Raw genomic sequence first — 144,179 nt, 5'->3', positions numbered from 1 at the left:
GAAAAAATCATGAGGTTTATAAGATTTAATTAACACATGTAAAATGTCAACATGGTTTTGGTATTTAGTAGATACTCAATAACTATTAGTCATAACCATTTATTTTGGATTAAATATTTAAATGTTTACCATGTTACATAGTATAATTACATTTACATAAACAGTATTAATAAGTTTGTTTTACAACTTTCCTATATTTCTAAAATAAAATAGTTTTCAAGAAGTATATTAACATAATAACCAGTTTTTCTGGTTGAATGTTTATGAGAGATCATAGAACTTATATATGTAAAATAAATAACTTTAAAATCATGATTTGACCTTCAACGTTTCAAATAAGCTGTTTCATATATCCACAGTGGTTTCTTTTTTTGTTTGTTTTCTCATGACAGAAACTTTATAATAAAAATATACCACTCCTTGAGATTTTAAATGTTAATGTGTTTTCAGCCCTACAACTGTGGTTTTTGCTGAACAATAGCAAAAGCATATTAGGTGAGTGCAATAATGCAAAAAGGATTAGATTCTATTTTCAGTCACATATGGATCAGAGAGCTGATATTTCAAGATTTCAAGATACTAATAATTTCCAGAAAACAATCATGAGATAAAGACAAAGCAAAGAGAGGTCCAAGACCACCCATATAACTCTCCAAGGCTTTCCTTATCACCTCAGGATGCACCCTGACACAGATGAAAATATGTGGTCTCCAGAACATATATGCAGCTACATCAATTACATAGGAGGAGATATTTTTTATATAAAACTTCACAATTTTGTATTTAGATAATCGTGCCCCATAAATCCATGGATTCCATGTTATTTTGCTACTGGCAATTCTAGACAATCAGGCAGTTTTTGGTCCCCAATCTATATTATCTAATTGATGGCATCTCCTTCTCCAAAATGAGATTTTCCCAGCTGCTCTTGAGGAACAATGAGACAGAATGGGTCAAAGTTAAAGTAGGTTTTGCTGTATCTAATTGAAATTATAGTCATATAACCTTAGGTTAGCTACTTCAGACAACACACCTTCATTGAGACTCATCAGCTAAATGCCAGGTTCTAGGCTACTGCATTTACATTCGTTATGCAGGAACCCATTTTTTTTTCTTGTAAGGAAAGAATTGTATGATGATTTTCCTAGCTCATTATATACAATTTTCTAAGACATCTGCAGTATTGTGTGAATTTTGATACTATGGAGAGCCAGCACATGACACTAATTAAATAAATTCCTCAGAAATCCACAAACTGTCAACAGTATAAAGATTTCTTTTTGTAATGCAATGTTTCAGTTCATTGTACACAACATCAAAACCCCAAGATCAGAGAGAATACAAAATATATTTTAACTGATACTTAAAAAGAAAAAAAACATTCAACCCCTCCGAGTGTTTTTGAAGAAACGGAAATTATTCAAAATATTTTCTATCTTCACGCCCAAAGAGTAGATTCCTAGATTCCTGTGGTTAACTATCATTTATACTAATGGCCTAGCAATTATTTTGACTCCTTGTGGACATTTATTTTTCTTGTCACTTATTATAATATGATAAAAGCCTAAAAATATATAAAGTCATTTACCTACATATATATATATGGTATTATGAACCCAAGGGACTTACCTGGAAGAAAGTCATGAGCACTAAATACATTTGTACGCTTTTGACTATCTAGTGAAGCAGACCAATTATACAGTTCCCAAATGGCAGCTTAGTAATAGAAAATTACTTCAAATAGCTTTGTAGTATGTTTGAGTGGTTACGTATGACCCAGTAATAGCAGTTTGAATTTTAGGAGACTGAAAAGTAAAAGAAAGCAAACTCTGAGGTAAGTTACTCAAAAAGAGTAAATATATGGAGGGCTATATATACAATTAATAATTATTCCATAATGATGAAAATTAGTTTTTGAGCAACACACAAAATACACTGCTTTATATTTGCAGACATTGATTTTAATCTGAGGAACTGAAATAACCTTGTGTCAACCTGGAGGAAACACTTGAGTAAACCGCCTTATGATCATCTCAAAACTCAAAACAATTTGCACTCACAATTACTTAAGTTCAAAGACAGGTACCTGAACAGTACGATGAAAAGAGGAAATTCTTTTGGTTGTTTTTAAGTAATAGACTTAGAAGTAAACTCACTTGACTTCCAGGATAGTTTTAGCCATCTTGAGTTTTTATTATCTCTCTGTTCTGGAAGTAGATTCTTAAGGACCCAGATTCTACTCTTGGATCTCATTTGCAAAAGGAATTAACTTGACTCTGTTCTTTACCTCACAGGACCTAAATCCACCACCATTCTATGCTTTCCTTGATTCAACGTCTTCTGTTTTGCTTACCTTGAAGGAGTTAAGGAATAAATGTGTTTAAAAAAAAAAAAAAAAAAAAAAAGACAACAGGCCCCAAATGGAGTCACTTATGCTAAGCCCAACATCACCAAATTACGATATAACTTAATTACAGTTTTGGCTCTCCCAGAAATGAATCTTCAACTAGTAAATGAGGAATTGCTTGATTAGTACTAGTGAGGTAATCTGCCTGACAGGACCTTGTGAGACTCTAAAGGAAGGTAACCGTGCAATTAACAACCCACTTATTGACCTATTATAACTTCCTTGTTCCCATTCCTTTCTGCATATAAAATCTTTTATTTTGTACAACTCCCAAGAGTTCCTTTCCTTCTGCTCAATTGGATGCTGCCCAATTCAAATACATTTTTGTTCAAATAAACTTAAAATTTTTAATATGCCTCAGTTTATCTTTTAACCATTCTGGATTCAGAAGAGGGAACCAAAGGAGACCCCCTACACACACACTACAACCCAGGGCTCCCAGGACCAAAGAGCAACAAAGCATAAGTATCCATGTTGTCCCTTGAACTCTGTTTCCTCAGTGCCACTGGAGGTGATGGGTAAGTCCCTCTTGAATCCTGGCCTTGCAGCTTTTGCACTGTGAGCTTTCAGCCTTTATTTGAGCATTTCTTTTTCCACACTGAGTCCAAAAACCCACTGGAGTTGGACTAGGGCTGATTTAGAAACTGGAAACCGTACTGGTTCTGGAATCGGACTGGGTATGACTTAGAAACTAAACCGGTTCCAGAGTCAAAATGGTTCCAACTTCGAAAACAGACCAAGTCCAGGGTAAAAATGGTTCTACCTTTGAAATCGGACTGGGTACTGTGTGAGGCCTCCTCCTCAGACAAATAAAATTTTATATTAAAGATGAAAAAGCAGGTTAACCTTCTGAAAGATAAACTTGAGTTACAGCAGCCACAATAAAGAACTTTTAACCTAGATAAGCTTATCCGTTTACAAGGTGCCCTAGAGCAAAAGGGGTCTCAGACAAGCACTTGAGATAAACAGTAGACGGAAAATTTTCCCTCCTCTTCAGTTTCTGGTGACTAAGCATGAGAGCCATGGATACACCACACTTATTCCAGAGCCTGCAACCCGATCCAAGAAAAATTGGCAGAAGCTATCAAAGGGTGAGAATTCTTACCGAAATCAGCTCTCCTAGATTTCTATCTGCAAAGCCTGTTTTGAGACAAGAAAGTAAAATTTCACATCGTCTCTCCCTTGCCATATTCAGATGGGCAGGCAGAAAATATTTGTAAGAATTAGATCTTGAATTACGATTCATGAGTTTGCTTTCAGGGGTATCCGTCGATTAGGGATGCTTTCTGTCTCAGGGACAACTATTGCCTTCTTGTTTATCTCATTTTGTGTCCTGAGAACCTGGCTTGGCAACTGTCAGTTTGGGGAGCCCCCAATACATGGTCTATACGTTTGATCGCTATACCAGATTGCTTTGAATATTAGCCAGGATTGAAGAGAGATGGCATCATCTCATTATAATAGGCATAATGAAGGAAAATATTGTTTCTAAAAGGAATATTTTGATTTTGTTTGTACAGCAAAATGATGTAAGAGGACTTGTAGAGAGACTGTGTAAAGAGATTTTAAGTTCCTATTGATATTACCCATTGTGATTGTTAATTTTATGTGTCATCATGAGTAGGCCATGGGGTGCCCAGATTAAATATTATTTCTTGTTTGTCTGTGACAGTATTTCTACATGGAACTAACATTTAAATCAATGGACTCAGTAAATTGCCCTCTCCAATGTGGGTGGGCATCATCCAATCCATTAAAGGCCTAAATAGAACAAAAAGCAGAAGAAGAGAGTATTAATTTCCTTCTTGCCTGTCTGATAGATCTGGGACATCCTTCTCCTACTCTTGTCTGGGATTTAGAATATCTGTTTTCCTGATTCTCATGCCTTCAGACTCAGACTGAAATTGCACTACATTTTCCTTGATCTCCAGTTGGCATACAACAGATAGTGGGACTTTTCAGCCTTCATAATCATATGATATCTCTTAATATCCTATTTTATATATTCTATTGGTTCTGTTTCTCTAATACACCTCCTTATTGGGGATATGTATCTAAAATATTCTTGTTCTTATTCCTTTTCATCTTGGAGAGAGGTTTCTAGTAATATCTCAGAGTGCCATTTTCCTTTAGAATTTGCTTATTCATTATTTTTATCAACGTCGTGGATAAAGATATGGACTGCAAACATATGTTGGATTATTTTATTCATTCAAGATTCAAAAATAAGATGCCTAACTATATAAAACTACATTTAGTAGAAACAAGTATCAAGTTCTATATTTAGGTTTATGAAACATATTTTTTAAAGATACCCAAACTCTAAACTCATGCCCAGTGCTGTGTAAGTTTTAGTTCATTTGTCTTATTATCCCTCTACATATTAAGTGTAAGGTTTTCCAAATATTTTCTGTAGCATTCTTAGAATCTGTAATAGTACTTATTACCTAGAATTTGTTCAATAATAACTTTTAGATTCATTCATGAATAAATATAGAATTAAAAACTTAAATGTATTTTATTTTTGCAGATCTGAATGAATTATTTCACTACAAGCTAAATTTCTGATAATAATACTAAATACACTTAAGTAAAACTGTAGTAAAACTGATAAAAGTATTACAACATAAGAATGATTAAAAATTAATATGTTGTCAGATATATGTACAGACCAAAAGCCTAATATTATGATTGTTTTCTGAGCCTCTCATTTCAAGGGAGATACTAACAAAATGCAGAGAATCAAGAATATCCTTCAAAATATGATGAGTGCTTTGGAACCCAAGACACATGTAGATAAAATTAGAATATCCCATGTTTAATTCAAAGAAAAATAAAAGTCAGTCCTTGCATATTTAAAAGCTGCCCAAAGAGAGGTTATAAATTTTGTGCTCTCCCGGAGATCTACAAATTTTATGAAAGCCAACTAAGCTCAAAATATGAAAGCCACATTATAAAGTACATCGGTAGTAATTACATCAGCTACTTCACAATGTTATGTACTTTTTTAATAGCATTTGAGCAGACCACCTTTCACAAATGTCACAGAGGAATCTATTTTCTACTGAATGACCTCTAAGGTCCTCCCAATTCTGTATTCAAGGTTGTGTGATTTCATGATCTGAATAATTATATAAAATCCTAATGAATTCATTCTACAGCCTATGGTTAATTTTGGTGTTTCAATGTTGGGAGATCATTACCGAACTCAAGAGAACTCAAGTGGTTCATCGCTCAGGATGTTCTATTTAAGCAGGAGACATGATTGTCATTAGGTTGTTTTATTTACTTACAACAAGTAAAGGAGACTGAGATTCACATCTGAAGCTCTGTCTCCTGGGAGGGATACTAAGCCATTGCTTATATACACTATTTGGTTAATTACATGTTGATTTCCTCTTTGCAATTAACTAAACTTATCTAACTGTGGTTCCTGTCAAGCTCATCTAGTTGCATCTGCAAAACACTGTACTGCATTTTAGCATTTAGCAAGAATAGCATTTAGTAAGAAATGCCCAGACATGAAGACCCTTGTCCTAGCTAATAGGTTGAAGACACACAGGTTATTGGTATGGGTATATATAGAGAGCATACAAAATGTATTATGTATGTTGGATTGAGGTTTGTAAAACTAGTTGTTTACTAGTAGGGACAGGACTGTGGCCACACATGTGTGAGACTGATAAAAGTGAAAGTAAACATGTTTATGTTTAGAGCATATACATGAAAGTAAACATGTTTATGTTTTTGTGTGAAACTGAGCATAACAAAATTGAGTGATAAACACGTTCACCTAAAAGGTAAACAACTCCTGGCGAACAACTCCTGGTTATCACCTAAGAAGTAAACAAATCCAAGAGGATAAAAGCAGAACTCCAGAGCAATGCCATGAGTAGTCTGACTGGGCGCTCAGCTAAGACCCTCCACGAGACTGTGTGAGACACTAGCCGACAGAGTCATCTGCGAGTGGCAAGTCACGATACTTCGGGAATCTTCAAAGTTCTTCCTTGTAAGACTAGCTCGCCTCAGACCCATTGTGGGCCCAGTTGCCTCTCCTGGACCAGGGACCTTCACCACCTTAATTGACTCTGGAACTTGGTTCGTTATTAAATTCTGTTCTATTCTGTATAACCTTCTGTGCTTACCAGAGCATTGGCCTCTGGAGGGGCATTGGCTCTCAAATAAAGCTGTGTTACTCACTCCATCTGCACCTGTGTGCTGGGACTTTGTTCCCCACTCGTGTCACGAGTACCACACAGGGACTTAGGACCCTGCGGAAGGGTTAATGTCCCCTTGACTTTCAGGAAGAGACTGAAGTGTGGCAACTGCCTTACAGACACTAGCAACACTATAGTAGTAAGAGAATGTGACTCAAAAGCTGTAGAGGGGAGTTTTTCTAATATAAGAGAGCATCATGGGCATCCAAACAAAGATGTGAGGTCAGAGATATTGGACCTTACTCAGAGACATAGACAAGTTAATAAATTCGGGAATTCTATACAGGTACCCTGCACTTTTCGAAAGTTCGCATTATTCCACTTCACTTTTATAAAAGACCTACATTAGTAACGTTTTCACTAACCAAAAAAAAAAAAAAAACAAAAACAAAAACAAAGAGGATTTTTTACTTTTAAGAAAAAAGGTGGAAAGCAAAAACAACATTCAATGTTTGTTTTACAGTAAGCCATTATAGAGGCAGCGTGCAGACCAAGCAGCAACAGTGGCACTGCTTTTACTATACAATGTGTTATTTAGACTTTATGTATTATTTGGCATGATTTGGTAGGTTATTTTTTGGGGTCTGGGAATGCTCAAATATTTTTCATATAAATTACTGGTGATTGATTATTTGCTTTACGCTATTTAGACTTATGAAGGATTTCATAGGAATACTCTACTTCGAATAGCTGGGGAAACCTGTATTTTTAAAATGATTAAGTGGGAAATGGCAAAACAGTGTATGGGCAGGACTGAAGATAGAAAATTAAGCAGTAGCCACCATTTCTTGACTGAACATTTTTTTATTATTATTAGTTTCAGGTGCATAAGACAAAGTAATACTTAGACGTTTATCATTTATATCCCTCATAGTGTGTGAAACCCCTCCCCCAACCCAATAATCTTCTGACATCGCACAGAGCCATTACATTTCCACTGTCTCTATTCCTAATGCTGTACTCCGCTTCTTGTAAGTATATACATATACATACACATCTGTGTATATATATACATATATATGTGCATATATATGTACATATATATGTGTGTGTGTGTATATATATATACATATACATACAAACTTGTAGTTTGCATTCATTATTGTTCAGTTTCAGCTTCAGGTGTACAGTGCAGGGATCAGGAATCTACATCATCCCTGAGGTGGTCTCCCAAATGGGACACGTGTCCATCGGATACCCTACAAAATCTTTACAACATTATTGATTACGTTCCCCAAATTAATTTTCAAAACCCTGTGGCAATCTTGTGGTTACCGACTGTTTTCTAATCCCCTCACCTTCCCCCTTATCCCCACCCCCCGCCCATCTAGCAACCCTCAGTTTTTCCTCTGTGTCTCCAAAACGGTTTCTGATTAGTTCATTCACTTATTCTTTTCTTTAGATTCCACATATAAGTGAGATCATAGGGTATTTGTCTTTCTCTGTCTGACTTATTTCACTTAACATAATGTTCTCTAGGTCCACCCATGTTGTTGCAAATGGTAAGATTTCTTTCTTCTTTATGTCTGCTTAATACTCCATTGTATAAATGTACCACAGTTTCTTAATCCAGTCATCTACCGATGGGCATTTTGGTTGTTTCCATTGATTGAACATTTTAAACATTGCATTGGGCTAACATTGTGGACAGGCATAGTACCCCTGTGTATAAAGAGAATACATACCAGCTGAGGTATGACATGAGATTAAATATCAAATGATATTATAAAAATAATTCTAATGATTTCAACCATCAAGTCTGATTTTTTTTTACAGCTTCATGTTATAGTTGACGAATTTTTTGGTGTTTTTTGAGGGCACGGCTCACAGTGGCCCATGTGGGGATCAAACCGGCATTCTTGGTGTTATCAGCACCACTCTCTAACCAACTGAGCTAAACAGTCACCTCCTATAGTTGATTAATTTTAGTCAGTATCTTCTAAAAGCCAAATAAGGGCTGATGAATTTTATTGGGTTAAGATGGTCAGAAAATTATGAAGCTTTCTGAATCTGAAATGACATGCACAATGCTTACTATATCACATGGCACACAGAAAGTACTCAATAAAACATTAAATACCCTTACCATTATTATAGGGCTTTAGAAAAATGGGTGACCAAGCCTTAGATGTGACTAGTGATAATGGAAAAAGCAAAGAAAGAAGAGTAAAATAGACAATATTTGTAAAGAGAAGCAAGAAAAGTGATTGATTGAAAATTGAGGTTAAAGAGGTAAAAAAATGTTAAAAATAGAAAACAAGCACACAACATCCAAGTAAGCAAGCAGAAAAATCAAATTAGTGCTGCTAACAAGTAGTAACTAGACATAATTTCCTTGCTCAATATTCAGTGTCAGGACTCACATGATCAAGGTTACTAAGTAAATACAGAGAGAGCCTGGGAACAGGCAAGAGAGAAAGTCTAAACATGATGCTGAAAAAGTCAGTCACTCACTAGGTATTGAAAGTTCCCAGTAGGGAGTAACATTGAATTTGTCAGGAAGGTGAGACCAGAATTTTGGAAAGTGGTGACAGTGAATGCAAGTTAGTAGCATCTTCAGACGTAACAAAACAAGATGGACCAGAGTTCAGTTTAAAAAACAAACAAACAAACAAAAAAACAAATAAAAGCATGTGACCAGGTAATAGGAACAAGGAAAATGCAATACTGAGGAAGCAGACGTTAAGTATTTCTAAAAGAAAGGAGTGGTTTGGCATACCAAGGACATGACGTAAATCTTTCAGTTTCTACCTGCCTAATATTTTTTTCTTTCTAATCTACCAAAGAAGCAATGCTGACCTCCTCCCAAGGACATGCTGTAGAAGTTAAAGGCATTTAAATCCTTGTGAAGTGTAATGAAATACATTGCAATAGGTTTTGAAAAAAAAAATAGAGCTACAGACAATAGATACTTAAATGAATAGTAATTATTTACTTCAAATCAAAGTATTAATATTTAACTTTTCCCAATGAATAAAATAATTTATGATGAACATAGTGCAATAAAAATGAGCAAAGAAGTATTCATCTAACCAGTGAATATGATTAGAATTGTGAGCAGAGAACTAAACTCTTGAAATTTCTATAAGTTTTGTTCATTTAACTTATTTTTAAATTTACTTAGTGCCTATTTTGGGGTCACCATTGTTCTCAAGGAGCTTACATACCAGAGTAGAAGTCAATTAGTGTATGAATGAATGAGCCAACAATCTAAATAAGACAATTTAATATAATAAGATATTCCCCTGAGAAAAGAGAGCAGGGATAGAAATAAAATGGAAAGGGTTATTTTCAATAGGGTGATTGGGGGAAGTCTCTGAGATTTCATCTGAACAGAGATGTAAATGATGTGAATGAATGAACCATCAAAATATTTAGAAGCAGCACCTATCAGACACCCTGAACAAAGGCCTTGAGATGGAAGTGTACTTGGTCTGTCTATGATCAGTGTAGGAAGTGCTGGTAGGAAGCAGATTAAGTTAACTCGGAGGGATTCAATGAAAGCACTACTTGGTGCTAATAAGGCTTGGGGAGGACACCCAGATGACTAGAAACCGTGGGAAACATTTAACACCAGTAAGTCTAATAAAGCAAAAAGGAGAACTAGTGTTGCTGGAACCCAGTGAGAGTCGGTGATTTGGAAGAAGAGTTCCCTTCAGGAATGCTATGAAGAAAGCTATGAAGAAAGGCAGCCATACCGGGAAGAGGTTAGAGAAGAAAAGTCGGGGCATCAATTCCCCAGGCTCCCTCCTGTCCTGGCCTCCTATTTTCTGAATTCACGAAAGAGAGAAAAGGAGCCCAGGTGATCAGATCACAAAGTGCAGCCAACAGGGCAAGGAAGGGAGAAAAATGCAATGAATGGAGGAAAGGGGCCAATGGAGCACAGTGGGCACAGGGAGCATGAGGAAGAATCAGAGGCTGGTGTAGCTGCCACTCAGAGAGCAGGGCAATCCTCGTGGGGAGGAGCCAAAGGAGAGCCTCACCTTCATGATGGGAAAGTACTGGAATGTTTAGTTTTAGAAGATGGCTCTGCCAAGGAAAATATTGTCAAGAAAATATTGCTTTCAAGAATTTGAAAGCAGATGAAAAGGAAACAAGGGAGGTGGTTAGAGGTGGGTTGGACTTTTGAGTTATTTTTACATCAGCCGACCATAAATAAGGTCAGGTACAAAATTCGATCCTATATAATAATACCTTAAAGTCAATTTAAAAATCTTTTAAAGAGTGTCTACTCTGTCCCAGGTGATGGGATAGAGGACCTCAGAACAACATTAATACACAGTCCTTTCTTAAAAGAGCTGACAACCTAGCAGACAGGAGAAATATAACAATCACAATAAAGTGTACATTCTTCAGTATTAAAAAAGAGAAGTCAAGGGCATTCTATATGTCATTTGAAAGTGTGTTCATGATAATTACTTTCATCTGTTCTGAATGCATGTTAAGATTACTGAGGTGTACGGGGCCAGTGGCGCAATGGATAACGCGTCTGACTACGGATCAGAAGATTACTGAGGAAGGGGGACTAGACATGGAGAAAGGATGTGTTGGCCAAGAATCAAGTGTGCAGGTGGAGGAGAAGCATTCAGGCCCCTAAGTAAAGGAGGGCAGGTAAGAAAGGACCAAATCAGAAGTGCTCAGCTCTTTTTGCATATTTGGATACCTTAGGTGTCTTAGAAATACTTGTGCCCAGACCTTATCCAAAACCAATTAAATTAGAATTTCAGGGAGCCTTGCAGAGGGACCTGTGTCTTTAAAAAGTGTCTCAGGTGTTTTGGATGCAAAGGCCAAGACTGATAGCTGTTATCTCTATATCCTGAAGTGCCTGCATTGCAGAATAAGAGCCACGGTTTCTTCTGAAGATTTGAGACATAGCAGTGTAGCAAAGATAGGTTGTAGAGGAGTAAAAATGGAAAAGGGAAACAGATCAACTAAGAGAGTACAGGTGAGAGGCAATGGTGTACCACTAGCAAGAGAAATTAGGATGCATATGGGGGTAAAACATTTCAGAAGTAAAATCAAAAAAGTTTGGTGAGTTATTGGATGCAATTTAGAGCAGGGTATGAGATGATGGATGGGGGTGACAATGAAGCTGGAGTATATGGCTTTGATGACTGTGTGTTCTGTATCTCAATAACCAGCATATGGAAAGCAGAAAGAGGAGCGGACGACAGCAGAGGCTGTGGGAGGGGGACAAGAGATGGAGATGAGCAGTTCAGTAGAGGGCATGTTATGTTTGAGATCACTATGAGACTTCCCACTGGAAAGACCCAGAAGGGAGTCACACATGAGTATGAAGCTAAAAAGAGATGTGGAAAACATGGGTACAGATTCAAAAGTCATAAAATTATGGGTGTTTCTGAATCATGACTGTAAATAAAATCACTCAATGGGGGATGGATAGATAGATGCAGAGAGGGAGAGTGAAAGGGAGAGGGAGAGAAGGAGGGAGAGAGGAAGAGAGAGAGAGAGAGAGAGAGAGGGAGAAGAGAGAGAGAGAGAGAGAGAGGGAGAAGAGAGAGAGAATATAAATGGAGGGCCAGCTTGGGATGGTGGTGGGCAATCAGAGTTTAAGAGTAGATGAAGGAAGAGAAGACTGGAAAAGAATAATGTGTGACTTTAGAGGTATAAAGAAGCCAAGCCAAAGGACATCATAGAAGCTTTAAAATTATAGAATTGAAATAATGACTAGTAACATTCCTTTATTTACTTAAAAAGCAAAACAAAACAGAAAATTGAGTTTGTAAAGAAGTAGAGCCAGGAAATAAGTTAGGTAAACATGTCAAGGGGGACAATGTCCATGTCAGTTGGAACTGTTACCAAGAATTTATCTACAGGGCACACAGGATCAGTTTCAAGCAAACTGAGACCCGTGGTTGTGGATTACTCATTTTTCTATCCCTATTCCCCCAATATAGTCGTATATCACAATACCTATCATAAGGTAAGTGATAAATATCTGTCTATAACTGCTGTTTTTCAATGGTAACATGAAATACCACAAAGAATAGATCCAAAGTATCAGCCCCATAAGCAATTAATATCATGTTCATTATTTTGTCTTCAAAAACTACTATGGGAATTGCAGCTAGGAAACGTATGAAATAATATATCGGTCTTGGGTACCTGAAGTGATGGTAAATAAGAATAATTAATTACCTGGATTGCAGATGCCCGTGCATCTTTCATGTGGAAGAGGAAGTAAAGAGAATTTTCTAATTAAAATTTGAACTAATATGGCTTATATTTTTATATGCAATAAGCTGCTGTCAGGCTTCTTAGTAAGGATTTAACTCTGATTTTTTTTTTTTTAAATTTGAGTCTACTAATAAATGAAGAAGGTAATTCTCTCATACCCTTTACAAGAATGACATTTGTACAAGGAGCTCTTTTGAAATTCTACCATCTACCACATTTTCAGAAAAACTTAGCACTTATTGAAATGCCATGCCAGTCACATATTTGATAGCATCAGGAATTTACTTGTTATATATTTTAGATATTTAATCTTTTATTCCCCATTTCCATCCCTTTTGGTCTTCAAGATATTAATAATTTTAAGGCATGTTTATGGTTTCCTTTTGACCAATTAATCAGGTTTTTTGTTTGTTCGTTTGTTTTTAGTTTCCTTTACCTGTCTGTCTGTGTATGAGTAGTTACTATTTGTTTGTACTTTTAAACTGGAGTTTTTAAAAAAAAGGATTGTGAATTTTACATGGAAAATGACTCTTCATTAATTCATATAAACAGAAAAACATTGAATATCAAAGCTAAAAATGCTGTGTTTCCCCAAAAATAAAACCTACCTGGACCATCAGCTCTAATGTGTCTTTTGGAGCAAAAATTAATATAAGACCTGGTCTTATTTTAATATAACATAAGATTGGGTCTATAATATAATACAATATAATATAATGTAACGTAACGTAACATAACATAACATAACATAACATAACGTAATATAATATAATACCAGGTCTTATTTTAATATAAGACCGGGTGTAATATAATATAATATAATACCTAGTCTTATATTAATTTTTGCTCCAAAAGACCCGTTAGAGCTGATGGACTGGCTAGGTCTTATTTTCGGGAAAACAAGGTGTAACAAATAAACTGATCATTTATCTGCTGATTCTCCCTCCAAATAAAATAATAAAAAGATTCCTATACTGTCTGAAATACATGAGCTTGAAAATGCTTCATGTGCCTTGAATAAAATGGTGCCTCAAATTTAAGGTATTATCTATAACAAAATACTTTTTCCAGATTCAGTTTTATGGCAGGATGGATTCTCACTCATTTATGTATTCTGCATTTCCTGTTTCAAGATATTTAACAATTCTAAAGGAGAACCAAAATAGAAAATAATTACAAAATAAAACAAAAAGAAATTGAGGAAGATAATTGAGCAAGTTAATCTCAGCAACTAGATTTTTGAGAAACAAAAAAAAATGCACTGAAAATACTGTCTAGTTATTTAAATTAGACTAAGATCTGAGTGTGTGCCCTTTGTGTGTGTCACAGAGGAAAAAAAATTACTTTCAGGGGAGCAGAGTAGTTAAATTTCTAAGATTTATCGTTTAACCTCAGGAAGACTTTCAGTTACTTTGTACAAAATGTATACATTTAATGGAAAGCACGCTGTGCTTCTTATAAGAATTTGTTCCAAGTCTTTGTGTATAATTAATGGCTTGCCTACATATTTTTTTCAATAAAACTATTCATGCAGAATTTTAAGTAGGCATCTTCAATACCAGAATGAATATATCTTTGTGAAGATACCATTTATCTACCATAACATCCAAAGCATAATGAGGAGACTTTGATACACTGCAGATTTAGAACTGACTTGAAAAACAAAGCCCCAAGATACTGTCTTGTCAGCATAACATAAATAAATTCATCACAGTATGTTGAGATTTAAATTCACAAACTTAACAGCAATGAAATTAAAGTGTTTTTTAACAAGTTTCTCAACTCCAGATTATATGTTTAAAGAATTTACTTTCTGATCACGCAATTGATGTATATAAAACTGAAAATTGAGAGTTTTGCCTTTTAATTAGATATACTATAAGCAAAGAATTATCGAAGCAGCAATTGAGAATCATGTTACTTTTTGCTCTTCTTGAAAGGATAACATCTAGAATTTATTCTTATAAAAAAGATCAGAAAATTTCAGATATTCACTTAATTTAACTTATGATTTTGTACTTTGACAAAATTATTAAAATATGAAAAGAAAAATTTGCTTTTTCAGTATACCAGCAAGTAAAATGTTCTTTATTCACATGATCTGATAGAAATAGTATAGAAACAAAAGGAGTCCTGAAGTAGATAACCAGTAATTGGAAGAACAAAAATTATACATAATCTTTTAAACAAAATTAACATTTTACGTGGTGTGTTTCAGGAAGAAGAGAAGAATGCTACTTGGAGACCAAGGCATCTTTCCCCAGACAGTTACTAAGATTGTCTGAGGTAGTGCAGTCGTTAATACTGCAGTTAAATATCTGGCTCCCAAATTATGAAAGCCAAAGTGTTGAGATTAAATGATGAATTATTACCTGTGAATCATAATGTCAAAACCCTTAAAAGGCAAGTACACATACAAAGGAAATTCTTATACAGGGATCCATACAGGGTAGAACTGCAAAATTTTGTCAAAACTGGTATATAAGCATTTTTTCTTTGTTTACTTAAGGGTCATAGATTCCAATATATGTTCAAAGACATCTGTGACCTAGTAAAAATGAATAACTGTTATCAGTTTTCTGCTGAAGCTGACTTGTGTTGGCCTCTACCTGCTTATGTCAGCTGATAATTAAATTTTCAAAAATTTTGTGAGCGGGTTGTTAAACTGCTGGTAGCTTGAAGTTGACAATGGTAATAGTATTCACCCCATAGAAATGTCCACACTCTACAAATCAGGGCTTTTCTCCTTTCCCCAAAGACCTCCTCTAGTCAGTTTGCCAGCACATCACTGGTTACTCTTATTTACAGAAGAGAAAAAAGAAGTCTAATATGAATAAAGGTAAATTATACACTTTTTGTTTCATGCTTTTCCATGTCCACTTAAGCTTAATAGTGTTTTAAGAACATCCAATGAATTACATTAACATTTAGATGCTACTGACAACATATCTTTGTTAATTATTTCCCCAGAGTGGTGAAATAAAAATATTGCACCCGTGGCTGCATAGAATGATAAAAGACTGCCAGTCAACTCCCCAGAAATTTAAGATTTTTTTTCAGGAATTTATATACAAGATTTTAACCTATAAGCAAATATCTCATAAAAAGTAAATTTTTTTGAATTATAAATAAACTAGTCCACTCACCAAGCTGCGGAGACATTTTACTTTGTGGTATTTTAAAATGAAAATAAAACACAAAACTGTGTCGATGAAGCAAGTGAAAATCAAAAGGGTACAGACTTCTACAAGTATCATGAGCTAAAAATAAAAATAAAAAGTTTGAAGTCTTAAAAACAAATTTGGAACTAAAAGCCCAGACAGATATAACTGCAGTAAATTAAGAAAAGTTAGGAAAAAAGGAAGTGACAAACAATAAAGTGAAAAATCCCTGATAAAACCAAAAACAAATTGGAAGGCAGTCAAAAAAGAACTTGAGGGGAAAAAACAAACCTTATAACAAGGCAGAACTATAGAAACACGTTCTATGGAGAACTAGAATAGAGTTGTGAATTAGTGGAGGTGAATAGGCAATGCTTGGTGACAAAAGGCTGTGAACATAATTATAAGGATGGGAATTTGGTAGCTGAAGATATCAAGACTGAAATACATTATGATGTAGTAAAATGAATGTTATTTCTGCTATATGCACCTATTTTTCAAGAGCTGATAATACAAAGTAAAAACTTACAATATGAATCTCAAATTTTCCATTTGTCAACCAATGTATTTTCATTATTTTGTAGCAATTAAAGAGCCACCAGTAGAGAGCAGACATTCAGAGCTTCCACTTTGTAATAGCTGTACATAAATCTAGATATTTTTCAGGGTATAATCAAAGTCAGAGCCTGTAAAATATATTTTGAGAAACAACTAGGGAAGTTTTTTGTTTGTTTGTTTTGGGTTTTTTTTTTTTAAAGATTAGACTACATATGTATCGATGTCTTTGAAATACTTTTTTCTGAAATTCAGTTCAGAACATGGGGTTTAACTAGATTTGCCATTATAAAATTAAATAAAAGCAAAACCACCAGCCCATATTTACAGTGGCATTGTTGTCATGGAATGTGCCTATTTGTATAAAGTTATGTACATATAGCCTTGTCTGATAATATTTAAATTGACAATGTTAGCATTCTAAGAATGTTTTTAGAGAATTTGATGGATACATTTCTCAGTAATAAGCTTTTTGTTAATCTACTATTAAAAAGAATATATACAATTTATGAAATATTGCTAAATACATTGACAAATGTGAATGACAGTTATTTTCACACAATCATCAGTTTTTATTGCATAGTATCAACATTTTATCAAAAAAACAGGTTTATCTTCTATGACCTCACCCTTCCTTTCCTGAGCCCTTTTCTTCCATGGGATATAAAAGTTTCCCTAACATCAGGCATCTGGGAAAACTCTGCCTTCTCTCCATTTCTCCCACTGATAGAGATTGGAAACGATCAGATAGCAGATAATGACTAAAGTTGCATTTGACCAGTAAAATATGTTGTAAATTAAATGTCCTAAAGATAACATACCTGGTAAGCCTTTTATCTCTAATTTTTAAGTGAGGGTATTTGTTCATGACCTTTGATGACCTTTGAAATCTCAAACCCTAGTGAGCTCTCTGGAGTGACTGAATCTGATCCAGATGAGAATGCTCACGTCTATTATAAGGGGCTCCTACTACTGAAAGCGTGTTTCCTCTGTCAGCAGTTTCCTTCAAAATCTTTCCAGCCCTCACTTTTTGCTAGGCCCTCCCCTTCCAAATGCACTGATTTCGAAACCTAGCTCTGTAATCAGACCCTGTGGATTTGAATCTAAGCTATATTCCAAAGAGAAAATAACTTTAACTCCTTTCTTATTACCTTCATATGTAAAATAAGGATCCTCAGAGAATGTACAGACACGGGTGAAGTGGTTCACATGTAATAATAGAGAGAAGGCAGACTATGTGGGTACAGATACTGTGTTTCCCTGAAAATAAGACTGGGTCTTACATTAATTTTTGCTCCAAAGGACACATTAGAGCTTATGTTCAGGGGATATCAACCTGAAAAATCATGCTAGGGCTTATTTTCCGGTTAGTCTTATTTGGGGGGAAACATGGTATAATAAAATGGGAATGAATAGTTCTAGGAGGCTATGAAAGTTCTCTTTTGATTGAATCAACGTTCTCAGGGGAGTAAGAACCAAAAAGAAAATTATTTCTGGGAGGTGTTGGAGGTGTAAGAAGAGACAAAAGAAGATGCAAAAACGTTACCTAGATGACAAAGAGTAATGGATTGGGGCATATATAGTGCAGTCAGCCCTCCGTATCCATGGGTTCTGTATCTTCGGATTCAATGAGCCACAGATTGAAAACATTTGAAAAAAATTTTTAGTTGCTGACATGTACTAACTATATAGTTAGGCCTACAATGATTGCATCTGTACAGACTTTTCTGGTCATTAGTCCCTAAAAAATACAGTACCACAACTATTTACGTAGCATTTATGTTACCGAACCAAAAATGAGTTTGTCTACCTGTGTGCACCAACCGAAAGAAAGGCACCTGCAGGAGTTTGCAGTGGAGAAAGGAATCAGTTTGCAATGGAGGAAAGGTTGCAATGGAGAAAGGAGTGGCACCAATCTGAAAAATGGGCGGGCTCCTGCTCTAAAAGACCGATCTCTGATGGCGTACAGGCAATAGTTATATAGGGCAAAATCTCAAGTCATCTCTAGGGGCCTGGGGTCTTGTTGGGAGTTGATTGGTCAAAGGTGAGGGAAAGGTAGTAAATGGTTTCCTCAGGTCTTGAGGTCAGCTCTGATGCCCCTCTGTCTGGTTTCACAGAGAAGTAGTGGTGGAGTCGTTCTGCTTTGAAGCTCAGGAAGAAACACAACTTAGGACAAGATGGTGTTATCTTTAGCCAGCCAGAGGTTCCTACCTTGTGACTATTAGTCAGGGTTGGGCTGTTGTCTTCTGCTGCCTCAGGAGATTAATGATTAGTAGGGGAAAAGGCTAATGTGCAGAGGGAAAAATGATTTTTAAAACCAAAGTTACACCAACTATAATTTTATATATTTATATATATAATGTGATGGCTCGGTGTGAGGTCGGAGGAATAATGGATGGGAGGAGGGGGGTTCACAGTGTGAGGGATATAAATGATGAACGTCTAAGTATTACCTTGTCTTGTACACCTGAAACTAATAAAAAAAATTTAAAAAAAACAAAGTTACATATCTAATCAAAATTATGAGGACCCTCAGTTTTGTTTACATTGTATTAGGTATTGTAAGTAATCTAGAGATGATTTCAAGTGTACAAGAAAATGTGCATAGGTTATATGCAAGCGCTACACCATTTTATATAAGGGACTTGAGCATCCTCAGATTTGGGGATTTGAGGGGGTCCTAGAACCAGTCCCCCATAAATACTGAGGGACCACTGTATGATTAATTCATAGGCAGCTCTGAGATTTTCAGTTATAAATCTAAAGTGGGAGAAGACAGTATGTTTTGTGATTTGATCCATGCCTCCAGTTCTTTAGGAATACCTGAAGACAATGAAAATTTGGATCTAACTAGCATTGAATATTTTCCAAGCTGGTTCAAAAACGTGGGAAGAGAAACAAGGAAGTTCAAGGTATATGTGAGGGAATGACTGACCGGGGAATTTATGCTGGAAAACAAGCAAGAGAAGACATGGAAGGAATGAGGGTCAATGTTAATGTGATAAGAACCGGGAGATCCAGGGGGACCGAAAGATTTTGAAATCAGAGTGCTAAGTAAAAGATTAAAGAGAAGCTCAGAGAATGGGGTACACGAATTTGTGAGCACAGAAGGCTTGCTGTTCTACTCATAAGTCGTGACGAGGCCCTGCTCTTCCTTCTGAAAGCTTGGCCTCTGAATATGCAGCATCAGCACCTCTGAGACCTTGAATTGCATATTCTCAGGCTCCACCACAGATTTACTGACTCAGAAACTTCAAGGGCAGGACCCAGGCATTTCTACTTTAACACACTTTTACACAACTTAGGTTTATACAGTAATTAGAACTTGTCTAGAATTGGTCCTGTAGGAATGGGTGAACAAGGTAGGGTGATATTGCGATATAATAAGAAATATATATTTGGTCTTCATCCCCAGATCATGGCACAGAACTCCTAAAACCATGTAATTTCCTGAGTGATAAAGTAAAAGGAACATCATTTATTATTCACAAAAAGCCCCCTTTCTCTGTAATGAAAACTATAAAAACTCCTCAACAATGAGGTTTGAGGGTCTTGTGTGTTAGTGAACACATCAAGGTGTTGGCAGAGTGACACCCCCATAATGGGCCTTATCAAACCTGTGGGGGAGTTGTGGGAACCTCAGATTTACAGCCAGTGGGTCAGAAGTAAGGAAGTACCAGAATTTGTGGTCACTGAGCCCTGCACTTGCAGTTGGCATCTAAATGGAGGGCAGTCCAGTGGCACTGCCATTAGCTGGTAGTATCTGATATTAACCACAGGTAAATAGTTTCCACATTGAATTGTAGGAAACCCAGTTGATGTCTGGAGAGTGAAGAATTAGTCGTTGTGAGGAAAAACCCCACATATCTGGTGTCAAAAGTGTTGTGAGTGGAAACAATTCAGGTGGAAAACATTGTCATTGTAGCAGAGGAATTCAAGGAACTGAGAGGTCAGGATATGCAAAGGGTCATCTATGATAATACAGTATTGACATGGATCAGAATCAGAGTATGTGGCAGTTACATTGAGCCAGAGTGAAAAATTGTCAATATATGAGGGAGAGATGACTGAATTGATCAATTAGGATTCAGTGAAGTTTGGATTATTTTTAATTTCTTAAAAATTACTTTCATTTTGACTTCAAATTTTAAACTGAAAAAAAAAAATGGTATTTTATCTAACTCATCTTCATTCCAGATCTCTCCAGATGTGGAAATTGAAAAAGAATAGCAAAAAGCTTTGACAAAAACATCTGCCCTTTTTATTCCCAAGAGAAATTACGGCCAAGTACATTGATCACAAAATTAGAAGAATTTACAGAAGTTTTTCAGTTGCTACATTTTATAACATTGAACAAGCTGAATTGTTAACCAGCCTGCCGGGGAATAAAGACCTCTGTTCAATACAATACTTACTGTTTAGACAAGATTTTTGTAGCTGAAAATCTTAATATTCCTCTGATAATTCAGTTTTCAGAGCCTGATATTAATGATTCATGGAGCTCTAATTAAATGCAGCTGTTATATAATTTGGGAATCATGAGGGAGATTTTTGGTCAGGCACCCATAGCAACCTTATGTTACTATGTCACTAGACATATTTCTTAGCCATCTAGTCACTACTTTTAAATCTAGTCTTGAGTTCAGGTTTTGCTACCTATTTTACTTTCAAAGTTTAAAGATAATTCATTTTTCTGACAGAAAATTTTGGTTTCTTGGTTCAAAAGAATTCAATTTCTCTTTGTCTGATCATATGGAGATACTATGAAAGCATGTGACTTTTGGAGTCTTGACAACCCTGAGTTCTACTGTGGTTTCTTCCTGTTGTGAGCTATGAAATCTACAGCAAGTTAGTGAGCATTTCAAAGCACCAAAACAACACTAGAAAAATGAGTGTGATCATTAAAAGAAATTGTGTCAATACAATTTCTAGAACACAGCTCTATGTTAGCTTTCTTCTTCCACGATTCAACATCTAATGATACAGTATGTACCCAGCTCCGATGTGTGAGTTTCTTTCCCCTACACCAAGCAATGCTCTTATACCAGCTGGGTGCCCTACATTTCAACTCAATTCTGAATCCCAGAGTATCACGTCCCACAGGTTAAGGGCTCAGTCCCACTGCCCCCACTTCACATGCTAATCTCGAGTCCAGTTGTTACCTGCGTTTCTGACAAACTGGCTATAAATCAAAAGCTCCCAAGAGCCCCAACTTGGGTTTGATTAATTTGCTACAGCAGCTCTCAGAACTCAGGAAACCAATTTATGCACAAGATCACAGATTTATTATTGATACAAAGGATACAAATCAACAGCCAGATGAAGAGATACGGAAAGCAAGGCATGGAAAAATGGAGTGGAGCTCCGTGAACTCTGGGTGTTCTATTATCCTGAAATTGCTACATGTTCACCAACCCAGAAGCTCTCCAAACGCCCATCTGTAGGGGAGCGGGGGTTATTATGTTGGTACAAAAGAAATGGCAGTTTTTGCAATTATTTCTAACCTTTTAAACTGCAATTACTTTTGCACCAACCTAATACATAGGCTTCATTATGAATAGATAATTGATTAAATCATTGGCCACTGGTGATTTGTTCAACCTCCAGCCCCTATTCATTCTCCATAAGTCAGGGTGTGCGACTGAAAGTTCCAATCCTTTATTCATGGTTGGTTCCCTTGGAAACCAGCCTCCCACCATCTTTGGGGATTTCCCAAAGTCACCTCATTAACAAATTCAGGCATGGTTGAAAGACACTTGTAATGAACAACAAGACACTTACTTCACCCCTATATTTCTGAAGTGATTTTAGGAGCTGAGGACTAGAGACCAAATATATTATAACAAAAGATGTTCCCATTGCTCTTATTGCTCAGGAAATTCCAAGGTTTTGGGGAGATGTGAGCCAGGAACTGTGGACAGGACCAAAATATATATTTATTATAAGCCACAGTATCACAACTTATAAATAGAAGCCAGCTGGCAACTGCAAGATATTAGTATGATGATTAAATAAAATTTGTTGATGGACCTTCAATCACTGAAACTTTATAAGAAGCAAAATTAACCAACAATTTCTCTTCACACGCACACAAACTCCAAGGAGACAGGAAGAAAGTGTTCCCATCAGAACGGAGATGGTAGTCTGTGTACTCTTAAGGAAGAGACAAATATGAGAAGAATGGTTTTATTATCAGGATTATCAGGTACTCTTCTTTTACTGGCAATAACATTTGAAGAACTTAAGGGCATATGACACAGACTTGAAATGGACGTAAGTGCTGGGAAATTTTTAGAAGGGTGTTTTATTTCTTCTATGGTAAATCTGGAAACCAATAAAATTGCTTTGATAATCCATTCATTATGTTCTTTCCAAGTGCAACTATTTATATTCTAAGTTTTACAGTTATGCTGTGCTTTTGCATTTATAATTATAATGTATCTCATTTGTGGATACATGAAAACCAGCAATATAACAAGGGAACTGTCATTTAGAGACATCTTCAAGGAGGGCTGCATAATTTAACAATTTATTAAAATTCCTGTCCCTACCGTAAAAGCATACGTATCCTGAAGATGACTGAAGGTAAATGATCTCCTTTAGGAACTTGAGTGTGAAATGTGTTTTTATTTCCATACCAACTGTAGTGGTGTTGTACTATGATTAAAAAGAAATCACTTAAAAGTAAGAATAAAGATGTAGCTCATTAACACTTCATTTTGTGGACAGCACCTGCAAAATGAAACCTTTCTTATAGAGACAAATTGAAGTTGGTTGTGTGTACGGAGTGTAAATTGGTAGTGTCCATATTTTACTCTAATTATTTAAAGAGAAATGTATAATTTGCACTTCAAAATCCTATTTCAAATTAGCTGTGTGCTATGCATTTTTTCTGAAGTGTTACACTTATTATCATTAATCATCAAATAAGCTCTTGGCTCATTATAATGAGATATTCCTATGATCCAAAGTTGAAAGATAAAGAGATTTAGGAAGCTTCAATCCTTTAGAAAATCAGCAGTTCTAATAAGGGATATATTTGCAGAATACTATTTCTACTCAAGCATTTTTTCATGTTTAATGAACTTCATAAATGTGAAGGGGAGCAGAATATGTTACCCTCAAATGTGCTACTTTGGTATGTGGATTATTTTCAGCTGAAGGCAATCAAGACCCAGCAGACTCGAGTAAAACTTTTACATCTCCCTTAAGGGCCTAAAAGAATATAGATAGAAGGCATGGCGCAGAAAGAGAGCTATTACCAGACATAACTTTTTTTTTTTATCTGAAAGACTTACCTGTGTGGCAGGGTAAACATCTGATTACCAAGTATCTGTTCTTCTTATCTTCTGTGACTTGCCTTCCTCCTCTTTGAAACCCCTGACGCCTATCCCACCCCTTAGCTTAGGATGGCATATAAGCCTCGTGTCCAACTTGACCTAGGATTTCATATCTTTGAGCTCCCATATATACAAAATTAAATTTGTTTTCCTCCTGTTAATCTGTCTTATCTCCATTTAATTATTAGATCACCCAAAGAACCTAAAGGGATGAAGGGGAAAATTTTTACACTTTGAAAAACATTGTCATGCCAGGTAGCATGCGGGGTCTCTGGTCCCGCTCCCCACATAAGAACGCAGGACATGGTGAGGCCAAAAAGGAACACCCACGGAGCCATAGGTTGGGGAGTCATACTACTATATTCTCGCTAGCGGCATCCGCCTCTCTGCAATCCACAACCCACAATCCACCCTTGCTAGCCCCCATTTTCCTGCTACTGTAGCCATGGCAGTTATATTAGTGGCCAATGGCTTACAGGTTACAGCTGACAGCCAACTAGCCACAGCTGATGGCCATTCGATCACAGTTGATGGCCATTTACTACCTGAGCCAGCACCTTTCCATGTGAAGGCGAGAGCCTGGAAACTGCACTCCTGGCTCTGGCCCCACAGACATTATCCGTACAAATGTTTCTGACTAGCAGGATTAGCCATTATAGTTATGTACAATTATCCAGGTATAAATTAAACATGTGGATTGAAATAATTTAAGTGTCACAAGGATAAATGTTATAGAAGACATTTCTTGATCTACTTCTATATTTGGGTATCATTTTTCTGACAAAATATAAATGGCTTGGATATCTAGTTATCAAAGGAAAAATATTCAAAAGCATGACTATTTTATAAGTAAGCCATATGCATGACTCAAGAGCATAAAACCTCTACATTTAAAATTGTCTTAAAAAGAGAAAAAGGAAATCGATGTATAAAAGTGGGCAGTAGGTATGGGTACCATTATAAGACTATTCTGGTAACCCAGTAACAAGAGGACCTTTGGTGCTAAAATGCCTAATTAGCCACTTGCCTCATGAAGGCCATCATTGCTGCCACCAGTTTTTCCTCACAAAGACAGGTGGTAAAGATAGAGAATGATGTGGAATCCCATGTGTATGTAAAACAGAGATTTACCAATTATCACTTAAAGGCAACTTGGAAGACACCATCGAGAGATTGAATGATTTGGCCTTTTCTGGAGAAGTTTCCATGGAAATAGGCAGTTCTAAGGCCTTTCTAGAGACTTAATTTGCTATTTTGGGTTTTAAGGCCATTCACTATTAAATCATAGAAATGATATACATTCTTGATAGAGCAGAAATTATCCAACTTTCTTGTACTAATCTATACTTGATATTATACAGTTCAAATGCCAAGTAGGCTTATCATTATGGATGAGCACATACCAAATTAGCCCTCATTTCAGTATCAAAATTGGGGATGATTCCTGGCAGCCAGAGAAATGTTCCATGGTTGGGAATATGCATTCAAAGTTGATGATTGGCACTTTCTGGTAAACTGTAGATGATGGCAGGGACCCTTTCACTGCCTAAACTCACTTTATAAAACACTGTTAAATGAAAATCAGGGTTGAGTAACTATTTATAATGATGATAAACTATTACATAGAAAAAGAAAAGTATCCATTATGGTCATGGAAAGGCATATGAACCTCTCTCACTATATGATTCTGGAAACACAAATTTTAAATTATTGCTTCTTTTTATTTTCAAGAAACCATACGAGGTCTTTGAGAAAGCATCTAGATAATTTGAAAAACTTGATAAATAAGAAACTTAATTTAGGCATGCAGAATTAAGTTAACAATCCAACTAGTAGATGGTATCACAAGTTTTAGAGCCCAATAAACTAAAATGAAAGGAATACTTTTCTGAAAAATGTTAAACTGCTTGAAAATGACCTGGACTGCCCTAAAACTCATACAATCTGGTATGTTTTATAGCAGTAATTCAAAAAGATAGCTTTACATAGTAGTACATGGAATTTACACTTACACTGAATTTAGGTAAGGAATGTATTACTTGTTACTGGAGCAGGATAATAAACTCTCAGCAGAACTGATTTGCATGAATGTGAATTAAAATACCATTGATGTAGAAATAATAAAACATTTAGCAACAGATGAGTGGAGAACAGAAAATTTTCAAAGGAGTTCGGATACTAAATTCCTACCCTAAATTGTCTTTGAGTCAAGACAGACAGCTTCAGCCATTACCTATTCTCAGAGTCTCATGTTCCAAATCACATTTTATTGCAACTTTAAAGTAACAATACATTTTTAAAAAATCAAAGATCTAGGTAGGTGGTTATGGTGGGGAAGGTCCATCCACAGGTGTGTTAGCCATGAGAGGGGTAGGGAGTGAGCTAAATGATAGGCAGGTTATCAGAACAAGAACAATGGAACGGATCAACAACAGAGTCCTAGTTATAACTGCAGCCCAGCTATATGACACCAGACCCCCAATTTTCTCAGTTAGAAACTAGGATTTTAATGTCCTATGAGGCAGAGAGAGAGCTTCACTTTTTAAAATCTCCTTCATAGTTTAGGACTATGCCTTTAACTTAATATTTATTTCTTGAATAAATGAATAATTAATGATGCCTAAAATCTGTCCACAAGTCATGTGTAGTACTGAGGAGAGACTTCAGCTATTAAGGTATCTATTAGAAGTCTTACTCTCTACAAAGCCTCTAATTAATTATTGATATATACTGCTGACAATTTCACTTTCACAAGGTAGAGAAAGCAGTGAGGTCATGTGGCCTCTGGGCTTTTCTTCATCTGCCTGCCACAGACTTCTCCCCTGGCCATCAGAGGGGCACTTTTGTAGCTCTCAATTCCTTTTACACTTTTGCTAGAACCTCTTTCTTTCCTCTGGTGTAAGCAAGTTGCCCTCTGCCCAACATTTTCTTACATAGAACAAACAGCAAGAAAAAACTGCACTCCAGTTGACAAAGGGGAAAGGAACATCATGACTATCTCCTATGCTCATCTGGATATTCCTGCTGGATCTCAGCACTGTTTTTCAAGAGCCCATATCCCAAATCGGCCCTGAGTTATGTAGAGGAATAAAAAATAAGAAATCATTTATCCAAAATTTGTCTAGCCTGACTACCAAGCCAAACAAATTAAATGCTCAACTCACCATTCTTTGTTTCTCCATCTTTCGGTGCTTGATGATGTCGGAAGCTTGACTGCTAACAACCCATAGTTCAAAATCTTAGTAACTTTACCCATCCTTCTTTCCCTCCTTGCTGAGTTGCATCTCAGAGCAACCCCCCAGCATGTCAGCTTTAAGCCCAGCTACCTAACCATGCATCTCAGATGAGCCCTCTTCACAGCCAACTTCAATTATGACCAATCAAGATCATACCAGAGGCTGGAGTTCCTGATTACCTGACTAGCAGCCATTATGGTGGGGGGGGAAAAAAAAAAAAAAACAAGGACTTTGGCATCTAGAAAAGCTGATATATAGGCAATGCCCCATAGATATATATATATATTTTTTTAATTTTAAATTTATAATATCATCAGGACCACACATCTGGGATCAAACTAGGCTTACATTTAAAGAGGTTAAAAATATTTGAAGACAACAGTGGTAACTAATTTTACACAGGAACTTTTTTTAACATTGCTTTTTGTGAGTCTTTTAAATTTAATGATTTGTTGATGTGATGAGATCTTTTCTTACAAAGTACTCTTTTTATATAAAAGAGAATGAAAAATATACTATAATATTTATATAATCAAAGCTGTAGGTAGACTATCTTATGTCCCATAAGGCTCCATCATCCACCTGGTGGCCATTTCCTCAAGCTAAAATCCAAATACCAAAAAAGTTAAATAAAATTTATGTTGTCCTGGCCTTACAAGCTTCTAAGCCCAAATCTATAAAATGAGGAGAAACTTCCTAATTACTCATAATTTGCTCTGTGGAATCGAAACAGATGGATTAAGAAAAATGATTCCATGGTAAACAACTAAATGTGGTTACTACCTTCTGTGCTTTCTGGGTTCATATTTTTATTGTTTTCTTTCTCTTTAAAGTGCATAATAAATTTTTTTCTGTAGCAATGCAAAGTTTGCAGCAGCACTGGAAATGTCCTAGTTTTGTTGCTTTTTTTGTTGTTGCTTTTTTCTTTTTCTTTACTGTAGGTATATCTTTAAAAAGATAGAGAAAATAAACAGAGGAAAGTCTGGTGTTGACAAGTGTAAAGAAAAATAAAGCTTGAAAAGGAAAAAACAGGAAAGTTATTTCTTTTAAATTTTGAAGAGAGAGGAGAGCTAGTTAATTATATTAAGATTATTTTCTAGTTGTTCCGGCTTGTTCAGCTCATAAAAGACATTTGTTAACAGCAGAAAAGAAAGAAAGGTATAAAAAAAATACATACGTGTAGTGATTTGAAAATTTCATAATGGCATTACTGAAAATGTACCTTTTCCAACCTTAGTCGGAATGGTATTATGTATGTGTGCAATGAGAAGGACAGTTAACACAAATTGTCGGATGGGTGATCAAATCATGATTCCCAGAACAGAATCAGACACTGATTCATTTTCTTCTTGAGATTTCATAATCTTAATATCAAAAATTGAAAATTCAGATGAGGTTGATTATATATAATCTTTCCAAAATTAAAAATCAGCAGGAGCCTATTACTACAGATAAATGCATTTTGCTTCACAATCAATACTAAAGAACCATGATAGATTTAAAAGGTACTTACATACTTAATATAATCTAATATTGGATGTATAATATGACATTGCTTTTCAAATATGCAAATTGATTTTTAAAGCAATTTTCATGGGATAATTTTGCAGGTGAAATAAAAGAATTACCATTGTGGGTTAAGGTAAAACATGTTTCTATTCAAATTACATGATCCTGACTAAAACCATTATCTCAAAGAGATATCTGTACTCCCATGAACACAAAAAAATAAAGATGAAAGAAAAGAGAGCATTCTCAAATTAAGATAATTTAACAAAGGTTTATTTACAAAAAGACGACTTACAAAGGTGTGTGAGGATGGGGATAGAAGAACCACAATAAGTAGTGCTGTAACTCTGGGCTAGTAGCAGCAGAGAGGATCATGGGGAAGAAACCACATTGCGAGGAGAAAGGAACACTGACCTTCTTATGAGAGACACAGATTGACTGAAAAGGTCTAGCAGGGAGGAGGTTGTAGAATAATCCCTGACCCCTTTATCTCCTTCCCTCCAATCTCTTGAACACAAACAGAAGCCTAGAGCAGGGGAGCTACTGACATATTTAATACAAGTCCTTCCACTTGGATAAAAGCAGGATAACAAAGTAGAATACAACTGGTGATGAGGAGTACTTATCAGAAGATATACATCATCTGCGAGGGTCCAAATCAACTATGTCAAGAATGGGAATGGCATTTTTAATACTTGAGCTCTCCAATAAAACTCACATGCATTGCGATATTTGTAACTTTGCATTTATAATGATTCAAGATGTGGATGCAGGCATAAAAAATGTATTACCATCTATAGTATTTTAAATATGTAACTGCTTTGGCACAACTACATACTTCTTTATTATAAACAGATGTAAAAATTATTTTTCCTTTATATTAGTTGTAGCATTATAATAATGTTTAATGACTTGAATATATACATTATGCTTTCATTAACATTTTAAAGAAATGAAGAGGCCATTCAAGAATTTGTTGTAAGTTAGAGATATTGGATGAGATAGAGCTGAGAGCCATTGGCTTACATCAGGGGTGTCCAAACTTTTTTCAATGTTTTTTACCACGGGCCATATGAGGTAAAATACACAAACAACCGGGCCACTCACTCAAGGTGAAGTACGTATTGCCTCACCTGGTTTATTTAAGTAAACTAAATATATTTTTGGAATTTGCTGCGGGCCAATTAACAATGGATTGTGGGCCGCAGTTGGCCCTCGGGCTGAAGTTTGGAGACCCCTGGCTTAGATTAATCTCTATTTGTTCTAGGGCTCAGGAGGGCCCATTGAAGCACACAGCGTCCAATTACTGTAAGAAATGGGAGTCCTATTAACCAGAATATCTCTTGTGGAGTTAACAAGTGTGTTTTCTGTGGTTTATAACACTAATAATTTTCATATTAATAATCGAATAATTAAAATTTAAAGCCCCCAAAATGGGAAAGACATTTCATAAGTACTTTATGATAAAATATGTTCCCTCATTTGAAGTATTTCGCAGCCTAATTGTTGATGTAAGACAAATGTCTTTTGAAGAACATTAACAAGATAGAATATAAGAAACTCATCCCTGCAGTGTGGCCTTATCACGCAATCTAATAATAAACTCAGCATAAAGCAGTCTAAAGGGTAATTTAATATTTTATTTATGTATGTATGTATGAATGCATGTATGTATTTACCAACCAACATAAATTTCTATATCAAAAGTCAAGACAAGATAAAATAGTGCCATATGTGACAAAATGGATGGGTCCTGAGATTATTATGCTGAGAGAAATAAGTCACACAGAAAAAAGTCGTAAACAATATGATTTCACTGATATGCAAGATATAAAACTGAAAGCAACAAAGGAACAAGACAAACAAATAAAGAAACAGAAACTCATAGACACAGACAATAGTTTAGTGGTTACCAGAGGATAAATGGGGAGGGGAGTGGTAGATGAGGGTGAAAGGATCAAATATATGGTGATGGAAGAAATGACTCTGGATGGTGAACACACAATATGATATACAGATGATGTATTAGGAACTGTACATCTGAAACCTATGTAACTTTACTAACAATCGTCACCCCAATAAATTTTAATAAAGAAAAAAATGTCAACCATTCTTTGCTCAGCAATTGGCCCTAGGAGAAGCTGTAGGTACAGGCAAGGGCCAATTATAGGCCCACAGTAACTTTACCCTGGAAGTACCCAGACTGTCTGTGTCTAAAGCCTACTTTTTCCTATCAGTCAGGTAACGAGGTCATAAGTAAGGTCACAAGGTCAGAAGTAAGTTTGGCACAACTCACTCTTAGTGAATCTCTGCTACCAACTTTTTATCCTAAGTGCTCTCAAAACACCCATTTAATGGACCTTCCAAATTTTACTCAGGATGAATATGAAGCACATTGATATAGCATTTTTGGAATTCACTGTGTGCTGCTTTATTTAACCTGGGATAGTTACCTATCTTCAGAATGCTAGCACCTCAACCTCTTTTCACGATTCTCTGAAAATCACCAACAAACACCATTCCTACTTTTTGATCAAGGGCTTTTATGTGACACTTAAACCCTTTTGTAGCAATGAGAATCTAACACTATCTTCCCCCAACCTAAACTCACAATTACACATTTTGGATCATCTTTGAGGGTTTTATCCTCAATACTAGAGTCCTCTTTTTGTTTTATAAACCTGAGTCTTAGAAATGATCTCTGTTAGCTTCTGTATGAATGTAACTGAAATCCTTTACTTGTATTCTGCCATTACCAGAATTACATAATGAATTAAAGGCTAAAAAGTGTCCAAACCTGGAAATGGGATTTTTTTTTTCTTTTTTTAACTAGGCAAATATCCTGATTTCTCATGTGAAAGTATAGGCAGATTGAAACATGTAGTCTCTGACATCTGAGAGACTTGATACAGCGAGTGGATTTTTAGCTGAGTAGTCCCAGTTTCTAAATTATAATATATACATGTGGATATAACAGGGGAAAAAATCAACTGATTACTTGTTAAACATTGCCTTTGTGACATCCAAAAGAAACCATGTGTCCTTGTGTTTGACTCACAGAGCAAAGACATTCAGCTTGCTCCAATGTCACTAATAAAGATTTTTGTAATTATTCATAGAATGCTAATGCATTTAAGCCATCTTGAAAGTAGCACACATAGGGAATAGAAAATATGTAAAACTCTTTGTTATTTTTGATTTGGCCTTCCTCAGGATTAAATTTAGTACTTTCTTTTAAACTCTCTCCCTTTGCATATCATTGGTGACAAATACCTACCCAATTTTCTGGGTGTACACCAAGAGTTATGTCCATAGGAAGGGGTACAGAGCCCTATGCTCAACAGGGATTCTTAGCTTGGTACTGCTCAGCTGGAAGACGTCCTAAGTGTGTCCAAACAATGTCTTCTGGATTCAGAGTGCTCAAATACGCCCTGAAAATTGGATCAGTTTATGGCATTTGTAAAGCTAAATCAAGAGGTCACAAGTCTAGCATTCACAAATTCAGATTCTGATCAAAATAATAATAATAATAATAACAATTTTGTATTGAAATTAAAAGATTTTTTTCACAGTTTTAATGCTGTGTTGGTAACTGCCGTATAGGAGAAAAAACATACCAATCACAAATATATACCTCAAAGAAAGATGTTTATTACTCTGCTATGAATTCTATCTCCTATTATGTTACAAAGATACTACAAACTTGAGCCATTACTATGTAGATGACATTTCCAGCAGACCCCAAAATAACATTTTATGAGATTTCAAATGACATGATTATAAAACAGTAAAAGATTTAAGTAAATAAAGATAATCATGATATATATGTAGAAGGCATTAAAAGTCAAATTTGCAATTATCAAAGCATATAATAAGTAGTGACCTTTATTCTAAACACTAATTAAAACAGAACCACCACACAGGGAATCAAAGCGGCCATTAAATCATTGTACCAACAATAACAAAACTCTCTTTCTCCTCAGGACAGGATATAGCATTTACTAAAGAAAGCGTAACATAAAATGCCTGTTAGAGTCCTTCCACCAAAATTAAGAAATGCATACACTATTGCGGAACCTTAAATCTCTGGCCAATAAACAGACAAACAAACAAAAAAACACTGAAAAACAAAATAAATATTAGTCAACAATTAAATAACTACATTTATTAATGTTATATAAATAACATGTTGAACACTAGTAATGATATTCAATACTATCATTAATTAACATTTCGTTCATTCATTGAGCCAAAACTCACTCAACATCAATCATACACAACACTGATATACAATTGAGAAAATAAGAGCTTACCATCTTCCAGTTCCTTCTACAGTCTTTGCATGTATTACTTCACGTAACCCTTATACTAAATCTATACGGTATATACTGACTTTATCATTTTACAGAGAAGGAAACTGAGTCATGTAGAGTAAGTTGTAATAACACCCAATCAGTGGCATAATGAGACTTGAAATCACTGAAGTCTCTAGAGTGTAACTTAGGAAAGCAGTACAAATGATGGTGGAAAACATGGGCTCTAGGTCATCCCCTTAGTAGCTGTGTGATTCTGCGAAAGTTCCCTTACCTCTTTGTGACTTAGTTTACATATTTATCAGTTTGTGCCTGTCTTATGGATTGGTGAGTGTTACCCTGGTTTATGTTTATAGGACACTTAGAACAGTACCTGGCTCTTGATAAATATCAGCCAGCTTGTACCATTTTCTTCACCTTGAGTAGTTCAGGGCCTGATAGAAACCAATGTCAATACGGATAAATGTTTTTGAAGGAGATGGGAATAAATACAAAACCATATCAATACCCACATTTTACTGGTAAATGTATTGAAAGTGTGTTAAATTGGGAAGGGAAAGAGAAAGTCTCTAAAGATGAGATCACAGTGGAGAACAAGTGACCAGAAACTGATGAAGCTTGTCTGGAATATTCTCATGGAGACCTTGAGACTTACAACAAGTTTTGAGAGAGGGAAATGTTGGGTATAACCCATAGGTCTTGGATGACCCAGAAGCTGGTAGTAGCTTTCAAAAAAGATTGAGCAGTAACACCCTGAGGTAAGGGGGAAATTACTGTAGTGTTATATTTCTTTTGTAGTAGAAAGCTGAGCAAAACTTATCATTAAATACTTGATTTTTTAAACTTACCAATAGTAATCTTGCTCCCTGGATTAACACACTTTTCTGCCCGAAAAACTGCTACCCACTTTTGGCTGGCAAGTTTCTTACTATTATAAACTGGCATTTCTGCTAACACCAACTGAGTTATAGGTTTACCAAGGGTACCTAATTTTTCCCCCACCATATATACACTATTTTCTCTTATTATTATACACACATTAAGTTAAATATTATGAACACCAATGATATGAGTGCAAATTTAGTTGTAAAGGTAATGAAGATGAAATTGATGCCTTTTCAAAGGCTGCCACCTCTTTGATGTTAGGTTTGGAGTGTGTGTTTCTAATAAATGGGCAGTTTGCTTTAGTCATTCTGACTCATGACTGTAATATAGGGGTGAGGCTTTCATCTTGTCCTGAAACTTAGAAAATGAAGGATCATAGGAGGTGTGAGTGGTGATTCAGAGTCTGCACATCTTCAGTATAAAACACAATTCACCTGATTCAAACTTTGTTATTTGTGTGGGATTACCCTTTTCTGTCAATGTTCAAAATTTATAATTTCAAAAGAAGAACACTGTTTTCAGAAAATTCCCATTGTACATATGGCTGAATGAAGGAATCTACTTGAGAGTGGTAATTCTAATGATTTCCTTCATCAGTGGCTTTAAATGCAAGCCCACGGAAAGTCTATGTAAGGAAAATTTGTCTAACATACAAAAGAAATACATATCCCCAGCTCCCCAACACAGAGCTCTAAGAGAAAGGCCAAAATTCTGCCCGATCATATATTCACACACATACACACACACACACACACACACACACACAAGATCTGACAATTAGGTTTGCAAACTCATTCTAGAAAAAGTGCTACATACCTCATTGCTGAATATCACTATAGTCACCTTTGAGGAACTCCCTTGGGAAGCTATGCACCAACACCAGTGCCTAGTCCACCCTTCAAAGCAATTTTGGAACTCTTTTTCTGGAATGGCCATCAGAGCTGTCGTTGCATTATTCTTGATGTCCCGAATATCATCAAAATGTCTTCCTTTCAATATTTCCTTTATCTTCGGGTAAAGGAAGAAGTCCTTGGGGGCCAGATCAGGTGAGTAGGGTTACTGGCTAAAAACTCCCTCACAGACAGTGCCCTGTGAGCTGGTGTATTCTCGTGATGCAACAGCCATGAATTATTGGAAAAAAGTTCAGGTTGTCTAACTTTTTCAGGCAGCCTTTTCAGCACTTCCAAATGGTAAACTTGGTGAATTATTTGTTCAGTTGGTACAAATTCATAATGAATAATCCCTCTGATATAAAAAATGTTTAGCAACATCATTGCAACAAGTTCTTGAACTTAATTGTCATACCTTAGTGTGTGTGTATGTGTGTGTGTAATTTACATACCATGTTTCCCCGAAAATAAGACCTAGCCAGACAATCAGCTCTAATGTGTCTTTTGGAGCAAAAATTAATATAAGACCCGGTCTTATTTTACTATAATGTAAGACTGGGTCTTTAATATAATATAATATAATATAATATAATATAATATAATATAATATAATATAATATATAAATAATATAATATCGGGTCTTATAAATGAATTTTGCTCCAAAAGACGCATTAGAGCTGATTGTCTGGCTAGGTCTTATTTTGGGGGAAACTGGGTATATATTCTATAACATCTATATCTATATCTATGTGTTGTCAGCGTAGGTCTCTAAAAATGCCTCTTGATTGCACCAGATTTCACAATTAAAATGACTGGAAGATAGACTCTCGTAAATGACACTGTTCACATAACATATAAAAGAATACTTCCCAAGCTACATATTGTCTTTTATGATGACTAGGCAGAAAATCATGACCCAAATTTAGTCCCTAATAAGTGCAGAAACATTCAAGACAGACCAATGCCTGCTCTGTGTAGGGATTAACAAGAAAGCACAAGGTAAAATTTTGCCTCATTTGATACCATGTCATGTTCATTTTTCAGCAATAGAGAATTCCCAGATATATCAGAAATCCCATGTTCTCAGGAAGCTGCAGCATTTCAAGGGAACAGCCTGAGGGCAGGAAGGAAGTCAACTTCCATTTCAAATGATCAGAATTTAGCAAATACTTCTTTCCTTTGTTGATATTACAATGGACACTTCAATGCTATTATTAATTAATTCTTTCATTATTAGATAGTACCAAGGGAACTTCATGGGGAACGGACATTATAGCTTCATCACAAATAGAAACAACTAGGTCTTGTTTATGACAAGAACCACATGAAAGCAAAATTGCAATGTCACATCTTCTAGATAGTCCATTTAGATCACAAACTGAACAGCTTCCTCGAATCTTCATTTGTTCACATTTGATATCATCATTCTATCAGCTGTTACAGAAGCATCTTCCATTAGCTTTCCAACTCCTGCTGTGCATTATGTCACCATTACCATCTTGAACGACCCAAAATAGGGCTCACTCAGTGAGGTGATCTAGATGCTAGCTAGTGAAGTCTTGGTTATATATGGCCTCATTTTCTACCAATACCAAGGGCAGACATCCCTATATCCATCTAGAGAATATTGAAAAGGGAGAGCCCATTGATAAAAAAGGAATGATTGGGGGGGAACAGGAGGGTGCAGGATATAGCTTTTGTATAAACTTGCTTAATAAGCAACTGGTGGCCTTTGATACATTCACTGTGTAATACATACTATCAAACTTCAAAACAGGAGACCAAAATTTACATTTTTTCTAAAATTTGAGAAACATTAAAAATGTTTCCTAAACTTATACTCTCTTACATATGCTGTTATTAGATTTTTATAAATCCAGGATATGTTAATTAGAAAATTACTTTCAATTTTATTTATCCAGCCCCCTGCAGGTGGGCTAATCAGTTCTGCCTCACAGTTATACTGATGGCCGTGGGTCTCACAAGGAAGTCTGGAGAGGGTTGCTCCACCTACAAGGCCATGAATGAAGATGCTTATAAAAATCATTTATTATGAAGGAAGAACTATGGCGACCTAGGTTTTCACTTGTAGGATCCACTTAATTTTACCATTTAATATTTTATCCTGGGAGGCATTCACCTGATAAATTTGTAAGAATAGAACTTGAAACTTGCGGATGATCAAACTAATTTAAATGTTCTGTAGGCTTTAATAAATGTAGCTGTTGGAAGCTGAGCTTTTGCCAATGAGACACCCCAAAAAAAATCTGTGGGGGGTTATTTTCAGGAAGACATCACATCCCCTAAAAAATCAAGGTTATTTCTTTTAACATAAATATAAATAATTCATCCACTATCAACCACTTTCAAGACTTCAATAAATAGCCCTTATTGCTTGTTTGCACTGGTGTGATTCCCATAAACAGGTGATCCATCATCTTCTATGGTACATTTAGCAAATGCTACCTGGTTAAGTCAAGTTTGGAAATTGCCTCTCCTCTGATAATTCTTATAAACACATTTCCACTTAAAGACCTGTTTCTATAAGTTCCTTGTTTCACCTCCACCCCATCCTTTGTCCCCTGCCCAGACCTCATGATCAGTGCCCTGCAGGATTACATGTTTCTGGAAACTCGTCAACATACAAATTACATGTAGAAAAAATATCTCTATCAAACTTTCATTTACAGGTATCTTTGCCTACTCTATAGACAACTTTTTATAGGCAACTTTTTATACATTCCACAGACCAATAACTTAGATGCACTTTTAGAAGAATTTTCTTCAACAACAAAAGTTTTGTATAATTTAAATTATATGCTATTCTTACTATGTAGTGCTTCCACGTGTGTTTCACAATTTATAAATTGAAGCATTCAATGTCCAGTTGCATAAGACTTATCCTATAAGCCTAAAGGTTGCAACAGAAAGCTGCCTGCTTTATATATGCGTCTAATTACCGTTTATGTGATTTCATACACCAGTAACTCTGGAGGCCTGGAGTGGTAACTGTATTAAACGAAAGAAAGGTTGATGAAATTTCAGCCACCAGCTAAACTGAGAAGCTCACCCCTTTGACTACAACAGATACCAGAAAGCCTTTAAAAATTAAACATTTTCATTGTTTTTTTTAAAATATCATATAAACATCAGAGTATGAGAAAAAATATAATTCATTTCAACTTTTGCAATTTTATTGACCAGAGAGAGCTTATATTTTAACCTCCTTAGTGTCCTTTGAGGTTAAAAAGAAAACTTTTTAAAAATTCAGATAAATAATGTTGGCATTTATTTGAGGACTCTTCAACCTCTAAAAAATCATCTTGAGAACTCATCTGCCACATATTGCCATAATGTAGGCTAGTAAAAAATGGAAATAATGAGTTCATTGTAAAGTTTAAACCAATGATAGCATGATCAGGAATTTTTGTTAACAGAGAATGCATAATTAGCTCTAGAGGTGAAATGAAAGACAAAATTACCACATATTATTTAAAAAAATAAATAAAACATAATGTTACAAACTACTACTCTTCCTTTGCTATTAAGAATCAATGAAATCTATAATTAGCAAATGTTATGGAAAGGTTAAAGATGAGAATGCATGCAGTTTATCTGCAGGAAACCTAAACTGTTTAGGTTAATGAAATGTCTATGGGAGTCATATTAATTAGCAGGTTCACAGGAACCTAACTTTTATAAATGCCATGAGAGAAAGTATTAAGTCTCCATGCACACACTTATCCTATCTAGATTATTGCACAGTCCTTACCTCTTTCAATCATCTTATCCATTTCCCCCCATAACAATCTAGATGCTACTCAGTACTGCATATTTCTGGAAATCCTTCATAAAGTAGAAATTTTGTTTAATGATATGACTTTTAAGATAATGGGAAATAGTAAAAACTTTCTATTATTTTTAGAAAAAAGGGATTGTTGAATTTTTATTATTTCATTTATACAATACTATACGATGACATATTTCCTTATTTTCCTCTGTTATTGTTATTTCTGTCTAATATCAACCAAAATCATTCAAAAGGGAAAATTTTGCCCATCAAAGTCCAGTATAACCTGGGAAACAAAAAGTTAAAATCAAATTGTATATGAAAGATTATATATGTTATAGGTAATAGGACCAGAAACAAAGGTGAGTTAGGATTTTTTTTAAAAAGACAAAACCAAAATATTATAAGGATCAATCACCATCACTGCACCAATTCCAATTCTAAACAATGAAGTTAACCACTTATCCACAGGAAAAAACCACTGACAACAGAATTCTCTAGTGAAAGATTATCGTTGTTCGACCCAGCATCAACTAAAATGATATCTACAAACATTGCATTTTATCAATTTTGTTACTTTCAAATGTGTGGGTATGTCTGATTAGCTGGGCTTAAGATTCATGTGCACATCTGCCTACAAGGGAAATTGAGAATGTGAGCCTTGATTCTACCATGTTTCCCCGAAAATAAAACCTAGCTGGACAATCAGCTCCAATAAATCTTTTGGAGCAAAAATTAATATAAGAGCCGGTCTTAGTTTACTATAAGACCCAGTCTTTATAATATAAAATATAATATAATTAATATAATATAACGTAATATAATGTAATATAATGTAATATAATATAATAATATAATACTGGGTCTTATATTAATTTTTGCTCCAAAAGATGCATTAAAGCTGATGGTCCAGCAAGGTCTTATTTTCGGGGAAACATGGTATTTACAAAGGGATTCACAACTTGCAAAATTCTTTAAATATAGAGAGATTTTTCAAAAGATGACAGACAAAACATTAAAATTACAATGGTGTAGCTCATCTGACGTATATCTGTCTACTCCTAATATAGAAAAAACTTTTATAAACTCTAATAAAAACACTTAAAAAAACACACATGATGTCATAAGGAAAAAACTGAAAATAGGAAGAAATATCTAAGTATTTAACCATTGAAAGAAAATAACTGCACTGGTTAAATTTGCATAAATATAGTCCTACACCTGAAGACACTGCAGTCTGTGAAGAACTGGATGATTACATCTGAAACAGCAAAGTTTTCTAGCTTGTGCAATAAGAGAACAGAGTTCCAGACTAACAGAACAGAAGAACTGGGAAACTGAGTGGAGTGGCAGAGAACCCTATACAAGTGGCAGTCTCAGAGGAGAGTGTCACAGATAGTGAAGATCTGAAATATGCATGTCCACTCCATTCTGATAACAGGTGATCCCCAAATTGCACATGCACAGTGAAAACCATAGACCCCAGCAGAAAGCAATAGCCGGGGGACTAGAAGACAGCAGAGATTTCAGCCACTACACACTACAAAAGAACGCAAGTTTGGTGTTTGCGCACAGGTAGATGCATTATACTCTTAAAGAGTCACTCTTCAAAGGAAAGTAATGGATCCCAGAGTCTCTACAATGTATTAGCCCCAAAATCCAGTATACAATTAAAAGTTACTAAACATAAAGAGAAACAGGAAAAAAACTGGGGGTTGCTAGACGGGAGTGGGGTGGGGTTGGGCGAGAAGGTAAAGGGATTAGAAAGTACAAATTAATGTAGCCACAATATTGCCACAGGGATATGAAAGACAGTTGGGGGAATATAATCAATAATGTTGTAAAGATTTTGTAGGGTATATGATGGACATTTGTCTTACTAGGATGACCACTTCATGGACAGTGTAGATGCCTGACCACTTTCCTATACATGCTGAAGCTGAATAACACTGAATTTCAACTGCAATTTAATATACATATATATGTATATATAGATAGATAGATATATAATATATATGTATATATTATATGTATATATGTATATATTATATATATGTGTATATATATATATATATATGATCACAAGATGTGGAGTACAGCATAGGGAACATAGTCAATGGAATTGTAACAACTGTATACAATGTTAGAGGGGTAGTCATCCCTTTGTGAGGGGTACAAATGTACATTGTTTTGTACACCCGAAACTAATAATAATAAAAACAAGAATAACAACAACAACAACAAAAGAAACAGGAAAATATTATACATAGTCAGAAAATGTAGACAATAAAAAGAGACTTTGAGATGGCCTGCATGTTAGAATTAGAAGACAAGGACTTTAGCTATCATAAGTATGCCCAAAGATGACAGGAAGAAAAGGTCATTCATATGAATATATGGGAAATATCAGTGAGAAATGAAAAGTATATAGAAATAAGGAAATAGAAATTCTAGAGCTGAGGAACACATATCTGATTTGAAAATTTTACTAGCTGAGCTTACCAGAGATGGCAGAAGAAAATATCAGTAAACTTGAAGACATACCGATAGAAATTTGTCCTGACCCGTGAGCATTATCTTGGAACTTTGCGGATCAGATGTAGTTACTGAGAATGAATCTGGGGGCAAGAGAGAACGCCCTGGCTTTGACATGAAGTCCACACAAGGAGCAGGGCACATACTGTGGGACGGACCCCCATCCCAGATCTGGTAAAGAAGAGGTCCTTGCTACTGGAAAATAATACAGATTAAACTACTTCAATTACATTCAAGATAAACTGACTGGCATTGATGTCTAAGATAAAAAAGCATTATAACCCACAAACGGAAGTATAAATAGTCAACACTTTGAAATCCAGACAGAGATTGGGCTTCTAGGTAGAGTAAAACCAGCAAGAAGAAAACAAGAGATTAAATTCTAGGTTAAAAATAAGGCCCCAAGAAGGTTTATAATTCAAAAACTCAGAAGAGCCAAGCAGAAGGCTATATTCTGGGGTTTCCAGGCAGTGGACTACTAAAACCAATTGCCAAAAACAAGAACTCAGGAACATGGATTTGGGGGAAGGGGTCTGGGCAGAAGCTTACTTACCAAATTATTGTGGTAATTATGAGGTAGACGGTGGTAGAGAGGAAGGGCTTGGGACTGGAAATGAATTGGGTAGCTCCATGATCATAACTGGAATACCCCATAATGGTCATAACTGATGCAGAAAAAAAGTATTTCAAATGTGAGCTCTTTCAATCCCTCTGCAATAGGTCAGGGTTGGTCCTAGAGACAGGGAGATAAGTACTATAGATATCTGTGTTTGAGGACAGAGAGTGGAGGTTAAAGGACCAGACTGTGGATAGGAGAGAGGTTTTAAGGCTGAAAACTAACTGGATTCTTTATTTTTGCAAAGATTTTTATTAAAATATAGCTAGTATATAATATTATGTTAGTTTCAGGCATACATCATCATTCAACAGTACCCACCCAGCACTATACAGAGTTCGTACCACATTATTGATTATACTCCCTATGCTAAAGAAATGATTACCGTGGTAAGTCCAGCAATCATCTGACACTGTACCACACTATCACAATATTAGTGATCTTCCCTCCCTTTTTAAATTTTAGACTTTAAATGTAGTCTTTAAACCACATAAGGGGATTTAGGCTTTGCTGCTGTCTGCCAGTGGCTGCCCATAGTTCTCAGTCAGAATCTCCTGGAGGGATTGTGAAACCACAGTTGGCTCAGAAACTGCCCAAATCAACAAGTAGAGAAACCCAAATTGGAGCAAGGTGGGGCAAGGTGGGGCCAGGCATTTATAGCACGATGGACTGATGCTGGAAAGGACTCATGACTTTGGGACTTTGGGACTCATGACATTCTATTCAGCTGTCTTACAGACATACAACAACCCATCTTGCAATTTACTCTTAATATCCAATAGCATTTTGTCTTCAGATATGTAGAAGGATAAAAAATAGAAGCATACATTCTAATGACATTCATTTGCCCTTGGCTAAATATAAGTCTGGATGCTTCCAGCTTGCCCTTGCTTGGTTAGAATCTTGGGTAGATCAGAGGAGAATTCACATTTGCTCACGTAAAATTTTAATACACTTAACACAGCCATTGACCTGCTGTCTTGATGTTTAAAAGGCACAATGTATGTAAACACACCTTTCTATATGAGACAATTCAGCCCTTTGTTTCCTTAAGGATTTTAAATATTTTTAGGTATCAGTAATTTTAAAAAGCTTGCATGCATAATGCAAAGTATCTGCGTGAATGTTCCATGTTGTTTTATTAGTTGCGTGGATTAAAGTAACTGTCATAAATTTCAAGGAAAGAGTAGAGATTGAGGAACAATTCTTGTTAAAAGGCTGCCCTCTTGTGGCAATGTGTTGTATGTTTTACTGGAAAAACGGCCTCATATCCTTTAGAATCTAACTCATAATAGCATGAAAAGAAATAAAACCTAAATGTAGTTAGGGATTTAAAAAAAAATCTTGCGTATAGATAATGGATAATGAATAGTACTAATTAGATCGATGTTCCAGAGAGCTGAAAGTTTAAATGCATTTCATTATTTAACTAACTTAATGGACATATTTCTAATGTATACAACCACTTCTCTGCTTTTAATAAATTAGTTACATTTTTCTGTAGCTTGAGGTGTCAGTGGCACATATTATAAAACTTACATTTATAATAATTTAAATTTATTTAAATTCAAAGCTGTCTTATTAAGCCGTCTTCTTAAGTTACAGAAGCTCTCTATGCTTCTGTAACTGGGAATGTCATTCCCAGAATGAAAACTTAGTTAAACAATAAACTTTACTAATGGAAAGATGAATAATATGTCTCTGGCCTTGAAGAGCCGTTGGCCTAATGCAGGGGATAGCTGGTGTAAAGAATTACAAAGAAAAATCTCAAATGCTATAGTACAGGTGTACGTACTATACCCGGAAGCAGAGAAGAGAAAATACTGAGCTTTGCTTTAGGGAACCAGGGAAATACTAGATATGCTAACACTGGAGACATTGCAGAGATTTGAATAAGACACACACAATTGTATCATATGCTATTATATCCCCTAGAAACTCAGGACATATTAATGAAAATATTTAGTCACTACTTTTAAGGAACTAGGATGTAATGGAGAAACCATACTGTAAACAATTGAAATGCAATATAATAAGGGTTATAAGGTCCCGTGGATTTTCTCTCTTTAGTATCTCTTGAAATTGTACCCTTCTTTGCTTTCATCAATACCCTATAGTACAAACACAGTGACTATAATGTTTCTGTGATGTTCATTTTTAAGGTTCTTTTTTTTCTTCCAGTATTTTCCTAGGTGTTGTTCCCCCAGTTGTAGGCGCAAATCTATCCTGGGCTCACCGGCTTAGAGAAATAGACAGAAAGCCTTTCATGGATAGAAATAGTAACCTATAATTCTTTCTGACTTTTGTTTTCTAAAAGTTTAAGCCTTTGGGAGAATTTAGAAGGATTATGGAACTGGTGGAGCTTAGTGTTTTGCTGAGTGAGAAAGACTGTGTAATTGGAAAAGAAGAAAGATTTTCCCAGATTAGAAAAAGAAAAAAAAAAACCCACTCTCCATACCTCTACATCCCCTCCCCATGGTTGAGAGGGGGGGAAACAGAGGGGCCCTTTGATGAGCAGTGGAGATGTAGGAGCAGGTCTTTAGAAACATCCCAAGAGATGTAACGGTCTAGAAAGAAAATAGCTACCAGGAAGTCTAGGCAGAAGGGACCATGGGCAGACTCATGGCAGCATGTTTGTACTCCACATGTGATAAAGCAGCAGCAGTGAGCTTGAAGCCGAAACAGGCTCTGCAGGAATGGACACAGGAAAGGCCCCCAGCAGACTGTGTGGACAGATGGCAGAGCACAACATGCCTAACCATGGTCTGTGCCCCCAGCTCTGGCTCTGCTTACCAAGGTCGTGCTCTGCCACCCGGATGCATCATTCTCTCAGCTCCTGGGAGTGTCAGCAGCTAACTCCTTGCAATAACACTCACAGCTGAATAACATCATCTCATCCAAGTTCACCACCCCTTCCCAGGGACAACCTTTATCCAAGTACTGGTCAATGTGTGTGTATAATATCTTGGCTTCTTTACCCCAAGTCAGGACAGTTTTAGACCTATTAGGTCAAGCTACAAAAAAGAGGAGAAAAATAAATTTATCAAAGATAATGATTCCGAATGGTGGGACATCACAATTGCAATTAAGTGCAGCATTTAATGATTACTTAAAATTAAGAGTTTAAATCCAGTGGAATATACAAGAAATTGGTAATAGCTTTGTCTCCAGTGCAGGGAACTCTGGAAATAATGTCCTTTAAGTGTATTTTGATTCTGCAACATATTGAAAGAGAAACCCTTAAACAAGCGATAGGAAAACTCTTGTGAGAACGTTCCATGTGTAGATTTCAAAAGTTCTATAACACAGACAACTTAGATAGCCATGAAGATTATGGCCTAGAAAAACCTGTGAGATAACTCTAAAGGGAGCTTAATCAATAAAAAGACATTGATATAAAAAATGCATTTGAAGAATTTGATTAAATTATTTCATGAAACTGTGAGAAAATCTAAATCAATATACTTACATTATAGGTATAAAAAATATTATAAGTAGATGTAGATATTTGATTTTTATCCACAGCATAATTAACTTACACATCCAGTTTTGCTCACATGAAAACCTGGATTTTCCTCAATAAAAAAATTTGGGAGATATAGCTAAGAATTAATGATTTTTCTTTTTCCTAAGAAGAAAGGGAAAATAAAAATCACATGAGACCCCTTATCATCGTCCCTACTTTTAAAAAGCAAATAAACAAACAAACAATGCCCTTGTTCTGGAGAAGGAATAGCTACAATGCAGTTTGGGCTCAGAGAATATGGATCTAATTCATTTAGTAGATGTGTGTTTGGTAGCCACAAATTTGCAAACCACTTCTACTAGTAGCCCTTCAAATAGCAGATACCGTCTAGGTTGCATCCTTACTATGGAGATCAACTCAACCTGACATGTTCCTCATGATTCTGCTATTTCCCTAAAGAAAGTTGAATGAACTAATCAGAAATAGTTTTGGGGACAAAGAGGAAAAACTGAAGGTTGTTAGATGGGCGGGGGGGTGGGGATAAGAGGAAAGGTGAGGGGATTAGAAAACAGTGGGTAACCACAATGGCCTCAGGGTTTTTGAAAATTAATTTGGGGAACGTAATCAATAATGTTGTAAAGATTTTGTAGAGTATCTGATGGACACGTGTCCCATTTGGGAGACCACCTCAGGGAAGATGTAGGTGCTTGATCAATGTACTGTACACCTGAAGCTGAACAATAACGAGTGCCAACTATAATTTTATATAAAAAAAAGAAAGTTGGTTATACATTCTTTTAAAACAAAATGCATACAATTTTCAAGTGGGTGATGTACAGCAATCCTTAATTGTTTCTCTGATGTGCCCCCTCACTCCATTTAAGCAAACTTACAGGACTTCCACTAGGTCTTCCCTTCTACGGAGCTGGAAAGGGGGTTTTCAACACATTTTAGAGAAAGGATGAAGCAACTTACGCTACATTATTAGAAGGCCACATTTACACACCACGTGAACTGTTCTTCTGCTCTCGCCAGGCTGTTGCTGCAAAACTGGGCATCGCTATGCTGAATCTCTCCATCTCCTATCATCCTTGCTTACCTAACATCGTTCATTATCTGACCTCAGAATGTCCAGGGCCCCAGCAGAGAGGTTAGTAACAACCTATCCAGTGAGGCATATGAGACATAGACCTTTTGGAAAACAAGTATGCTCATGCCTGGTCTTTACCCAAGAATCTTAAATAGCCCCTGGCTAGAGTAATTGTTTTTCTATGATATATAGAAAATCTTCATATAATCTGACCCTGTATCACATCTGTCCTCCCTTTCTGCATCATAGTCTACAAAGTACCAAGCTACATTCTCTTCCGTATCTCTCTTTGCACAAACTATCGCTAAATATCCATCAAGAACCAACACAATCATCTCTATCAGCAGCCAAACCTTCCCTGAACTCCTCCTGCAGCTGACACTCAGCCTTTCTTCACGCCACACCTTGGCGCAGTCCTTATGTCTGCAAGCATCACACAGTCACGCAACATGTGTTTACATAAGTAGTTTCCTAATACGAGCTTGTTGAGTCTAGGAATTTGAACTTTTCCCATTTTGTACTCCAATACCTGTCATGCTTGAGGGAAGGCTTGTTGCCGAGATTGATTGAGAGGATTAAGCACACAGTTACCCCACTGCTTTCAAGGAGATACATGTGGAGCACTTGAGCGTAAAATATTGTAAAGCTGCAAAAGCAAATCTTCAGAGATACACTCTGAAAAACGTTTCAAGGAATAGCCCGCACAGCATAGGAGATGAACAAAAGTGGAGGACTGACACTACCCAACCTCAAGACTTACTGCAAGCTACAGCAATCCAGACAGTGTGGCGAAAGAACAGACACTGTCTTGTTCAATGGAACAGAATACAGAATGGAACGGAACAGATTCTGTGCAATGGAACAGAATCAATGGAACAGAATACAGAACCTAGAAATAGACCCACATATTCCCAACCAATCTTTGACAAAGGAGCAAAGGCAAGACAGTGGAGAAAAGATCGTTTTTTCCACAGCGGTGCTGAAACAACTAAACATCAACATGCAAAAAAAAAAAAAAAAAAAAAAAAAATTCTAGACAAAGACCTCATCCTTCACAAAAATTCACTCAAAATAGTTCATAGACCTAAATGTAAAACGTGAAGCTATTAAACTCCTAGAAGTTCACACAGGAAAAATCTTATAAGGCCTTTGGCATGGTCATGGATTTTTAGATACGACACCAAAGGCACAATCCATAAAAGTAATAATTGATAAATTAAACTTGTTAAAATTAAAAACTTCTGCTTTTTGAAAGGTAATACCAAGAGAATAAGAGAAGCCACAGAGTGGGAGAAAATATTTGTAAAAGACACATCTGATAAAATAATTCTCCAAAAACTAATTCTTAAAACTCAACAATGAAAAACAAAATTAAATAACCCATTTGAAAAAGGGACAAAAGACCTGAACAGACACCTCACTAAAGAAGACATAAGGATGGCAAATAAGCATGGGAAAAGGTGCTCAACATCATCTGTCATCAGGGAAATGCAAATTAAAACAACAGTGACATTCCACTGCATATCTGTTAGAATGGACAAATCCAGAACACTAAACCACCAAATGTTGGTGAGGATGTGGAGCACAAGGAACTCTCATTCATTGCTGATGACAATGCAAAATGGTATGGTCATTTTGTAAGACAGTTTGGCAGTTTCTAACAAAACTAAACATACTCTTATCATATGATCCAATGATTGTTCTCCTTGGCATTTACCCAAAGAAATTGAAAACATGTGTCTATACAAAAACCTAACCATCGATGTTTATTATAATAGCTTTATTCCTAATTTCCAAAACTTTCAACCAAGATGTTCTTCAGTAGATGAATATAGAAATGAACTTGATACATTCAGACAATGAAATAGTATTCAGTACAAAAAAAATGTGTATTTTTCTTGACTTGCTCACGGGGAAGGGGTGTAAGGGTGAATCTAGTACTGTTGGGTGCCACCATCCTTTCCTAGGGGTGTCTCCCAAATATTTTTTGTTTACCTTGTAGTAAAAACTGTGTCCGTATTCAAGTCTATAAATATTGATCAAGTGTTGTTTTTTTTGGTACAGGCTGTAGGGGGAAAAAAGTTTGAAATAAGATTGTTCCTATGTTCAGTAACTCACTCTTTAACAGAAACTGTATGTTGTCTTTTAGAATGAAAGTTTCTTGGTGACAGTGTCCTAGGTCATGTGGTTCTGAGAATACATTTAGTTTGATCATTAAAATAAAATATTCTCTTAATATATTCTAATTTTCTTTCTCTGTCTCTCTGTCACCCCATATCTCCCCCACTTAAGGAGAGTTCTGCTAAGAGTAAGCCTATTATCTAATTCTTCATTCTTCATTCACTTTGATAACCTTCATCTTGAAAGACATTTTCTCAATTAGAAATCTCTCCTACCAAGGGTTAAACAGTAACACAACAATAACAAATACTGGAGAGTAAAAAAAATCCTTTAAAAACTATGACAAGTTCAAGTGACAAAATCCAGTGATTTCAGAATCTACCTATGCCTGCAGTAGACGTTTTGTTAACCTTCAAATTGTCTTGTTTCCCAGAGAGTTATGAAAGAAGACCTGAAATTTATAATTCTTCTATGTGTTTAGCATGTTAATGAATGTTTCAATATTTTAATGATATACGGGGAAGAATTCTTTAAATTCAGTTCTAAATGAAAATTAATCTTGAATACTATATTTGTCTTGAGTAACCAGCTAATGTTAAAATCTGGTTTCACTGCATTCTTAGAAAAGAGTTTAAGACACAATCTTAAATTTGTTGTTCTGTGAGAGCTCTCTGATCTCTAACCAGAAATACTTGTAACATTTTGTTCTTCTAAATAGTGGTCTCTGCCCACTCTTCCCCAAGTAAGCTAAAAACTTACTGCTTCATTTATTTAATTTTGCGTTTATTATTCAACAAATATTTGTGGAGTCCCTGAAACAGGCCAGTCATTCACCTACATCCAAAAAATACAAAGATGTATAATTCAGACTTTACTAGTCTCAGGAAAATCACATTATAGTGATAGATAGATAAGTAAGCAGAGTCTTAATACCCCATTTTGCAACACAGACATGAAATGCCATCTCTGAGAAACAAAGAAGGAGACAAAGGCAAAGGAAGGAGTGACGCTGGAAAGGAGAAGTTAACCATGGGAAAGCTCAAGAAAGAGCTCAGTGAGAAGGCAGATGTAAGGGCAAATCTGAGTTAGGAACTGGAAGGGGCTGAAGGGATGAAACTGGAAAGCTGGAAGAGTGTTCAACAGAGTCCTAGTGAAGCTAAGTGAATGATCTGTTGCTATGAATCTTCAAACACTTTCTGCAATATTATGTTCCATTTAAAGCACTTTAATCATGACTGCTAGTCTACATGCAAACACATTCTTCCATGTCCCTGTGAGATATAATTCTGCCCCAGCCAAGAGCCTAGCATTCCAGAAACTTAAGCCATGATACAGAAATCCAAATTTAATTCATCAACACCATCTGCATAACCAGCTGTTCACCTCCCCTCCCATATTTCCTCTTTTATTCCGTGTACCGCATGTTCATAGGAAACAAGAAATTATGAATGAAAATGTTACTTGTGTTTTAAAAGTCCTACATTTCCTAACCCCCAAATCTTCGCTACTGTTTTCTGCCAATGTTGTTTATACCACCTGGAGCAGCAGGTTGACCTGTCAGAAGCAGAACTCAAGTATTTGGTAATTTTTAGCAGTGTCTTTACCCTAAGATCATAAAAGCACCCACCAGAAAACGAGCACATGTGTCTGGCCATTTGCCAGCATGGTCGCAGCCAGCCAGTACCAAGTTAGCAGACACTTAGAAGCCACATCATAATTTTTCAGGGCCAGGCTCCCCCTTTTACCCTATGCTTCTTTTCCAGAGGATTTGACTTCCTATTCACCCATCCATCCATGTATTCATTCATAAACATATAATGCCTATTATATATTCAATAGATAATCAAAACAGGATAAAGAATTTAAACACCTCATCTCCACTAGTAGCTGACCCAGAATATCATGTCTTCAGCCTGGCATAACATACTTGGTGCATAGTGGCTATTTTTCTCTGTTGTTGTCCCAGATAATTGCTAGAGAATACCTGTGCTTCATCACGGTTCTCCAAAAAAGTACATTTTTTCCTTCTCACTTCTGTTTTTGATCTATAAGTTCTACAAATTTGGGGGCAAAAACCACATATGATTAAAAATATTGCTTGAAGACTATGAACTTGAGGGTCAGAAGAACTTACTTCCCTCACCACCAAGAAAAGCTCCTAAGGCTTCCTTTTCTTGTTAATCTGCATCTTGAAAACAAAACAAAACAAACAAAAAGTGGAAGAAAATAAGATACTGGAGAAGATATTTCAATATGAGAGTCTATCAATATTTTATAAATTTATGTCTTCAAGTTATCCTTGAGTAATTCTATCACCTAGGGCAAGGTTTTTGTTTTTTTATTGTAATGGCTATGGTGTCATTTTATACGCTATGAGATAAGCTGGCTACTGCTTCTTTGTTGCCCGGGGTCCCTAAGCAATCAGAAATACTGCAGCAGGAATTCTACTCCTAGTAGCATACATAGACTGCATCTTAGTGAATTTTAAATGTCATTAATATCACTTATTGAGTATCAAAAGTTTCTGGGGATATCTGGAAAATTAATGTGGGAGGGGGAATTGGAAAAGTGAAATTGCATGAGGGCTTGTGGTTTTGTTTAAAAGAGGGTAAATGGGGTCTAATATATGGTAATGAAAAGAGAGCAGACTCTGGGTGGTGAACACACAATGTGAGATATAGATAATGTATTACAGAATTGTACACCTGAAATCTATATCACTTTACTAACAATTGTTGCCCCAATAAACTTTAATTAAAAAAAAAAAAGTGAGAAATTTGTGAGCAATTGCTTTAGTGACAGAGGGGAGAGAGGGTATCTCTGAGGACTGCAGTCAGAGGCCTGTGGAGGGAAGGGCTGCACCAAACACTGCAGGAGCTGTTTGCAAGGACTGCCCCAGACAGTAGAGGTGCAAGCAGACACCATGCACAGAGCAAAGACCATGTGCGAACACAACACAAAGGCGGCTAGCTGCAAGACAAGGAGAGAGGCCTTAGAAGAAACCAAAAGACACCTTGGTCTTGGACTTCTAGCTTCCAGAACGGTGAGAAAGTAAATTGATATTGTTTAGGCCACCTTGTCGGGTATTTTGTTAAGACAGCCCCAGCAAACTCATACAGCAGGAATTCAAGAGCATAAAGACTGACTGTAGTTGACAGATACATTTAGAAACATACATTAAAACAAACCTCGAAAGCATTCAGATGTAAGTGAGAGAGAGCTGAGGCCCAGGAACTCCTGGACTGGATCAGTAAATAGGACAATGCCAAGGACATTTAGATTATTATTTTGAATGTAATCATTTGTAGGTATAGCTAGTAACATGTATTGAACTGTGGAGAAGTACATATCACACAGCTTAAAAACCTGTACCCAACAGCCAGATTTCCTAGGTTGTAATTCTGGTTCTGTGTATGGTCCTGGGTAGTTAGTTCATATTTTTGTGTCTCAGTTTCTTCATCAGTGGAGATAACAAGGCCAACCTCATAAGGTTTCTGTAAATATTAAATTTATATATAATTATATATAATTAAACTGCAGGAATACAATAATGTACGTAACTCTTAGCTATCATTATTTTTATTATCATCAGTATAGGAACACACTAGTCAAAGTATTGAATCAACTTTCACAAAAATTCTTAGGTGACTGAAACATGATAAGTGGACCCAAGATTTGACCATAAGCATTACAGACCTATAGGTTATTATGATCTGTAGAAACAAAACCATTATTTACAAAGCACTACATAAAATCTAAACAGTTCACTAAAGAGAAGGTGAATTTATGATTACAAGATTCATATTAATCCAAGTGAATTCCCCAAGTGACAAATTTACAATTTATAAAACACATTCCCTGATTTTACTGCTATAGTCTGAGAAGTGAAGAATGGTACTATATAGACAATGTATTGAAGCAATAAGCTTCTCTGTCTTTCTAAAGGCATATTATCTATTAATAATAAGTAATTAATGGAAGCATTCGATAATAAACATTTGATTGAGGTAAACAGGAATAAACAACTGTTCGGGATATATTCATAATGCTTTACCATATGCATTTTTAAAGTTATAATGCTTTACCATATATGGTTGATTCTTAAAAACTTATGTAAGAAGTAGAAATATCTGAATCCCAGATTGAACAATGCATTCTAAAAAAAATTACGAATTACATTGGTCCCATACACAAGTTTTTCACTTTACAAACAAGTTATTGCATTTGATGGAAGAAGGCATGTTATATTTCCTCTGGTTTGCATGTACATGGAGTGAAAAATACTTCCTCATTTTCTTTAAGTATAAAATCATACTTGCAGATAGGTGGTCTGTGAAAGAGGAAAAGAGGAAGGAAAAAATAACTATTAGTAAAAAAGTAAAGTTGCTTATCTTCTAAATAGTCTAAACATTAGAATATTCTATATCTATAATTAACTAGTTCTCTAAATGCAGGGAGCTGGAACATACCTATAGGTTAATTTCCATTCTATCCCATCGGGCTATGTTGGGATAAAGTAGACACAATGTTTATGAAAAATAAAAACTCTCTGTGTTTCAACTTCTCTCTTTGCTGCTTCATTGGAATATTTACAATGCATGGGAGATATTGCTGGCTACTGAAATAAATTAAACCTGAACTCAACTCATTGGCTAGACCACTTAGTCTACCACTGATAATCACCATGGAAGAGTTGGTCTGAATTGCATAGACAAGTTTTCTCAAATTATTTAATCAATTCTCTTTGCTACCTATTAAAATAAAAATAATAGCATGTAAAGTATTCTATATCTTGGAGAGATTGTGTAGTTAGTATTGGAAGATTACTGAGGAGTCACTGTGGTGAATCAGGCATCTTGTCTAGTTATTTATCTTTTTAAAGTTATAGTGCTTTACCATATATTGTTAATGTCTTGAAAACCTTCAAAAAAGTAATTAACTATAATAAGAAGAGATTGGTAAATGTTAATATTCTCTTTAAAAGTTACTTAAAATAAGGTTTCCACACTAACACAGGTGCCTGTTCCCACCTGCCAGACAGGAAAAATCAGTAGCTCACAGGTCACTGATAAAATGCATAGAAGGGTCTTGCCTCAGTAGTGGGAGTAACTAACCCTAAACTGAGCACTTCTTCAGGCCTGCCGAATAAATCTTGAAAGCAGGATCTGAAAGAATCAACTTGTTTGTAAATAATTTAAACCTGAATAAACTTGAAGAATATTTATAGGAATACAAAAATATAAAGTACACCATGTAATAAAAATACACAATGTCTGGCATCTAATCAAGAATTACCAAGCATGCAAAGAAGCAGGAAAATTGGTCCAAATAAAGGTAAACTGATGAAAACCAACCTAGAAGTAGCACAGATGTAAGAATCAGCAGACATTGAAAGAGTTATATGACTGCATTGCATGCATTCAAATAGTTAAGTAGAGACATGAGAGACATTAAAAAAAAAATCATACTTCCAGAGGAGAAAATTACAATATCTGATATGAAAAATACCCTGGATGGGATTAGTATCAGATTAGACATTACAGAAGAAAAGAACAGTGATCTTGAAGACATAGAAACAGAAACTAATCAAAATAAAATGCAAAGGGTAAATGAAACTTAAACATTAACAGGGCATCAATGAGATGTGGGACAACTTCACACAGCCTAATAAACTTGAAATTAGAGTTCCCAAAGGGATAGGTTAGAGAAGGAACAGAAAAAAAGACATTTCAAAAAATAGTTAAGATTTTAGATGAAATTTGATGAAATCTATAAACACAAGAAGTATGAAGAAAATTACAAGTCACATCATAATCATAGTGTTTAAAATCAATGATGAGAAAATCCTAAAACTACCCAGAGGACAAAAGGGCATATTTTCTTCACAGAAATGAAGGGATGATAGTAACAGATTTCTCATTAGGATCAGAGTATGGTAGAAGACAGTACAGCAACATCTTTAAAATACTAAAAGTAAAAAACAAAACAAAAGAAACTGTCAAACTAAAATTCTATAACCAGATAAATTATCTTTCAAAATGAAGCATCATAAACTTTCTTAGACACAAAAGTCTGAAAGAATTCATAGCCAGCAGACCCACACTACAAAAGAAAAAAAAAAAATCTTAAAGGAACTCCTTTAGTCAGAAGGTAAATTATACCACATGAACTTTGCATCTACATAATGGTTAGAAGTGTACCAGAAATAGCAACTATGTGGATAAATATATGAATTTCCCTAATTATTTATATCTCTTTAATAGAGTGACTCTTTAAACAAAAATGACACATTGTATTATGGAGATTTTAGCATATGTAAGTAAAAAGTATACCAACAACAGTTCCAAAGCTAGAATGCAAGAAATGGAATTATATTACTGTACAGTTTTCATGTTATATGTAAAGCGGTAAAATTCACACGAAGGTAGAGTGGGATAAATTATATAAAATAAACCCAAAAACCTTCTAAAATAATTTGTTAAAAGAGTTATAGATAATAAACACACAAAAGAGATAAACTGAAAACATAAGACTACTAAATTTATCCAAAAGAAGGTAGACAATGAGAAAAATGGGAACAAACAATAGATGGGACAGATAGAAAACAAAATAGTGAGATGATATATTTAAACCCAACCTTATTTATTAATAATCACATTAAATTAAAAGATGTAAATATCCTCGATTAAATGGCAGAGTTCATCAACATCATTTGTCATTTGAGAAATGCAAATTAAAAACACAATGAGATACCTCTACACATCTGTTGGGATAGTGAAAATAAAAACCAAAACAACAAAACTGGTGAAGGTGTAGTTTTTGGTGCAGGAGTGCAATGGAATTCTGCCAGTGGGAATGCAAAATGTACAGTCACTTTAGAAAACAGTCTGGCAGTTCCTTATCAAATTAAACATACGCTTATAATATGACCCAGCAATCTTACTTACAGGTATGTATCCGAAAGAAATCAAAACTTATGTTCATATAAAAACTGTCATGCAAAAATTTATGTTGGCTTTCTTTTTAGACTGATATAAAAAACTGTGAACAAAACATATGCCTTCCAACTGGTGAATTTATGGATAAATGAACCGTGGTATATCCATACAATAGAATGTTATTCATCTGTAACATTCCATTGATATATGTAAAAACCTGGATGAATTTTAAATGTACGAGATCTGGCAATTAAGGTCACCAACTTGCCACCGTGTGCTTACATTGACAGCACTGTACCAACAGCTCAGTAAGGTTTCATAACCTTGTTATATCAGTGTTGTACAGCTGTGTTTGTGGCAACGTGTGGCGGTGTCTTGCTGAGTGGCGTTCATTATTGTTCTGTGTTTTGTTTGCCATCACAAGAATATCTGAGCTTGAATCAGAGCAATGAACAAACATTAAATTTTGTGTTAAACATGGCAAGAGTGGAAGTGAAATCAGAGTCATTTTAGTCCAAGTTTATGGGGATAATGCCATGAAGAAAATGGAAGTGTAAAATGGATTAAACATTTTTCAGGGGGGAGAGAACACGTCACTGATGAAGAGTGGTCAGGGTGGACACTAATGAGCAGAACTGACAAAAACATTGCAAAAATTTGTCAAATTGTGCATCAAAAGTGTCGGTTAATATGAGAAGCATAGCAGACAAAGTAAACATTGATAGAGAAACAGTTAAGAAAATCTTAACTGAAAATCTTGGCATGAGAAAGATGTGTGCAAAAATGATCCCCAAAGAGTTCACCAATGAACAAAAGCAAAGGAGAGTCAAAGGCTGCCAAGACCTTTTGGAGAGGCAAGACAAGGTTTTGGGCCATATTGTCACCAGTCATGAAACATAGGTATACGCATATAACTCTGAAACAAAACATCAAAGTGCACTGTGGAAGTCAGACAATTCTCCACCACCAAAAAATTCCGCCAGTCCAAATCAAGAGCCAAAACGATATTACTAACATTTTTTGATATCAGAGGGATTATTCATTATGAATGTGTACCACTGGACAAATAGTTAACCAAGTTTGCTATTTGGAAGTGCTGAAAAGGCTGCATGGAAAAGTTAGATGACCTGAACTTTTCACCAACAATTCATGGCTCTTGCATCACGACAATGCACCAGCTCACAGGGCACTGTCTGTGAGGGAGTTTTTTAGCCAGTAAACAAATCACTGTATTGGAAGACCCTCCCTACTCACCTGATCTGGCCCCCAATGGCTTCTTTCTTTACCCAAAGATAAAAAAAATATTGAAAGGAAGACATTTTGATGACATTCAGGACATCAAGGGTAATACAGCGACAGCTCTGATGGCCATTCCAGAAAAACAGTTCCAAAATTGCTTTGCAGGGTGGACTAGGCACTGGTGTCAGTGCATAGCTTCCCAAGGACAGTACTTTGAAGGTGACTGTAGTGATATTCAGCAATGAGGTGTGCAGCACTCTTTCTAGGATGAGTTCGCGAACTTAATCATCAGACCTCACATGAAGCTAAGTAAAAGAAACCGTACTTCAAAGGCTACATACTGTATGATTCCTTTTATATAATGCTCTGAAAAAGGCAAAACGAGGTACAGTGGTTGCCAGGGAGTAGGAGTGGGGAATGAGATTGAAAATAAAGGAAGGGCACAGGCAGTTTCTGTGATTGATGGAAATGTTGTCTCTTGATTGTGCTGGTTGTAGTATGACTGTATGAATTCATCAAAACTCAGAACTGTATGCCAAGAGTATGTTTTACTGTTGAGTTTTTAAAAGCAGCGTTAGTCCAACTTTCCTCAGGAAATCATACCTGGTCACCTCTACTGTGAATATCCCTTTCAGGCCCTAAATTTAAAGGCTCGGTTCTACTGGCAAAACCTGAAGAACTTATGTTGAGGTCTCTATCACAGTTTGCTGCAGAGCGATAGTTACAGATTGAGTGCTTACACAGTTTAATTTGGGCCATAAGCCATCCTATTTTTATAACTCACATTCCCAATAATTTGGCAGTGATCATTCTCATTAATTGCACATTATCTGTATAGACAGATCTAAATAGGAAAAGCAACTAGATGGTTATGACAATTATCTAGGTAATTAAACTTAAAGCAGACATTTCATCCAAGCATCTGTTAGCATCCCAAGCCAGCAGGAAATGGTAAGAGTTTTGCTAAACACCCACAAAATCTATTTTAGGTGTTTTTGGTTTTTTCCCCTTGAATAGAAAAAAAGTCCATCTAAATCTTATAAATTTAGTAAATTTTCATACTCTGTCCACTGTTTACATTCCACATAAAAATTAAAATTGCATGCATGCTTCCTTTTTGCTCTGCAGTATAACCCTATGACTTCACCCTATTTCTTACTTAACTAATGAATGAGTTGTATACAGCTCATATGTTTCTCTATGTAAAACATAATTTAGAAGATAATGAGTCAAACATAACAGTGGGCACATCTGTCTGCCTTTCCTTTCCCCTTATAACAAGTCACTTAAAAATGAGAAAGGCATAGAGAAAGCAATGGCTGGCTATCTATAAGCTCACCAGTACTGTGTATCAGGTATGAACACAAGTAGAGAGATGGGAGATTCACAAATGTTCCTCCTCCTTGATATTCATTCTATGAATATAAAACAACGAAATTGTTTAATGTGCAGATATGCATCGATAGTCAGTGTTCATGATAAGCAAACACTGGGAAAAAATCAAGTATCCAACAAAAAAAGAAAAATTAATTTGAATATTCTACCAAAGATGGAATATAATGGCAGCCATTACTTATAGTTAGAAAAATTGCTTATAATCAGACCCATGATGTTGCAGAGCTTCAAGTTCATTACATGCATCCTGTTTTCTCTGTGAACAGTGAGCCTTGAAGCTATTGCAATGAATACGCTGTGTGATTCTACACAGATTTAAATGATGAGAGGGGTATCTAGCTCCGGCACTTTCTCATATACACATAAGGTGGATTATCCTTGGTCCCTTTTACTGTCTACATAGATGGAACTAAATTTATCTTTCTCATCTTAAGCTTGAGTGTCGTTTCATGTATAAAGATTCTAGCTAAATTTCTGGTGTCTGGCTGGCCAAGACATATAAGAAGACTTATATGCTTCTTCTACAGTGTAGAGGAAACTTGTTTATCTTTCCAGTTATGATATATAGGGAGCAGACTTTATTCCTGGACAATATGAATCCTTTACATCTAAGTACCAGAACACAGGATGTAAAACTACAACTTCAAAATTTCTCTGCTCATACTCACCTTCCTTATTCTCCGAGAGGTATTAATAGGAGAGAATAGGGGAATATGATGGTGCGACACCCCTGGCCTCTTTAAAATCTAGCTTTTGGGGGCTACCAAAACACAGTTGACCCTTGAACAATGTGAGGATTAGGGGTGCAGACTGCCTCCCCTGCACAGTTGAAATGTGTGTATAGCTTTTGACTCCCCCAAAATTTAAATACTAATGGCCTACTGTTAACTTGAAGGAAGCCTTACTGATAATATAAACAGTCGATTGACACATATTTTGTAGATTATATGTATTATATACTATATTCTTACATCAAAGTAAGCTAGAGAAAATAAAATAATAGGAAAATCATAAAGAAGAGAAAATAAGTACATATTATGCATTTGTGACGTATCACAAATTTTTCAAATTGTTTTTCAAATTGTCACAGATCTCCAAATTTTTTCCCAATATATTTATTGAACAAATTATATATATAAGTGGACCCATGCAGTTCAAACCTCTAGTCCTCCAAACATGACCTTCTAACCTTCCTCACTCTCTCTCTCTGTCTGATATACTTTGGCAGGGAATGATGTTGGCTAATATTCTTAACTGCAAATATCCATATACTTTGGTATTTTTGTAAGTATTTCACTCAAAGGGAAAGTACAGTGAACTTATGCCTAGATTTTTTTTCCATTATAATGACATCTTACTTATTGACTTTTGAATAAATATTCTTATAGCAAAAGTTACAAAATAACTTACACTTCAAAGAATTTTCCCAATTCTCCTCCACTGATATAAATAAACCTCATCTAAATAAATTTTCTTCTTAGTTTTTATTTTTATTTTCCAAAAATTCTTATTGCTAAGTTCAACATTCACAGAAAAGCAATTGGGAAGTCAGGTATATAACTACCTGACATAAAGATGAAGTGGTGGCAACTAATTAAAGTTAATTAAATTAATTATAATTAAAGGAGAGAGATTTCTAGCAATCCACAAATCCATTGTTATGGGCACTCGGTTGATGCTACCTGTCAGAACAACTCACTATCCAAAATGACAGATGACCATCTCATTAAAGAGCTCTTAGTGGTTCATAGTGCTTCCACAGGAGTGTTTTTTGTGGAAGTATGAATTCTGCTATGGTGAACATGTACATCAATAGCAGGAGGACAAGAAGAGTGGGAAAACTTCTCCGGTTGCAAGGACATGAAACCAAGAAGAGCCCATTAAATGGGCTTAGAAAAATACTGCTAGAAGCTATCGTCTTTAAGAAATCGAGACCCACACAATGATGATGTCACGTGTTTTGGAATGGAGATATTTGTAACATAACTGACAGACCACGACTGGTGACTGTAGGGCCGGCCCAGTGTCTCAGGCGGTTGGAGCTCTGTGCTCCTAATGCCGAAGGCTGCCGATTCGATTCCCACATGAGCAAGTACCAGATGGCTCAGTTGGTTGGAGCGTGTCCTCTCAACCAAAAGGTTGACGGTTCTACTCCTAGACTCCCGCAAGGGATGGTGGGCTGTGCCCCCTGCAACTAGCAATGGCAACTGAACCTGGAGCTGAGCTGCGCTCTCCACAACTAAGATTGAAAGGACAACAACTTGACTTGGAAAAGTCCTGGAAGTACACACTGTTCCCCAGTAAAATGCTGTTCCCATAAATAAATAAATAAATAAATAAATAAATAAATAAATAAATAAATAAATAAATAAACAATGTTGTAAAGATTAAAAAAATAAATGAATAAAGACTGGTGACTGTAAAATTAAAGTGTAGAGTCAGACTCTTCCCACGCTGTAATGTATATATGCTAGAGCCGCACACCTGGCCAAGTATATTGTTGAAGTTGAATCTCCAGTGATCTGTAGAATCTTAGATACAGCAGATGAAAACGGACTTTTTTCTCTTCTTAAATAAAGGGTAATAAAGTTGGGCAAGATAAAAGATCATTAAAAGTCATGGTCATTTCTATCTTCTGCTACCATATATCTTATAGAGTTTTCAGCCACTGGACCTCATCTAAAAAAGGTCTCTCAACCCCTCTGGAAATATATATGTATGCATATATAAATTATTGATAAACTTCTAAAACAGACATTTGTCTTACTTTTTTCATTTTTGTTGTGTTTTATGAAATAATTCTGTGTGTGTGTTCCTTGCTTGGATAATGTGATTCCAAACGAATCTCATCCAAAACAAACAAACAAAAAAATGGCATTTTGTACCATTTAGATATTCTAATAAAATATAATTTAAAATAAACAATAAACAGATATTTGAGTACATGAATTCTTAAACCACTCCTTAGCAAACTATATTTTCGAGTTTAAGAGATAACAAATTGAAATCAAAATTTAGTTTTCTTACCTTTCTGGGTATGTAAGTGATTTTAACATGAAGCGCTTGATGTTGTATTTGCATGTGGAACATTGTCGATTTGAGCTCTGATACGCCAAACCAATGCTTGAAATATTTACATCATTTAAAAATTGAGCTAGAATCTTGACTTCTTTAAGTTTATGAAATGATTTGTTCTCCCTAAACAGAAAATTTTATATACTCAGCATATTAATAATTTGAAATATAATTTAATTCTAAAATGAAAAATCATATTAACAATGCAGGATAAAGAGACCAATCTTACAGGAAAAAAGGCCAAACAATAAATATTTGGTAAAGTATTTATTAAAATAAGTTAAACAGTAATTTACAACAAAATAAAATATCTTCATCCTCATACACCATATTTTGGGTATACTTTTTGGAGAAAAAGTGGACATCTTATCTTTTTGACTAGGTATCTGGATTGTTCTTTTGTCTAAAATTAGAGAAGTAATTTTATGCTTCTTTTTTTAGACCCTAAACAACAATCTCAATTCCTTGGATAGACAAGGTACTCTAATAATAATCCTTTGTTGTTCTGTGCCACTTTATCAAATATCTGTGAATTGAAGGAATAATTGTAAAAGCCCAAGATTCAAAAGAAAAAATAAAGGCAGTATTTAATACAAACAATTTCTTCAGAACTGCAATAAAGTTTTACATACTTGATCTCCAACGATCTCCACAACTCCTTTTACTAGGTACTATTAGTAGTACCATTTTACAGATGAGAAAACTGAGTTCCAGAGTATACAAGGGCCTTTCCAAAGCAAGTAAACGCAAAGCTATAATGCAAAGCCATAGCGATGCACATCACCACTCCACCCAATTCCTCATCCCCATGTGCCGGAAATGTGGGTCCCTGGAGCCTGCTGACTCCAAAGGAAACTGCAAGGATAATGAGGAGGAGAAGGAGGGGGGTTTGGGGAGAGGAAAGGGAGGGAAGAAGAGAAGAGGGGAGAAGAGAGTAGGGGAGGGGAAGGAAGGGAAGAAGAAAAGAGGGGAGGGGAGGGGAAAGATGAGGAGGCAAGGGGGTAAAAGGGAGGAAGAGAATTTTTAATAAATAATTTTCTCCTTTCAGGCAGTCTTGCTTAAGCAAAAGTGGCAACCACACATAGAACAGCTGACGAGCAGCCAGTGGGGCACCCAGCACCTGTCCATCTTATATTCGTCCTTGCACTAGGCCCCAGAAAGGTCCTTATCACTCCCCTCAGAGTTCACCCTCTGCTCCCTCCTAGCAGAGAACATAATGTCATGGTTCTATCTCTCATGTTTGTCCAAGAGCTTCTCTGCATTTCTCAGAGATACTTCAGACTCAACTTGTCCAGACAGTAACCTGTTGTCCTCCTCCACAAATTCACATCCACTCCAATGGTTTCAAATGCCAAGTGTATCTTGGTGACGGCCAGATCTCTGCCCCTCGCTGAGCCCTGTCTGCTGAGATCCAGACACATGTACCCACTGTTATTCACCATGTCTACTTGGGTATCTCAAGGATGCCTAAAGCTCAGTAGGTTCAAATCTAAATGATGTCTTCCTGAACACCTGCCTCTCACAAAAAAAACCCTAAAGTGTACACATTTCCTTACCATTTTCAATGGCACAGACCACCTGTGGCTCAAGCCAGACAACTGGAATCACTCTTGATATAATATCCTCTCTTTCAATCCCTACATCCAATCTGACATAAATTCCTACTGACTTTACCTATAAAATGTCTTGACTCTGCTTTGAATTTGTCCTCACATTACCATCTTTACTACAAACACTATCCCAGGCACCGCTGTTCCTTGCCCATTTTCTTACAAAGGCACCCTGTCTTCCTCCTCTAATCCACTGTGGTCAAATTGTTTTTCCAAACTAAAAATCCAATCCTGGCCCCAACAAGACTGACTCAACTAAAATACTTCAGTGGTTTTCATTGGCCCAGTGAATAAAATATAAATCCTGGAACATGTCCTGCAAATTCTAGTTCCTACAAAATCTAGGTGTTCTCTATCTTTCTCATCTCCTGCATTCTTTGCCTCTATTCTCAGGCATATTGCATTTCCTTCCGTTCCTGAAATGGACTGTGTTCCCTCCTACTTCAGGGTCTTTTCCTGTGTTGGCCTCTGTGCCTGGAATACAGCAAAGCAGATTAAATCCAGCTCATCATTTAGATCTCAACCAATATAAAGCATTCTTAAAGAAACTTTTAGTGACTGCCCCTAACTAATTCACAGCCTCAATTTTGTGTTTCCTTAGACACTATAATTTGCCTCAAGACATGGACAGATTTTATTTACATATTTTTATAACTATTTGATTACCTTTATATCCTTCATTAAGCTGTAAGCTTAAGGAGGGTGGGACCATGTCTGTTTTTCTCATCACAGTATCCTCAGCACTTAGCACAGTGTCTAGTACAATGTAGAGTCATTAAAAATTGTTTGAATAATGACAAACATCATTTTATTTGTATTATGTATTTTTAAAGTCTATCTGCTGCACTAGACAAATTATGTAAAGACAGAAATCTAATTTGTCCAGAATTTTGTCCTCGATTTCTAGTGCAGTTCCTCGCCTATAGAAGCCCTCAGAAACTTTTATTGCATGATTAAATCAGTTACTCTCCATGTATCTCCTAGCTCAGCAAACAGCATCATAGTTTAAATACTCATCAAGCGTAAAACTTGAGGGAACGCTAGATTGGTTTATTTCCTTCACTTCCGCATGTTTAACTAATCATAAAAACACATATATTCTAAATCCTAAAAATGAACTTCCACTTACTTGGTTCACGCCCCATCATCTATTTCAAATTAATTATTACAATAGCCACGTTTCTGATCTGCTTCCACTCTAATCTCCCCGTTACTCATCCATCTGGGGAATAGTTCCAACCTGAATATCCAATATGGATACTCCCTGTTTAAAATCCTACATTGGCACATGAATATATTTGGCATCATATTGTAATGTGTAAGTGATTTTTAATGACAGAGCAAAGTGATCACACTACAGCATTTATATAAAAATCAAGATGTAGGACACATTTGCAATAAGATCCTAATACTGCTAAATAAAAAAATAATATTAATATGTGTGTGTATGGGGCATGTACAAGATCTAGGAGAAAAAGGAGAAGGAATGGTTATAAACCAAATGATCGATGTAATTATCCCTAGATTATATAATTATAAACCATTTTCATTTTCTACTGTAATATGACACATTTTTTACAGTAAGCAAACATTCCCATTTTAATTTTGAAAAAGGAAATAAAAGATCACTTAAAAGTCTCTGAATTCCCTGGCATCTAACACAATTTAAATCCTGCAGCATGACTAAATTTATTAGCAAAGAATTATTAATAGAAACTTAATAAAGCCATTGGCCAGGCTTAGATAGACAGGTTTACCATCAGTATATGTTCTATATTTTATGTTCCTTTATGAAAAATGCATTGATTCAAGTATTTGAATGAAATGCATCACTATTCCATGATGTTCTGCATAGAACATAATGTTTGTAAAGAAAATCAAGATTTGTAATTTCTTTGCCTTCTGAACAAGTTTGAAACAACTGTTGTAGGACTGCAGTCTGTGGGCTATTACTGAAATCAGGTACTTTCCTATCTCCACGTCTTTGAAATCAGCCTGGATATAAAATTTATGCTACTTGGACTATCTTCCAAATCGGATGGTCAAGAAAACAAACATTTAATTTATGAAAGAAAAAATAAAACTGAATTATACTTACTCATAAAGCTTTGGCTCTTGAAGCACTCCAAGCTGGTTTAATAATGTAAATGTAATATGGCCATCCTTCATAGTACTATCCACAACAATTATACTGAGAACAAAGTAATAGGCTACAAAACAAAAATATAAAATGCAATTCACATTTAAAAAATTGTATTTTGGTACATATGCAGATATGGATGTATGTATATAATATGTAATCTAGGCAAATATTATATATGCAAATAATACTGAGAGACACTTATTTGATACATGGGTAATACATTTTACTGCTTATCAATTTTTAACTGGTCTTGAAAATGAGGAATGTCAAAATCTGCCAGGTAGTCATGGGTACAGTGAAGAGTTGGACAAATCATTAGTGAATACCAACGGTTCTGAAAACAAAAAAATTCAGCATTTAAGTCAATTAAACAATTTTTTAAATAGCACAGCAAAGGTAAATATAAGGTTCCTTAATTACCTGATTGATAGTCCTAGCTAAACTTGCTTAATAATATAATTCCAAATTTCACTGGCTGTTTAGGTATGACTATGAAATTAAATAATCCTTCATAGCGTGATCTCATAGTAGTTCTTATTCAAAACGCCTCTACTAAAAAATTGATAGAGTCTATCTTTAAGAGGCAAGCATGCTGAACTCATCCGTATAGTCAATGCCGTCTGGGTTATACAGAAAGGTCTGACTCTGTGAGCTTTTCCAAGTACTGTGCACCATCTCCAAGAAGATAATTTATATAAACAGAACGTGGAATGCATGAAATTGTCTTGTGAGAAATATATGTACTAAAAGTGTGCATGTTAGTTGTTAAATGTTGCTACTAAACAGTCATTGTAACTTTTTGCTTTTTGCCTAACACTTAGTACTACCTCAAATAAAGTAATGGATTTATGATTGAACCTCAACAATTTCTAACACAAAAGATATAACGAAATACTTATTTTGAAGGGACTGCCCAGCTTTATACAAAATACTTTGGTCTACCTCACCCAAAAGAGGTGAGCGTTCAGACTTATTCAGATGATTTCTGGCAGCATGACATATTGAAATGCTACAGAATAAGCCCTCCTCCTGCTACAAGCACACAAAAATTCTGGGTGTACAATCCATAAATTAAATACACAACCAAGCTCAGATGAAGAAGGGAAATTTCAGGAGGCAAAATGAACAGAAATTAAAGTCAAATATAAGGTTATAATAAGGACTGAAGTCCTGGAACCCCATGGGCCTTGAGAACTGGGTGTATCCTGGAGGCAGAGGCTTAAGTGTCAACTTCCCCGCTGGAACACAAGATATGATGCTAAATGATAGAGCTGAAATGAAAATCTCTGTACAGCACAGGGTCTGTAATCATGTGCTTTGGAAAATTCCTGCTATTGGTTGTGTGGGGGTCCTATATAGGAAATAAAAAGTATTCTCTGAGACTAAAACTCCATGTAACATGGAATTTAAACTTACACTTGTCACTTGGTGAAGGGCCCTCTCCCCCAATTTACATTAAAAATGCTCCTGGATTATGGTACATCAGTTCTAAAAAACAAAAAAAATCTAACTTGCTCTGATGGGAGAATTTTGAAGAAGAGCTTACTGCAATGAATTTTCTATATTAAAAGAATATATAAATATTTATTTTGAAATAATAATAATTTTTTCTTTACTTTTTAAGAGAGACTTGGACTGACAATTGAGAATAGAAAATGATAATAAACCATAAACAGATAGATAGATGATAGATAGATGATAGCTTGATTTAACCAGAAGAAAATTACAGATTATCTGTAGGGAACAATTAGATTGATAATAAATGAAAAAAATAATAATAAATGTATCTGAAAACAACAGAATGAATATCTTCAAAGTGCAAAGCGAAAATAACTCTCAATGTAGAATTCTACCCTGAACTAACTTTATATTCCAGAGTAAGGGAAAGATAAGGTTATTTTCAGAAAAACAAACAAACTGAGAGGGACTACTAGTGAAAAATCACTAAGGATATAGTTCAGCAAGATAGAAGTTAAACTCAGAAGGAAGAAGTGGGGGAGGACAGGGCAAGATAATAATACAGAAAATTGAAATTGGTAAACATAAGTGAGCATTTGATATAACGATAACATTCATAAAAAATACTGATTGTTAGATAAGAGTGAAATAAAATATTACAGAATGTAATATTGAAGATAGAAAAAAAGATTCAAAGGCTTTATGAGGCAAAATTGTTTGATAGAATCCAATAATATATTCTGTGAGACAAGCTGTATTTTTATGTGGAAAGCAAGAAAGAAGTAAGTCACCAGGACTATATCACAATCCTGAAACTTTAGACATCTAAAAAAAAAAAAAAATCGCAACCTCAGAATACATAATGCCAAAACCTAAATCACATGACTTCCTGCTAAAATAAAAGCTTTACATACAACTGAAATTCTAACGTAATAGACAATATGTCCAGGATGTCATTGAAAATTACCCATTATCCTAAGGACAAGGAAAAGTACACAACTTTTGCTAAGGAAAGTAAATCAACAGTTGCTAACACTGAGATAAATCAGATGCCAGGATTATCTGACAAGGATTGTAAAGGAGCCATGATAGAAATACTTCAAAGTCCGTTAGAGTCTCTTAAAGAAATATATATATATATATATATATATATATATATATACACATATATATGTAATACATCAGAAAAATAGAACCTATAAAAGAAAACAAAATGGAAACTACAAAAATGAATACTATAGTAACAGATACAAAATTCATTGGATATGCTCAGTAATAGAGAGGAGATGATAGAGGATAGGTAACTTTAGGACAGATGAATCTGTCCCTCACTGTACAATAGAGAAAAAATAGACTGAGAAAAAAAAAAAAAAAACAGAGACTCAGGGACCTGTGGAACTATAATAAAAGGTGTAATATCTGTGTTAGCAGAGTGTCTGAAGGAGAAAAGAGATGTGGGATTAAAAGAATATTCAAAAAATTGATAGCTGAAAACTTTCTAAATTTGGTGAAGGAAACAAACATACAGATTCAAGAAGCTGAGTCAGCCTGAAACAGGGTAAACCTAAAGAAATCCTCACCAAGACAGATCATAACTAAACTTCAGAAACCTAGAAATAAAAACATCTTGAAAGCTGCCAATGAGAAATGATATATTACCTATAGGAGAACATGAATTTGAGTCACAATAGATTCCTCATCTGTAGCCACCCAGGCCAAAAGGAATTAGCACATTTTTCAAGTGCTAAAAGAAAGAACTCAGCTCTGAATCTCATATCCAGCAAAACTGTCTTTTGAGAACAAAGGGGTAATAAAGACATTCTCAAAGAAAAACTGAAAGAATTTCTCATTAGCAGACCCAATCTTAAATATTATAAGAAGGAATTTCTTCAAACAGAAAGGAATTGATGACATAAATAATTTTGGAGATTAAGAAACAAAGAGGGAACAATGGGAAGACAAGATATATAGGTACATACAATAGATTATCCTTTTCCTCATGAATTTTATAAATTACATTTGATGATTGAAACAAAAATTATCACAATATCTGACACTCAATACAATGATATTTAAAAGTAGAGAATGTCAAAGGACTTAAATGGAAGTGAGGTTCCCACATTTCACTTGAAGTGGTAAAATGTTGATACCAGTAGACTGAAAAATCACAGATGCATATTGTAATTGTGGTAAACCTACCCAAATATGTCCATAACCTAATCTCTGTAACCTGTTAATAAGGTACCTTAAATGATAAAGGATAATAAAGATCTCAAATGGAAGTAAGGTTACTAATCAGCTGACCTTGAAATAGGAAATTTACCCTAAACTATCTAAGTGGGCCTAATGTAATCACAAGGAATGCAATCACAAGGCCTTGAAAACAGAAGAGGAAAACAGAAGAAGAGAGAAAAATAAATGTAAGGCAGAAGTGTCAAAGTGATTCAGTGTGAGGACTCAACCCACCATTATGGAAGATGAGGCCACAGCTACAAAAATGCATACTGCTTCTAGAAGCTCAAAAAAGTCAAGGAAACAGATTCTCCTCTGGGCCTCCAGAAAGGAATGCATTCCTGCTAACATCTTCATTTCTGCACAGTAGTACTTGTTTCAGTCTTCTGACCTACAGAACTGTAAGACAATAGATTTGTGTGTTTTAAGTCACTAAGTTTGTGGTAATTTTTTATGGCAGTGATAGAAAATGAATACAGATTTTGGTATGAAGAATGAGATGATGCTATACCCCTCCCCAAAAAAATGAGGAAGTGGCTTTGAAATTAGCAATGAGCAGAAGCTGTAAGAATTTTGAGGCACAGTAACAGAAAAACCGAGATTACCTTGAACTATATTAGTACAAATGTAGATGGGAAGAATTCTGCTAGTGAAGACTCAGAGTAGGTGAGGAGCATGTTTTTGTAAACTGGAGGAAAAGAATCCTTGCTGTATGGTTGCAGAAAGCTCAGCAGAATTATGTCCTGAAATTATGTGGAAAGTAGAAATCGTATATGAAAAAATTGGACTTTTAGCTGAGGGGATTTCCATGCAAAAGGTTGAAAGTGTGGCCATATTTCTTATTGGTGTTTATGATTAAATGTGAAATACATAAACTGAGATAAAAGTGTTAAACAAAACAAACACTACTCTGATGATTTGAAAAATCTTTATCCTATTAAGTTCACAAAAGATACTAAAACTAAGAGATTCACCAACAGGAAATTATGCTCTAGAGAAAAAGGTAGGAATGTGGATGGACAATGTTTTGCTTTAGAAACATAAAAAAAAAAAAAGTCAGAGTATTCAGTAACACAAAAGTCTCTTTGAAAAATTAAGTGTGTGACTCATAGATTCTCTCAGATGTCTCAGCAGAAGACAAAAATAGAGGTAGTATTTATGTTAAAAAGATATTTTGAGGAGCCTCTTGCCTAATGGAATGAATTTCCGTGACATAAATGAAGATTTAGAAGGTTTTTAAGAATGTTGCAGCAGCATAAATACTGCCAGCTTGGACTAAAAGGGATAGAGAGAGCACAAAACAAAAGAAGGTTGTGGGATCACCACAATTCTACAGACAAGAAACAGGCTAATAAAACTATTCAGCTGCAAGCATATGCTACGATTCATATAAAAAATAAAAAGTAAAAAAAGAAGAAGGATGACTCTGAGACCCTAGAATGTGGAGCTGTGAACTCAAGAGGCAGAACCTAAGGTGAATAGACCACAGGGGATTATTCCCAAACCTTGAAACCAAATAAAATTTGCCTCACTGGACTATAAAATTATTTGGTACCATTGACCCTACTACTGTTTCATTTTTTTCCCTTTTGAACTGGAATGTCCATAACTAGTATTATTTTCCATTCTCACCACTTTATTTTGGGATCAGATAACTTAATTCTTGAGTTTCACAGGCTCACAAATAGACACAAATTGTGCCCAAGGATGGATTCTGTCTACAGCCTCAACCAAATCTGATTTATATTTAGAATTAAATGATATAATTTGGAACTTTTATCTGATGAGGTTAGATGAGATTTTTTACTTTGAGTTGATAATGTTGGAGGCCAACCAACAAAATCTTATTGATATAAATAGAACACTCCACCTAACAAAAGCAGAAACCACATTATTTTACATGCCTATGAAGCATTCACCCAGATAGAGATATTCTGGGCTATGAAAAAAAAAAAAAAAAAGGAAGAAGAAGAAAGGAAGAAAGAAATTCACCAATATTTAAAAATTGAAATTATACAGTTTGTTCTCTATCCATAATGATCCCAAATGAGAAATTAATAACAGGAAAATCACTAAACATTTGGAATTAAACAACATGCTTATCAAGAACCCAAGGCCAAAGAAGTCTCAAAAAGAAATACATGGAATTAAATGAAAATGAAAATACAATGTATCATAACATGTGGAATACAGCTAAAGCAGTGCAGAGAGATAAATTCATAGGATTAGACATGAAGAAATATCTTGTAATAAACAATAGAACAGAAATCAATGAAATTTAATTCAAGAAAACAATAGAAAATTAATTAAACAAAAAGATGGTTCTTGGAAAAAAAGTAATAGAATTGATAAACTTCTAGCAATGTAGACAAAAATAAAAAGAGAGAAGACACAAGTCACCACTATCACCAATGAAATAGATGTTACTACAGATCTTGTAGTCCTTAAAAAAATAATAAGGAAACAGTACAAACAACTTTATGCTCATAAATTCTATGCCTCAGAAGTAATGGACAATTTCTTAAAAACCATAATCTACAAAAACTCAACCAAGATGTAATTGATAATCAGAGTAGCCCTATATCCATTAAAGGAATTAGATTTGTAATTCAAAATCTCCCCAAAAAGAAAACTTGAGGCCCAAATGGTTGCACTAGAAAATTTTACTAAATATTTAAAAAGAATTGACACCAATTTTGCACAATATATTCCAGAAAATAATAGAAGAGAAAACACTTACCAACTCATTTTACGAGGTTGTGTTATTCTTATATGAAGACAATATTACTCTCATGAGCTTAGACACAAAGTCTTCAACAAACTATTCACAAGCCAAATCCAACAATGTATAAAAAGAATATTCACTATAACCAAATGGGATTTATTACAGGAACACAAGACTGGATCACATTCTAAAATCAATGTAATCTTATATTTCAACAAATTAAAGAAAAAAATCATGAGTATATCACATTGCAAAAAAAGCATTTGACAAAATCCAACATGCATTTATGAGAAAAATTCTTATCAAGTTAGGAACAGAAAGGAATTACTTTTACTTTATAAAGATCGCCTACAAAAAAATGTACAGGTAACATCATACTTAACGGTGAAAGACTGAATGCTCTCCCTCTAAGATTAGGAAAAAGGCAAGATGTCTGCTCTCATCATTCTTATTCAACACAGTACAAGGAGCTTCAGCCACTGAAATATGTCAGTAAAAAATAAATAAAAGATATACAGATTAGAAAGTAAGGAAATAAAAGTTTCTCCACGACATGGCTGTTACACAGAAAATTCCAAGAAATCTATTTTAAAATGTCAAGACATAATAAGCAAATTCAGCAAGATCTCAGGAAACAAGTTCAATACAAAAGTTTTGGTCCCATTTCTTTATAGTAACAATGAACATGGAGATAGCAAACATTTTTAGGTATAGAACAGAAATTTGTAGGTATACATAACAGAAGAAGCTCAGGATCTATATTGCTGAAAATTATAAAATGCTGATGAAAGAAATCAAAGATTCAAAGTGAATAGAAAGACATAACATGTTCATGAATCAGAAGACTCAACATGGTAAAAATGTCAGTTTTTTCCAAGTTGATCCATAGGTTTAATACAATTCCTATGAAAATCCCAATCAAGTTTTTGTAGACATAGACAATCTTATTTTAACTGTATATTGAAAGGAACATTCCCTAAATATCAAAATAGTCATGACAAAGAAGAATAAGAAATAATCACTCTACATGATATTACGACTTACTACATAGCTATAGTATTTAATACTGCATAGCATTGGAAAAAGGATAAACACATAAATCAATGAAACAAAATAGACAACAAAATATAGACCCAATAGAAATAGACCTAAACAAATATGCTTATATTATTTTTTTATAAAGGTGCGAAAGCATTTCAATAAAGTAAGGATAGCCTTTCCAACAAATGGAGAAAATGGGAATCCACAGGCATAAAAGTGAACCTCAACCTAAATCTCACATATTATTCCAAAATTTGTAAAAAATGGATTATAGACTTAAATGACACATAATACTATAAAAATTTTAGAAAAAGATGTAGGAGAAAATCTTCAGGACTTAGGGATCAGCAAAGAGTTCTTAGACACCAAAATTATGTTTCATTAAAGGGAAAAAATGATAAATTAGACCTCATCAAGAATGAATACTTTTCCCCTTACAAAAGCCCTGTGAAGAAGATGAAAAAACAGTAAAGTTACAGGCTGGAGAAAATATTTGCAAACCACATACCCAACAAGAACTACTACCAAAAATAATAAAAATCATCAAAACTCAACAGTTAAAAAAAAGTCCAATTGTAGAAATACATTGGAGATGGAAGGAGAACTGACTCTGAGTGGTGAACACACAATGTGATTTATAGAGGATGTAATACAGAATTGTATACCTGAAATTCATGTAACTTTACTAACAATTCTCACCCCAATAAACTTTAATTAAAAAAAGAAGTCCAAATGTAAAATGGGCAAAAGACACAAATACACATTTCATCAAAAAGAATATACGGAAAATATATTCAATACATAAGCTGTCATGGCAACAAACATGAAAAACTTCAGTAAGGTATCACCACATGTTTATCAGAATGGATAAAAATTTTTAAATAATGATACCCCCAAATGCTAGTAAGAAATCACAGAAATTGGATCACTCATACTTTGCTGAGAGAAATATAAAATGCTACTGCCACTCTGCAAAACACTCTGTCAACTTCTTACAAGGCTAACTGTGCAATTAGCTCTGACCCAGCAATTGAATTCCTGGACCTTTACAATGGATGAATGAAAACTTAAATTCACACAAAAACTTGTACACAAATTTTCATAGCAGTTATATTCAAAATAGCCCAAAACTAAAAACATCCTAATGTTCTTCAACAGATGAATGATTAAACAGACTGTAGTACATACTACTCAGCAATAAAAAAGAATGAATGATTGATACATGCTATACTATGGATGAACCTCCAGAGTATTACACTGGAAAAAAGTCCAATTAAAAGGTCATGTGCTGAATTTTCCCTTTATGTAACATTTTCAAAATGAAATTTTAGGAATCTATTAATGGATGCCAGGGGTGAGAAACAGCAGGATGGGAGGAGGCAGGAGGGTGATATATGTCTTTATAAAAGTGTCACAAGGGATACTTGTGGTGATGAAACTGTTCAGTGGTGATAAGATACATAGCCCTGTATGTGTGATTAAGTTGTACAGATCTACACACACACACACACATACACACACACACATACACACACACAAACACACACACACACACAGAGGGGTCTGTGGGGGAAATATGAACAAGATGGGAGGATTCTATCAATGTCAATATCGTGGTAGCGATATTATATTCTATAGTGTGGTGAAATTTTACCATTGAGGAAAACTGGATAAAGTGTACACAGGATCGCTCTGTATTATTTCTTATATCTGTTTGTGAATCTAAATTTACTCAATAAAATTTTTTATTTGAAAAATGGACAGGCCAAAAAACCATCGACAAAACAAAGGCAACCAACCAAATAGGAGAAGATATTTGCAAATAATTCCTCTGATAAAGGGCTAATATCCAAAATATATAAGGAACTTATACAACTCAACAAGAAAAAGACAAACAATCCAATTGAAAAATGGGCAGAGGACCTGAACAGACACTTCTCCCTACAAGACATACAAACTGCCAATAGATATATGAAAAAATGCTCAACTTCACTAGCTATTAGTTATGCTCAACTTCACTAGCTAATAACTATTAGCTATTAGGGAAATGCAAATCAAAACCACAATGAAATATCACCTCACACTGGTTAGAATGTCTGCCATCAAGACAAATAGTAACAAGTGTTGGAGAGGCTGTAGAGAAAAAGGAATCCTCATACACTGTTGGTGGGAATGTAAATTGGTACAGCCGCTATGGAAAACAACATGGAGGTTCCTCACAAATTTAAGAAAAGAATTACCATATGACCCAGCCATCCCTTTCCTGGGTATCTACCCAAAAAATCTGAAAATATTTATCCGTAAAGATACATGTGTTCTGATGTTCATTGCAGCTTTATTTATGGTGGCCAAGACATGGAAACAACCAAAGTATCCTTGGATAGATGATTGGATAAAGAAGACGTGGTATATATACACAATGAAATACTACTCTGCCATAGATAAGATGAAATACTGCCATTTGCAACAACATGCATGGATCTTGAGATTATTATGCTAAGCGAAATAAATCAGACAGAAAAAATCAAGAACCATATGACTTCACTCATATGTGGGATGTAAAACTGAAAGCAACAAAGGAACACGACAAACAAATAATGAAGCAAAAACTCATAGACCCAGGTAACAGTTTAGTGGTTACCAGAGGGTAAGGACAGAGGGGGGATGGTAGAAGAGGGTAAAAAGGGTCAGATATATGGTATGGAAATAGAACTGACTGTGGGTTGTGAGCACACAATGATATATAAATGATGTATTATAGAATTGTACATTTGAAACCTATGTGATTTTACTAACCATTGTCACCCCAATAAATTTAATTAAAAAATAATAACAATAAATTAAGTTGACGGGCCCAATTCTGTATAATCAAACACATCACTAATGCTTAAAGAATTATAATATCTTAAAATTGACAGCAACTGTAACTGCAAAACCCTGACCATAACTGAGCTAAACATATTTTTAAATATGATAATCTATTTTAAATATTTATACACCAGTAACCAAGGTCAATGGCAGTGACTGGAAACTTTTCTCAGAAGATTCTTCATATAATAGGATTTACTTTTATTTATAAACCACTTCTAGATTTGCATCTCTAAACAAAATAATTTTGCTTTCTTTTCTAGCCCCTCATAAATCTTGTTATTTAATTTATTTCTAAAAGATTCTCTCTTGTTCTTCAAATTTTTCCTCTTGTCTAACTCTAAATATCTTGGGAAGATTATTATGTACTTACACTTTTTTTTAAATTTATATATGTAGTCTCAGTTCCCAAAAGGGTGGCAAATAGTGTCGATAGATATCTTAAACTCTGTAACCTGTTATATGCTAACATAACTCTAAGGGTAGGAAAGATAATCATACAAATTTTGGGGAAAAATAAACAAGGACCTTGATTGTTTCTTTGGGAAAAATATCACCCAAAGCAAATGTTCATTTTATCTAAAAAAACCAAGTCCTAACCTGAATTTGTACAATTGGCTCTGACAAGTTTTAAAATTCCTTGAAAGTGCATGACGGAATTTGAGTGGGTAGGAAGAACATTTTGAATAAAATATAAATTAGTATTAGAACTAATCATCTGTTCATTTGACAAAAATGTTAACTTACTACAGAATGGATTTTTGCCAGCAGTATCCAAAAACACAGTGATCCTAAGAGATCTTTCTTTTAAAACATCTTTCCACTGCTCAGCCTGAAAACCTGGGATTTGAGAAATAGAACATTAGAAATTGGATTTCCATCAAATAGCTTACAAAAATTTGAAATTACTAAAGGAAATAAAGCATCAATGAATAATAATAATATTATTTTTGTATTAATGGGATTTTTATAACAAAATATTTTTCAAATAATTTCACATTTTATTTATTTTAATTACAATAATAACTCAAGCTGAAGATGCACAAACAAATCTACTCCCTCGACAGATATCTTATCAGAGCCTAGCATATTCTCTATGGCTATTATCCACTTGTCGAAATGTTTACCATTGTATTACAAATTCAGAATTTTACCTGTAACTCTTTTTAGTAAACTCAGCAGACTAAATTGATTATGTAAAACTTGAATACAAATTTAGCTCCATAACTACAGCCCCAATTCTTCTATGCATAATCATATAGATATGATATACAAATACATACATTATACATATTACATATATAGCATAGATAGCATCCATATACACTGCATATTATTAATATATGTATATATTTCAGATACATACATTTAATGTACATATCGAATATGTATTATATACACACGTATATATTTAAGACGCTTCCCACTTCCTGTATTTGTCTGTTCCCACGTTTCTACCTCCAAATTTGAGATCTGAATGTAGTAGACAGAAACACTGCTTGACAGACTTCAGAGGTTTAACACGAGTTCCCACTTGTGCCCTTAAGCAATCCATATGTTCATACTAGGTCACAATTTTCTTATTTGTATGGAAAAGTGATGGGACCAGAAAAGCAATCACAAACATATGGTCTGAAAAAAACGAATACCGCAAAATGTCTTGTGGACTGACGGGGTCTACGGGAAAATAAGTCTGGTGAAGCCTGCATATTTCCTGCCTCTTCTAGCGATTCTCTGTGTACATTAGCATAAACCTCCTGCTGAAGAACACTGCAGGAGGCTGTGTAATTCATTCAGCATTTGTAATTGCTTCCCATTTCACGGAGCCCCTTCGGCTTTGGAAACATTTCTGGCAAATCCTGTCAAGATACTGATCAGATGTTTACATGCTTTGAGTCTGGTATTCTCTTTAGGAAACCATTAACAAACAGCCTCTGAGATTCTTTCCAGCTCTAACATTTTATTTTTATGTGGAATCTTTTTTCTCTAAATTCCTCACTGGCGGGCTTTAGTTATCAGAGGTTGTAATACTTAACTGCTCTGACCAAGCTTTATCAATTTGGAAGGTGTGAACATAGAGTCATGTCCACTTGCTAATAGCCAATGAAAAGCTATCCATTCATACTTCATCACTTGCTCCTAACATTTCCTATTAAAACAACAACAACAAAAAAAAAAGAAAAAAGAAAAAACCTCTCAGTGCCACGAAGAATGCACAAGTCTCTTTCTTTAGTGCAAATATAGATGAATTATAAATAGACAGTGAGATCCTTTTTGAACATCAAAAACAAGCATCATCATGAAGCTACCAAATTTGCCTACAAAATGTTAACATATTCACAAATAAATGAAAACTTCCAACAAAAAATACTAAGACAATTCTGTTATTCATTTTCCACAAAGAATCACAGTAATTATAACAATCTCTCTTACCTAGCCTTGGACATGATTTTTTCTTAAAGTTGTCACAATCCACACATAAACCAGTCTCGTAAGCGTCATATGAATGACAAGGAAATGAAATAAAATTGCAGTTTGTTTCCAAAGTTGCCATGAACAAGTAAACTGCTCTCTGGTGGTCACACTTAACAAATTGTATTCCTTAGGTGTTAAAAATCAAGTAAAAGAATTGTAGATGTATTAAACCAAGTTCAAGTAAATTAGAGAAAAATTAAAAATTAAGTTGTACTCGATACTGTGTTTTATGAATATTGAAGTGTTGACTCCAACACACAGTGTTATCTCAAGCAACTAAACAAATAATACCATTGAAAATTTAAATTTAGTATATCTTTCACATGAGATTTATAAAACAATTTTCTAAAGTAATAATTAACACAGTAAAAATGTTCAGTTTCAATAATTTAACAAATTCTACAAACACAGTGCTACCATACTTTATAACTAGTGTATTCATTTCTCCCTTCTAACCCATCTCACTTAACACTTCTACTCGATGTCAGAGATGACTTATGAAACCGGGTGACATTAAAACTTTATCACATCCCTTTCCTCCTGAGCTTCTTATACCTGTATCCCTTTCACCAAACTTCTCCAGCTGCAATAGCATTTAGCAGTGTGTTACTTAACAAGCTGCCGCTGTAGAACTCAGAACATTTCTCACTGACGCTCTGAAGTGAGCCAAATTCCATACCTGGAGCAGTTGCTGAGCTATTTATATACAAAACAACCAAGTAGTGCAAGAGTTAACAAACGTATGCTGGTACAGTACTGTGGTGATGATAAAGATTAAATCCTGAGACCAAACTTGTGTGATACGATCCTCAGCTGTATGTGCCTCCTCAATGACTTATAATGTCTCCTAATGTTTAAAATTATAAACTAAAACTGCTGAAACTATAAAGTAATCGGTCTCATCCCATGACCAAATGGGATGTTTACTAGTAACCTTTATGAACTGAGAAGGATCAAATTAAACCGTTTTTCACTAATAACTCTCAGGAATTATGGGCACTGGTGATCAAAATCTTGCCCACAGATTAAGAGGGAAAAAGTACGTTGATTTATTTTTATCGTTTTTGAAGCATACGTAATTCATTCGAAAATACTATTGGTGTACCTGAAAATATTGATTTAGGACAGCCAGGTTGCTCTACTCCTCCATTTGGATAAAAATCCACATGTCCCACAGGTTCTTTAATGCCTAAACCTGAGAAGAAAAATCCACAGGTTCTTTAATGCCTAAACCTGAGGTGAAAACCACCCAAGAATCACAAAGTGCATATAATCAGGTCAGCAACACTTGTATAAAACAAAATCTCCTATAAAATCCATTGAAAGTGACTCTTTTAAAAGTTGAATTGAAAATAAATGCAATTGTTAAGAAGATGAGTTTCTCTGCTTCTAATTCCTCAAATTAATTCCCCATGAAAATTATGTTTCATTACTTTAACAAATTTACCAGTCACTAGTATACTATGGGCCTATCAAAATTCTGTGTGCTATGAATATATAAGTGAAAAAGAAAAGAACAGCAAAAATCCTTATTGTAGTAGAATTATAGTCCACTGGAAGGAAGACATAACAAGTGAAAATACAGTATGTCAGATAAGTGCTATAGGAAAAATTAAATAGAATAAGAGAACAATGAGGGTAGTGAGGGTAGTCGGTCACAATTCTAAGTAATTTAGTTAAAGAATTTCTCAGTGAGGAGGTGAGAGTTAAATAAAGGCGTGAATGAGGCCGTGAGCCAAGGAGGTACTGTGTGAACATGCCCCAGGGAAGCTAGAGTATAGTGTGTAAGAGGGAGCACTGGAGGAAATAAAGCCACGTCATGTAGGAGCTTTTAGGCAAGATTCTGGATAGTAATGCCTAGAACTTAGTGCTAGATTCACAAATTGGAAAACAATCTAAATATGCTGCTTCATCTGAAACAAGCTGGGTCAGAGTGACATGAAATATGTAGCTACATGTGATTTAAGGGCTTCTGTAGATCTGTAGATCTTTGGGGCACTGGGAAAGGTGCAAATTCTGGGTCCATTACCAATATGGGGTCTACAATCCAGGTGGCCATCCATAGGAATGAAAGAAGGTAGCAAGTTCAAAATATTCAGGATTGTGATTAGATATAAAATCTCGTTGCCAAGTAAGACTGCACTGCCTTGCCTTGAGGCACAAGAAATTTCCTACAACAATGAACTCTTAAAGAGTTTAGTAATAGGTGTAGCATAACAAAGATAAATATTTGGATCTGAGAGTAAGGATTAAGATGTAACAACTTTATTTAATTCTAGTATGCAGCAGAAACAGTTAACAGATAGTGAGGTGTTCCCAGGGCATGAAAACACGGGGCGTGTGCATTATGAGGGCGGGGATTCAGCTAACAAGGAAAGCCGGAAGACAACTTAGATGACTTCATTAGAACCCCCTAGAATTCAGCAAAGCATGTATGTAATTTGATTGTGACCGTGGTGAGGGTATGGTAACCAATCACTCTGTATATTCAATCAGTCACTTAGTTTGTGGAATTTAAGCAAGGAGAAACAGTCTCCGAAATATGACCGAAAAAAAAGTCCAATGATTTTGGAAATCTTTCAAATGTCCTCACACCTGAACTCAATACGAAATTCCAAGACTAAGGGTTCTAAGATTGGAGCCATCATTTTCTCTAATCTGCCACTGAATTAGAATCAAACCAAGAAGACTGCTCAAGAATCAAGGAGAAGCAGAAAACATTTGTTATTAATTTACAAGCAGCCTTTGATTCAGACATGTCATTTCTCTTTTTTCAGATGGAGAGGGCAGGGTAGCTTGGTCTGCTTAGGTCATTTATTCCCTTGGTTTCAAGAAGGGTGGGTAGAGCAGATATGGCTCTTTAATTTTCTTTTTATTGTAAGATATAATGCATACATACCAGAAAAAGACATAAAACATGATGCTAACAATTGATTATTTTTTACAAAGCAAATAGCCACTTTGCTATCACACTCGTGTCAAGAAATAGCACCTTAGAAGCCCCTAGTGTGCCCTTATCGGATCACCAGCTTCTCTCTTTTCTCTAATAAATAAATAAATAAATAAATAAATAAATAATCTTTTCTTTTAAATAAAATCATTTATTTTGCTCTTCTTTACCTTCTAAGGTTGTATCCCAAAATATTATAGCTTAGATTTTCCCTTTTTGAAAATATATATAAATTAACTCATATTTCATGTATGCTTTTGTGTCTGGCTTCTTTAGATTAGTATGGTGGTGATATTAATCTATATTGTTAGGTGAGTATTCAGTGTCAAAATTCTCTGTTCCTCATTTGAGATAGTCATAAAAAGATCAATCAATGTGCCAACTATGTGGCATGTAGTAGCAAATTAGATCTGATAGGCTGAGTCATCCAAAGATGTTGAGAGTACAGTTGACCCACCATATCCATGGTTTCCACATCCACAGATTCAACTAACAATAAATCAAAAATATTTGAAAAAACAAAAATGTTACTCTGTTACCAACATGTACTTTGGTGTAAGGCCTATGATGATTGCATCTATACTGAACGTGTACAGACTTTATTTCTTGTCATTATTCCCTAAACAATATAGTATCACAACTATTTGCATAGGATTTACATTGTATTAAGTATTATAGGTGATATAGAGGTTATTTAAAGTATACAAGAGGGTGTGTGTAGGTTATATGCAAAACACTACATTCTTTTATATAAGGTACGTGAAGTTTCGTATCTGTGGGGATCCTAGAACCAATGCCCCATAAATACCAAGAGATGTCTATATAAGACAATCCAAAGGAGTTTATTAGGAAAAGTAAAAAATGTGAACAAAAATAATAAAAAGTATGAAGAACTAATTCAAAAGACCATAGGCAGAACTGATATTGGGATTTCAGAAAGAAGAGTTCAGACAAAGAGCTGCAGTGTAATTGAGCAGTAGGTGTCCCGTGTGTGGAAATGTTAAGCTGATATAAAGGACTAGAGACAAAGAAGACTTGAGAGTTTAGGGTTATCACACTAGAACTATAAAACTTTGGGCACTGATTCCCTGTAAGATGAAAGTAAACCTAGATTCCAAAGAAGGAGCAGAATTGTTCCTATTATAGGCTCAGCCGATTGGCACATAGATACAGAAGTTGAAATTTTTTATGGCATTTATGGTCTTTATATTTCTCACAAAATCACTGGTATGGGTCGTCACAAGGTAAATTCAGAGGAATATGGGAACAAATAAATTACCTGGACCAAAGAAAAAAGAAACCTGAGTAAACAGAGAAGTAGGGGCAGTCTGTCACTTCCTCCTTCTCTATCTTAGCATTGTGTCCTCCCCATGCCCACAATCACAACACACATTAATCAGAGCAACATATGAAGTGCAGACTCTGTAACCAAAAGATAGGATTTCAGATTCGGCTCTGCCACTTACTGACCTTGCAATCTTGGTCCTAGCTTTCTCATCAGTATAAAATGATAATGGTTATTTATCTCATGCGAACTTAGAAGAATTCCATAATTAATTTATATAAAGCACTTAAAACATTGCCTGATGTATAGAAAGGGATTGATAAATATTAGTGTCATCATTTTCAAAGCAGGAGGGGATCAGGGCCATCTAAATTATTCCTTGATAGTGCCTGTCCAACATATTCTGGCCCAAACTATCAAGAACCTGTTAGACATTTTCAGGAAGGTAATTTAAAACAATGAGAAGTTATTTCCCTACCTTTAGGGAAAGGTATTCTCTAGCTGTGCCTGAATTGCTGTGCTCAGTACTAGCTGATATTTATCACAGCGAGAAAATGAGTGGTGGGAATGTATCAAGAACATTAAATATATCAAGAACATTAAGCATGGAGGAAATTGTGATCAAATCAATAAAACTGTCAATAGCATGAACAGGATGAAGTATTGTTTTTGTCAAATTTCAGTTTTTTAGGATGACATGACAGTTCTTGAAACCTAAAGGAGGAAAGCTGCAGGCACCACAGGATTTCATGAACTCCAAAAAATATTACTTTTGGGGAAATATAATCAGTATATAATTACAGATTTATTATCACTTTATGAACTACTCTTTCTCCTCTTACATTCTCCTTTTCCTTAGTATCTACATCGCATTTTGGACTTTCAAATAATTAAGCAATAAATCCTGTATTGTTACCATTGGTATCAGAATGGACGACATCCACAAACTTTGCATCAGTGTAATCTAATCGGTCATTTGGTGGTTTTCCAGAGAATTTTGGTCCCGCAGGGTCAAGACCTGAAATTCAAGAAAGAAACTATCTATCTATTGATCAAGTCCTATTACAGTGATCATTAGATTATATGCTTGCATTATTATCACATTACAAATATAATATGTCTGTACAGTTGTAGCTTAAACCTGTCTAAAACAAAGCTAAAGATAAATTAAATTGTATGTATAGCAAGTATATTCATTATATGAATAATACGTTTTATCAGTCTTCAGAGTTTATCAACCATCTAGTGTTAAGCCACACTAGAGATCCCTCAACAAAATACTATAGAGTTTTTTTTTTAGCATTTTTATTTAAGTAATTAGAAATAAACTGCTAGAACTTTAATAATAAATAATGACTACTACTTCTGAGGGGGAAATAAATCAAAACCATCCTGGTCCTATCTTGGACCCTGTTCCTTACTAGTTCATCCTGAATCTATCTATAGGTTAAATGCAATTTTGGCTGTGGAATAAAATGTATTTATTACTGCTTTATATTTAAATAAACATATTTATTTATCATTCATTTCTCATAAAAGTTTACCACACACACATAAGAGAAGAAATATATATTCAAAGTTCCATGGAATATGGATATATTTCTGGTGAATTTGAAATTCTAAATAAAAATTCTAGGCTCCTGACCTACTGGAGTGTATAAAAAAATGAGGAAGGAGATAAAATTCAGCACCTGGAGAATATCTATACAGTAGAAGAAACTATCATCTTAAAAATATATTTTAAAAAATAAATATAATGTTACTCATCTCAGCTCTCCCTTTTTTTAGTCTATGTATTTTATGTAACATTCCCACCTTTTCCCTGCATAACTGCAAAACCCTCCAATCTTATATGTTATCATGTTATGTCTCCAGGACTTTAATTTCACCTTGTTTCTATATCTCTCAATATAGTCATTTGTTACTTTTGTTGCTAACGCTTGTTTAGATTTACCCACATGATGACCATTTTTTTTTTGTTCACTATGCTTCTTTTTTTAAATAGTATCTTTCTTTTTATTTATTTTATTTATTTATTTTTTATTATCAAGCCCTTTTATTTCCCTAGTTTATTTAGCAAAATTACAGAATGAAGCAGAAACTTCTCTCTTCCTATAAATTATTCTGATGTAGAAACATCACATTTTATGGCCTTGTAAATGGTCATAATTGCTTGGCATGAGGAGCCATTCACACTGGACTAATATTCATATGTGAGTAAACAAACCTTAAAATAAAGTAGGATCTTCACCAGTTTAAACAGAGCTAGTGTGATGGTTGAAAGAGAATGGGCTTTTGGTGTTAGTGATCTTTGTGTAAATCCTGGCTTAGCTGACCCTCCCACATTGATTCCATTATCCTCAGCTTTCACATCTGCATAATGGGGAAAATATTAAATGCATTCAGAATAAGTAACGTATACTAAAGGTTTGAAAAGATCCTAACTATCTGTACAAGTTATTCACCTCTTCCTTACCCCTTTGCTTAACTAAATCTCTATTACCTTTTATTTACACTTGAAATTATTATCAATCTTCTACGGACATGGATTTCCACACTTTTAAAAAGCTAAATAGTTTGGGAGGGATACTATCCTTCTAGTTCTAAAATCACCATCATTCCTAAATAAAAGCAGGAAAATCCATGTCAGCATTATTTGGTTACCAAGCTTACTGGATGTGGTAACACTGGTCAGGAAGAATGAGGGAAATCGGGATCCAGAGTCACTCAAGCTTGGATACCAGTTCCTGATTCTCTCTTCTGGCATTCAAGTAAAATTTTCAAAAGAATTGAAATACATCAAAGTTTGTGAAAACTAAATACAGTTTACGTTTATATTTTTAGTTAATACATGAAAAAAGTTTTCTATTTAATAGTCCAAATTTTTCTCTGGATTGTTATAAAAATGTTTCTTTAACAAGGTCTGTAGAAATCCATCTGTTTCTTTTCAATTCTATAAGGGTAGCTTAAGCTCAATTAAGAACTAAACAAGACTTTAAAGTCTAATAAAACAAAGACCAGCATTTGAGTGTAACATACAAAAAAGAAATGTTTGTGTATTTCTATTACTTAATTACTGTACCTATCAAATTTTAAATAAAGTAATTTCTTATACTTAAAAGTGTGCTAAAACGTGCATTTTGTCGAAAATATTTTACCTGTTATTCTTCCAAGATGACCGTGAAATCTCTTTCCAACGAATCCACTAATATGAGCCCCTAAGCTTATGCCTATGAAATGAAAATTATCAAGAGACGCTCCATGCTTCTGCAATTAAAAATGTAGTGTTACGATTTTCATTTCAGAAAAATCACAAATTAGGCCTTGTGCATCAATATCCTAAAATGTGTTACATTTTTTCTAGTTTAATCCATTTCTGGGAGATAGGGAATGGGATTTCATCATTTCAAAACAACTATATCTTTGCTCAAGTTTTTCCAGAAGAGATCTGACTTTTCTCTACATTTTTAAAATGTCATTACATTTTTATTTAAAAATTTAAAAACCTTTGTCATCTATTATCTAGAAGAGTATATGCAAAACAACACATGTAATTAGTAAAACATTTCATAATAATTAAAGATCATTGTATACTGACTTTGTACTAGCTGCCTTGATAAGTGCTTTATAAATCTCATACTTAGTATTTACAATATTCCTGTGAGTTATTTATTTTTATCCTATTGCCTAAAACTGTTCCTAGAACCTATTAAATGCTGAATGAATATGGTTTAATAATGAGTTGCCCGAAGCCACATACTACAGGGGAAAATGATAGACTTCAAGTCCAGGTCTGCTTAACTCCAAAATATATGCTAATCTGCCTTTCTGTTTCAGCTGATGAGATTGTGTCAAAAATTCTTGGAAGACTGAACAGTATGAATAATCATCCTCGCTTCAGAGATGATATAGTAAGACTCATAGATTTTTAAGTGATTTCTCTGGGTCACAAGCTGGGTAGCGATGGAGTCAGATCTTCCAAGCCCAAGTTTGGAACATCTCTCAGAGTCTCACCTGCCCCATCCCTGGGTTATGGGGGGCATTAGGAGCTCAACTGAGGGAGAATTTCTTCCTTTACATTCTCGGGAAACAAGTCATGGCCCAGTGTACACAGTGCCACATCTGAGGGCTTGGAGAAAGATGTGGCGCATTAACTGCTTATGAGAAACTAGACTCAGGCTTCCCAAGCACAGGGTGATAATTTTCTTCAATTTTTTCAGAGCAATGCCCAGAAACCTGAGGGAGTATTGCTTTCAACTTTAGTGCAACTGATCTTTTCATCCCTTCTTCGTAATATGAACCCTTTGTAAGCAAAGGGACTCTTAGAAATTTATCTAACACAATAAAATTTCCAATTTAACATTCACATTTCCCACACTTTACGGTACATACTAATTAATTTAGAAAAGAAAACTGTTGCTATAGGGAAAAATCAATTATTCAATTTACAGACTATCAGTAAGAACAGGTACATCAATTACCTCCTCTGTCTCTCTAGAGTCTAGAGAGAAGGTTTGGTTTTGTCCAAATTTGAGAATGTAAAAATCATGATAGCTGATTTTAATTTAATGATTATTATATGTCAGGCACTGGTTAAGAACTAATTTCATTTAATATTTAAATACTGTTATAAAATTTTGTTATTCCAAATGTATAGACAAAGAAATGAGGCAATTGCTCAAAATCACACAGATGATAAAAGATGGATTTGGTCTTTGAAACCCTCCAGTCTGACTCCTAATCACTACATGTAACTATTTCTTGGCTGTGTTATGCTTGCTCAGTTTCAGCAGAGGCTTGGAAGTTAAGCACAACAACAACTCAAAGGCAGATTTCAAGTTCAGAAATACCCCCAAATCAGACATTGCCATTTTTTCTCTCAAGTGCCCATCACCACACCTCTCTCTGGATCTCCCTATGGGTTACTTAGTAACCAAAGATGACCCAGAACTGTCCTCAATTTATTTGACCTATCCCAACCCTGGACCTAAATCCTGCACAAATCTATATAAAACTGAGACCTACCTCCAAGGCTGGCAGAAGTATGCTCCTTTTCAAGCTGTTTTTCCTCCCTTTTACTAATTCACACTTGAATAACTATAAACATATTAGCTATACCTTAGAAAAGATATCTAAAGAACCTAATGACTATATGGTTTATGCACTCTGTCCACATAGAATCACTCACTACCTTTTCCTGAAATCTGTATAGGTAAAGTTTAAAAAATTAAAAACTTAAAAGACTTTTAAGATAAACTACAATAACTTAGTCTTTAAGATAATTTTTTAAAATCATACAGTTCATGTCTAGATATAGAATTATCCATCTATACAAAGAAAGATGACTGCACACTTTAGCATATCAAAGCAGTAATTCTGAATGCTATGGGGGAAAAAGCATTAAAAGCACATTCTTTTATTACCACTTTGTGGTATTGCATAACACACTGTACATTGTATACCATACATCGTACATAAAATTCCAGACTTACCAAAAGCACCTGAATGCACTGACTCAAACTCGCAGCAACTTTTCTGGCATTTTTAATTGCTCTATTGTAAATAAGAGTTGCAGCACCACGGTTCCAGTCAACTATAATTAGATTCATATCGTCTTGAATCAACAAAATCCTTTGAAAGTTCTGAAGCCATTGTGGAGTGGAGCCTGTTGGTCTGTATCCATGAACAAGCCAGACTGTTTTCTTGTTTGTGTCAAAATTAACATTAAGTGAGTTATTCTGCTCAAACAGTGGCTCCCCACAGTTTAGGTTGTTCCTTGTATACATTATCAGAAACATCTCAATTTCGGGCTTAAACAAATCTCTGAGAGAATCCTTTATACTTAGCTGAGAGAATTTAAGGCATGGTCTTTTATTCTCTGAAATAAAAAAAAAATTCAATCAAGCTGAGTACTGGGGTAGTATTTGATTCGATTCTTGTTGCTGATGCAAAGAACAGAATTGAACTCAGAAGGTAGGGAGGATTTCATTTCATTAGCTCTCCCACATAATTAACTGACCAACTATAATATTTGAGTAATTCGTTGATTATGTGAAAAGATTTTTTGAACTAGAAGTACTAAAAATGGAAATAAAATACAGAAATAAGTGTAGTTAATTAAAAAATAAGAATTATTTTCATGTATACAAAGTAACAATGGTGTGAGCCAAATCATTAATAGTATTAATAGTTATGCACAGTAATAAAAGCAGACAATTTGATTATGAACTCTAACAGAATTTCTTTAGAAGAATACTTATGTATGTATAATAAACATTAGAAAAATATATATTTTACCTGACTAGTGATCAAATAAATACAAATCAAAACAATAAGGTATCATTTCTTTTCCTATCAAGTTAAACAAAATAGGAAAATCCTTTTAATACTCAACAATTGTGAGGGTAAATGTAACAAATATTCATATACATGGATGCTGAGAGCATAAGTTGATGCAACACTCTTTTGACATTTTATATATGTGTGTATACCACACACAATTATACATAAAGTTAAAAATATTTATTCTTCCTGATTTTATTTCTAGGATTTATATTAATGAAATAAACAATTATATTAAATGTAAAGGCATTAGTCACAGAGTTATGCATAATCACAAAAAAATGTAAAACACCTTAAATATCATTTTATAAATATTCTCATCCATGATTTCATACTCTATCTTTCTATCATCTATCTATCCATCCATCCATCCATCCATCCATCCATCCATCCATCCATCCATCTATCTTCCTACCTGTCTATTCATCCAACCATTTATCCATCCTAGAAGGAAGTAGAGCAGAAAATAAATAACTAAGCCAAATCAATAGCAATAGTCATTGCTAGGCTGCTTTGTATCTTCTTTTTCATAGCTTTTCAGAATTGTATTTTTTTTTCAAAATAAGTATATGATACCTTTTTTAAAATGAAAGTATATGTTCTTACTGCTTCTGAAAGTTAAACTTGGTAAGAATATTTGGGAAAACAATTTCTTGATATATATCAAAAGTTCACAGAGGTTGTATTATAATTTATGCCAACAATTCCACTTCTAAGAGTTTATCCAAAAAAAATAGTGCCAAAACACATTAAAAATGAACTAATATAAGTTATTTTAATACTAGAGAAATAGAAGTGATTTAACTGCCCCATATTAATGATTTGATTAAGTAAACTACATATATACATATCTGATAAATAGAAATATATTTTAATATATAAATATGTAATACATATTTGATAAACCATAATAATATGCATTAATATTCATAAATTGCAATCATTCTGTTTGGAAAGTGTATGTGTGATATTGTCACAATTATTTAGAAGAAGATATAGGAGGAAGGCAAAAAAGGAGAAGTAAGACCTGCATTCAATTCCCCAAGTTAACAACAGAGGTACTTGGACAAATGAAAAACTGATACTTTGTTCTAAGTACTAGGGAGTAAGAAAGTAAAGAGAAAGAATAAATCAAACAATAGTGCAATATCAGTGATTATTACACTGAAAAATTGTGTAAGAAATTGTGTACACCCACCTTCACATCATCTGGAACTCTGAGAAGGCCAAATGCAATCAGTACATCTAAACTGCTGGGCCATTCCAAGCCAAGGTAAATTTTATTTGGCCTTCGAATGATTAATGAGGAATAAACCAGCAAGATCTCAGTTAGAAAATAAGGGAAAGAACTCACCCAAAACAATCAACAGAGAAATCTATTCTCTATTACCAGATGTAGAAGTAATTGCAGAAAACTACAGCACTCTCATTAGAATGCAAGAAAAACATGTCTCAAAAAAAGGAGCAAGAGTCCCGTAAGAGAAAATTTATTGAGGCAGAAAACCATAGGATAAGATGAAACATGGAATGAGACAATCCAATCCAGGAAAAGTACAAATGCAATTGCAGAATAAAAATTCACATTATAGATGCTAAAACACACTCGGAAAGCTCACTTTAAAGTAAGAATGGAGGAAGAAAGAGATTAAAATTATGAAATGAAATATAGATATGGGACAGTCAATAATGATTTAAATTAAAAATCATCAGTTTTCCTTGGGCAGGGGAGAGAAACTTGGGGAGGGATAGAGTAGTAGTTAGAATAATTAAGGAAATAATTGCATATCAGGGTGTGCAAACTGAAAAGGTTCATCATAATCTAGAGAAAATCAGTTAATCACACTCACCGAGAGTCTTCCTAGAAACTGGTTTGGGTTTCAGTGAAAGTGAAAGGTACCCTAAAAACATCAAAGCAGAAAATCCAGGTTACATATAGAGGAATGAATTTATGATGACTTCACATTTGTCTTCGAACATAATACAGCAGACAGACAAACATACAATGAATAAAGATTCCAAGTGGAAAATTTTGTGGTCTAACAATTTTGTATACTTCCTAAAGTACACCATTCATAAATGATATAGTATAGCTTTGATGTTATTGTGGTTAGGTAAATGCTAGATTTATTGAAGACAAGATCCATAGAAACTCACAGTATAAAAAGATTGAAAGTGAGCATGTGCAGGCTCCGAAATTCAGAAAACGTTTCTTTATTTCACACGAGTGCATTAAGTATGCCTGTTACAACACACAACATATTGAATTTTGAAGGTTCATATTAGACACAACCACGTCTGTTTGTTATCAAGTGCGCATATTATTCATGTGTTGTGTCTGTACTCCAATTGGTCATTCGGCAATAAGTCTGGTCACCACGGGCTCGGACATAATGAAGTTCCAACTAGCCAGAGTGGAATGTGTTTAATAAGTTCATCTGTTTACAGAGGCATTTGCCTCTCGTCCAAAGGCGCTCATTTGGGTATTTACAAATATTTAATTATAATTTATATTATCATTTACTTTAAGTATTAATATCAATAATATTATTTATTTATATTTAATTATATATTAATATTATTATTTTATAATTTAATACCGTCGTGTGTTGCAACGGGTGTACTAAATGTATCCGTCTGGCTGAGGATCTTAACTGGGGCTTATTTTGGGGTAGGGCTTATATTATGAGCATCCTGAAAAATCATGCTACAGCTTATTTTCCAGTTAAGTCTTATTTCTGGGGAAATACAGTACTACTTGACTCCACAAGTGTGAATAACTGCTTTATAACAAATACCACTGAGGGTTTGGCTTTTGTTTTGTTTTGTTTAACTTTACTGTGAAATGGAAAATAAAGAGTTACTGTTTAATGGTTAGAGAATTTTAGTTTGGGAAGATGAAAAAGGTCTAGACATAGATAGTGATGATAGTGTATGCATTCATAACAATGTGAACATACTTAATGACACTGAACTGTAAACTTAAAAATGGTTAAAATAGTAATTTTTATGTGTTTTACCACAATTCAAGCAAAAACGTACAGAATCCAATTTCTGTCATAATGAATATCTGATTCCAGACTTACCTTACTTCTGTAAACAATTAGAATACTAGATAAAAATATATGCAAGAAAAAACGTTTAGACATTGGACGAGAAGCATAGGACAGTGATCCCTGAAAGAAGGGAAACAAATCATTTGAACCCTATAACTAATACTTTCTGCCTGTGGGTAGTTTCCACACCACACTGCAGGAAGACTGAACCCAAGGAAAGTGGTCTTATTGAATTAGGGAAAAAGACTGGAGTTTGGGGAGGCTGAAGCAAATACAATTTGTATTGCAGAATGCCACAAAGGAAGGAGCCATGCAGATGCAGAACTCTGAAATCTGCAGGGAGTTCCCATGTGTAGGTTGCAAAGGGTAAAACTCCTCAAAGAGCTGAACAATTCCAAAGCCCACGATGGGCTCGGACATAATGAAGTCCCAACTAGCCAGAGAGGAATGTGTTTAATGAGTATCATGGATATTCAACAGAGACCCTAGAAGGATCAGACTTAGTTTTAAGGGATCTAAACGAGTAAAAGAGATCATCCTTTCTCCCTCTCATTGTCTCAACTCTACCTGCTTTGATTCAGCTTCTTTTTCTGGCAGGAAGCAGGCTATTTATATTAAATACTGAAAGAAAATATTAGCAATCTTGAGGTAAGAAAAGGTTTCTCAGACAACATTACAGTTTAAGTTGAAACATAAAAGAAAGAGTGATAAATTGGACAGAGATAAGAATATGAAAATAGAGGCTTGGAATACGTAAACCTGAAAAGTACTAGACTACTCGTATGTCAGTGTGTTGTATGTCTGTGTTTATGCACACACATATATGTAAAACAATAGAACAATTCAATTTTTAAAAATTGTCAAAAGAATTGAAGACACTTCACAAAAGATGGAGATGGTATACTGGCCAATAAGCTCATGAAATGCTCAACATCATTGGGAAAATATAAATTATACCAAAGTAATATACCACTATGCACCTATTAGGATGGCTAAAATTAAAAACACTGACAAAACCAAGTATTGGTGAAGATGTAAACCAGTTTGAAGCATCCCACATTACTGAGGGAAATGAAAAATCTTAAATAAACAATCTAACTTTACACCTAAAATAACTAGAAAAAGAAGAGCAAGGCCAAAAGTGAGTAGAAATAAATAAATAAACAAACAAATAAATAAATAAATAAAATAGGAGTCTGAAAAAACAATACAAAGAATCAATGAAACCAAGAGCCAGTTCTTTGAAAACATAAACAAAATTGATAAACATTTAACCAGACTCATCAAGAAAAGAAGGGGGAGGACCCATATAAATAAAATCAGAAATGAAAGCGGAGAAGTGACAACTGACATCACAAAAATACAAAGGATTATAAGAAAAAATGACAAATAATTATATGCCAAAAAATTGGACAATCTGAAAAAATGGATAAATTCCTACAAACATGAAATCCTCTAGTACTGAATCAGGAAGAAACAGAAAATCTCAACAGACTGAATACTACTAACAAAATCAAATCAGTAATCAAAAAAATCACAAAAAACGAAAGCCCTAGACTGGATGGTTTCATAGGTGAATTTTACCAAACATTCAAAAGAAGAATTAACATGTATCCTTCTCAAACCATTCCAAAAAATTCAAAAGGAGAAATGATCCCCAAGCTCACTTTACAAGGCCAGCATTGCCATGATTCTAAAACCAAAGACATTATAAAAAAGAAAAAAGAAAATTACAGGCCAATATACCTGATGAACTTGCATGCAAAAATCCTCAACAAAATATTAGCAAACCAAATTCAGCAATACATTAAAAAAATCATACACCATGATATTCCTGAGATGCAAGATTGGTTCAATATCTACAAATCAATTAATGTGATATACGACATAAACAAAATCAAAGATAAAAATCATGTCCAATTTCACCACTTTTATTCAACATAGTATTGAAAGTCCTAGCCACAGCAATCAGAGAAGAAAAGGAAATAAAAGGCATCCAAATTGGAAAGAACGAAGTAAAATTGTCATTATTTGTAGATGACATGATACTATATAGAAAGAACCCCAATGATCCCACAAAAAAATCTGTTAGAACTAATAAATAAAATCAACAGAATTAATATTCAGAAATCAGTTTTATGATTATGTACCAATAACAAACTATCAGAAAGAGAAATAAAGAAAACAATCCCATTTGCAATTGCATGGGAAAAAAACAAAAAAAAACTAGAAATAAATTTAGCCAAGGACGTAAAAGACCTATACTTGTAAAATTATAAGACACTGAAGAAAGAAATGGAAGCAGATACAAATAAACATGAAAGGCCAGACAATCAAGTTTGAGAACTTCCCACTGTGTACTTACATGGTGAAAAATCTGTGAACTTAATTGTCTGGCCTTCGCATATATTATGCTCATGAATAAGTAGAATTAAAATCATCAAAACGTCCATACTACCCAAAGAAATCTATAGACTTAATAATGCAATCCCTATCAAAATACCAAATGGTATTTTTCACGGAACAAGAACAAAGAATTCTAAAGTTTATATGGAACCACTATAGACCCCGAATAGCCACAGCAATCTTGAGAAACAAGAACAAAGTTGGAGAAATCACAATACCTGATATCAAACTATACTACAAGGCTATACTAATCAAAACAGCATGGTACTAACATAAAAATAGACATATAGTTCAATGGAACACAATACAGAGCCCAGAAATAAATTCACACTTATATGGTCAATTAATCTATGACAAAGGAGGCAAGAATATACAATGTGGTAATGACAGTACTGTCAATAAACATTGATGGAATTGTTCCCCTTCCCTGTCTTATAAATACCCCTTGCTTTTATCTTCTTATCAGAACAATATTTGGGTTTCTGCCTGAACCAGTATTTCCCATATAGCTATTCTTTGGATCTCAAATAAATGGTTATTGCCGTTCATTTGACCCTTTATAATTGAGTTAACAGGACAAATGCACACACATCTAAAAACACACAGGACTAATACACACACAAATACACACACACACACACACACACACACACAGATACATGAGCTATAAATCATTATACCTCATGCAGTAATCCAAAACCAAAATTCCCAAATAATATACTCAAAAACATATAGAGCAGTCCACACTACAATCCACAGAATAAGACTACAACAGGAATAATTTCAATTCATTTCAACTATTGTATTTTAAGTAACATATATGTAGAATTATTTTTTATTAAAATGATAAAGTGCCTTTTTCATGCCAATAGTAATTACTATATTCATGATGAAATACCAGTGACACATTTCCATTAAAATTAAGTATTAAAAACATCTGCTATCACATTAAGGAACTTTTAAACATTTTAATTTATCAATAAGAAAAAGAAATATGATCTAATCATTGGATACAGACATTATTGTTCTTTTTTTGCATGTGATATATTACACCTAAACTATGGAAATAGCAACGGAAAAAATAAATCCAATGGGAAATTTTAATATAAACATGTAATATGTAAATCTGAAAAGTACCTGTAAATATGTTGAAAAAAGCCAATAGCTTGGCCTATATTAGCAATAGCCAATATAAAAAGTATAATTCAAAAAATTTAAAAATTGAAAACCACAAAGATATATTTATTAATATTACTGTAAATATATATTTTTCTCAGCTTTCAAACTTTTCAAAGACTACTTCCCACATTGAGTGAATTTTTTCTGGACTAACCATAAATGTATGCTCTCCCTCCATCCCTGCCCAATCTGAATACCCAGCAGAGAGAAAGTGGCTTTCTTCTTTCCACATTTCAAACTATGAAGAAACACATCCTGAAGCTGTGGGTGGCTTTTTTATTTTTTTCGTACTTGAATCCATTGGTATTTAATATAAAGCTTTTCAGTTATGTGAGAAAATAACTTCCTTTGCCTAGGCTTGTTTGAACTGATGATTTGCAAGTTAATGAGTTCTTTGAAAAAAAGAAAGACAAGGAGGGGGAGTTGGAGGAAGAGGAGTGGGAAGAAGTGGAGAAGGGGAGGAGAGAAAGGATAAAGTGGAAAAGGAGAAGGAGAAGAAGAGAAAAGGAAAGAAAAGACCAGAAGGAAAAAGTAAATATACAGTACCCAAAACAGAATACTATGAAGATGAAAAACTTTATACAGAAACAGTAAAGATTTGAATAAGCACTGAGATATGCCATGATCCAGAATGGAAGAGCTAATATTACAAAATCGATTCTACTGAAATTAATTTATATGTGCAATGCGATTCTAAATTGTCTCAGTGAGATGCCTACAAGGGGGGCATAATGCCCAAGAAAAATGAATGATATTTTAAAGATAATAAAAAGTTTTGATTAAAAGTATGTACAGATTATAAATCAATTAAAAAGAGGCCTGTGAAGCTGAGTCAATAATTGATAAATTAATAAAACAGAACAGGAACACCCAGAAGTAAACTGTATTATTCTTAACTATGGAAATTCAAAGTAGTCAAAGGTAAGGGATTTTTAAATAAACAATGGCTAGGATAATTATTTTATTCTTGTTATATTAAACATTTTTGTGTAAAAGGAAAACTTATATGAACAAGAAGAAACATAGAGTTAATATGGACATGATCTCAGATTGAGGAATGACTTTTTAGCATAAAAACAGAGGAAGAAATTATCAAGTATAAGACTGATAGAATTCATAGCACATAAATTTAAAACTTCTTCAATAAACACTATACACTAGCCAAAAGACAAAAAATAAATAAACTAGGGGAATATTTTCAACATAAGGTAGGAAAGGAATTAATATACTTACATATAAAGAACTATAAAAGAAAAGAAACAGAATACAAGGAAAGGGTAGGATATAAACATATTTTATAAAACAAAATATTCAAATGGCTCATAAAATTATTTAAATGTTCCTAACCTTCTTAAAAATCAAATAAAAATTAATTAAAACAACATTACTTTAAAAATGAATTTTTTAAATGAAAAAAATTCAAAAAAATTCATAAAAAATTCATAAAAATTCATAAAAACTGAATTTGTACCATTATACCCATTGACCACCAACATCAATGTATGTCACAGGATTTTTAATAGCGAACATTTAAGAATCAACTACATATATGGCAATGAGAGACTGGAAAAACAAATTATGGTGTATCCACAGATGGGGATTACATGCTGCAATTAACAGATCTACATAGTTATAATTTTGTTTACAATATAGAGTGTTTATACAGTATACTACAAACATATACGAAATTTGTGCATATGCACATATATTCATTGTAATAGGACTGGTAGGGAATAAAACAATCACTTAATTGTAATGATGGTGCTATTAGAACAGATTTTTTTCTTTTTTTTTGTATTTTTATGTGCAGTTTCTATTTTCTGTATTTTAATATTTTCTGAATGTTCTAGATCTAAAATAATCATTTATTTTTTTAAGAAAAAAATTTCTTAAAAATTTTTTAAGGAAAAGTTTTATAAGGAGGGAAAATGGTTTAAATAGACCAGGTAATTAAAAATGATAATAGCAAAAAAAAAAAAAAAAAAAGTAATAATGTTATCAGCAAAAAAGATAAAAATATCTAGAGAAAACAGGATAAATATTGATTTTTTTTTTTTTTAAATCCTGCTTGAAAAATTAACAAATTGAGGGTCTGGGAACTAAACTAAGTAACTGTATTGTGATTAGAAATTCAGTAGCGGGGCAAAGTCTTAGATTTCACTGCCAAATATGTAGGAAGATAATGACTCCAGCAGTATCTCAACAGAAAGGTACAGTGAGGAAGAATTCTAAAAATCTTAAGTTTAAATTTATAAAGGCAGTAAAATTGCTAAAAATATCAAAGATATATGGTAATGTTAGGAGCAATCCTTCTAGGCTATTCAGCTGTACCTCTGGCATATATTTCCATTACAGCGAAAATGGCTGTGAAGAGGAAGATACGGAGATCACAATGGACAGAGTGCAGAGGTGTGGACAGCGAGTGTCTAGCTTCTCTCAAACATCTCTTGCGACCTGAGCAAATTCCTTTTCTTCTCATCTCGGAGCCTTGGTTTCTTTAAATGGAAGGAATGCAAATAAGTGATCCCTATGACTTGTTCTAACATTCTTTGATTTAAAACCCATTTCACAGTTGGTAATCTTCAGAGACAAGTTACCTTGTCTTGCAACTTCTAGTGTTGACCAAATCAGTAGCAGGGGGCCTCAAAATCCAGCCATAAAAAGCTAGCAATCCTAACACATTCTGGAAAAATTTAAAAATTTAAACCCTCTTCTTCTGACAACCCTCTGAAACTCCATGCTCATCTCAAAAAGCTTCCTTCCTTCTCTTTTCCCATTTCTGAAAATAAAACATATCTGTTAACAGCAATAACAATAACATCAACAACAATAATAATGGTTCATGGTTATTTAGCAATCATTGCATGTAAGGCGCTGTGCTGTTTTAACATATGTTGTAAGTTCTCTCATGTTAGAAAAATGACTCTATTTCTCTGAATTTCACTTTCTTCCACAATGAAATGAGAATGACTTTATCTGTCTTTAACATCTCTTCCAGTTTACTATCCTTTTGCTATCCTTTTCCTCATCTTACATATGAAGAAAGTGAAGTTTAATGAGATTAAATGACCCGTCCAAGGTCACACAATGAGAAGCAACAGAACATTTCTGGGTGAGATCTGAAAAATATGGGCATATTTATGGCACAGGTTATTATGTAAACAGTTGAGCAATATTAAGACTCTATCAGAAGTTCACTAGTTCAATTGTTTTTTCATGTGTAATAAGAAGAATGAAGACCTTTTGGGGCCACAGAGTTCCAGGTACAAAACAACTGACCAACTTGACACTACAAAGACAGGACTACCTGGCTATACAGCCAGTTAAGATGCAAAACTGTAGGTAGAACTTTAAAATCCCTGACTGCTAGTGGCAGAAAGCAAAATTAGATGTAGAAGTATCATTTTCTGCTTCTGAAGCAATCAAAGCACATTTAAAAAATAGATACTTATTTAACACGACATAAGAAATCAAGATATTCAATCAGTAACTCAACTGTGCCAATGTTTGCAAAGCTGTTGAAAATGAAGCTGACTACATAAGCAAAATAAAGTAGGTGTCTTGTAAGTCTTTAGACCAGGAATTCCTACATATGGATTTTAAAATGGGTGTAAAAAATGACTGGGAAAGTTTGTTCAAAATGTAGTTTCCTGGGGCTATCCCCAGAGATTCTGATTTGGTAGGTATACCTATATTTTTAAATGCATAACCCAGGACATCCTGATACAGGTAGCCTACAGGCCACACATCGTGAAGCCCTATGCCTGGAAATTACCTGAGAGAATTAAAGAGAAAATGCACACAGAAGAAAACAGTGGATTATTCTAACCTTATTTACATTGTTTTATAATTGACCAAATCACACATTTATGTTATCTCCTTGGAGCTTCACAATGCAGTGAAATAGTATTATAATGTTACTTCCATTTAAAAATGAGAAACTTGAGGTTCAGGGAGGTTAATAAGTGAGTTGGCCTGGAATAACAAGCCACTAGCACTTGAATCTGGGTCTTTGAATCATAAATCCCATGTTAATTCACATTTTTCCTTTTTTAAAGCTACTTGGTACAATAAATTAAAGTTGCTTGTTGCGCACCTGATTTTAGTGAATCAGTAGAAATAAATTACTAGGCACATCAGAAAGACATTTATACAATTTAGCAAAAAATAATGTTGAATTTGTTGAGGCAGTAGGCTCCAAATTCCGTGGGTTTTGAAAATATCCTTGCCCTACAAATAATATGGTTCTACAAATTTCTATACTCTTACTACTCAAAGTGTAGTTTACATACCCCTGGAGCATCACCTGAGAGTTTATTAGAATTGCAAACTCTTGGGCTTCAGCTCCAGCCAATAGATAAGGATCTACATTTTAAACAAGATTCTCAAGTGTCCTATAACATATGTTGTAAGTTCTATCATGTTAGAAAAATGACTCTATTTCTCTGAATTTCACTTTCTTCAACAATGAAATGAGAATGAGTTTATCTGTCTTTAACATCTCTTCCAGTTTACTAAAACACAAGAGTTGGCAAACTATGGCCTGTGAGCCAAATCTGGCTGGCAAACTGAGAATGATTTTTATGTTTTCAAATGGGTGAAAAAATTAAAATACTAATGTTTTGAAACATGTAAACATGAATTTATTATAATAAATTCAAATTTTGTGTCTACAAATAAATTTTTATTAGATACTCATTTGTTTTCAAATTGTCTACAGCTGTTTTCATGTTATCATGGCAGAGCTGAATAGATGCAACAAAGATTATATGGCCCCCAAGGCCTAAAATATTTGCTATCTGGCCCTTTACAGGAATATTTGCTGACCTTTGCTATAATAATAATAGCAACAATCACAACTGCTATATAGACAGCTAGTACGAATCACAAACTGTACCAAGAATATATATACTAGTATATATATGCAAATTGAATATACAGAGGATTCCCAAAAAACGTATACATTTTAAGAAAGGAAAAAAAAAACTACTACAATTACGCTGATGGTAACCACTTTAAGCATCTCTCTTGTAATTACAGAAGTCAAACATGATTTGTATTAATCTTTTGTTATAGGTATTACAATTTTCATACAGTTTTTTTCCTTTCTTAAAATGTATATACATTTTTTGGCACCCCCAGTATATTTATACAGATAAATATTTACATATAGTTTGTTCACCTACCTCTCTACTCTCCTTTTATTCTATTTAAAAAATGTTAAACATCTGACTAATCTCAGTTTTTCAGAACGTTTTTTCTTTTCTTGAAGACAGATGTAATCATATAATGATTTTCATATTGAATGTGTGAGACATGACCTCTAGAGGTATATATCAGAATCTCTAGTAAAGAAGGGAGGAACATGTGTTACTTGAATAAGCATACTAATATAAATAAATTACAGAAAATTCAACAAAATTCCCTAGGCATGTGGGAATTTTCGGAAAATGCAAGAAAGCATAAGAGTAATTATATGGGTTAAGAATGATTTCGAGAATCACTGAAATCTTTAATTTCCTTATTTTCTATTTACTGTGTCTTCCTCCTCCACAGAATATAAAACTCAAAAATTTCCAAACTGTATGATTCGCTCAAATATCAAATGGAAGAGAAACAAGAAATAATTGGAATTTCTAGGTGACATTTTAAAGTTATTCAAGTATCCCTTCAAAAAAATTTTTAAAACGTAAAGAAAGTAATCTGCTTTTACAAAATCCCTACAAAAAAAAAACCACTAGGGATCATGAATTTTAAATTTTGTTACTTTTCTTATTATCATAAAGTAGAACAAGTAGTTCTACTTTATCGCCATAAAGTAGTAAATGATATTACTAAAATTAGCTTTATTACCATAGACCAGTAAACCAGGAGAAGAAAAAGGAAGAAGAAACTTGTAGTATATGTTTACTTTGTTTTCTTTGCGATTGATAATTTATCTATGTAAAAATTTTCCTCAAAAGTGGGTTATTTGAAATTGAAAAAAGATTTTTATTATATCATAATTTTCAAATACTGAATTTTTATTACTGAGTTATTCTAATTTATCTTGAATATTTCTATTTGTTCTCTATTCTCATCTATTCACATAAAAGGTTTCCTAGTTACTAATTATTTGGAAAGTCCAGAATATACAATTTACCAAAAACACACACACACATACATGCATACCTACATATATACAGGAACTTTCTTCATAACAATGTTTTATATCGTTAGTACCCATAATCATAGTATTTTTTTCACACCATGTCATAGCATTCCCTATCCCACAATATAGACCATACTGATTATTTTATACACCATTTTGAAAGACAATCAAATTATCAAGTTCTTACCAGATCTTGTCCAGTACATCAAACTGAGAAATATGTATATTTTCATTTGGAATCTGATAAAAGTAAAAGAAGCACTCAGATTCACCAAACAAGAAATTCTGAAATTCAGTAAGGTTTCTCTTTGATAGGACTGTCACAGTCTGGTAAGTTTTAATGCAAAAGATTCCTGAACTTTTGCTCCACCCTGTTTGTTCAAAAGGTGAGGTAGTTTGTTTTCTCCCAATTAGCCTGTGGTTGTGAGAAAGATTTTTAAGTCAAAGACTTTAAGTCAAAGACTCTATAATAAGTCACAAACATTCAACTAAAAAGTTGAATTTAAGGGAAAGAAAAAGCTAATTATATCTTCCTTTATTCCTCTTAACCTCGGGGTTTTAGAAGTGGTTAGGAACAACATATTTGTTGAAAGCCTAGAGCAAATGTGATGTTAGAAAATGCTAGAAATGGAAAAAGTCAGAAATAGTTGTGGTTCATGTTCATGTTGACTACAAACTAAGTTGTCTTTATACGCCATAAAATCAATAATGAAATCCTATTCATCAAGCTGTCAAGTATAAAATATAGCATTTTCATGTTGGTCATTTTGCAACCCAAACTCAGTGGCTATTTTAAAATTCAGAATGCTAGCTTGTCTTGTAAGCTACATTTTGAAAAAATATGTTGTTTTTAGTATAACAAACATTTTTAAATTACTACAGGTTTTCTTTTCACATCTTTACTTAAATTTCCTCTTATTTTCCTCCAGCAATGGAATTTGCTAGGCAAGGAAAGGAAAGTAGAGAATTGTTCTAAATGCTTGCATTTATAAGTTCAAAATTAAATTTATTTTTTGGAAATTCAAGCCTCTGTAAATTTCCAAAGATACTTCAAGAACAGAAGTGTTTAATTTACATGATCATTGATCAGCAGAAACCAGTCTGAGGTCTGGGTAGGTGTTTCAGAGGATCCACAAACAAAATTAGTTATTCATTTAAAAATCATGAAAAATCTAATTGCTGATGAAATGTCATCACTATTTTGACTCTTTTTAATCTCTAGGAATTTTATGTGACACTTCATTTTTTAGAGTGCCACCATTAAAATTTGACTGGAAACTACAAAATAACCTAGGACTTTCCACATAATTTAGTTGTTTAAGAACTGCACTTCTCCTACAAATATATAAATAAACCATGTCATTTCAAAATCAGAAGACAGAAAATGTAATTGTCATACATGTTAAAAGAGATTCCTTCTTAACCAGTTTATATTCAAGCTAAAAGTCTTTCCGATTTAACATAAATCTTTTTTGCTTTGTGCTTTTGATGTGACAGTGTAATATGTATCTCTACCATTCTAGAGAGCTCATATTGAAAATATCCACTTGGCCTTTAAGACAGCATAATAAATAGAGTTTTAAAATATAAAATTACATTTCATTTTCATATTTTTTCTTACTGTCAATAGTGACAAAGTAGATTTAATATCTACTGCATTAAATAGCAAAATATTGAGGAATGACAAAATATTATATAAAATTTATAGTTTAGTTAAGACAATATTTATTCCTGTACTTATTGAGTCCTCCTGGTTATAAAAAATGATTTTAAGAATATTACAGATATGCACACAATATAAACAATACTAAAAACGTGATAATAAGAATGATGATATAAAATTAATTGAACCCTATATACCAAGCATGCTTTTAGGCACTTTACAGGTAATTATAATAGGTAGTTAGTAGTGTTTATTGAGATGGGGGGGAGTCACTGTTTATCAGAATATATTTTGGTAATTTAGCAATGCGTCAAAATGTTTAATGTTTAATGATCTTACCCTTTGATTCAGCAGTTAAACATCCAAGATACTTTCTTACAGAAAAACTAACACATATGCACAAAGACATATGCGCAAGGATGGTCATCTCAGCATTTTTGTAACAGCCAAAAAAATGGAAATGGTGTAAATGTGTAACAGTGGGGGATTAGCCTAATTATACACACACTGGATTAAAATTAATGATGTAAATAAATCAATATTTATTGGTGTAGAAAACCATTATATGGTGTAAAGAGAGAAAAGGCAAGCTAAAAAATATAGTAAGGTTTATTTTCTTAAAAAATGTTTTACAAAAAAAAATGTTTTACATACATATGCATAGACGTAGTTAGAAAAATGTTCCTCTAAAATGTTTATCTCTGCATGATAGACGTATTAATGATTTTCACTTTCTTATTTATTTCTTTAAATATTAAAATATTTCTTTACAATAAATATCTAATACAAGTAAAACAAAAAAAAGCTATATTTGTTTGGGACAAATATGGTTCGAAAAATTAGAATAAAGACAAACTGAGTGTAAGGAAAAAGGTGAAGATACAAGTGAGGTCAATTTAAAAAATGCATCCACTAGAGTCCCTTAACACTACCAAATTTCTTCATTCATTCATTTATTCATTCACTTATGCAAAAGCATCTACTGATTTCCGTGTATAACTTAGTTGTTGGACATATAATACAGACACATTTATTTATTCAAATCGTATTATTTCCACAACTATTTTATGATACATCCACAGATGTCAGGGATTGTCCTAGGTTCTGAAATATATTTATCCTATAGTACTTCACCGTTAGGAGGACTTGAAAATGTATATCTAGGGAACTATGGAACCACACAGGTGGGGCAGCCATCTAATTTATAGTGCAGAGTTCAGGGAAGCCTAAGTGGAGATGCTGCCTGGGCTGAATTACAAAACAAAATAGGAGTTAACAGTGCAAAGAAGGGGAGGAAGGACCTCTAACTAATATAGAGAATATAGAAAAAAATATTAATTACTTACAATACAAATATATAAATTTATAAATATATTTTATCTGAACATAGTTTATAGGTTTACTTATGCTATATATTATATATTTATAAATATTTTCATTTTTGATGTTTCCACACAGTTAGAGATATAAGACATCGTGATATGAGTGAAGAAAGGCTAATTCTTTATAGAGCATTCAATGCATGTAACCTGCTAAACCTTATATGTGACCAACGGTCCAGTAAATGCTGAGAGTAAAGTGAATTATTTTTTAGCTTCTTCTAGGTTTATTACCATGCATTCATTCAATATGAGTTAGGAAACACAGTATGCTTACATCAGAAAAATGATATATTGAGGTCAAAGTTTGAACAGAAAGCTAATCGCATGAGCTGACTTTCAGAGCTTGTAACATTAAATGAATATTCTTAGAATTATAAGCACTATAAACTTATGTAATACCAAAACAAGATGTGATGAGAACTCCAAAATTACTCACATTTGTAGACAAAGAATAATGCAAATTTCACTATAACACGATAATATTATTAATTACTTACAAATATAACTAAAGGTTTTAGCATTCACAGTCATATATATCCACTGCATGTTTTATAATGAAAACCTGAAGATACATCTCCCAGGTAAGCAGTGTCTGAGGAGCAGTTAAAGAGGAAATATGTTTGTTTTGATATTGTCCTGCCCACCGTCTGCGGGGTCTCAGCTCCCGCTCCCCACATAAGAATGCAGGACATGGTGAGGCCCAAAAGGAACACCCACGGAGTCATAGATAGGGAAGTCATACCACTATAGTCGCACTGGAGGCTGGATTGGAGACATAGGAAGCAGGAGCCACAAGATTCGCAACCTGCTGTCTGCTTTTCTGCCAACCGACCAACTCTCCTCGACTCTACTTGCTAACTGCTATCCGTTCTTCTAGCTCAGCCACCATCTACTTGCTAGCCCCCCATTTTCTGCTAGCGTAGCCATGGCAGTTATATGAGTGGCCAATGGCTCACTGGTTACAGCTGAAGGCCAACTAGCCACAGCTGATGGCCATCCAATCACAGTTGATGGCCATTTACTACCTGAGCCAGCACCTTTCCACGTGAGGCCTAGAGCCCGGAAACTGCACTCCTGGCTCTGTCCCCACAGATACGATTTATGAAGTAAAGGAATAAAACAATATCATTAGATCCAAACATAATAGGAACTTGCAAGTACACATTCATTTGATCAACGTGTATTTGTTATACACCTACAATGTGCTAATTTCCTTAACCTCCTTCTTACCCTACTACAATGTTAATGATAGAGGAAAGAAAGAATAGTGGAGACAGGATTTATAGACTCACGATACCAACTGAAGGTGACAGAAAGTCTGTCTCTCCCATTATCCTGTAGGCTTTGGGAAGGCAGATCTCTATACTTTTGTTGCACAGATTAAAGACAGTGTCTGGAACATAAGAAGCACTCAGAAAACACCTATTAAATTAAGTAATTGTATTAGTCCAATCCATTTCTTAAGAAACAGGACTTGAATTCCAAAACCTGAAATTACTTAAAGTCATAAAATGAACCAATGTCAGAGTTCAATTAGCAATCAGGGTTCCAAAGATGTGTCCCTTTTCATTAGGAAAAGATCGTTTCCTTGGGCCACCAACCAATTAAAAGCATGCCTCTTCAATTCAAAATGAATTATCACCACACCTAACTAAAGGCCAAATGCTGTCCTGATTACTGGATTGATATTTACACAATGATTTCATGGTTCTATGTAGACATGCTGTATCTTCAGAAAGAAAGCCAAATTAACAATTGGCAGTTGATTTATCAAAGTACTAAGTAAGTTTCCCCCCTTCTTTAAATTATCTTTATTGATTTTAGAATTTTTAAAAATCTTCCTCAACTAAGAATCAATTCTTCATCCCGGTACATAGTATTCAAAGTACAGTCCTAATACAAGGTACAAATATTGGCTCCTGCTACAAGCGCCCAGTAGCCATCCTCAAGCATTGTGGCTTCTGGCACAAAACTCGCACACTCTTTCTTTGACATAGGCTGTTTTCCTTGATATAGGCCTTTTTCTCAAGTTCAAATGCCTTCTAGAGTCCATCTAAAACCACTATGACCATTTTCAAAGATTTTTCCAGGAGGTGCTTCCTAGATGAATAAACTTTAATTCTAGTAATCTCCGGTATCCACATTCCGGCATGCATCATGCAGTCCTTCTTGCCAAAGAATTTTATGAAGAATGTAATTTGAAAATACGAATGATTCATTCATTTTTTTTCTCTTTGGAAACTACCCATTGGCCTGGGAGTTTCTGTAATTGAGTTAGTAGAACTTAAATGATCTCTAGAGACACACGCATTTTATTTAAAATGTTAGCTGAATAAATCCAGAATGAATCATGTCCTGGCCGGAGAAAGGGAAGATATTCCACAAGCAAGAGGGCAAAGCCTCTCTCGCACTCAGCTTTCCCTCTCACTCTCCCACGGCCCCGGCCAGATCCTGGGCGCGGTGGGCGGGTCCCGTGGGCCACGGCGCGGTGGGCGGGTCCCGGGAGGCGCCAGGAGGCGTGGCTCCGCAGCCTCGTTGGGCGCCGGGCGCACGCGCGCCCGTCGGCGGCCCCGCCCCCTCGCCCGGCGGCGCAGGACCGCGCAGGAGGCCGGGGTCCCGACACCTTCTCCTCGGTCCTCGGGCCACGACTGGAGGAATGTTCCCCGCTCAGGAGGAGGCCGACAGAACGGTGTTTGTGGGGAACTTAGAGGCCCGTGTGCGGGAGGAGATCCTTTACGAGCTGTTCCTTCAGGTACCGTCGGTGGGGAAGGGGCAGTGGAGGCGACGGGGCGCGCCCAGCCTGCAGCGCAGCCGGAGTGGCGGGGCCCCCCGGGACCATCCGGAGCCCGGCCCCCGGCCCGCGCGGTTACCCCGAGCTTTGCTTTGAAGATAGTGCCGCCTGGGCGCACCTGTCTCCGGGGGAGCTGCTGGGCAGTGACGTCGCCTACTGCGAGTCCCGTCCCTAGTGCGGAGCCCTGGGGTGGGCAGTGACGGGCCCCGCCCTGGTGACTGCCTCGCCGGAGCTGCCGGGGCCCGGGGGGTCTCCGTCGAAACGGAAAACAGCTGTGTCACCGTCCTCCTCCAGGTGACACATACCCTCACACCTTGCAGCCCGCGGAATGAGCCGGGTGGCTTTTTCAGTGTCTCCCTCTCTGTTACTTGCCCCCCCACCCCGTCCCGTTTGATGGCGCTGGTGTTTCTACTCCAGTAGGATCAAGGAGATTTGAGATGATTTGGGCATGACTTTGGTTTGGGCAAAGCATGACTTTGACCAATTAATTCTCTGCCCAGTCCCCCGATTTCCTCCTCGGCCGACTTTCCGGAAACTTTCCAGACCAGGTACCTCCAGGATGAACCCTCTTGTCTCCCGTAAACACCCATCTCCTGTACACACCTAGGTCTCGGTTGCTAAACAGATACCCTCGTGCAGCCGTCCATCTAACCATTTAATGGCCCATTGAATGGCAAATACTAAGTAAGGTGCTGGGCATACACATTTAAGAGCCGGACGTTAGTCTTTCTTAAATGGGAATTTTTAAATTAATTAGCACAGTTGAAGACGCTCTACAAAACAGACGATACGCAGTATAACAAAGTTGTTTCGAGTGTGAGTTCTGATGTCCGCAATGTACCTTTGGGCAAGCAAGTAAATATTTCAGTGCCTCAGTTTCCTCGAAGGTCAATGGGAGCAATAATGTCTACAATATGATGTGTGAAGATGAAATAAACGGATCCAGGTAAAACAGAACTGAGCCTGACGCTTGCTTACTGTTTGCTGCTGCAGCTGCTGCTGCTCCTAATAGTACTATTAATACTAACATGAAGAGAAATCAAAGAGGGACAGCCCCCTGTCAGAACAAGGGCAAGTTCCCAGACTGACAATAGCAAAGCTAAATTTCCAGAAGTGTGAGTAACAACCAGGAAAGGAGTTCTTTATGGAGTTTTGGAAAGGCCCTACCTTTGTCTCTGAACTAAGGCACCCCTCTGTTAAGTATAGATACAGACAATTTGATAGAGACAGTCCCTTCTGGTACCACAGTTTCCTGTCCTGGACATAAAATTTTTATTTGAAAAATATTGTTGAAATTAAGGTTTTTCTGCTTACCCTTCTAATAATTTGCCATCCTTTAAAACTTGTTCTTTTTAATCTGTTCAAATACTTGTATTTTCCTATAGTTATTTTTCCCCCAGTATCATTTGAAACTTGTTACTCTTTAAAAAAAAAAAAAAAGGGAAGAAAAAGCTTAATCGTTCTTTTTTTCCAGAAGGCATCTGTTGAGCCTCCAAAAACGCAGTGAAGGGTAGTTGGGGAGGATAAGGCACGAAGGCTCTCATACACATATTAGTTCTATTCAGTAGGGACTTCTCAGTTATGTGGATCTATAAGACCATATATCTACTATATTCTCATTTTTTGTGATTTCTACATAAACAAAATGTTCATCTCTTCTAACAGATCAGGTAATCAAGCATGTTTTTATTTTTGCCTAGGTCATATATTCTGGAAGAATTTGCTAAAATGAGGTATCTTTTAGCAAGGCTTCAACCCAACAAAACCCAGCAAATCTTGACAACGGCAACACTGTTTATGTGTTTTATGTATCCTGATTTAAAAAGACTATAAGCTGATATGATTGTTGCTACAAGCAAGTCTCTTACTGAATTTTATCTTTAAAAATACTTTGGCATATCTTTGAATTTGTAAAATTCAGAGAATATTTAACACATTCTGTCCATTTGTGGTTTCACATATTTAATATCAGGAGTGGAAAAATACTGATTAAAATTGGTTTTACTATACATTTATCCTAGTGTCTTTCAAATTTCTGATTATCCTTGGAAGTGAGAAAGTAAGGTTTAATATCTTTTTACTTTTAACTAACGAATACTGGAGTAGAGATTTCGAGGGGAAAAATAAATTCACTTTCAAATATGCTGAGTTTGAAGTACAGTGACATTGGAAGTCTCTAGGAGATTGTTCCATGAAAGAGGCATGCATGAGTAGGAAACATAGATTTGTTGGTGAAGTGGTCCTTGAAACCAGACAGGAGGATGAGCTAGTCCCTGAGAAAGCAACAAATGAAAAGAGAAAGACCAAATCCTAAAATACAACATCATTTTAAAGATGATAATTAATATTTTTCTTTAGATAAAAAGCAATTTCTTAATACTATATCCATTCCTACAGAGCAAAGCAATCAATCTTTAATGATTATACAAAGTCTGAGCCATTCATTATTAAACCTTAGCTGTTTATAAATCTCATGGTAAAGATACAAATATTTTCTTAGTTGTAATTAACACTATTTTTTTTTAATATTTGACTGCATTTTTACTCTGTATTGCTAATTATAAGTGTTATTATTGATGTAATCTGAATATTTTCAATATATGGTATTTTATTCCATTTTAATAAGACACCATAGAATAATATTCTCCAGTTGAATGTAGACCCTTTCTGATTTTTCACTATTATAAATAATGCACCTACTTAAAAGTGTTAAATATATTAAAGCATTTCTTGACCAAAAAAAAATCTGGCAGTGATTTAATATTACCAGTTTTTTTGGTCATAACCAACATTGGTTTTGTCATTTCAATTTATTTTTGAGTTATATACACTGTTATTACATAAGAGACACATAGCATTCTGATCTTAGATTTAAAAGCTCTCTAAGTTTTTTTTGTTAAGCCTAACAGAAGGGTAACAGAGATTTCATTTTAAAATTTGGACGTATTAGAATTGCGTATTCTTAACACCATGAATGGTTTATGATGAGAGAAAATATGAAGAAAGTGTGTTGAAGTGTAATATTTAGTGTTAGGAAAGTACATTATATTAGAACTACATAAAGATATTATTGCTAACAGATTTTTTAGGCTAAAGTTGAATATACTTGATTTATCCAACTGTAAAAAAAAATCTTTGATTTATGAGAAAATAATTTTTAAGTTTCTTATAGGCTGGGCCATTAACCAAAGTGACTATATGCAAAGACAAAGACGGAAAGCCGAAGTCTTTTGGATTTGTCTGCTTTAAACATCCAGAATCGGTGTCTTATGCTATATCTTTGCTGAATGGAATTCGTTTATATGGAAGACCAATTAATGTGCAGTATCGATTTGGTAGGTCCTATCTATTTATATGGAAGGTCCTATTTATATGGAAGACCAATTAATGTGCAGTATCGATTTGGTAGGTCCTATCAGTGATAAGTCTTCCAAGTGTGGTGGTGTTTTCAGAAGTGTAAGCATTTTGTTTTTTATATAGCATTAGACCAAAAAAGTGCCCCTATGCTGTCTGTTAAATTATCTCAGAGCACATGTCTAATTCATAATGGTATAATTATTTAGCATTGCCAGTTACATGGCCAAACCTATTGCATCTCTTCTGTATCAAAAATTTTAATGTTCTATGTTAGTATCAGCCAGCAAGTATCTATGATATTTGCTATTGGCTGTTATAAATGAAGCAAATATAAATGAACTGGGGACACAAAACTCTAGCTTTTATATAGCAAGGCTATTTGCTGATCTTGTCATTGCTAATGTATGGTATCAAATACCTACTATTTGGAAGACAGAGTGGGTGACTTAGTCCTACTCCTAGGGGAATCATGATATATATATATAATATATACATATATACCTTGTTTCCCTGAAAAATAAGACAGGGTCTTATACCGTATTTCTCCAAAAAATAAGACCTGGTCTTATGTTAATTTTTGCTCCAAAAGACACATTAGGGCATTTAGGGCATATTTTCAGGGGATGTCTTATTTTTTCATGTACCGCAATCTGCATTTATTCAAATACAGTCATGTCATCTTCTGGAACATCGTCATAACGTACTAAATGCGTTATAACAGACTAAATCTGTCTGGCCGACGATCTTAACTGGGGCTTATTTTTGGGGAAACATGGTATATATAATATATATCACATTTTATATATAATAAATATTATATACATGTTTTATATATATATATACATGTTGCTACATGTTGTATATACATATGCATATACATATATATACATAAAACATATATATATGTTGCTCTGGATCTAATCCCCTGTAAGAACAGCTGGCCAACAGCAGCTGCAAAGTGACCATAGTGGTGGAGGAAAACTTCCTGACATGAATGGCCTACTCCTGCACACACGTCAAGAACTGATCATCTTTGATTAGAGAACATTGTACTAATACTCTAGCACTGTCATGCTTAGAGAGACTAATAGAAGCAATGCTTATGCTTATGCTGCAGTGCTTGCAATGCTTATGTTGCCTCCCTCCCCTAAATAATTCAAGTTATTGATAGATCCCTTGTTTGTTTTTTATTCTTACTATACTAAAAACAAACAAGAATGACAAAACAATGCCTTGTTGCAAAGGAAAAGTGCTTCTCTTTGAGTTTGTTCTTTTTTTTTTAAATGTCTTCGCAAAGAACATTGGCTGTATAATGCTTTCAGATACTGTCCAGTTAACTCATACCGGTTAGTATCATGGGCCAGGACGGTATGTCCTGACACTTCCCTAGCCAACTGCATAGCATGCTCTGTAATCGTGCATTGTTTTTTTGTCAGTGCAGTTTAAAGAACCCATGCCCTATGCATGGAGGCAAATAACACTGAATATTTGCCGTTTTTAGTTCACAGGTATGTAGAACAAAATGTTGTTTATCTTATATGGTTCCATGTCAATATAATTGTTTTGTAGAGCCATTCCTTTGGACAATCTTGATTGTATTTTAGTCATTTATAATATGAACAATCTGTAAATATTACTTTGGAGGCCAAAGACATATTCATGTATCTTAAATGAGTTTAGAATTTTAATCAATATTACATTCTCTTGGATTTGGAGAATGTGGTTAAATGTTAGAACTCAAAAAAATTTTTTTGAGTTAATGTTATGGTTAAATGTTAGAACTCAAAATGGTTATGGTTAAATGTTAGAACTCAAAAAAATTGTACCATGAAGTAATCTGTTATTCTGTTTATTTTTAAAGGGAGTTCTCGCTCTTCTGAACCAGCTAACCAAAGTTTTGAGAGCTGTGTTAAGATAAATTCACACAGCTACAGGTAATTTAAATTTTTTTTTTTTTTCATGAAGGTAAAGAAAATAAACACACTCTTGTGCCAGGAAGAGTTTTTATACATTCTGGACAATTGTAAACCTTACCATTTAGACATAGGATAAAATTAAGGAATTATTTTTTTTCTAAAACCATGAAAAGTGACAGGAAATACTTTCATTTAAGTTCAGTCATATTATTTTCAGCAATAGGTGGGAGAGATTTGTATTTCTTGTGTTCTTTATAGTTTATTGTGTTTTTATAGATGTTAAATCATTTACACATCTAAGATCTCCTTGTGATGAATCGTAGAGATACTATCATTCAGCTTCTGTGGTACTACTCGCACCACTTATAAATGGGATCTCTGCCTCTTCATCTGACTGCTTCCTGTTGTTCTCCTGCCCTCCTCTTTATCTGCTTAGGTTAATTTCACCCTTCCCACAATACATTATCTGGACTAAGGCTTAGTAGTATTAGCTTTAAAATTGTGGAATACTATGGGGCAAGTAGACTAATGAAGACTAGCTGTAGAATCTAGCTAGTATTTATAACACTGGAATTTATTGAACATCCCCATAGAACAAAACATTACATTTTTTTAAATGAAATTTTAGGCCACTGCAGTTTTTAAATTAGGTATTCTTAATATGTAGAAGAAATCAGCAAATATGTGTTCATGTTAACATCAGCAGTCCATTTCGGAAAGAGTATAATTTATATAAACAGTATATAAATTATATAAAAAGATATCTTCAAAAATAAATTGAGGAACATGTCTACCTTTCTTTCACTTTTTATTTCTATAAAAGATTGAATGTCCCCTTGGTGATTGATAATGACTTGCTCTGCTGTCTTTGTATCTAAGTGTTTCTTTGTCTCATGTAACTATAACATTGCTTATCATTTTCCTATTAGAATGCCAAATGTGACTCTAAATATTGATATTTCAATATATAGTAATTAATAAGACTTAAGGTACTGCTGTGTCACTACATTATCAGTATAACAACTAACTAGTTGTGTGTGTTTAAAGTTAATTAATCGTAACTGAGCTCTCTTAGAGAAGCTTTTTTTTTTAATTACAAAGAGATGTCTTTTGTTTTTAAGCAAAAGGGACATTTTGGGGTAGGAATTTTAACTTTTTAATACGTTTTTTGTTTGTTTGTTTGTTTGTTTTATCTCTCCAAAGAAATGAAGAAGTCGTGGGCAGATCTTCCTTTCCCATGCAGTTCTTTCCAACTAATAATGCAGCTTTACCTCAAGAATACTTTTGCTTTCAGAGGACGGTAAGTTTGGTATGCTTTTGGTTCAATATACAATATGATACAAACAGTGAAGAATATGAAAACTGTATTAAACTTAATGATGCTCAAATCTAAACCTGAGATGAAGACAAAAGTTTCTCTGAGCCTTTCCACTCAGCTCTGCTCCCGTCATCTTAAATCCCGCACACATACCTCAGCAAACAGCTAGTGCTTCAACAACAAAGGGGTGGCTAGGAGTGATGATGCACTGTGACCCAAGTAAAGTTTGAGTAGAGAGTTATTTAAATAACTATTTTGAAATATATTTTTCAGAATTGAATAGTTTCATTCAGTGAAACATTTTTATATAATGTAAACATCAATCACAAATATACTGCTTTTGGACATGGATTTTTTTTTAAACTAAGGCAAAAAGTCTCTGTAGAAAGCTACATTATTCCTAAAGACTCTCAAAAATATGTTTCTGGCCTAGAAATCTTAATCATCCTCTTTATTATTAAAGAGGAACTTAGGAAATTGTTTTCTTACCGACTCCTCGTTTTATGCATAATAACATTGAGGTCCGGGAATATTAATCAACAAACCCAAGATTGTACATATTGTTAGTGACAGATGTGGGACTGGCACACAGTTATTTTGATTCACAGGGTGGGATTTGCAAACATCCAACATGCATGTGAGCTTTAGGTTTTTCAAATTGCCATTTTCACTTTTGTAAACATAAGGAAAATTGATAATTTAACTTTTGGAAAAAACTTTGTTACAGTGAGATATTAATAAACAACCAGTTCTCATCTGAAAATGTCAATATCATTCCAGCATTATTTATCTTTGATGAGAAATACATACTCACATTCACTCACTCTTACGTTATCTCTATTAATTTTTAATATACTTCCAATAGTTAGAAATTTGAGTTAAAAACTTTAAGAACAAAGACATTTCTCTCTGTCATAACTATTGACAATGATGCTATACAATACGATAGCTGTTAGCCACATGTGAGACTAAGAAACTGAGTTTTTAATTTTAGTTAATTTAAATTAAAACTTAAAATATTTAATTCAGTTATTAGAAAACTTTTACATATATTTGAAAGAACTTGTGTATGTGTATTTACTTTCTCAACTGAAAATTCTGTGCAATGTAAATTAAGATCAAGTATTTTCTATGAAAATATACCATCCAAATTGAGTTATGCTGTAAGTATAAAATGCACACCAGATTTTGAAGACTTAGTATGAAAAAAGAAAGTAAAATATCTCATTAGTAATTTTTATATTGGATAGATGTCGAAATGACAATATTTTGAGATAAATAAAATACATTATTTAATTGCACCTGTTTCTTTTTTATTGTTGTATTGTGGCTACTTAAAGATCTAAAACTACATATGTGGCTTGCATTATATTTCTGTAGGACAGCACTAATCTGAATTGCAGTAAAACTATATACTACCTTGAATCTGTATGTCAGCCATTTAAGGAAACTACCACGTCCCTGCTTTGAAAAGTTCCTGCCTTATACTAATGCATGATTTGGTTTGTTCATAGTTATTTGTATAATGCATGTAAGCTGTAAACTTTTGGGGCTTGTTTTCTGTACCTTTTCACTGTCTCTTTTTCATAGCAGTGGCATGCGTATAACCCAGCACTGCAGCTTCCTTACTGTGAGATGACAGCACCACTTCCTAATAGCACATCTGTGCCTGCCTCACTAAATCGTGTTCCAAATCTAGAGGCTGGACCCAGCTCCTATGAATGGACTCACCAACAACCACGTGACCCTGACCTTTATCAGATGAATAAACGAAAGAGGCAAAAACAAACCAGTGATAGTGATAGTAGTACAGAAAACAATAGAGGAAGTGAATATAGTCAAAAGTTCCAAAAGTGTAAGAAGAAGAAAAGATACTAGTATTACATTTAAATGAAATTTATCTATACTTGTCTTAATGCTCTTAAAAGAAAAAACATCTGTATGTACTAAATGACCAAGTTCACGGCTTTCTTGTCTTTTTTGAAATATATAATACTATAACATCTGATTTGCTATTGCATTTTTGTCTTGAATGACAGAAACTTAAAAATAATATACTACGTTTTGTATTTGTAATGGTATTGTTGACACATTGTTAACGAGAAATACATTTTGAGTTGTTACATTTTAGTACTGATGATGAAATTGCACTATACTGTCAAAAGTCACTTAGCACTTGTGGATAAGGCACGATGCTCTCCTCCAATGTCGCCTATATGGAGTGGTGGGTTTTTCTGAATGAAACTAGTGCGAATATTTAAGAGTTGTGTGCCATTTCCGACAGAGGGAAGAAGCAAGCTTTAGTTTCCTTTAACATTTTATGTTTTATGTCTAAATATGTTATTTCTGAGCCTTACGTCTCCTACAGGTTTATTTCATAAAAGGAGGATATATAATAGTGGTACCAAAGGAAAGATGATTTATACAATTGTATATAAATATGAATGTCTCTTTTCACTTATTAATTGTATTTCACAAAAACACTTGACTGTCAGAATTTATTATCCACCTTTTTTGCTAACTGGGTTGGAGACGGTATATGTGACATATTTAAGACTTGATAATGAAAAATAAATAGAATGGTATTTCATTACTGTATGATATTATAATAGTTAATATATACCATCAAATCAAGTTTCTTATTTCTGGCTCATTTATTTTTAGAAGATAGATTACGTATAAATTACTGGTTTATTTGAAAATATTTTGTTAACTTTGTAGCTCATCATAAACTAAAATTTGTAAAATGTATTTACTAAAGCTAATGAAAGAATCATGCAACTTCATTAGGAGTTACCCACCCAATTCAACAGGAAAAGCTATGCTTGGATATTTCTTTTACATATTGCATAGCACTTTATAGATCTTTATTACTTAAAATAATAAAGATGTTTTTAGCAAAATGAGTAACTGAATTTAACTTTTGGTTGTAAATATACAGTGCAGTCAAGTTTTAAATGTAATTATTAGAGTATTTCCATCTGATCATCATGAAAACTAAATTCGGCTTGGTGTAACTTGATCTATATATTTTCATGTTCGTAAATATTCAAATTAAAAAAGATGACATCTTTTTAAATTCAGTTTTGCAATTTAGAATTATGCCAAAGAAAAAATAAATTTCTGTGTAAATAGAAAGTAATATATAAACGCATTAACTTCACCTCAGTCTTTTCTTCAATTCTTATACCTTACAGTTTACCTTAGCCGTAAATTATTTCTATGTGATTGGCATTATAGGAAGTACATACATGAGAAGTGTCTCTTAGCAAGTAAGAGTGGCATATTTGTAAGAAAATTATCTTGAAATACTGTTACACAAACTAAAATCTTTGAACTGCAAGGAACTTGCAACTTTTTTCATCACAAGCAGAAATTCCCTCAATATCAACTTAGCAAGTCAACAAATTCAAACCAAACAGAAGGCAAATTTATCTATTACCCCAGTCTTTCATTGTTAAAAATATCAAATATAATCTACATTCCTGTACAATTTTAAATTACCAATTTTCCCAACACTGTTTTTGAGTTAAAATGTATTGGATTATTTACTTTAAAGGGTATTGTTCTTATAATTTTAATTCTCCACTCTCAAAAATCTATTTTTAAGTATGTAATGTACACATTCTACTTCAAATGCTAGAAGAAACTTGGAATTTGAGAACAAAGTGAGTTCATCTTTTCATTCTCATATTCACTAATTTATTTTTTTAGTGAGTTTCTGTAATGCATCAAGCAGTAGAAAAACGAGAAAAATTATTTAGAATTAAAGTTGGTCCAAATGATGAGTACAAAACACACCCTTGAAATCTTTAAGTGTTCATATTCTACCTTCATTTTCTATTTCCATACATCCTAGTAAAGCCAGTTACATCAGAATTAAGTCTGGCTCTCATTGATTTATTTCCCATTAAGAAAAGTGAATAGTCTGGGTTTGATTTTGGTTAAAATGAGCTAATATATAAATCTCTATACAAAGTATATTTTACTGGAAGAAGTTCAAAAAATACATATTTTTAACAATGAAAACTGCCTTTACACCTCAAGCCCAGGGAAGTTGAGTGAGTGTGGGGACAAAACCCCAAAAAACAGTTTCCAGGCTCTCGGCCTCACATAGAAAGGTGCTGGCTCGGGTAGTAAATGGCCATCAACTGTGATCAGATGCCAGCAGCTGTGGCTAGTTGGCCGTCAGCTGTAACCCGTAAGCCATTGGCCACTAATATAACTGCTGTGGCTACGCTAGCAGAGAAGGAATGGGGGCTAGCAAGAAGATGGTGGCTGGCAAGCTCGGACTGCTGTTAGGCAGATTATGTAGATCCTGCTTCCTGTGTCTCCAGCCCAGCCGCCAGCGAGAATATATTGGTTTGACTCCCCTACTTATGGCTCCATGGGTGTTCCTTTTTGGCCTTACCGTGTCCTGCGTTCTTGGGTGGGGAGTGGGAGCAGAGACCCTGCACGACAAATGGCGCAGCGAGCAGGGTCCCCTGCGTGACAGTGAGCATGTGAGCTCAGCTGTTCCAGTTTGTACTAAGCAATATTTTCTGAGGTTGTTAGTGATGTCATTCTGCCTGATCAGAATCTTCTACAAGGTCAAATGCCGCCTCAGTTGTGGACTAAGTAGTAAGTCTCTATTCCCAATCATGCCCAACCTGCATATTATTTTACGTGCATGCAAAAACTGTTATAGCAAGGAAGACAAGTGATTTATTATCTGGTTCCTGGTAAAATTTCCTTTTGAGCTTCCAACACTATCTTGTTATAATCGTCAACAGGTTTTATAAAGATTAAGAAACACGTGCTACTGGTATTTAATTAAGGAATGTAACCAGTATGTGAGGATACAAACTAACATATTTCCTGAGTTGTGAGCCTTGAGAAAGATTGAGCCAAACAAGCCTATATAATATCATTACCTGCAAGGAACCTGGGTCTAATAATAATTGGCTCAAATATTTGAACTTGTGCGGGGCGTCCTGCGGGGTCTCTGCTCCTGCTCCCCACATAGGAACGCAGGACATGGTGAAGCCAAAAGGGAACACCCACGGAGCCATAGGTAGGGGAGTCATACCACTATAGTCTCATAGGAGGCTGGATTCACATGACGTGCGACCGGCTGTCCGCTTTGCTGCCAACCGACTGACTGCCACTCCGCAGCGCAACCGCGGCAGTTATATGATAATTGGCTAACCAGCTACAGCTGATGGACAACTAACCACAGCCCACGGCCATCTACTACCCAAGCCAGCACCCCTCCACTTAAGGCTGAGCGCCTGGAATCTGCTCCCTGGGGCTTTGTCCCCACAACTTGTTTGGGGAACTTAATAAATGAAAACATACTTTAAATGGACAATGTTGATCAGTCTAAGACACGTATTTGAATCCTAATAATTAATGTATTTGCTTCTATTTCTATATGAGAAAAATAGTAATATGCTGAATAGGAAAGTAAGTCTCACCCCAGCTGCTTATCCCAACCTGACAGCATCCTCACCACCTCCAAGTTAATCATAAAGGAAACATTGCAGACTCTCCTGCATACTAATCAAAACCCTGGGAGTTATTCTAGACAATTCCCTTCGCTTCACTTCTAAGTGGTCATTAGTTGCTCCTTGTGACCTTGTTCAGGTTCTTCATTCCTGCTTGGGGTATTCATCAAGCAAATCCACAATGAATACCATTATTTTAAACACAGAAGTTGGTGCTGGGGTTGCGTCACTGAAAAAGGATGATCCCAACATTCAAGGAGCTCACGGTCTACTGGCACAGATGGACAGTTAGAAAGGTGATTTCAGGATAACGTTATAACAGAGACAACACACAGAGTGCAATGTGAATGCATGAGTCTTCTTTCCTCAAAATAAATCCTGGGAGGAGGCAGCCAATCACCTGAATACACCGGGAGAAAAAGGGTGGTGGGGGGGAATCTAGCAGTCCCAAAAGCTTTCTAAACTGACTGAACTGTTCTCACGTTTTCAACCCTGTTGTCCCCCCTCCTTGGAGGGGGTGGCTCCAAGTTAAGCTAGCATGAGTAAAATGGTTTGCCTTTTATCGGTATCACCCCATCCTGTTGAAGATACAGGGGCTTGGGTTACGGCAATAAATGAAAAAGATAAAAATCCCTGCTCTCATGGAACATTCTAGAAGAAAGAATAAATAAGATAAAATATAAAATGGGATGTTAATAACTGATGACTGCTAAGGAAAAAAAAATAGAGGGATATTTTTAGTAATTAAAAAGCCAAAGCAGGAGAGGAAATAAGCCACGTGGGTATCTGAGGAAAAAGCTCTCCAGACTGAGAAGAGCAGACGCAAAGGACCCATGGAAGAAGCAGGCTTAGAAGAAAGGAAAGGAAGCCAGCATGATGGATGAAGTTGACCAAGAGAAAGATGAGATCAGAAGATAATGGGGCTTTAGAGGCCATTGTAAGGATTGGACTTTTACTGGTGACGTTTTTGTGAATGGAAGTGAGGGTGTGACAGGGAAGAAATATTAAGACTACTGAAGTTACCCTAGCAATAGAAGTAGTAAGAAGTGGTCAGATTCTGGATAAATTTGAAAGGTAGGACTGACAATTCACTAAGCATTCCAATATTGGGTAAGAGAATGAATAGAGTCAACGACTCCAAGGTTTTTCGTCAGAGTAATTAGAAGAATGAAGTTATTTATTGATATGGGGAAAACTATGGAGGAGCATGTTTTAGAGGGAGATCAGGAGCAGAATTTTGGACGTCATTGTTTACATACTAGAAATCTAATAGGAGAGATCAAGAAGTTTGAACACATAAGTCTGGAGTCCAGGGGAGAGGTCTCGGTTGAAGTCTTAAACATTAGAATTATTGGCATATCAATAGTATTTCAAGCTTTAAGATGGCATTAGAGCACCTATTAGGAAGTGCAAGTAGATAGAAAGGAGATGAGGTCTAGGGACTGCCCTGAGTACTGCCAGTATTCTAGTGGATTGCTTTAGGGAGATTCAGCCCTCAGGGGAATGAGGAGGAACAGCAGGCGACGTAGAATGACAAGCTGAGTGTAGTCTGGGAATCCAGGTGAACAAAGTGTTTCCAGGAGGAAGTGACTAGCTTTGTCAAATGCTATTACTAGGTCAGGTAAGATGAGGACTCAGAATTGATTCTTGGATTTAGCAATGATCCTTTATATTAGACATTTTGAATACATGATTCTGGCAAAAGCCATGATCAGAGTAATTGCAAGTGAAAATAGAAAAAATAATTGAAAGACTGCAAGAAGAGAGAACTTATTCAAATGTCATGCTGTGAAAAGGGAGGGGAAAAATAGGACTATAACTCAAGCAAGATATGTAATTAAGAGAGATTTTTGTTGGGCTCGTTTGTTGATCTTCTTAAAGACCTAAAGAATGTCTAAAATTTTACTGTTGTCTCTTTCTCATTCTCCGTGGCTTAATACTTTTTTTTTTTTCGAAATCCTTACTCTAATCAGATTTTTGGAGGAAGAGGAGATAAAACTGGCATCAATATGTCAATATGTCAGGTTTAAAAGTTCTGTTTACCGATTTTCAAAATCCTCTTTATCTTAGAAAAATTCAATTTTTGTTATATATTTTAAAAATAATTTTCCAGTTTGTTTTTTTGTGTGTGTGTTTTTGTTCCAGAAGATTTAATTTTCATATAGTTAATATATTGTCAAATCTATCAGTCTTCTTTATGGATTTTGGAATTTTTATTATTTGTAGAAAAGCTGTTGAAAATCAAAAAATAAGAAAAAAAAAATCTATCAAGTTTTCTTTTAGAATTTTGCCAGATTCAATTTCATATATAAATCTTGGGTCATGGAGTACTTTATTAGGATATAAGGAAGTAAAATCTTTAGATTTTTGTACAGCATAAGCAATTTTGAGTTTATTTCTGAATGCCTGCAAGGTTTTCTTATACCAAACCAGCAATAGTGTTTCCTATATTATATAACCCTGTAGTGGATGCATTGTTGAGGAAAAGAATGAGTATTCTCACTGACAGATATTATTCCCCCCACCCACTGGAATAGGAGCTTGAAACAAATTAAGTTGAAGGAAGATGCCAGCCTCCTACACAGAATAAACAGTGCAGACAGCAAGAGGCTCAAATGAAGTCAATTCAATTTCCACCTGAGGTGACAAAGTAAATTTTATGAATTTGATTGCATTAAATTTGAATTCAGAAGTATAAGTGGTATTTTGAAACATCAGGAATGAGAAGCGTATTTCCCAGCAAAATGAATAGTTTAGAGGTAGGAAAATGAAAAGTCTAATTGGAATATGGCAAATAAAATTGAGTAAATTTAAAGAACTTAAGTAAAATACAGTTGATGGCATTCAGAAATTTAAAAGTTAACCAAAATTTAAGTCGGGGGAGTTTCAAGTAATATGACACACTCTAAAATAGCATAAGAAATTTGTCTCGTCATAAAAAAATTTAAGAAAATAAATGAGTGACTTTCTAAGGAAAGCAATTTGTCAGCTATTATGCAAGGAGCAGGATTTTCTGAAAATGACCCGCGTACCCACTATGACAAGAAGCTGGCTGAAATAAGGATTTCCTGCCACTACTTTCAACCAGAAGGGTTAAACTCAAGTTCAGTTGTCTGTGAGGTAAGTGGCTTCCCATTTCCTCCATCCCAAACAGGGAGTAAGGTAACTTCCCTTGTGCCCAATGTCTCCAAGTTCAGGGCAGCAGTGGCCCCTGTGATGGCACACAAACCCACAAGCACACAACTTCAGCTTCTCCAAGGGAATAATGAGAGCATGATAAACTGTGCCCTCCCTTGTCTTGCTGTAAGTTTCACCAATGAAGTCCATTCTTCAACACATCTATGGGATGGTGAGAAATTCATTCAGAGTCCTGTTAAAAGAATCATCTCTCCAGAGCCAAGACAAGCTCTCAACACACAAAATTAAGATGGAAGAAGAAACTCATCCAGTTTTTTTTTAGGTGACTCAGAGCAAAGTTTGGTCAAGCAGACAGCAATCCAGTGAGAAGCACAAACTCATTCGTCGATGAGGCCAGCTCAAACAAAAGACTTACAGGCTCTATGCCTGTGTTTTACCCTATGATTCTCATTTTTATGATAAACAACACTTTTAGATAGCACAATACAAAAACAATAACACAAAAATCAGTGACAAATGGACACAATGCTATCCCTGGGGAGGGATAATCCAAACCAAGAATCACAATGCCCAAAGAACTAGTTGTAACGAAAAAATTTTCTCCTGTACATCTAAATTATGGACATCCCTTTTCAAAAAATCAAGGAGAGGTTCTGACTGCCCTTGTTTGACCAAATGCTAAGCAGAGATCCAGGAATCTGACTGGTAAGAAAGCTTACCTTCTCTGGTAAGCTTGGTCAGAAGTCTCAAAATCTCCACAGTAAGTGAGGTGTCCTAACCACTTGATTGTCATCAAAACTCGGGAAGAAAAACTTTTCTTCTACTAAATTATGTCCAAGTGGTGAGGGCCTGTGAATTAATTGAAAACAGTTGACAGGATATATTAAAATTTTCCAGATAAACATTACCAATAGGATTGATTGGTTGATTGATTGATTGATTATAAGAAGTTGGCTTCTGTGATTACGGAGATTGACAAGTCCCAAGATCTGCAGTTGATAAGCTAGAAACCAATGACATAGCTCCAGTTCAACTCTGAAGGCCCAAGAACCAGAAGAGCCAATGCACAGTTCCAGTCTGAAAGCCACAAAAAAAACCATTTGCCAGCTTGAAAGCAACGCTATGCAGCAACAAGTCAGCCTTTTGCTGGATTCAAGCCTTCAACAGATTGGATGACACCTACCCACACTGGGAAGGGCAATCTGCTTTACCCAATCAATCACTTTAAATATTCAAAAACAACCTCACAGAAATACCCAGAATCATGTTTGACAAAATATCTGGGCACTCTGTGACTCAGTCAGTTAATACATACAATGAACCATCACACAGGAGAGAAGTCTAACTCACATGCACGTGAGAGCACTCTGTAAAGAGTGGCTCCTCAAATTGCCAGGGATAATGGCTGATATATCAACTTAACAAAAGGGGGTGTGGGAGGTTAAGGCTTCAATGAGAAAGTATGGAAGGCTCTATTGGGCTCGTTTACACAATATTTCATTCAGGTGCTGATGGGTAGTCTCCTTCCTGGCTGCTAGCTCCCCCAAAGGGTGATTTGTGGCAGCTGAACTCTAACATCCCAGTGCTGAGGATTAGTCTGTGCTCAAACAGGAAAATCCTTCCAAGGGGGTGTATGGCTCTGCTAAAGTCATTAAAGGGAAGTTTAAATAAGGTTTCTTTCTGAAGCTGCTGTTTATTCCAATATTTTCAGTTTAAAATAATCCTTACACTGTTCTGGTGGGCTGCTCATCCCTTTAATAGCAAGTATACTTGCCTGTTTATGTAGGGAAGCTGATACTACATTTTGAAGGAAAAAAAATATCCCTTTTAGGTGGTGAAAATTCAGTAACCCTTACACTGTATTTAATATGAGCTAAGGCATTTTTTGGTTCAAGTAACATATGCCTCAGTATGCATATCTAGAAGTGTATCATTCTTTTTTTTTTTAAGTGTTCAAATGTCTGTATAATACTTTAGTCTGAAAAAAAATGGGATTTTTCTTTAGCAAGAGATTCTTAAATTAGTAATTATATTGCTTTAAAATTCAATTAAAATCTCCTGAAACTAAAACATCATCTCTACGTAGTAGCAAATCTCAGGGGAGAATCGGACTAAGTAAATGTTGTGTTTAGAAAATAATAAACCCCAAAGCCTTAGCCTGTGGTTGCATGTGAAAATGGGAGAGAGGCAGTTACAAGCCATTACTCTGATGAAAATCTCAGGTCTGTCTGTCTCAGAAACTGGTACCACCTCCACCTTCTACCCACAGATTATCCAGCTGCCCACACAGCAGCTTCTTCCATCCTTGTCCCCCACGAAAGTAGTACTAAGGCAATCATTCTGATCCACTCTACCCCAGAAGTAATTGGGAACCTTATGAAAGAATTATGTAGGACACCATAATGTACTTTTCTGAAGAACACTGAAGATAAATTCACTGATCTGCTTCAAAGAACTAATTTTTTAAGCAATGGTAAAAAAAAAATAAATAGAACATTAATCAAACTATGTTGTTTATTGCTGGAGATGTTCTTTACTTGATTTGGGGAGTAGGAATGCATGAATGCATGCATGAATGAATGAATGAATGAATGAAAGAGGGACTGGAGCTGTAAACAGTTAATAATCATAACTATTATTTATTCAGGCTACCACATGCCAAACATTAGTCCTGAGAAAAGCACCCTACGAATGAGGAAGCTGAGTTCAGTTGTCCAAAAATACTCATCTTTCTTCAGCAGAGTAAAGCTAGAATATAAGTCTCATGGGACCTGTTCCAGTGCTCTAAATATACTACCACACTGTTGCTACACTGAGGCCTCGACCCTCGTGACTTTATTTAATTCTGATCACCTTCCAAAGGCTCCGCCTCCTAATACCATCACACTGAAGGATAGGGTTTCAACATATGAATTTTAGGGGAAACTATCATCCAGTCCTTGACCATATGAGAGATAGCTCATTTTCCAACAACTTTACCCTCATTTTGATATTTAATTTCTTTTATAATGCCAATCACTAATCTAATAAGCCAAGTATATTATTTTGTTGTCTAAATATATATATATATATATATATATATATATATATATATATATATATATATATACATATATATATATTATAAATGAAATTTGGTGAGGAAAAGGGTGATCCTTTTGTATCGATTGATCATTTTTTTGGTCTACGTGAATTAAGTTCTTTGTCCACTTTTTTCTATTGTGGGATCATATTTTTTAAAATTATTTGTAAGAGGTCCTTATATGAAAGGAATATTAACCATTGGCATTTATAATTGTTTCAAATATACTTTCCCTACTTATCATTTCCTTTCAATTTTGTTTAGGTATCTTTGAGCTGGACAATTTAGTTTGTACTCAAGTCTAGCATTTTCTCATTTGTGATAGATACATTGGAGTACATTTTCAGGAAAGCTTTTCCATTATTAAATTATGTGACTATTGCCAGCTTTTTGTGTGGCATTTTATTAATATTTCATATTTAGCATTTAAGTGTACAATCTACCTAGAATTAATGTTATTGTGTGGTATAAGTTAAAGATTAAACTTTATTTCTTCTCCAAATGTTTAGTTTAAATGACTCCTCCATCATATAATAAATTCTTAGTTGTTTTTGTTTCTGTACCTTTCATTCTATTTCATTGACCTCTCTGTCTTTTCAACAGTACTACATTGTTTTAATTACTCTAGCTTCAGAATATAAGGTACTATGTCCAAACACTTTGGCATATCCATAAAACATTTAAATCAATAAAATTTTATTTCAATTAGGTTTGTTTTTCTGTTTGTTTTGTTTTATTGATGTAAAATAGTTTAAATTCAGGAACTACTTACCAATAATTCAATAAGAAACCTGGCAAAATAATCACCTTGAAGGGTTAATTTTGCTTTGGATTCTTTTTCCCTATTTTCTAAATTAAGCTAAAATGTCTACAAATTATTTTAAGTCCTGGAAATTTATTTCAAAAATACATATGAAAATGCTGCCCTCTTGTGTCAATGTAATTTACACTTTTTATCAATCATACCAATTTTAAATAGTCCCTATTTAGGAAGAAGAGGATAAAATAGTATCAATATTTTTGAACATTTATGCGAATGTATCATTAGAAATAAATAAGAAAAAATGAACAATCTAATATCGCTCTTTTTCTCTTCTCTTTTCTCTTTTTTCTTCTTTCATCTTTGTTCAATTGACCTCTCTTGTAACATGAAAACATTTTTTTTCTACAAATTCCTTTCCAGTTATAAAAATCTGTCAATCCTATTTCCAGCGATATTGTCACAGAATACTTAAAAAGGACTAAACATCCCATAGTATTTGAACATTTATTTTTATGTTAGAGAAGTGTTTCCCCGTGGCGAGTCCTCCATTGGCATGCACCCCTAGCATCCAGAAACCAGGAAGAGGCTATTCTGGAATTAATATAACATTACCTCCAGCTCAAGAGCAGGAAACATTAATATTATTAGAGAGAGGTCAAGCTGATATACGAGGTCTGACAATTAAGTTCGCAAACTTTCCACCTTGTGCTTGCATGGTGGATGTCTGCGAACTTAATTGTTCTACCTCATAGTTATTACAGGTAGACATGCATATATCAACTATGTCTTAAATGAACATGTATATAAAAGTTCTGTATTTCAAAAGTAGAGGAGAGATTGTATTTAGCGGCCTGTGATAGTGTTACCTGTTCTCTGTAGGCTGGTAAGTACATGGACACCAGAAACATCAACAGCAGCTTCAGCTGCGAAATCTGTGGAGAAAGTTTTTTTCCAGCTGAAACAAATGTGAAAGCAGGACGGTTTTGTAGGTCTCAGCAATTCTCTGAGAAAATGTAGAAGCAACAAGGATAAAAATACCTTCCCACATGTAGAGCTCACGTTACTTAATAAAGCTCCCCTTCAACTCAGCAAGGAAGGTCCAGGAAATGAAAATGAAGAGGATTTTCCAGATTGCAAAGAAAGGCTTCCAGTTTTGCAAATGTCCACTTTTTGTAAGACATTGGCCATGTTTCAATTGCTATTCTTGGAAAAAGAAGAGAACATGTCTAGGTGTGTTTTCCCAGAAATATGGTAAATACCTGTACTAAAATAATCCTCCTACCAGGAGACATCCCTAAATAAGTTAACAATTTATGTATCTATATAATGAGAATTTATTGCCTGGTGTTAAAAGAGTAGCACTAGCATTCTGTCAGAACTGAAACCAGTATATTCTACCTATCTTTCTATCTACCCATCTTCACTCATTTACAACTAAGCTTCTTGCAATAGGATATTAGCAATTCTAAGTAGTGGGTTCAGAAATAACAATCCTCATGAATGGGAATTGGCTTTTTTCTAACTTTGCTGGGGGTTGAATCAATGCTGTGATATTCTTGAGCCTTCTATTAACTCTTTAAACTCTTTAAAAGTTGAGATACATCAGAGACTTGGTAATGAATTAACATGTTTCTAAGGAATTATAACCATTTTCAGTGATTTTGAAGCATGCCAATTAAGCTAAGCTTGAATTACATTTCCAAGAATGTTCTTCTCTATAAATCAGGTTAGCCATATTAGGAATAATATTTGGAAGGAAGCCTGGAAGCAACAAGAATTAAGGTTTGAATTTCCTTGTAAGGTGTTGTAGCTCACCATTGCAGCTCACACTGGTTTCTTACTGACCAGCTGACTCCCATTATGGGCATGGGCAGTAGCCAAGCTGATCATTCTCCCATATCCCCTGGACCTCCTTGTTCAGTGTTTCTGAGTCCTGAAGCAGGCGAGTGTGCAGTCCTGTTTTGTAGTGAAAGCATCGGCTACTTCTGCAAGTCACCCTCATCCTCATGACTGGAGATATTGAGAAATAGATACAAGTTCCAGTTAGTCCTTGGTCATCCCCCTTCACAATCCATCTTGTTTCTCTACTTCTGTCCATATTGATCTATATAATGTATAGCTGACTACCAAGAGCAGAGTTACCAGTTTTCTCCACCAGGTCCTACTATTATGTAAGATCCAATCCCTAGAATAAATCCTTATTCCTTATCACTCATAGTAGTTTTTCTTCCTTAGTTGTATCCTACAAAGTTTGGTGCCTGAAATAGAAGTGCTATCATAACAAAAACCCAAAACAGGTGACATTGATGTTGGGACAGGATGGCAGAAAGAAGGTAGCAGGCAGAAGATGGCAGATGGCAATGATCAGAAGATCATTGGTTAAAGCTGGAGGGGCTTTTGAAAAACAGTAAGGAAATAGTTATTAGAAAGTTTGGTAACATCCTGCCTCAATGAGGAAAATAAATAGGGTGGTTAATGAACTCTTGGATCTAGCTGGAGAAGTTTATTGACAGAATATGGAAAATTCCAACAGGCTTCTTCTAGTTTCCTATACTTAAATACAAGATGGGGGAGGGGGTAGGCGAAGAGAGAGACTAAAGAAGAGACTACCATTTTCATTAAGGTTTTAGGAATTTATAGGAAACATAAAGGATTCAGGGATTGTTTGGCTTAAAAATAAAGTTGTTTTCTATCTCCAGTTATTCCCAGAAAAAGATTTTCAAAGAAAGAATTATCTTTAGCAAATATGAAATCTAGCATAAAAACCCAGGTAACAAATGTGTGGCTGCTCTAAATTCTCTTGTTGAGAGAATCCCCTCTCTCCCACCCCCCAAGAAAAAAGAAATTAAGGGCATATTTTCTAGAGCTCTAAAGGATCTTACAGATGTGCCACAGTATCCTTAGTCTAGGCCCAAGGTGGAAAAGGGCCTATAGCAGTAATAAATGTGTGTATGGTATATTCTAATGGCATGGATTAAAATTTTACAAAAGAAAAAGAAAATTTTGGACCTCCCAACCCACTATGACCAAGAAACAGACTGAGAAGACCACTTGGTTGCAGAAATTGTCCATTCTATACAGGGAAGGACCCAGAAGGCAGATTCATAAGCTCAGAAGGCAGTGCCAAGAGCCAAGGGGATCATTTCTGGGGAGTAAAACAAATCGTCCTCAATTCTGGATTTTAGAATTATTAATGACCAATAACTGCTGTGCATTTTATTTTTACTCTATCTGAACTGGAGTTCCTACTGCACTTATCTGTGTCTTACCACTGTACAGTGGTAGAAAAGTTGTCTTTTTTGTTCACAGCTCATCAGATAGAGAGAAACAATGCCCCAGGAACCAAAGACCCTCACGCATTCCCGGACCTGATTTAGATGATGACCACCTGAAATCTGGCCTTAGCATGATGCTCTAATGCAATGAGAACTTCTGGAGACAAAGGAAGGGTTGAATGTGTTTTCCATGCAGTCAGAGAGCTGGCAAACTATCACACAATGAAGATAACCATAAGTTCTTTGACCCTTTTCTCAGACTTATTGGGTGTGTGTCTCCTCCTGTGGAATCAGAGTGGACTCTTTGACTGCTTGGCAAATATATTATGGTCAGAGTGATGATGCTGTGCAAGTTTTGGGGTCCAGGCCTTTAAGAGACTAATTTTCCATTTCCTGTATCTTCTAATACTCACCTTTGGAGTCGAGTTTCCATGTAAGATGTCCAGCTGGAGGGACCACCTGGAGAGGTCCTGAGACTAGGCCCAGTTGAGGGGCCCAGTTGAAACCCTCCTTCCAACAATCCCTGCTCTGGCCAGGCTTAGGAGTGATTCCATTTTGGAGCTCTGAATCAGCTCATCAGCTCAACACCACCAAAAGACCCCAATCAACACCGTAGGAAGCAGAAGAATTTCACAACTGAGCTCCACCTAGATATATGACCTATAGAATCATGAGATCTAATAAAATGTTTTGCTTTTAGCCACTTAGTTTTGGGGTGATCACACTGCAACAGATAACTGAAACATTTCAATTGGAGACATCCCAGTCTGCAGCTGCTGGGATACAGGAAAAGGCATTCAGATCATGTTAATATGGAAAAGGAGAAGCACTGCCCTTCCCCTTGGTCTATTTTAGGGTGAGTTGGCCTCAAGGTGTAGGTATTCTATGTTCCCCATACCATAAATTTTACAAGCTCTACCTTTATTCCCTTGCTGGGTTAGTAAGCTTTAAATTTTGGAGTCCAATAACTGGGGGTAAGCCATTTGCATCTCATACTCCCTTCTTCCTTCAAAATGTGTTGATAATAATCATTGTTTTGGCCTCCATCTCTGCTTCTTTGTCTTCTCATACGTTTGAAATTCAGGTGATGATTAGGGGCTATTTTCTCATTCCTCTCTAAACTATTTTTGCCAAGACCGACTTTCAGAAATTTAATGCAATCAGACTGGTTTTATTAGCTTTTAAATACCAGTGAGATGGCAAAGAAATAATTGATTTTTTTTTGGTCACATCCCGTTAACCAACAAAATAATTCTCCATATGCTCACTGAACAATTTAAATGCATTTATACAAGCCAACCTGCCTTTAATTTTTTTTTTTCAACAAATCTGTTAACTGGGAAGTTTAGAGCTACATAACACCTCTCTCTCCTTATGGCGAGAGAGTAAAATTACAGAGTTTTAATCTTTAGACGTACTGTAAAAATTTTACTGTTCATTTAATTTTAACCATTAAAAAAATCCTATTTAATGCTATATCCATAAACAGATATGTTTAAAACCTGGTCTTAAAAAAAATCTTGAAAAGTAAGTTGCATTAAAACTATTCTAAGAATTTGCATATTCTTCTTATTGTTGGCTCTTGGTTTCCTTTCTGAGGTGGCCATCTAAGTAGTTATTTCTTGGACTTCTTCCCTCAAACCTAAACTCCAGTCACTGCAAGCCACATATATTAGAAAGCTTCAAACCCAATTTAATCTGCTCAGATCAAGTAAGATTCCACAAGTGCTGTTTAGCTCACGAAACACCTTTCATTTCTTTACATTTCATTTAGGGAGACAAAATAGTGTCTTCCTGTCTTCTTTCTAAATCCACCTGTGTATTCACAGTGACTGTCATGCAGATCCAGCCTTGTTGTTCTCAGGTTGTCTAACTCCAAACATCTAAGTGATATGAGGCTCCCCAATATTTCCTACAACTATTAAATAAGAAGCCAGGTATACGCAAGTGTGGAATATAAGGTATTCTATAAATAACAATCTGGAATCTCTAGCTGTTTCACAGTTAAATCAGAGTTCTAAATCCCTTCGTTGACTGGATTACTCTTGAGTTCCCATCCAAAGGGACAACTGTGTACTGACAAGATGTCCCTTCCTCCGGCCTCCTCAGTAGGAGTAAAGGAGGGCTCCATATTTCTGTGATGTTCTGGAGAGCGCCTCACCACCCTCTCTCTTCCTACCTCCAACCCTGGTACTCACAGCTTCTCCTTCACTGTTTCCCTTGAGACGATTAAGATCAATCATATTATGGTATGTTCATGTTGATTTACTTCAATTGCTGCAAAAAAGCACCTCAGGTCATCCCTCATCTCCCAGACGGTAGGGACCATAAGATATGTGAAATCCCTGCTCTTGTCCGTATTTCACCCCTTCTCAATTCTTGAACCTTTCTGCTGTGCTTAGAACTCAGTCATTCAACATATAAACCCCTTATCTTTAACCTCTTCCCTTACCTTTCTGCTCTAACAGAAACTAGGTTCTCCCCTGAGGACACTTGTTTCCTTGCAGCCCTCTCAGGTGGTGGCTGTCTCCTCTTGAAGCTGCCTCATACTGCTCAGCCTGAGGAGAAGTTGTTGTCTCTTTTCTCAACATTGCCACGTCAAGATAATTCTCCCTGCTTCACTCTACCGGAATGTATTACCTGAGGTGCCTCATTGCATCATTTACAGTGGTCTCATTTCTTGAATTTAACAGCTGGTTCACTGTCAGTGTCTTCAATGCTGCCCCTGCCAAATTCCTCAGTGATATCAATGTACACCTAACTGATCCTTCCAAAGTACGGGTCTCTTAGTTCCCTGAACTCTTCTATAAGAGACTCAACTTATACACTGCCTCCCATGGTCGTTATTTTACACCTTGCCCCATTACCAAAAATGCAACGACTACATATTTCAATTTTAAGAATCGTGCTCTTCCTCGACCATCTCCTGTTTTTCCATTAACAGGTATGGGCATGAGCAAGATAAAGATAGAGCCCATCTGACCACATTTTAAACCCTGAGGTAACGCAGGCTAAAGTGACATACATTTCATAACATTGCTTCATTCCCCTATTGTTCGAAATTTCAATGTGTCACTATCGTAAATAACTCTGTGCTAAACTTCTTCATGCAAATTACTGATTGTTAATGTATTTATTTAATAACTTACATTTCCAGGATTTAATAAATTCAGAAGTATGAGCTCTTCTAGTGCTCCTACAGCATTAGTTGAAAGTGGCTAGTTTGCTCAGAGGAGTTATGATGAAGATTGAGAGATATAAGAGACATTTATTTTTTTTTTGTCTATATTTATGTATGGTTTAAGTTTTAAAATAAGAACCAATACTTATGAATCGGTTACATAACTATTTCTTTAATTTTAAAAAGAGTAAATAATATTAACCAGTGATTCACAAAAGAACAAAAACAAATTGCCAGTGGATATGTGAAAAAAAAGTTACAAAGGTGAACTATGAGTATTCTTTTATTCTTTGTAAACAACTTAGTTATTCTGACTTGATGCTTTTAAGATTTTTCTTTTTATTGTTTTGTGTTTTTTTAATCTGAAGATAAATTCAAGGTGTTTATTTCTTCTCATTTACAGGATATTTAAAGGTGTGAATTTATTCTCATTGATTTTTACCTGAATATGCTGTACTCTTCTTCCAATTTGGCTTTTTTTCACTTATGGGATATATAAAAATCCCTCTTTTTCTCTCCTATCTCCCTTGTTATCACATCTTGTTACCACACAACAGCTTCACCATTTGTTTCCTTCTACCTGCCCCCAAAGAAAGCAGAGTCTGTAAGACGGATCCTTTCAAGGACTTTGCTAAACCTTTGTGTTTGCACCTTATTCTTCCCTGTTTGGTCCCAGAAAGATGGCTGGTCAGTCAGTGATGAGTAAGATTCCTCACGGAAGGAACATCTCAAACCAGACGCAGTCGCATGAGGACCAACAGGAGAACCCACGAGTTTCACAGAGGTGGGCACCGCCCCCACCTTCTTCAGGCTAAGGAAAGCCTCAGCCTCTGTGGCTGCATTCTTTCCCAAAACCTGCAAGGGAAGTGATTCAATGAGGTGCTCTCCATCTATTCATATGCATATAGGTTTTGTCCCTTGGGGAAGTTGACACTTAGGGTCCAGCTGTCTGCAGGCAAGGGTGATTGACTCGAATCGGTTTTCTATTATGATGTATAGGATTCACAGATCTTGAGATTGCCAAGCTTTATCTCCTTTACTTCCACACCGAACTAATAAAAGCTATTGCACAGGCCCGATTAGACACCACAGCCCAGACCTTGAGGCTGCCGGTCCCTTGTCCTCTGCACTTAAACTCTATTCATGGCTACTGTCTTTTCTTAATCCTGTGCTGCCCTCCTCACTCCCCACAACTCTCATCGTGTGGGACATGACAACATCTCATTCACCTTTATGCCAACCTGCTCTTTCTTTGTGGTCTTCTGCCATGTTTAATTAATGTGGAAACATCCTGTGTCGTGAGGAGACTAAAGATGCTCATTATTACATTTCTTTTTTTAAATTATGATGTTTCATTAGCACAAACCAATGGCTTGATGGTATTGTGGGGTTTTTTTTAAGATTTTTATTAAAATATAGCTAACATACAATATTGTATTTATTTCAAGTGTACACATACACCATAGTTATTCAACATTTATCTACCTAAAGCAGTGATCACCATGATAAGTCCAGCAACAATATGACATGCTATCATGACATTATTGACTATATTCCCCTGGAAATTTGGACCTCTTATTCACCTACCCCTCTTTTTTAATTTTTCATTACAGTTGACATTCAATATTATTTTATGTTAATTTCAGGTGTACAGCATAGTGGGTAGACATCTATATAATTTATAAATTGTATAACGTCTAAGGTGATCCCCTGACTAGTCTAGTAGGCATCTGGCACTATATATAGTTATTAACATATTGACTATTGATTATTATTGACTATTCCCTATACTTTCTTTTACATCCCCATTATTATTTTGTAGCTTTCAATTTGTACTTCTTAATCCTTTTACATTTTTGACTGTGTCCCCAAACCTCATTTCATCTAGCAACCATCAGTTTCATTATTTCCATGTATCTGTCCAATTTTTACAACACCTTTTATTGAATAGACTGTCTTTACCCCCTTGTATACTCTTCACTCCGTTGTCATAGATTGATTGCCCATACAGGCATGGGTTTATTTCTGGGCTCTCTATTCTGTTCCCCTGATCTATATGTCTGTTTTTATGCCAGTACCATGCTGTTTTGATTACTCTAGACTTGTAGTATTGTTTGATATCAGATAATGTGATACCTCCAACTTTGCTCTTATTTCTCAAGATTGCTACGGCTGTTCGGAGTCTTTTATGATTCCATGTAAATTTTAGGATGATTTGTTCTAGTTTTGTAAAAAATACCATTGGTATTTGATAAGGAATGCATTAAATTTATAGATTGCTTTGGGTAGTATGGACATATTGGTGATGCTAATTCTTCCTAACCATGTGTGTGCTATGTGTTTCTTCAATGTCTTATAATTTTCCAAGTACAAGTCTTTACCTCTTTGGTTAGATTTATTTCTAGGTATTTTATTTTATTTTATTTTATTTTTTGATGCAACTGAAAATGGGATTGTTTTCTTAATTTCTCTTTCTGATGATTCATTATTGGTGTATAGAAATACAACCAATTTCTGAATAGTATTAGGTTTGTATCCTGCTACTTTACTGAACTCACTCATCAGTTCTAAGAGTATTTTGGTAGACTCTTTGGAATTCTCTGTATATATAGTATAATGTCATCTGCAAATAATGACAGTCTTACTTCTCTTTCCAATTTGGATGCTTTTCATTTATTTTTCCTGTGTCATTGCTGTGGCTAGAACTTCCAATACTATGTTGAATAAAGTGGTCAAAGTGGGCATCCTCGTCTTGTTCCTAATCCTAAGGAAAACACGTTTAGCTTTTTACTGTTGAGTATGATGTTAGCTGTCGGTTTGTCATATATATGGCCTTTATTATGTTGAGGTATGTTCCCTCCATGCCCACTTTGCTGAGAGATTTTTTATGATAAATGGACACTGGATTTTGTCAAATGCTTTTTCTGAGTCGACTGATGTGATCATATGATTTTTATCCTTCACTTTCTTTATGTGGTACATCGCATTAATTGATTTGCAGATATAGAACCAACCTTGCATCCTAGAAACAAATCCCACGTGATTATGGTATGTGATTGTTTTAATAAATTGCTGAATTTGGTTTGCTTATTATTTTCATAGATTGTTTATTTAATATTTTTCTTGTTTCTGAGGTAGGCCTGATCGCTATGAATAAAGAAACGGTCTGTTATGAAAAGCAGACCTCTTAGGTCTGCTTTTGCTGTGTCCCATAGATTGTGGGTCATTGTGTTTTTGTTTTCATTTGCCTCAAGATATCTTTTGATTTCTTCTTTGATCTCATCGCTAACTCATTCATTGTTTATAGTACCATGTTATTCAGGCTCCATGTGTTTGTGTGTTTTCCAGTTTTTTTCTTACAATTGACTTCTAATTTCATAGCAGTGAGGTCAGAGAAGACGCTTGATATGATTTCAATATTCTTAAATTTATAGAGACTTGTTTTGTGGCCTAGCATATGGTCTATCTTGGAAAATGTTCTATGCACACTTGAGAAGAATGTATATTTTGCTGCTTTGGAGTGAAATGCTCTAAAAATATGGATTAAATCCAACTTGTCTAAAGTGTCATTTATGGCCATTGATTCTGTGTTGATTTTCTATCTGGAGGATCTATCCATTGGTGTCAATGGGGTTATCATTGTATTTTTTAAATTTGTGTTTTCCATATTGGTCTGGAAATGACTAGAAGGAGGCAATGTATTCCCGTCAGCTAGTCATGAATAATACACACCTATAGGGATCCCATGCGTAGCAATCTGCCAAAACTGCTTGCTCAAATGTAATCTAAGAATGGTTTTCTCTTGATTCTGGTCTATGTCATTCATTGAAGCATTTAATAATTCCTTCCCTAATTAATTCCTTCAGTGACACACACAATTACTTTTTGTGTCTGAGGCAACCCTCAGACCCTTCACTAGGTAGCATTTTGAGACTCTCTTGTAGGCTGGCTTCAGGGCTCTTCCCTAGGATATTCCCAAGAGTCCTCCTCATGTCCTTCCTGAGCTGAAAATTTTTTGAGATGCTCTCATGGGACCTTCCTGGGAGACTCAATTCAGTCCTGACAGATCCTTGCTACTCTGGCCCTGAAGCTCACAGAGTTGTAAGTGAACATGATGACCTTTCTGCTGAGATGTTTTTGTTAATGTATGTTGAGGCGCCATCAGTGCTGGAGAGTCTAGGTTCCTACAGGCATGCAGGCAGCTGTGTGGGATTATCCTCCTTGGAATGTGGCTCTACAGTTTTTCCTGGGGTTCACTGGTGATATAAAAATGGCCAGGGAGGGTGGAACAGGGATGGGACACAGGCCTGAAACAACAAGCTGATCAATGGAAGGTTGGGAGTTTGAGGACAAGTGGCCTCTTGAGAGCTTCAGGGCATAGGGCCAAAACCTTAAAAACTTTCCTGTTGCTTCTGCAACACATACCATTCCCAGTGTTGATATTCAGTCAACATGGTAAGAGTTCAACTGATTTAGGGTTCTATGGGACGACTCTCCACAGTCCCTAATCTGGAATGGAGAAGAGATTGTGGAAGGATTGTGAATCAGGAATGAAGGTGGGCCTGTGGCTGGCCCTGCCTGATAGATTGGGATAGGAGCCTTATTTAGGGCAAAGTTTGAGGATGTGCATTGAGCAGGGAAAGGACATGGAAATGAGGAGCTGGTGGAGATCCTTGATGCTGCATTTTCCCTGCAGAAGCATTACAGATTCCATTAAATAAGACACAGTGAGATTCTTGTTAGGAGCTACTTCCTAAAACCAGGACAGTGGCCACTAGGGACTCACTGTGCAAAGGAGGAAGACCCCAAAAGAATGGCTATATTTCTGCTCCAAGTTTCCCCACAGAGACTTGACATAAAAGAGTTCCTGGCCAATGTGCTCTGGTAGATCTTTGAAGTTCCAGCCAGTTTGGGGAGCTGTGGTATCTTGTACCTCAAGTGGCTGCAATAAAATTCATGTAGATGTCCATTGGTATTCTGTCACATAAGTTTTGAAAATGGTCCCTCTTTCTTGTCTTTCTTCTCTAAAATCTCAAAAGCCATTCTCTTTTTTCTTGGTCTCTCCAAGTGTACCTGGATGTTAAAGCCAAAGAAAGAATGGCTACTGGCCTCCATGTGCTTTGTAACAGTCTCCCCAGAGAGAGGTCTCTGAGAAGTGGAAGGAAACACGCTCTCACTGAAAATCAGAGTGCGATAATGTGGGGAGGAACATGTTTTAGGTATATACCTGCCAACAGGACAAATCTGAAACTGACAGGTTGAATGGTCAGTGCCTCTGATTGTTGGGACATAAGTGGACAATGCCCCAGGTCTATGTGGAAATGAGTCCTCTGGAACAGGCTTCAATAAGATGAAAATCGACTTAGATTGAGTCACAAATAAGTGCAGTCTGGTGGTGGTGAAATAGACAGCATTGGTGGGTTGAGATGACAAGCAAATGAATCAGAGGAATTTGTTTTCTGTTATAAGCCTGGTAAGGAGTTGGTTTCTTGGGAAAGAGAGGGTCAAGTGAAAAGATGGTAATCAGAGAAAAAGAGGCTTCTGGCAGGATCCACACTCTGAGTGTGGTGGTGGGAGGGGCAAAGGCAAGGGATTGGTGTAGGGAATGGTCCACTGGGAATTTGGATTTTAATGTAGGAAACGGTTCTGGTGGCAGAGAATAAGCTGGTGGTGAAGGTGAAAGAAAGTCAGCGGAGGGGTCATTGGATCAGGTAGGGGAATTGGGGGTGGTGGTGGGAATGGCTCAAGCCAAAAGGCAGGGTTTGGCTCTCTTGGTGGGACAACTGAGAAGGCAGGAGACAGAGTGAACGATGACTCAGTCACAGGAGCTGTGGAAGCCAAAGGGGACACAGAGGGAGTAGAATCTCCCAGGTCCTTCTGGAACAGCAGCCAATTGACCTCAGCAGTTGCACTATTACACAACTCACAAAAGGGCCCTGGACATGACAGTTGACGAAACTGCATGATATTTTGATGCTGGCCCAGGGGCCACAGAAGACAGGAGATACGAAGCTGCAGCCAGGACCACAACAAACATATAGGACCTTAGAAGGTCTGGCAAAGGTAGAGCTTCACACTGCAACCATCTTTTCATATCCCCCTACTGCCTTAATTGTACTGTGTACATTTTTATCCCTCTCCTGAAGAATTTCACAATTTGACTCTGGGGATTTTCCCTCCCATGTTCCATCCCAGGCTTCACTGAGGCCCTAGAAATTCATAGACTGTGCTAAGAAAGGATTATAGAAATAAACAGGTAACGTTTAGTCACCTTTGCAGAAGAGAAAACACCTTCCTTGCCTCCTCTACTTTGCTCTGATAAGCTCTTCAACCTGGGACACCAGGAGAGTGATGAAGGTAGAAGCAAAGTGATCTTAGAGGAGGCTCATTACAATGTTCTTTAGAGGTAACTCTTGGTAGATTGAACTTGGAGAGCCTTAAGAGTCCAATTACAAGGTCACATTGTCCATGATAATAATAGGCTCAGACGAATATTGCTTTCTTATCCTCATAGGACTTTCATACGTATTATTTCACATGACTCTCAAAAACCATGCCATGAGGAACACTGGTCAATCTGAAAGAGGTTATCTCAAAGAGAAGTCTGAGTCCCAGGAAGCCAAAGTATCTTAACAAAGTTAGTAGACAAAAGTTCTGAGTCTCGATATCTCACATGGCCACCCTTTGGGCAATACCCATGTCCCAGGTCTATCACCGCTTCATTCCTAGCAACAGCCAAAGCAGGGAACCTGAGCAGTGTCTCAGGGTCTGACTGCCTTCCCATGAGCCTCTCCTCTAAGGGCTCCTCTTTTCTCAGAGGGACTGTATTTAGCAGCAAACGTCCTCAGAGTCCATGACCCTGGCACCTCTTTGAAAGGAGACAAAGGGTCATCCTTGTAGAGCTCAGGCAGAATAGGCAGAACCTGACCTTCTGAAATAGTTATTAAAAGAAGAATAATTGCTATGCCAAGAGAAGAGAGAAAATGGAATTATATGAAATTCTTGTTTAAAACCAGAAAAGGTACAAAAAGTGGGGGGGGGGTAAATTGATATAATGAAAAGTAAACAGTTACGGGCATGGTAGATATGAATCCAAAGATATGAAAAAAAAATCAGTAAATGCATATGGGCTAAATTCACCAATTAAAAGTCAAGAGACTGTCAGAGTAGATAAAAAAAAATGAATCAATTATAGATTGTCTATACAACACTCACTGTAAATATAAAGACACAGATAGATTAAAAGTAAAGGGACAAAGAAAAATGTACCATGCTGACACTAACAAAAAGTAAGCAGGATTAACTATGATAATTTCAGACAAAGCAGAGTTCAGAACAAGGGAAATTATCAGTGACAAAGAGAAGCATTACAGAGGAAACAAAGGTCTCAATTCTCCAAAAAGAAATATCAGTCCTTCACATCTCACAAGAGATTGTCAAAGTATGTGAGGTAAATTCTGGTACAACTGTAAGGGGAAATGGACGAATCCAGTGTGACTGGAGACTGCAACACCCCTCTATCAGAAAGGGGCCGATTCAGCAGGCAGGTAATCAGTAAGGATATAGTTGACCCAAACAGCACGACCAGTCACCTTGATCTCATTAACACTGATAAAATGCTTCACGCAACAACAGAATTCACATTCTTTTCTAGCTCACACGGAACATTCACCAAGATAGACCACTTTAGGCCACAAAACACGCCATAACAAATATAAAAGAAGTCATACAAAGCATGTTTTCAGACTACAATGGAAATACACAAGAAATCAATTTCAGATAGATAGCTGGAAAATACCAAAATGCATAGACATGAAATAACAAACACAAGTGTCAAAAAGAAGTCTCAAAACAAGAAAGAATTTTAACTAAATGAAAACAAAACTACAACTTAAAATTTGTCACATGTAGTTAAAGCAGTACTTAGAGAAAAATTGATAACACTGAATTCATCTACTTGGAAAGAAAGATTTAAGATCTCTGATAGACTCTGGTTTACTTACCTGATTGATGCCTGTTTCCAAAGTCCTGGCAAACATGGATTCCCGTTGAGGTAGCTCAGTGACAGAAGGAGGAGCCCTGCCCCACACAGGAAGACAAGGATGGGAATACCTGGGAAGTGAGCTGGAGCTCGGCCACGGGGCAGTGAGGCCCCTCAGACAGAGGACGTGGTGCATCGTGGGAAGGGATTACTGCCTCAGGCAGCTGTGCACTGAGTGCACATTCTAGACTAGAGTCCCAGGCCCACATCACAGACCTGAGGCACAGACACCAAAGGTTCTTGAGGGTTGGGAAGGGGACACCTCAAGGGATATGAACCCCAATCCCTTCCCTCCATCCTCCAGCCCAGCAGCTGGGTCCATCCCTCCAGGTCTCTTTAGATTCCTCCAGCCAAAGTCCATCTCCACCCATTCGCCATGCCACGTATTGTATTTATCTCATTCTATTTATTCAGCCTGTTCCCAGATAATACCTGAGACCCTTTCACTGCCTGGTGAGCTCCATTTGGACCCCATATTCTCTTTGAGAGCCTGCTGTGCCCGTGGATTTGTACTCCCAAATTCCACTCTGTCCTCAACTGTAGCTTCCACTTCTCCATGATGTGTGTTTACCTGTATGAACCCGGGAATATACTCAGCAACAGCCCCAACCCCACATCTCCCCCAAAGAATCCACATTCACCAAAGAGCATGAGAGAGCAGAGTGGCCTGTAGTGAGGAACAGAAAGCATGACAAGGAGGGAGATGGGCACCTGGCAACCCCATGGGCCCACAGCCAATAACTTTAAAATCTTTAGTCATCTTTTCTCTCCCAACATCCCTTCAGGCACTTCAGCCCCTTCTACACATTCTTCTTTTTCCCAAACCTGTCTTCTTTTCCCCTGCTGTTCTCCCTTTCTTCGTTTTCCCAAACCTGTCTTTCTATGAAAATAGTTACATTGCAGCTGTGCTGGCCCACACCCCACAGGACCAACTCATCTTGGTGTGTTATGCAGGGGGCTTCTCTTTAGCATACGATCTAATGAGCACAATTGTAATTATATTTAGCAATACCTTTTGGCTTTTTTGTATCACACTTTTGGTTACTCTGCCACGAAAAGGTTTTTTTTTTTTTTTTTTTTTCCTATTCACGTTCTAACATTTCACGAAAATTTCTACTGGACCTGCATACCTTTTTGTAATTTGTGGATTGTGTATGTATTTGTCTCATCTCCCATGCCAGGTGGTCACTTAACACTTATAACCCCTGCAGCTTCATTATTTAGATCAGAAACTGCCGAAGTGAAGCCCTGGGTCCTTTTCTCCCTTTCTTTGCCTGCATTCCCTCTCTGAGTCTGATGACTCAGTCTTGGCCCCAGACACCCACTCCCTTCCCTCCCGTATGAGGAAGGTTTTCCATCATGACAGCTCCTCCTTTGCCTTCTCCTCCAGCCTCCCCAGCTTCACCGTTGTCCCCTCAGTAGGAAGGTGCCCCTCAAGGCCAGCCCCTCTCCATGCCCTCCTGGGACAGCCGGAGGTGTGTCTGTTCAGAACAATCCCTCCACATAGCTCTGCATCTCTGGTCTTTTTTCAGCCAAGTCTGGTCCTCACTGTCACTAAGGTCCCTAGGACTCACAACGGTGAAAACATCATTGAAAGTCTAAGTATGAGAAGCTCCACCAAGAAATTTCTAGGTAAGATGGGTGTAAAAATGGCACATTGAATATGTTTTCCAAAAATGGCGTTGCTATGAAAAGGAAAGGCTGAGAAACTGATCTTGTTTAAAGGAGACTGAAAACCCCAGAACCACTAAATGCCATATGTGATTCTAGACAGACTCTTGTAATAGAGGTTTATTAAAAGGTTACAATGGACATTACTCAATAAATTGCCAAAAATAGTGTATGAAGAGGAGATTAGTTCAAAGTTTATGCTAAACATTAAATTGACTAAAGTGAATAAGTGTACTGTATACAGGACACTGTGCCTTGTCCTAAGAAATATACAAAAAATATTCCAGGAGAAAGTGTATGATGCATGAAACATATTCTCAAATATTCAGCAATGTATGTGTTTACAAAATGCTGGAGAGCAGTCCTCTCCTCCAAAATTGTTTTCTTTTTAATTGTGTGCAATATAAAACAAACCCTAAATCGAAGATGTTTATATCATGGAACCCCTGGTTTCTTTCTTACCTGGAGCGACCAGGTTGTCCATCTTCTGGGTTCTGCGGTGTGAATTGCTTTGTCAGCACTTCCTCTGCTCTGCCAGTCACTTACCACTCCTACAGGGATTTCCATCTTCCCAAAACGTATTGATGTGTTTTGTCCTATCCTCACCCTTTCTTATCATTCTTAAGCACTTACTCTTTTAAATCCTTTACTTGTTTTAACAGCTAGATTGAAATTATACTACACATACCACACAATTCACCCACCTAAAGTGTATAATTCCATGTATGTTTTACATTCACAGATGTGGGAATCATCACAGTCCATGTTAAAATATCCATGGCTTCAAAAAGAAACCTCATGACCTTTAGCTACCGTCCACCTCTTCCCTCCTCTCCCCAGGCCTAAGCAATTACTAGCCCACTTTGTCTCTGTAGGTTTCCTTATGTGGACATTTCATACGAATGGGATCATCCGTGCTCATGTGTGACTGGCTTCATTCCCTTAGCATAATGTTTTCAAGTTTCATCCATTGTGTAGCATGTGTTAGTACTTTTTTATTGCCAAAACATGTTACATCGTGTGGATATACCATATTTATTTACCCATTCATGAGTTGATGCTCATTTGGGCTATTTCCACCTTTTGACCCTAGGAATAGCACTGCTAAAAATACTGGTTTGTAAGTTTTATGTGGACATCTTTTCATTTCTCTTAAATGTGTACTTAGAAGTGCAATTGCTGGGTCATATAATAAGTCTATGTCGAACATTGTGAGGAAACACCAGACGTTTTTACCAATTGGCTGCACCATTTGTCATTCCACCAGCAGTGTCTGAGCGTTCCACTTTCTCAGTGACGCTTATTAGTGGACTTTTTGATTCTAGCCATTTGCGTGTGTGTGTGTGTGTGTGTGTGTGTTTGTGTGTGTGTGTCTGTGTGTTAGTGCTATCTCATAGTGATTTTGACTTGCGGTTCCCTGATAACTAATGATGTTGAGGATCTCTCATTTGATTTACTACTTTGTATCAATTTTGGAAGTAGAGGAGATAAGTGTGTCTGATCTACTCTGTTTAATACAATAGTTCGTTTTAATGTGTGACATGAAAAGTTTTTCTTCTAAATATTTGGAAACACATATAGAAACAGCAAGTACTATCAGTTTGTATAAATTTCTTCTTCTATACTTTTCCATGTTAGTGTAGTTACTGTGTGATTAACGGAAGGCAATATTGTGCACTGGGTTTGCTCCGTAAGACTACTTATTGGGGGGCCTTGAGGGAAAATTCACTCAAATGACCACTTGGGCTTCAATAAAAGGCAGAACAGGACTGATTGCCAAAGCATCTAGGAGCTCCATGCTTTTTCGTCACCAGTGCTGGTTACATTTGTGTGTATAGTGTGTTCCACAGGTGACAAATATGAAAGAAATGTGAGAACTTTGACATGGGCACCGAGCATAGGATTGAGTGGATGGCAAGATGCTTCGATGGACTTTTCCCCTTTATTGTAGTGTGAAAAGGGGGGGTATCACACATGCAGATGATTATTAGGAAAGTCGGGTGAGGGTACGTGGGATGATACATTGATCTATCTGCTCTTGTGCATGTTTAAACATTTCTGTAATAACAAGGTATTAGAAAGAAATGATGTTGGGTAAGAAATAATGTTGGGTGCCTCCTAAGGACTGGGGTGCGAAAGGATTCCTGTGCAGGTACATGAATCTATCAAGACTAGAGTTTATCTATTTCTCAGGAAGGTGATTTCAGGAAGGGTCTTCTC

At 35.4% G+C, this 144,179-nt stretch overlaps 2 protein-coding genes and 1 pseudogene across 3 annotated transcripts; 1 reads left to right on the top strand and 2 right to left on the bottom strand.

Moving 5' to 3' along the window:
* Positions 1-57,891: 57,891 nt before the first annotated feature.
* Positions 57,892-101,128, bottom strand: LIPI (lipase I; the record flags this gene model as incomplete). Its single annotated transcript, XM_081075437.1, has 10 exons — positions 57,892-57,922; positions 60,930-61,100; positions 64,686-64,797; positions 75,802-75,894; positions 77,488-77,655; positions 78,635-78,724; positions 82,681-82,782; positions 84,923-85,031; positions 87,257-87,642; positions 101,083-101,128. The coding sequence occupies 10 exons, from the start codon at positions 101,126-101,128 to the stop codon at positions 57,892-57,894; spliced, it is 1,308 nt and encodes a 435-aa protein (XP_080931563.1).
* Positions 101,129-106,509: 5,381 nt separating this feature from the next.
* RBM11 (RNA binding motif protein 11) lies at positions 106,510-121,045 on the top strand. Its single transcript, XM_081066347.1, has 6 exons — positions 106,510-106,692; positions 109,904-110,066; positions 111,950-112,022; positions 113,208-113,304; positions 114,913-117,383; positions 117,818-121,045. Exons 1-5 carry the CDS (start codon positions 106,597-106,599, stop codon positions 115,198-115,200), a joined length of 717 nt encoding a protein of 238 aa, XP_080922473.1. The 5' UTR covers positions 106,510-106,596; the 3' UTR covers positions 115,201-117,383; positions 117,818-121,045.
* Positions 121,046-136,851: 15,806 nt separating this feature from the next.
* Positions 136,852-140,424, bottom strand: LOC308506463 (spermatogenesis-associated protein 31D3-like; annotated as a pseudogene). Its single transcript has 2 exons — positions 140,251-140,424; positions 136,852-137,587 (listed from the first exon to the last, which is right to left on the bottom strand). The product of its transcript is annotated as a spermatogenesis-associated protein 31D3-like (transcript).
* Positions 140,425-144,179: the final 3,755 nt, after the last annotated feature.

Source organism: Rhinolophus hipposideros (genome assembly GCF_964194185.1).
Source record: "Rhinolophus hipposideros genome assembly, chromosome: 2".
Lineage (NCBI taxonomy): Eukaryota > Metazoa > Chordata > Mammalia > Chiroptera > Rhinolophidae > Rhinolophus > Rhinolophus hipposideros.
Note: the sequence above shows the minus strand (reverse complement) of the source record. Positions and strands in the feature narration are given on the sequence as shown.

Bases quoted from the DNA above. Each gene is read 5' to 3' on its own strand.
- RBM11 (XM_081066347.1), top strand. From the start codon at position 106,597: ATGTTCCCCGCTCAGGAGGAGGCCGACAGAACGGTGTTTGTGGGGAAC. The intron at 110,067-111,949 runs GTAGGTCCTATC...TTATTTTTAAAG, and splicing joins TAATGTGCAGTATCGATTTG to GGAGTTCTCGCTCTTCTGAA. The intron at 112,023-113,207 runs GTAATTTAAATT...ATCTCTCCAAAG, and splicing joins ATAAATTCACACAGCTACAG to AAATGAAGAAGTCGTGGGCA.